We start from the raw sequence: 144,179 nt of genomic DNA on the forward strand, positions 1-144,179 counted from the left end.
CAACGGATTCTTGTTCAGGGCATGCTTGACTATGACTGTGTACAATTTCAAGACATTCCAAGATACTTTTGGGGTCTTTTTTGACAAAAAAGTTAAGTCACTGCCTAAGTGCATGGATCGCTTTCCTGATTTTCAAAAATTCATTAAAAATATTCCTTAAGCGATATGCAAATATTTTCAACGGATTCTTGTTCAGGGCGTCGTTGACTATGACTGAGTACAATTTCAAGACATTCCAACATACTTGGAATGTCCAAGTGCATGGATCGCTTTCCTGATTTTCAAAAGTTCATTAAAAATATTCTTCAAGAGATATGCAAATATATTCAACGGATTCTTGTTCAGGGCATGCTTGACTATGACTGTGTACAATTTCAAGACATTCCAAGATACTTTTGGGGTCTTTTTTGAATAAAAAGTTAAGTCACTGCCTAAGTGCACAGACTTTCCTCATTTTCAAAAATTAATTAAAAATATTCCTTAAGAGATATGCAAATATTTTCAATTGATTCTTGTTCAGGGCGTCGTTGACTATGACTGAGTACAATTTCAAGACATTCCAACATACTTGGAATGTCCAAGTGCATGGATCGCTTTTCGGATTTTCAAAAATTCATTAAAAATATTCTTCAAGAGATATGCAAATATATTCAACGGATTCTTGTTCAGGGCATGCTTGACTATGACTGTGTACAATTTCAAGACATTCCAAGATACTTTTGGGGTCTTTTTTGACAAAAAAGTTAAGTCACTGCCTAAGTGCATGGATCGCTTTTCTGATTTTCAAAAATTCATTTAAAATATTCCTTAAGCGATATGCAAATATTTTCAACGGATTCTTGTTCAGGGCGTTGTTGACTATGACTGAGTACAATTTCAAAACATTCCAACATACTTGGAATGTCCAAGTGCATGGATCGCTTTCCTGATTTTCAAAAGTTCATTAAAAATATTCTTCAAGAGATATGCAAATATATTCAACGGATTCTTGTTCAGGGCATGTTTGACTATGACTGTGTACAATTTCAAGACATTCCAAGATACTTTTGGGGTCTTTTTTGAATAAAAAGTTAAGTCACTGCCTAAGTGCACAGACTTTCCTCATTTTCAAAAATTCATTAAAAATATTCCTTAAGAGATATGCAAATATTTTCAATGGATTCTTGTTCAGGGCGTTGTTGACTATGACTGAGTACAATTTCAAGACATTCCAACATACTTGGAATGTCCAAGTGCATGGATCGCTTTCCGGATTTTCAAAAATTCATTAAAAATATTCTTCAAGAGATATGCAAATATATTCAACGGATTCTTGTTCAGGGCATGCTTGACTATGACTGTGTACAATTTCAAGACATTCCAAGATACTTTTGGGGTCTTTTTTGACGAAAAAGTTAAGTCACTGCCTAAGTGCATGGATCGCTTTCCTGATTTTCAGAAATTCTTTAAAAATATTCCTTAAACGATATGCAAATATTTTCAACGGATTCTTGTTCAGGGCGTCGTTGACTATGACTGAGTACAATTTCAAGACATTCCAACATACTTGGAATGTCCAAGTGCATGGATCGCTTTCCTGATTTTCAAAAGTTCATTAAAAATATTCTTCAAGAGATATGCAAATATATTCAACGGATTCTTGTTCAGGGCATGCTTGACTATGACTGTGTACAATTTCAAGACATTCCAAGATACTTTTGGGGTCTTTTTTGAATAAAAAGTTAAGTCACTGCCTAAGTGCACAGACTTTCCTCATTTTCAAAAATTCATTAAAAATATTCCTTAAGAGATATGCAAATATTTTCAATTGATTCTTGTTCAGGGCGTCGTTGACTATGACTGAGTACAATTTCAAGACATTCCAACATACTTGGAATGTCCAAGTGCATGGATCGCTTTTCGGATTTTCAAAAATTCATTAAAAATATTCTTCAAGAGATATGCAAATATATTCAACGGATTCTTGTTCAGGGCATGCTTGACTATGACTGTGTACAATTTCAAGACATTCCAAGATACCTTTGGGGTCTTTTTTGAATAAAAAGTTAAGTCACTGCCTAAGTGCATGGATCGCTTTCCTGATTTTCAGAAATTCTTTAAAAATATTCCTTAAACGATATGCAAATATTTTCAACGGATTCTTGTTCAGGGCGTCGTTGACTATGACTGAGTACAATTTCAAGACATTCCAACATACTTGGAATGTCCAAGTGCATGGATCGCTTTCCTGATTTTCAAAAGTTCATTAAAAATATTTTTCAAGAGATATGCAAATATATTCAACGGATTCTTGTTCAGGGCATGCTTGACTATGACTGTGTACAATTTCAAGACATTCCAAGATACTTTTGGGGTCTTTTTTGACAAAAAAGTTAAGTCACTGCCTAAGTGCATGGATCGCTTTCCTGATTTTCAAAAATTCATTAAAAATATTCCTTAAGCGATATGCAAATATTTTCAACGGATTCTTGTTCAGGGCGTCGTTGACTATGACTGAGTACAATTTCAAGACATTCCAACATACTTGGAATGTCCAAGTGCATGGATCGCTTTCCTGATTTTCAAAAGTTCATTAAAAATATTCTTCAAGAGATATGCAAATATATTCAACGGATTCTTGTTCAGGGCATGCTTGACTATGACTGTGTACAATTTCAAGACATTCCAAGATACCTTTGGGGTCTTTTTTGAATAAAAAGTTAAGTCACTGCCTAAGTGCACAGACTTTCATCATTTTCAAAAATTCATTTAAAATATTCCTTAAGAGATATGCAAATATTTTCAATGGATTCTTGTTCAGGGCGTCGTTGACTATGACCGAGTACAATTTCAAGACATTCCAACATACTTGGAATGTCCAAGTGCATGGATCGCTTTCCGGATTTTCAAAAATTCATTAAAAATATTCTTCAAGAGATATGCAAATATATTCAACGGATTCTTGTTCAGGGCATGCTTGACTATGACTGTGTACAATTTCAAGACATTCCAAGATACTTTTGGGGTCTTTTTTGACGAAAAAGTTAAGTCACTGCCTAAGTGCATGGATCGCTTTCCTGATTTTCAAAAATTCATTAAAAATATTCCTTAAGCGATATGCAAATATTTTCAACGGATTCTTGTTCAGGGCGTCGTTGACTATGACTGAGTACAATTTCAAAACATTCCAACATACTTGGAATGTCCAAGTGCATGGATCGCTTTCCTGATTTTCAAAAGTTCATTAAAAATATTCTTCAAGAGATATGCAAATATATTCAACGGATTCTTGTTCAGGGCATGCTTGACTATGACTGTGTACAATTTCAAGACATTCCAAGATACTTTTGGGGTCTTTTTTGAATAAAAAGTTAAGTCACTGCCTAAGTGCACAGACTTTCCTCATTTTCAAAAATTCATTAAAAATATTCCTTAAGAGATATGCAAATATTTTCAATGGATTCTTGTTCAGGGCGTTGTTGACTATGACTGAGTACAATTTCAAGACATTCCAACATACTTGGAATGTCCAAGTGCATGGATCGCTTTCCGGATTTTCAAAAATTCATTAAAAATATTCTTCAAGAGATATGCAAATATATTCAACGGATTCTTGTTCAGGGCATGCTTGACTATGACTGTGTACAATTTCAAGACATTCCAAGATACTTTTGGGGTCTTTTTTGACGAAAAAGTTAAGTCACTGCCTAAGTGCATGGATCGCTTTCCTGATTTTCAGAAATTCTTTAAAAATATTCCTTAAACGATATGCAAATATTTTCAACGGATTCTTGTTCAGGGCGTCGTTGACTATGACTGAGTACAATTTCAAGACATTCCAACATACTTGGAATGTCCAAGTGCATGGATCGCTTTCCTGATTTTCAAAAGTTCATTAAAAATATTCTTCAAGAGATATGCAAATATATTCAACGGATTCTTGTTCAGGGCATGCTTGACTATGACTGTGTACAATTTCAAGACATTCCAAGATACTTTTGGGGTCTTTTTTGAATAAAAAGTTAAGTCACTGCCTAAGTGCACAGACTTTCCTCATTTTCAAAAATTCATTAAAAATATTCCTTAAGAGATATGCAAATATTTTCAATTGATTCTTGTGCAGGGCGTCGTTGACTATGACTGAGTACAATTTCAAGACATTCCAACATACTTGGAATGTCCAAGTGCATGGATCGCTTTTCGGATTTTCAAAAATTCATTAAAAATATTCTTCAAGAGATATGCAAATATATTCAACGGATTCTTGTTCAGGGCATGCTTGACTATGACTGTGTACAATTTCAAGACATTCCAAGATACTTTTGGGGTCTTTTTTGACAAAAAAGTTAAGTCACTGCCTAAGTGCATGGATCGCTTTCCTGATTTTCAAAAATTCATTAAAAATATTCCTTAAGCGATATGCAAATATTTTCAACGGATTCTTGTTCAGGGCGTCGTTGACTATGACTGAGTACAATTTCAAGACATTCCAACATACTTGGAATGTCCAAGTGCATGGATCGCTTTCCTGATTTTCAAAAGTTCATTAAAAATATTCTTCAAGAGATATGCAAATATATTCAACGGATTCTTGTTCAGGGCATGCTTGACTATGACTGTGTACAATTTCAAGACATTCCAAGATACCTTTGGGGTCTTTTTTGACGAAAAAGTTAAGTCACTGCCTAAGTGCACAGACTTTCATCATTTTCAAAAATTCATTTAAAATATTCCTTAAGAGATATGCAAATATTTTCAATGGATTCTTGTTCAGGGCGTCGTTGACTATGACCGAGTACAATTTCAAGACATTCCAACATACTTGGAATGTCCAAGTGCATGGATCGCTTTCCGGATTTTCAAAAATTCATTAAAAATATTCTTCAAGAGATATGCAAATATATTCAACGGATTCTTGTTCAGGGCATGCTTGACTATGACTGTGTACAATTTCAAGACATTCCAAGATACTTTTGGGGTCTTTTTTGACGAAAAAGTTAAGTCACTGCCTAAGTGCATGGATCGCTTTCCTGATTTTCAAAAATTCATTAAAAATATTCCTTAAGCGATATGCAAATATTTTCAACGGATTCTTGTTCAGGGCGTCGTTGACTATGACTGAGTACAATTTCAAGACATTCCAACATACTTGGAATGTCCAAGTGCATGGATCGCTTTCCTGATTTTCAAAAGTTCATTAAAAATATTCTTCAAGAGATATGCAAATATATTCAACGGATTCTTGTTCAGGGCATGCTTGACTATGACTGTGTACAATTTCAAGACATTCCAAGATACTTTTGGGGTCTTTTTTGAATAAAAAGTTAAGTCACTGCCTAAGTGCACAGACTTTCATCATTTTCAAAAATTCATTAAAAATATTCCTTAAGAGATATGCAAATATTTTCAATTGATTCTTGTTCAGGGCGTCGTTGACTGTGACTGAGTACAATTTCAAGACATTCCAACATACTTGGAATGTCCAAGTGCATGGATCGCTTTTCGGATTTTCAAAAATTCATTAAAAATATTCTTCAAGAGATATGCAAATATATTCAACGGATTCTTGTTCAGGGCATGCTTGACTATGACTGTGTACAATTTCAAGACATTCCAAGATACTTTTGGGGTCTTTTTTGACAAAAAAGTTAAGTCACTGCCTAAGTGCATGGATCGCTTTCCTGATTTTCAAAAATTCATTAAAAATATTCCTTAAGCGATATGCAAATATTTTCAACGGATTCTTGTTCAGGGCGTCGTTGACTATGACTGAGTACAATTTCAAGACATTCCAACATACTTGGAATGTCCAAGTGCATGGATCGCTTTCCTGATTTTCAAAAGTTCATTAAAAATATTCTTCAAGAGATATGCAAATATATTCAACGGATTCTTGTTCAGGGCATGCTTGACTATGACTGTGTACAATTTCAAGACATTCCAAGATACTTTTGGGGTCTTTTTTGAATAAAAAGTTAAGTCACTGCCTAAGTGCACAGACTTTCCTCATTTTCAAAAATTCATTAAAAATATTCCTTAAGAGATATGCAAATATTTTCAATTGATTCTTGTTCAGGGCGTCGTTGACTATGACTGAGTACAATTTCAAGACATTCCAACATACTTGGAATGTCCAAGTGCATCGATTGCTTTTCGGATTTTCAAAAATTCATTAAAAATATTCTTCAAGAGATATGCAAATATATTCAACGGATTCTTGTTCAGGGCATGCTTGACTATGACTGTGTACAATTTCAAGACATTCCAATTTACTTTTGGGGTTTTTTTTGAAAAAAAAGTCAAGTCACTAAGTGCATCAGGGCAAATGGATCGTTTCCTTCGTCTCACCTGATATCCTGCTGTGTGATCCACGGTGTCCAAACGTTTGTTTCCAGCGACTGGACGACATGGATGAACTCCTGCAGCTTTAATTCTTTAAAAACAACCCAAAAACATCAAAAGTTAAGTCACTGCCTAAGTGCATGGATCGCTTTCCTGATTTTCAAAAATTCATTAAAAATATTCCTCAAGAGATATGCAAATATATTCAACGTATTCTTGTTCAGGGCATGCTTGACTATGACTGTGTACAATTTCAAGACATTCCAAGATACTTTTGGGGTCTTTTTTGACGAAAAAGTTAAGTCACTGCCTAAGTGCATGGATCGCTTTCCTGATTTTCAAAAATTCATTAAAAATATTCCTTAAGCGATATGCAAATATTTTCAACGGATTCTTGTTCAGGGCGTCGTTGACGATGACTGAGTACAATTTCAAGACATTCCAACATACTTGGAATGTCCAAGTGCATGGATCGCTTTCCGGATTTTCAAAAATTCATTAAAAATATTCTTCAAGAGATATGCAAATATATTCAACGGATTCTTGTTCAGGGCATGCTTGACTATGACTGTGTACAATTTCAAGACATTCCAATTTACTTTTGGGTTTTTTTTTGAAAAAAAAGTCAAGTCACTAAGTGCATCAGGGCAAATGGATCGTTTCCTTCGTCTCACCTGATATCCTGCTGTGTGATCCACGGTGTCCAAACGTTTGTTTCCAGCGACTGGGCGACATGGATGAACTCCTGCAGCTTTAATGCTTTGAAAACAAACCAAAAACATCAAAAGTTAAGTCACTGCCTAAGTGCATGGATCGCTTTCCTAATTTTCAAAAATTCATTAAAAATATTCCTTAAGAGATATGCAAATATTTTCAATTGATTCTTGTTCAGGGCGTCGTTGACTATGACTGAGTACAATTTCAAGACATTCCAACATACTTGAAATGTCCAAGTGCATGGATCGCTTTTCGGGTTTTCAAAAATTCATTAAAAATATTCTTCAAGAGATATGCAAATATATTCAACGGATTCTTGTTCAGGGCATGCTTGACTATGACTGTGTACAATTTCAAGACATTCCAAGATACTTTTGGGGTTTTTTTGAATAAAAAGTTAAGTCACTGCCTAAGTGCATGGATCGCTTTCCTGATTTTCAAAAATTCATTAAAAATATTCCTTAAGAGATATGCAAATATTTTCAATTGATTTTTGTTCAGGGCGTCGTTGACTATGACTGAGTACAATTTCAAGACATTCCAACATACTTGGAATGTCCAAGTGCATGGATCGCTTTTCGGATTTTCAAAAATTCATTAAAAATATTCTTCAAGAGATATGCAAATATATTCAACGGATTCTTGTTCAGGGCATGCTTGACTATGACTGTGTACAATTTCAAGACATTCCAAGATACTTTTGGGGTCTTTTTTGACAAAAAAGTTAAGTCACTGCCTAAGTGCATGGATCGCTTTCCTGATTTTCAAAAATTCATTAAAAATATTCCTTAAGCGATATGCAAATATTTTCAACGGATTCTTGTTCAGGGCGTCGTTGACTATGACTGAGTACAATTTCAAGACATTCCAACATACTTGGAATGTCCAAGTGCATGGATCGCTTTCCTGATTTTCAAAAGTTCATTAAAAATATTCTTCAAGAGATATGCAAATATATTCAACGGATTCTTGTTCAGGGCATGCTTGACTATGACTGTGTACAATTTCAAGACATTCCAAGATACCTTTGGGGTCTTTTTTGGATAAAAAGTTAAGTCACTGCCTAAGTGCACAGACTTTCATCATTTTCAAAAATTCATTAAAAATATTCCTTAAGAGATATGCAAATATTTTCAATGGATTCTTGTTCAGGGCGTCGTTGACTATGACCGAGTACAATTTCAAGACATTCCAACATACTTGGAATGTCCAAGTGCATGGATCGCTTTCCGGATTTTCAAAAATTCATTAAAAATATTCTTCCAAGAGATATGCAAATATATTCAACGGATTCTTGTTCAGGGCATGCTTGACTATGACTGTGTACAATTTCAAGACATTCCAAGATACTTTTGGGGTCTTTTTTGACGAAAAAGTTAAGTCACTGCCTAAGTGCATGGATCGCTTTCCTGATTTTCAAAAATTCATTAAAAATATTCCTTAAGAGATATGCAAATATTTTCAATTGATTCTTGTTCAGGGCGTCGTTGACTATGACTGAGTACAATTTCAAGACATTCCAACATACTTGGAATGTCCAAGTGCATGGATCGCTTTTCGGATTTTCAAAAATTCATTAAAAATATTCTTCAAGAGATATGCAAATATATTCAACGGATTCTTGTTCAGGGCATGCTTGACTATGACTGTGTACAATTTCAAGACATTCCAAGATACTTTTGGGGTCTTTTTTGACAAAAAAGTTAAGTCACTGCCTAAGTGCATGGATCGCTTTTCTGATTTTCAAAAATTCATTAAAAATATTCCTTAAGCGATATGCAAATATTTTCAACGGATTCTTGTTCAGGGCGTCGTTGACTATGACTGAGTACAATTTCAAAACATTCCAACATACTTGGAATGTCCAAGTGCATGGATCGCTTTCCTGATTTTCAAAAGTTCATTAAAAATATTCTTCAAGAGATATGCAAATATATTCAACGGATTCTTGTTCAGGGCATGCTTGACTATGACTGTGTACAATTTCAAGACATTCCAAGATACTTTTGGGGTCTTTTTTGAATAAAAAGTTAAGTCACTGCCTAAGTGCACAGACTTTCCTCATTTTCAAAAATTCATTAAAAATATTCCTTAAGAGATATGCAAATATTTTCAATGGATTCTTGTTCAGGGCGTTGTTGACTATGACTGAGTACAATTTCAAGACATTCCACCATACTTGGAATGTCCAAGTGCATGGATCGCTTTCCGGATTTTCAAAAATTCATTAAAAATATTCTTCAAGAGATATGCAAATATATTCAACGGATTCTTGTTCAGGGCATGCTTGACTATGACTGTGTACAATTTCAAGACATTCCAAGATACTTTTGGGGTCTTTTTTGACGAAAAAGTTGTCACTGCCTAAGTGCATGGATCGCTTTCCTGATTTTCAGAAATTCTTTAAAAATATTCCTTAAACGATATGCAAATATTTTCAACGGATTCTTGTTCAGGGCGTCGTTGACTATGACCGAGTACAATTTCAAGACATTCCAACATACTTGGAATGTCCAAGTGCATGGATCGCTTTCCTGATTTTCAAAAGTTCATTAAAAATATTCTTCAAGAGATATGCAAATATATTCAACGGATTCTTGTTCAGGGCATGCTTGACTATGACTGTGTACAATTTCAAGACATTCCAAGATACCTTTGGGGTCTTTTTTGGATAAAAAGTTAAGTCACTGCCTAAGTGCACAGACTTTCCTCATTTTCAAAAATTCATTAAAAATATTCCTTAAGAGATATGCAAATATTTTCAATGGATTCTTGTTCAGGGCGTCGTTGACTATGACCGAGTACAATTTCAAGACATTCCAACATACTTGGAATGTCCAAGTGCATGGATCGCTTTCCGGATTTTCAAAAATTCATTAAAAATATTCTTCAAGAGATATGCAAATATATTCAACGGATTCTTGTTCAGGGCATGCTTGACTATGACTGTGTACAATTTCAAGACATTCCAAGATACTTTTGGGGTCTTTTTTGACGAAAAAGTTAAGTCACTGCCTAAGTGCATGGATCGCTTTCCTGATTTTCAGAAATTCTTTAAAAATATTCCTTAAACGATATGCAAATATTTTCAACGGATTCTTGTTCAGGGCGTCGTTGACTATGACTGAGTACAATTTCAAGACATTCCAACATACTTGGAATGTCCAAGTGCATGGATCGCTTTCCTGATTTTCAAAAGTTCATTAAAAATATTCTTCAAGAGATATGCAAATATATTCAACGGATTCTTGTTCAGGGCATGCTTGACTATGACTGTGTATAATTTCAAGACATTCCAGGATACTTTTGGGGTCTTTTTTGAATAAAAAGTTAAGTCACTGCCGAAGTGCACAGACTTTCCTCATTTTCAAAAATTCATTAAAAATATTCCTTAAGAGATATGCAAATATTTTCAATTGATTCTTGTTCAGGGCGTCGTTGACTATGACTGAGTACAATTTCAAGACATTCCAACATACTTGGAATGTCCAAGTGCATGGATCGCTTTTCGGATTTTCAAAAATTCATTAAAAATATTCTTCAAGAGATATGCAAATATATTCAACGGATTCTTGTTCAGGGCATGCTTGACTATGACTGTGTACAATTTCAAGACATTCCAAGATACTTTTGGGGTCTTTTTTGACAAAAAAGTTAAGTCACTGCCTAAGTGCATGGATCGCTTTTCTGATTTTCAAAAATTCATTAAAAATATTCCTTAAGCGATATGCAAATATTTTCAACGGATTCTTGTTCAGGGCGTCGTTGACTATGACTGAGTACAATTTCAAAACATTCCAACATACTTGGAATGTCCAAGTGCATGGATCGCTTTCCTGATTTTCAAAAGTTCATTAAAAATATTCTTCAAGAGATATGCAAATATATTCAACGGATTCTTGTTCAGGGCATGCTTGACTATGACTGTGTACAATTTCAAGACATTCCAAGATACTTTTGGGGTCTTTTTTGAATAAAAAGTTAAGTCACTGCCTAAGTGCACAGACTTTCCTCATTTTCAAAAATTCATTAAAAATATTCCTTAAGAGATATGCAAATATTTTCAATGGATTCTTGTTCAGGGCGTTGTTGACTATGACTGAGTACAATTTCAAGACATTCCACCATACTTGGAATGTCCAAGTGCATGGATCGCTTTCCGGATTTTCAAAAATTCATTAAAAATATTCTTCAAGAGATATGCAAATATATTCAACGGATTCTTGTTCAGGGCATGCTTGACTATGACTGTGTACAATTTCAAGACATTCCAAGATACTTTTGGGGTCTTTTTTGACGAAAAAGTTGTCACTGCCTAAGTGCATGGATCGCTTTCCTGATTTTCAGAAATTCTTTAAAAATATTCCTTAAACGATATGCAAATATTTTCAACGGATTCTTGTTCAGGGCGTCGTTGACTATGACTGAGTACAATTTCAAGACATTCCAACATACTTGGAATGTCCAAGTGCATGGATCGCTTTCCTGATTTTCAAAAGTTCATTAAAAATATTCTTCAAGAGATATGCAAATATATTCAACGGATTCTTGTTCAGGGCATGCTTGACTATGACTGTGTACAATTTCAAGACATTCCAAGATACTTTTGGGGTCTTTTTTGAATAAAAAGTTAAGTCACTGCCTAAGTGCACAGACTTTCCTCATTTTCAAAAATTCATTAAAAATATTCCTTAAGAGATATGCAAATATTTTCAATTGATTCTTGTTCAGGGCGTCGTTGACTATGACTGAGTACAATTTCAAGACATTCCAACATACTTGGAATGTCCAAGTGCATGGATCGCTTTTCGGATTTTCAAAAATTCATTAAAAATATTCTTCAAGAGATATGCAAATATATTCAACGGATTCTTGTTCAGGGCATGCTTGACTATGACTGTGTACAATTTCAAGACATTCCAAGATACTTTTGGGGTCTTTTTTGACAAAAAAGTTAAGTCACTGCCTAAGTGCATGGATCGCTTTCCTGATTTTCAAAAATTCATTAAAAATATTCCTTAAGCGATATGCAAATATTTTCAACGGATTCTTGTTCAGGGCGTCGTTGACTATGACTGAGTACAATTTCAAGACATTCCAACATACGTGGAATGTCCAAGTGCATGGATCGCTTTACGGATTTTCAAAAGTTCATTAAAAATATTCTTCAAGAGATATGCAAATATATTCAACGGATTCTTGTTCAGGGCATGCTTGACTATGACTGTGTACAATTTCAAGACATTCCAAGATACCTTTGGGGTCTTTTTTGGATAAAAAGTTAAGTCACTGCCTCAGTGCACAGACTTTCATCATTTTCAAAAATTCATTAAAAATATTCCTTAAGAGATATGCAAATATTTTCAATGGATTCTTGTTCAGGGCGTCGTTGACTATGACCGAGTACAATTTCAAGACATTCCAACATACTTGGAATGTCCAAGTGCATGGATCGCTTTCCGGATTTTCAAAAATTCATTAAAAATATTCTTCAAGAGATATGCAAATATATTCAACGGATTCTTGTTCAGGGCATTCTTGACTATGACTGTGTACAATTTCAAGACATTCCAAGATACTTTTGGGGTCTTTTTTGAATAAAAAGTTAAGTCACTGCCTAAGTGCACAGACTTTCCTCATTTTCAAAAATTCATTAAAAATATTCCTTAAGAGATATGCAAATATTTTCAATTGATTCTTGTTCAGGGCGTCGTTGACTATGACTGAGTACAATTTCAAGACATTCCAACATACTTGGAATGTCCAAGTGCATGGATCGCTTTCCTGATTTTCAAAAGTTCATTAAAAATATTCTTCAAGAGATATGCAAATATATTCAATGGATTCTTGTTCAGGGCATGCTTGACTATGACTGTGTACAATTTCAAGACATTCCAAGATACCTTTGGGGTCTTTTTTGGATAAAAAGTTAAGTCACTGCCTCAGTGCACAGACTTTCATCATTTTCAAAAATTCATTAAAAATATTCCTTAAGAGATATGCAAATATTTTCAATGGATTCTTGTTCAGGGCGTCGTTGACTATGACCGAGTACAATTTCAAGACATTCCAACATACTTGGAATGTCCAAGTGCATGGATCGCTTTCCGGATTTTCAAAAATTCATTAAAAATATTCTTCAAGAGATATGCAAATATATTCAACGGATTCTTGTTCAGGGCATTCTTGACTATGACTGTGTACAATTTCAAGACATTCCAAGATACTTTTGGGGTCTTTTTTGAATAAAAAGTTAAGTCACTGCCTAAGTGCACAGACTTTCCTCATTTTCAAAAATTCATTAAAAATATTCCTTAAGAGATATGCAAATATTTTCAATTGATTCTTGTTCAGGGCGTCGTTGACTATGACTGAGTACAATTTCAAGACATTCCAACATACTTGGAATGTCCAAGTGCATGGATCGCTTTCCTGATTTTCAAAAGTTCATTAAAAATATTCTTCAAGAGATATGCAAATATATTCAACGGATTCTTGTTCAGGGCATGCTTGACTATGACTGTGTACAATTTCAAGACATTCCAAGATACCTTTGGGGTCTTTTTTGGATAAAAAGTTAAGTCACTGCCTCAGTGCACAGACTTTCATCATTTTCAAAAATTCATTAAAAATATTCCTTAAGAGATATGCAAATATTTTCAATGGATTCTTGTTCAGGGCGTCGTTGACTATGACCGAGTACAATTTCAAGACATTCCAACATACTTGGAATGTCCAAGTGCATGGATCGCTTTCCGGATTTTCAAAAATTCATTAAAAATATTCTTCAAGAGATATGCAAATATATTCAACGGATTCTTGTTCAGGGCATTCTTGACTATGACTGTGTACAATTTCAAGACATTCCAAGATACTTTTGGGGTCTTTTTTGAATAAAAAGTTAAGTCACTGCCTAAGTGCACAGACTTTCCTCATTTTCAAAAATTCATTAAAAATATTCCTTAAGAGATATGCAAATATTTTCAATTGATTCTTGTTCAGGGCGTCGTTGACTATGACTGAGTACAATTTCAAGACATTCCAACATACTTGGAATGTCCAAGTGCATGGATCGCTTTCCTGATTTTCAAAAGTTCATTAAAAATATTCTTCAAGAGATATGCAAATATATTCAACGGATTCTTGTTCAGGGCATGCTTGACTATGACTGTGTACAATTTCAAGACATTCCAAGATACCTTTGGGGTCTTTTTTGGATAAAAAGTTAAGTCACTGCCTCAGTGCACAGACTTTCATCATTTTCAAAAATTCATTAAAAATATTCCTTAAGAGATATGCAAATATTTTCAATGGATTCTTGTTCAGGGCGTCGTTGACTATGACCGAGTACAATTTCAAGACATTCCAACATACTTGGAATGTCCAAGTGCATGGATCGCTTTCCGGATTTTCAAAAATTCATTAAAAATATTCTTCAAGAGATATGCAAATATATTCAACGGATTCTTGTTCAGGGCATTCTTGACTATGACTGTGTACAATTTCAAGACATTCCAAGATACTTTTGGGGTCTTTTTTGACGAAAAAGTTGTCACTGCCTAAGTGCATGGATCGCTTTCCTGATTTTCAGAAATTCTTTAAAAATATTCCTTAAACGATATGCAAATATTTTCAACGGATTCTTGTTCAGGGCGTCGTTGACTATGACTGAGTACAATTTCAAGACATTCCAACATACTTGGAATGTCCAAGTGCATGGATCGCTTTCCTGATTTTCAAAAGTTCATTAAAAATATTCTTCAAGAGATATGCAAATATATTCAACGGATTCTTGTTCAGGGCATGCTTGACTATGACTGTGTACAATTTCAAGACATTCCAAGATACTTTTGGGGTCTTTTTTGAATAAAAAGTTAAGTCACTGCCTAAGTGCACAGACTTTCCTCATTTTCAAAAATTCATTAAAAATATTCCTTAAGAGATATGCAAATATTTTCAATTGATTCTTGTTCAGGGCGTCGTTGACTATGACTGAGTACAATTTCAAGACATTCCAACATACTTGGAATGTCCAAGTGCATGGATCGCTTTTCGGATTTTCAAAAATTCATTAAAAATATTCTTCAAGAGATATGCAAATATATTCAACGGATTCTTGTTCAGGGCATGCTTGACTATGACTGTGTACAATTTCAAGACATTCCAAGATACTTTTGGGGTCTTTTTTGACAAAAAAGTTAAGTCACTGCCTAAGTGCATGGATCGCTTTCCTGATTTTCAAAAATTCATTAAAAATATTCCTTAAGCGATATGCAAATATTTTCAACGGATTCTTGTTCAGGGCGTCGTTGACTATGACTGAGTACAATTTCAAGACATTCCAACATACTTGGAATGTCCAAGTGCATGGATCGCTTTCCTGATTTTCAAAAGTTCATTAAAAATATTCTTCAAGAGATATGCAAATATATTCAACGGATTCTTGTTCAGGGCATGCTTGACTATGACTGTGTACAATTTCAAGACATTCCAAGATACCTTTGGGGTCTTTTTTGAATAAAAAGTTAAGTCACTGCCTAAGTGCACAGACTTTCATCATTTTCAAAAATTCATTTAAAATATTCCTTAAGAGATATGCAAATATTTTCAATGGATTCTTGTTCAGGGCGTCGTTGACTATGACCGAGTACAATTTCAAGACATTCCAACATACTTGGAATGTCCAAGTGCATGGATCGCTTTCCGGATTTTCAAAAATTCATTAAAAATATTCTTCAAGAGATATGCAAATATATTCAACGGATTCTTGTTCAGGGCATGCTTGACTATGACTGTGTACAATTTCAAGACATTCCAAGATACTTTTGGGGTCTTTTTTGACGAAAAAGTTAAGTCACTGCCTAAGTGCATGGATCGCTTTCCTGATTTTCAAAAATTCATTAAAAATATTCCTTAAGCGATATGCAAATATTTTCAACGGATTCTTGTTCAGGGCGTCGTTGACTATGACTGAGTACAATTTCAAGACATTCCAACATACTTGGAATGTCCAAGTGCATGGATCGCTTTCCTGATTTTCAAAAGTTCATTAAAAATATTCTTCAAGAGATATGCAAATATATTCAACGGATTCTTGTTCAGGGCATGCTTGACTATGACTGTGTACAATTTCAAGACATTCCAAGATACTTTTGGGGTCTTTTTTGAATAAAAAGTTAAGTCACTGCCTAAGTGCACAGACTTTCATCATTTTCAAAAATTCATTAAAAATATTCCTTAAGAGATATGCAAATATTTTCAATTGATTCTTGTTCAGGGCGTCGTTGACTGTGACTGAGTACAATTTCAAGACATTCCAACATACTTGGAATGTCCAAGTGCATGGATCGCTTTTCGGATTTTCAAAAATTCATTAAAAATATTCTTCAAGAGATATGCAAATATATTCAACGGATTCTTGTTCAGGGCATGCTTGACTATGACTGTGTACAATTTCAAGACATTCCAAGATACTTTTGGGGTCTTTTTTGACAAAAAAGTTAAGTCACTGCCTAAGTGCATGGATCGCTTTCCTGATTTTCAAAAATTCATTAAAAATATTCCTTAAGCGATATGCAAATATTTTCAACGGATTCTTGTTCAGGGCGTCGTTGACTATGACTGAGTACAATTTCAAGACATTCCAACATACTTGGAATGTCCAAGTGCATGGATCGCTTTCCTGATTTTCAAAAGTTCATTAAAAATATTCTTCAAGAGATATGCAAATATATTCAACGGATTCTTGTTCAGGGCATGCTTGACTATGACTGTGTACAATTTCAAGACATTCCAAGATACTTTTGGGGTCTTTTTTGAATAAAAAGTTAAGTCACTGCCTAAGTGCACAGACTTTCCTCATTTTCAAAAATTCATTAAAAATATTCCTTAAGAGATATGCAAATATTTTCAATTGATTCTTGTTCAGGGCGTCGTTGACTATGACTGAGTACAATTTCAAGACATTCCAACATACTTGGAATGTCCAAGTGCATCGATTGCTTTTCGGATTTTCAAAAATTCATTAAAAATATTCTTCAAGAGATATGCAAATATATTCAACGGATTCTTGTTCAGGGCATGCTTGACTATGACTGTGTACAATTTCAAGACATTCCAATTTACTTTTGGGGTTTTTTTTGAAAAAAAAGTCAAGTCACTAAGTGCATCAGGGCAAATGGATCGTTTCCTTCGTCTCACCTGATATCCTGCTGTGTGATCCACGGTGTCCAAACGTTTGTTTCCAGCGACTGGACGACATGGATGAACTCCTGCAGCTTTAATTCTTTAAAAACAACCCAAAAACATCAAAAGTTAAGTCACTGCCTAAGTGCATGGATCGCTTTCCTGATTTTCAAAAATTCATTAAAAATATTCCTCAAGAGATATGCAAATATATTCAACGTATTCTTGTTCAGGGCATGCTTGACTATGACTGTGTACAATTTCAAGACATTCCAAGATACTTTTGGGGTCTTTTTTGACGAAAAAGTTAAGTCACTGCCTAAGTGCATGGATCGCTTTCCTAATTTTCAAAAATTCATTAAAAATATTCCTTAAGAGATATGCAAATATTTTCAATTGATTCTTGTTCAGGGCGTCGTTGACTATGACTGAGTACAATTTCAAGACATTCCAACATACTTGGAATGTCCAAGTGCATGGATCGCTTTTCGGGTTTTCAAAAATTCATTAAAAATATTCTTCAAGAGATATGCAAATATATTCAACGGATTCTTGTTCAGGGCATGCTTGACTATGACTGTGTACAATTTCAAGACATTCCAAGATACTTTTGGGGTTTTTTTGAATAAAAAGTTAAGTCACTGCCTAAGTGCATGGATCGCTTTCCTGATTTTCAAAAATTCATTAAAAATATTCCTTAAGAGATATGCAAATATTTTCAATTGATTCTTGTTCAGGGCGTCGTTGACTATGACTGAGTACAATTTCAAGACATTCCAACATACTTGGAATGTCCAAGTGCATGGATCGCTTTTCGGATTTTCAAAAATTCATTAAAAATATTCTTCAAGAGATATGCAAATATATTCAACGGATTCTTGTTCAGGGCATGCTTGACTATGACTGTGTACAATTTCAAGACATTCCAAGATACTTTTGGGGTCTTTTTTGACAAAAAAGTTAAGTCACTGCCTAAGTGCATGGATCGCTTTCCTGATTTTCAAAAATTCATTAAAAATATTCCTTAAGAGATATGCAAATATTTTCAATTGATTCTTGTTCAGGGCGTCGTTGACTATGACTGAGTACAATTTCAAGACATTCCAACATACTTGGAATGTCCAAGTGCATGGATCGCTTTTCGGATTTTCAAAAATTCATTAAAAATATTCTTCAAGAGATATGCAAATATATTCAACGGATTCTTGTTCAGGGCATGCTTGACTATGACTGTGTACAATTTCAAGACATTCCAAGATACTTTTGGGGTCTTTTTTGACAAAAAAGTTAAGTCACTGCCTAAGTGCATGGATCGCTTTCCTGATTTTCAAAAATTCATTAAAAATATTCCTTAAGCGATATGCAAATATTTTCAACGGATTCTTGTTCAGGGCGTCGTTGACTATGACTGAGTACAATTTCAAGACATTCCAACATACTTGGAATGTCCAAGTGCATGGATCGCTTTCCTGATTTTCAAAAGTTCATTAAAAATATTCTTCAAGAGATATGCAAATATATTCAACGGATTCTTGTTCAGGGCATGCTTGACTATGACTGTGTACAATTTCAAGACATTCCAAGATACCTTTGGGGTCTTTTTTGGATAAAAAGTTAAGTCACTGCCTAAGTGCACAGACTTTCATCATTTTCAAAAATTCATTAAAAATATTCCTTAAGAGATATGCAAATATTTTCAATGGATTCTTGTTCAGGGCGTCGTTGACTATGACCGAGTACAATTTCAAGACATTCCAACATACTTGGAATGTCCAAGTGCATGGATCGCTTTCCGGATTTTCAAAAATTCATTAAAAATATTCTTCAAGAGATATGCAAATATATTCAACGGATTCTTGTTCAGGGCATGCTTGACTATGACTGTGTACAATTTCAAGACATTCCAAGATACTTTTGGGGTCTTTTTTGACGAAAAAGTTAAGTCACTGCCTAAGTGCATGGATCGCTTTCCTGATTTTCAGAAATTCTTTAAAAATATTCCTTAAACGATATGCAAATATTTTCAACGGATTCTTGTTCAGGGCGTCGTTGACTATGACTGAGTACAATTTCAAGACATTCCAACATACTTGGAATGTCCAAGTGCATGGATCGCTTTCCTGATTTTCAAAAATTCATTAAAAATATTCTTCAAGAGATATGCAAATATATTCAACGGATTCTTGTTCAGGGCATGCTTGACTATGACTGTGTATAATTTCAAGACATTCCAGGATACTTTTGGGGTCTTTTTTGACAAAAAAGTTAAGTCACTGCCTAAGTGCATGGATCGCTTTCCTGATTTTCAAAAATTCATTAAAAATATTCCTTAAGCGATATGCATATATTTTCAACGGATTCTTGTTCAGGGCGTCGTTGACTATGACTGAGTACAATTTCAAGACATTCCAACATACTTGGAATGTCCAAGTGCATGGATCGCTTTCCTGATTTTCAAAAGTTCATTAAAAATATTCTTCAAGAGATATGCAAATATATTCAACGGATTCTTGTTCAGGGCATGCTTGACTATGACTGTGTACAATTTCAAGACATTCCAAGATACTTTTGGGGTCTTTTTTGACAAAAAAGTTAAGTCACTGCCTAAGTGCATGGATCGCTTTCCTGATTTTCAAAAATTCATTAAAAATATTCCTTAAGCGATATGCAAATATTTTCAACGGATTCTTGTTCAGGGCGTCGTTGACTATGACTGAGTACAATTTCAAGACATTCCAACATACTTGGAATGTCCAAGTGCATGGATCGCTTTTCGGATTTTCAAAAATTCATTAAAAATATTCTTCAAGAGATATGCAAATATATTCAACGGATTCTTGTTCAGGGCATGCTTGACTATGACTGTGTACAATTTCAAGACATTCCAAGATACCTTTGGGGTCTTTTTTGAATAAAAAGTTAAGTCACTGCCTAAGTGCACAGACTTTCATCATTTTCAAAAATTCATTAAAAATATTCCTTAAGAGATATGCAAATATTTTCAATGGATTCTTGTTCAGGGCGTCGTTGACTATGACCGAGTACAATTTCAAGACATTCCAACATACTTGGAATGTCCAAGTGCATGGATCGCTTTCCGGATTTTCAAAAATTCATTAAAAATATTCTTCAAGAGATATGCAAATATATTCAACGGATTCTTGTTCAGGGCATTCTTGACTATGACTGTGTACAATTTCAAGACATTCCAAGATACTTTTGGGGTCTTTTTTGACGAAAAAGTTAAGTCACTGCCTAAGTGCATGGATCGCTTTCCTGATTTTTTAAAAAATTCATTAAAAATATTCCTTAAGCGATATGCAAATATTTTCAACGGATTCTTGTTCAGGGCGTCGTTGACTATGACTGAGTACAATTTCAAGACATTCCAACTTACTTGGAATGTCCAAGTGCATGGATAGCTTTCCGGAATTTTAAAAATTCATTAAAAATATTCTTCAAGAGATATGCAAATATATTCAACGGATTCTTGTTCAGGGCATGCTTGACTATGACTGTGTACAATTTCAAGACATTCCAAGATACTTTTGGGGTCTTTTTTGAATAAAAAGTTAAGTCACTGCCTCAGTGCACAGACTTTCCTCATTTTCAAAAATTCATTAAAAATATTCCTTAAGAGATATGCAAATATTTTCAATTGATTCTTGTTCAGAGCGTCGTTGACTATGACTGAGTACAATTTCAAGACATTCCAACATACTTGGAATGTCCAAGTGCATGGATCGCTTTTCGGATTTTCAAAAATTCATTAAAAATATTCTTCAAGAGATATGCAAATATTTTCAATTGATTCTTGTTCAGATCGTCGTTGACTATGACTGTGTACAATTTCAAGACATTCCAAGATACTTTTGGGGTCTTTTTTGAATAAAAAGTTAAGTCACTGCCTAAGTGCACAGAAATTCCTCATTTTCAAAAATTCATTAAAAATATTCCTTAAGAGATATGCAAATATATTTAACGGATTCTTGTTCAGGGCATGCTTGACTATGACTGTGTACAATTTCAAGACATTCCAAGATACTTTTGGGGTCTTTTTTGACGAAAAAGTTAAGTCACTGCCTAAGTGCATGGATCGCTTTCCGGATTTTCAAAAATTCATTAAAAATATTCTTCAAGAGATATGCAAATATATTCAACGGATTCTTGTTCAGGGCATGCTTGACTATGACTGTGTACAATTTCAAGACATTCCAAGATACTTTTGGGGTCTTTTTTGACGAAAAAGTTAAGTCACTGCCTAAGTGCATGGATCGCTTTCCTGATTTTTTAAAAAATTCATTAAAAATATTCCTTAAGCGATATGCAAATATTTTCAACGGATTCTTGTTCAGGGCGTCGTTGACTATGACTGAGTACAATTTCAAGACATTCCAACATACTTGGAATGTCCAAGTGCATGGATCGCTTTCCTGATTTTCAAAAGTTCATTAAAAATATTCTTCAAGAGATATGCAAATATATTCAACGGTTTCTTGTTCAGGGCATGCTTGACTATGACTGTGTACAATTTCAGGACATTCCAAGATACTTTTGGGGTTTTTTTTGAAAAAAAAGTCAAGTCACTAAGTGCATCAGGGCAAATGGATCGTTTCCTTCGTCTCACCTGATATCCTGCTGTGTGATCCACGGTGTCCAAACGTTTGTTTCCAGCGACTGGACGACATGGATGAACTCCTGCAGCTTTAATTCTTTAAAAACAACCCAAAAACATCAAAAGTTAAGTCACTGCCTCAGTGCATGGATCGCTTTCCTGATTTTCAAAAATTCATTAAAAATATTCCTCAAGAGATATGCAAATATATTCAACGGATTCTTGTTCAGGGCATGCTTGACTATGACTGTGTACAATTTCAAGACATTCCAAGATACTTTTGGGGTCTTTTTTGAAAAAAAAGTCAAGTCACTAAGTGCATCAGGGCAAATGGATCGTTTCCTCCGTCTCACCTTATTTTCTGCTGTGTGATCCATGGTGTCCAAACGTTTGTTTCCAGCGACTGGGCGACATGGATGAACTCCTGCAGCTTTAATGCTTTAAAAACAAACCAAAAACATCAAAAGTTAAGTCACTGCCTAAGTGCATGGATCGCTTTCCTAATTTTCAAAAATTCATTAAAAATATTCCTTAAGAGATATGCAAATATTTTCAACGGATTCTTGTTCAGGGTGTCGTTGACTATGACTGTGTACAATTTCAAGACATTCCAAGATACTTTTGTTTTTTTTCTGTTAAATCAATCAATCAATCAATCATTTTTTGTATAGCCCACAGTTTACAAAACATAGTTTGTCTCAGGGACTTCACAGGGTTGGTAACATCCTCTGTCCTTAGACCTTCGACCAGGGTAAGGAAAAACTACCAGCGAAAAAACTCTTCTAACAGGGAAAAGGGTAGAAACCTTAAGGAGAACCACAGTTGAGGGATTCACTCCCTGGACGGACAGACGTGCAGTAGATGTTACCAAAAACATACAATACACAATGACAAAGAATAAAAAGTGAAAAGTCTTTAAATGCCAGGATCATCTGTCACAGCCTGTCGTGAAGGCTGTTGTGGTCAGAGACTTGAAGATGACGGAGTCCTCTTTCCTGTCCTGACCTCATGTCGTTCACTGGTGTCAGCAGAACTGTAAGAGATTAAACATCAGTTAGAGAAGGTCTACATGTGAATTTATGGTCTACATGTGAATTTATGGTCTACATGTGGATTTATGGTCTACATGTGGATTTATGGTCTACATGTGGATTTATGGTGTACATGTGGATTTATGTGCTACATGTGGATTTATGGTCTAAATGTGGATTTATGGTCTACATGTGGATTTATGGTCTACATGTGGATGTATGGTGTACATGTGGATTTAAGGTCTACATGTGAATTTATGGTCTACATGTGAATTTATGGTCTACATGTGGATTTATGGTCTACATGTGGATTTATGGTCTACATGTGGATGTATGGTGTACATGTGGATTTATGTGCTACATGTGGATTTATGGTCTAAATGTGGATTTATGGTCTACATGTCATGGGGGACATCGGGTAAGTGGTGAGGGTTGAGAAATTGAGGACGGGGTAGAGAAAGTGCGGCTCGTGCAAAGTCTGTGTGCTCATTCTAAGTGCATGATGGGAAATTCCTCCAGCAGTCTAAGCCTATGGCAGCATAAGATAGACTATTCTAATCAGGACATACCTGATCTAGCTTCGACTATAGTCTATGTTAAAAAGGTAGGTTTTCAGTCTCACCTTAAAGGCAGAGACAGAGTCAGACTGTCTGACTGAAAGCAGAAGTTGGTTCCACAGGAGAGGAGCCTCGTAGCTAAGTGTTCTACCACCGATTCTACTTCTAGTTATTTTAGGAATAACCAGTAGACCTGAGTTCAGGGTCTATTGGGTTGATATAAAGTGATTAAGTCACAAATATAAGAAGGTGCCTGATTATTCAGGGCCTTGTATGTGAGTAGAAGTATTTTAAAATCTATTCTACTTTTCACTGGGAGCCAGTGAAGAGAAGCCAAGACAGGAGTTGTATAATCACGTCGTCTGGTTCCAGTCAGTATCCGTGCTGCTGCGTTCTGGACAAGTTGAAGGCTTCTCAAGGACTTACTAGGACATCCAGACAGTAAGGAGTTACAGTAATCCAGCCTAGAGGTTATAAAGGCGTGGATAAGTTTCTCAGAGTCTTGTCGTGATATAATATTTCTAATTGTCTTAATGTTGCGAAGGTGGAAGAAGGCTGTTCTACATATATGCTTAATGTGTTCATCCAGTGATAAATCCTGGTCAAACAGGACTCCTAGGTTCCTTACTGTAGTGCAAGGGACTGAAGTGTTACTGCCTCGGTTTAGAGCTCCACTTAAAAGTGCTGCTCTTATATCTTTTGGCCCAAGGACCATGACCTCAGTTTTTTCTGTGTTAAGCATCAGAAAGTTCAGAGTCATCCACGTCTGTATGTCTATGAGACAATCCTGGAGTTTTATAGATGGGTTTGGGTCATCCGGTCGTACAGATACATATAGCTGGGTGTCGTCTGCATAACAATGGAAATCTATGTTGTGTTTCCTGATAATGTTGCCTAATGGCAGCATGTACAGGGTAAAAAGAATAGGTCCGAGCACGGAACCCTGAGGAACTCTGTAGTTGACCTTAGTGAATATGGAGTAGTCCTCGTTAACACTAACAAACTGAAATCTGTCCCATAAATAGGACTTGAACCAGACAAGTGCAGATCCTCTAATCACAACATCTTGTTCTAGTCTATGTAGCAGGATCTCATGATCTATCGTATCAAATGCTGCACTGAGATCCAGCAGGACCGATCTGGCGTTGTCTGGTAAACCAGCAGATGGCAGCAACTTTCAAGAGACCAGCTTCTCCATCTCTGAGCCCAGTAATGTTCAGGTAAGGCATTGGATATTTGAGATATTATTCAATAGAATCTTCCTCTTACTTCTAATCTTACTCTACGTATGTAGAAGATGTTTCTCCTGCTTTGATCTATTCTCTCTCATGCTCTGCTTCATCAATGAAGAACGAATTCATCGACAACATCCTTTCAGCTAATGTTCTACCTTAAAAACATCCCTACAGTTTCTTCCTTTCATCACAGTGACTCAATAATGATGGATTGTCATGAGTGGAAGTGGCTTCAGCTGCTTTTCCTTGTGTTTCAGGTCCGTGGAGATTTGAGGCCGAGGAGAAGCGAGCCTGGTGATGAGTCCAGAATCCCTCAAGGCTCCATCACACTTCCCTCCTCTATCACAAAAGTCACTTTACATGTAGAGGGAAAAAAAAGAAAACAAAGTCACACACTCATCCAACAAAGCAGCCTTTCAGCACCACGGACAGCGCCCGAAGCTCCACAGTTACCGTAGCGACCCGCCCTCACCTATTCCATTCTTACTCACACACACAGGGATTGGATTGGAACAGAATGGCTACTTGAACTTTTTAAATGTTAAACTTCAAAAAAACATATATCTATATTATATATTTTATAAAATCTAAAATAAAATGCTTGAGGGGCTTAACTGGGGCTACACAGATGTTTGACGGTGTAGCGTGTTCGGTGTGAGTGAATGGGGCGATGGAGGAGGTCTGAAGGTAAGAAGGATTTGTAGGTGGTGAAGAGGATCTTGAAATGTGTTTACATGTTGAAACTGCCCTCTGGTGGACACGTTTGACATTACATGTAAGGTCACATGAGATTTAGAGCTGCTAAACTGGTGAAATAAATAGTAACTTTTGTGAGGGAAAAAGTTTTTTTATGTTTAAGACCCTGCCAGGCCATAAATAATTCATCATAAAACAGAACTGCAAAAACCTGACCTCCAGTGGACAAAGGTGACATTACGTGTAGATGAAAAATGTATTCAAAGCTGCTGAATTCAAGTCACTGCCAGCCCATAAATAACTTGAGAAAACATTCAGGGTTCAGGCCATACAGAGTTTCACCCCGAGGGCCAGACTGTGGCACACATTTGTTCAGCCAGTTCAGCAGAGTGAGTGTGAGTGAAAGAGCGAGAGACTTCAAATAAGTGACTTATTTATTTATTTAACACAAAAGATTCAAGATGGAAAAAACATCAACACAAAGCAGAAAAGAAACAAAACGGCATCAAAGAAACATATAAAGGTTAAGTAGAAATTAAAGTCAAACAATCACAGGCTCTTTTCTTCAACGCAATAAAACAATACAGAGAAGAAAATACAGTTAGCTTTAAATAACAATAAAAACAAGAACTTATTCTTCATAAACCCTGTTGGCTTTAAACCCCACTTACACTGTGAATTAGAAATGGAAAAGAAAAAAGACTCAGCTTCACCCACTGAGGCTGAAGTGGCTGTGACGCCCCCTGCTGGTTGGACTAAAACCTCATTTAATCAGAAAAAGGAAGGAAGCAATAAAGTCCATTAGAGAAGGAGAGAACACAGGGATGGAGGAAATGGCAAAAAGAAAGGGCTGAAAGACATGAAAAAGAATGGAAGGAAAGAGAAAAGGAAAGCAATAAAAGGACAGCAAGGAAATAAATGAGTTTGTCGACTCACAGGGAAACCACATCAAGTCCAGTCGGTGAAATCCAGTCCATGTTTTGCTGCCGTTTCTGGACACATGAAAACACATGAAGTGAAAATTAACTTGACTATCGTCACAACAATGACAAACATTCAAACACATTCTACACATTAACATTTACTCAAAAAGATCAACTTTTCAAATAAGTCACAAATGTCCGGGTAAACTTATCGTTTGCCGCCGTCGTTAGCGTTACCCAGAGTGCACCACGTGGAGGTGACAGTCGGACTTGCACTCCTTTTTTTTTTTTTTTTTTTTTTAAAAATCATTCATAATATTAGAGAGAAGAGAAACCCAACAATTCACACAATGAGCAAGCAATCGTGGCAACAGTGGCGAGAAAAAACTCCCTTTTAACAGGAAGAAATCTCTGGCAGAACCAGACTCAAAGTGTGCGGCCGTCTGCCTCGACCGGTTGGGGGGAATGGGAGGGGAACAGAAAGGACAAGAGGTGGTAACTTTTGTTAGTCAGTGGTTTTGGTTGGACGACCACAAGGAGGCCATTTTGTGCAGTTCATGTTGGGTTTTTTTCAGATTCTTGTGTTCCGTTCCTCCAGGTTTTGAATCCACTGATCCCATTTCCTCAAAGATCATCATGCAGATCCATCCATTTTCCAAGAGTAGATTCACTGAGGTGAATGAATTCCTCCATTTGCTGCATCATCGTGTTGACAAAGTTGTCCAGAAAGTTACTTTTGCATTTCCAAGCCATGATTCCAGTTTGTCCATCCTTGTGAGCAGATTTTTGTTTTGCTGTCACGTATGGAGAGTTCCGTCCAATCAGAGTTATCAATCCTCCGACACCTGCACCCGTTTACTGTCAACTAAGTTTTGCTAAGTGTACACATTTGTGTAACAACGACAACACAGGAAGATGAAACGACAGACCAAAGTAGAAGTGCATATTGACACAAACAAAAAAACACTCATCTTGTTTTGACAGCCGGTGTTCAGAGTTCGTCTAAGTTGTCCAGGACGTAAGAAGTCCACCAAGTGTTAGGGTCTCAATTCTGGAACAGATTAGGAAAAACAAAACTGAAAAGCAGTAGCAAAGTGTCATTGATGTCAAAAGGAGTCTAATATACTCACCACTGTAGGTTCTTGTGTAGTGGAAGTGGTTAACGAGCTCTGCAGAACTCTGATAACCTGTGCACCTGAACCAGGTGTTTTGGGGATAACTAACTAAGGTTAGCTAACCCTAACCCCCTCATTTGTTCCTTGTTGCAGAAAACGGCCCCTTGCCAAAAACTGCTGTAAAAATATCTTAATATTTATTTCCACTTTAAATGAGTCAGTCTTTTGAAGCTACTTCATCCTGAAATATGCATATCAAATATTAATATTTTTAAAAGGTTCACCTTTTAAAGGCCATATTGTTTACGCAACTACACTGTTTTTATTGGGGAAGAAAAACTACAATAACTTTTGATTCTGATGCATTCTTATTTTTTGCAATGTCAGATTTTTCTAAAAACTGTCTCCTACAAAAATATTGTTCATATTTTTTTCAACTTTAAATTGTCACTCTTTTAACGCTACTTCAGACTGAGATATACTCATCAAATTATATTTTTAAAAATTCTAACCCTTTAAAGGCTATAATGTTTATGCAACTCTTTAAATCAACAAAAAAACTACAATCCTTTCCAATCAATCATAAAATACCTTTCAAGGACTATTTATTATTATCAGGCCCTGAGATGGTCAGTGATTGGAAGAAACATTGATTTTGATGCATTGTTAGTTTCTGTAGTGGCAGATGCAATTTAATAATCTTGTGATATGATGGATTTTGAACCGTCTCCTTATATAAGCAAACTTTTTTTCCTACTAAATAATTATTACCCTGTTTTGTTTTAAGATAAATAAACAAGAATAGGTTCAACCTGAACAAATATTTATTTTGCAAAGACGACCCTGAATGATGAAGACTGAAATATAAACATTGAATATGAAACATGGGGCAGTTGGGTGTGTTGTTGGAGATGGGGAGAAAGGAAAAGAGCGATGGTGAGTGAGTGCATCATGTGTGACTGAGTGAGGGAGCGAGTGAGCGAGTGAGCGAGTGAGCGAGTGAGCGAGAGTGAGTGACTGAGTGAGCGAGCGAGAGTGAGCGAGCGAGCGTGACTGCGAGTGAACGAGCGAGATTTGGAGTCTCTGCTCCACCTGAGCTGAACTCTCACATTCACACATGATGAACTCACTCACCATCTCCATCTTTTCCCTTCTCCCCATCGCCAACAACACACCAAACTGCCCCATGTTTCATATTCAATGTTCATATTTAAGTGTTCATCATTCAGTGTCCTTTGCAAAATAAATGTTTTTCAGGTTCAAACTATTATTGTATGTTTATTCATCTTAAAACAAAACCAGGCTATAATTGGGTTAGTAGGAAAAAAATGTTTTACTTGTAGTCGGAGACCGATTCAAAATCCATCATATATCACAAAATAAGATTACATTGGATCTGCTACTACAAAAAAGTAATAATGCATCAAAATCAATGTTTCTCCTAGTCACTGACCCATCTCAGGGTCTAATAACAACCAAATATTCCTTAAACCACACCAAACATTTCATTTCAAAAATGAAACAAACTTGAACCCTGAGTCTGTTTATATATCAAAAAACAACCTGTGTTTGAATCGTATTCAGTGCTTTGTGACTATAGTGATTTTTGTACACTTAAAAAATAATGGAAAAAACTAAATAATGAAAAGGGACGAGAGCAGCAGAAAACAACAATACTCATCTTCTTCTGACAGTTGGTGTTCAGATGTTCAAAGTTGTCCTGGACGTCAGAAATCCACCAAGCCTTGGGTCTCCATTCTGAAACAGATTAGGAAAAACGAAACTGAAAAGCAGCATCAAACTTTCATTGATGTTCAAAGGAATCTGATATACTCACCACTGTAGGTTCTTCTTGTGCAGTGGGAGTCACCGATGAGATCAGGGAAGAGGCGACTGTAGACAAAAGTAGAGGTCAGTTTTCCGGCCAGTTTTCTGCTGCCTTTAACCAGCTCTGTGTCCCCTCTGAATTATTACCAAACACGGAGGTGCTCAGTTCTTCGTTTCACTCCTCCTGCCGAACCATATTGGACTCTGTGGCTCCATTTAAAACCGTGCAGCCCAAAGCTAAACCTGAGCCCTGGTTCAATGCGAGAACTCGCGCAGCCAGACAGGATTGCCGCAAAGCTGAACGCAGGTGGAAAAAGGACAAGCTGCAGGTTTCTCGCCAAATCCTAAAAGACAGCTGGCGCTGCTACCAGAGCACTGTCAAAGAGTCCAGAAGAGAGCACCTGTCAAATATTATTGAATCAAACTCTCACAACCCACGTGTGTTATTTAAAACCATAGAGTCTGTTCTTGGCTCACCTCAGCCTGTGTGCACAGAGGAATCCCCTGAAATGTGCAATAGCTTCCTGCAGTTCTTCATTGATAAGGTTGCTACCACAAGGGCTCTAATCACCACACCTGTGTCTGACCCCTCTGACAGTGTGCTTTTCTCAGCTGTGCTTGATTCGTTTGAGCCCGTGTCTCTGATTGCCTTAGAAAAAGTGGTTGCCCAGATGAAGCCATCAGGCTCTCCCTGTGACACTGTCCCGCCTCACTTTTTTAAAGAGGTATTTCCTTGTATAGGGCAGTCAGTCCTGGCCATTATTAACAGCAGTCTGTCTTCTGGTGTTGTCCCCCAATGTTTTAAACATGCTGTTGTACAACCCCTGCTTAAGAAACCTGGCCTTGATCGTGTTATGCTAGCCAATTATAGACCTATCTCCAAGCTGCCTTTTATTTCAAAGATCCTGGAAAAAGTTGTCCACGCCCAGTTGCAGTCGTTCCTGGACGAGCATGATATTCTGGAGATTTTCCAGTCTGGCTTTAAAACAAGGCATAGTACAGAGTCAGCTTTATTAAGAGTGTTCAATGACATCCTCCTGACGGTTGATTCTGGAGACTCTGTGATCCTTGTCCTGCTGGACCTAACTGCAGCGTTTGACACTGTGGACCACAATATTTTAGTGGCACGCTTGCAGCACCTAGTGGGCATTAGTGGTAGCGCCCTTAAGTGGTTTAGATCGTATCTTGAGGGAAGATCTATGTGTGTACGCCTCGGTGGCTCTGAGTCCCGCTCTGCTCCACTGTCATATGGGGTTCCACAGGGCTCAATTTTAGGGCCCCTGCTCTTCTCCCTGTATCTGCTTCCCCTGGGCTCCATCTTGAGAAAACATGGCATCTCATTTCATTTTTATGCAGACGACAGTCAGATTTATGTCCCACTGAGTAAGAAAAATGCCTGTCTGCAATCACTTCTATTATGTCTTGATGACATAAAAGCATGGATGTCACTGAACTTTTTAAAATTCAATGAAAAGAAGACGGAAGTCATAATGTTTGGTCCTAGCGGCTCTAGTGAACCCCCCCCTGCTGATTTGGGCCCTTTGGCATCGTATGTGAAGCCTTTAGTGACAAACTTAGGTTTTATTATGGACAGTGATTTTAAATTGGACCGGCAAATTGGGGCAACAGTAAAGTCCAGCTTTTTTCACCTCAGGCAGCTGGCAAAGGTGAGGCCCTTTCTCTCACAAAAGCACTTTGAAACAGTAATCCATGCCTTTGTTACATCTCGGCTGGATTACTGTAACGCTCTTTATCTTGGAGTCAGCCAGTCCTCCCTCTCACGTCTCCAGTTGGTCCAGAACGCTGCTGCTCGCCTCTTAACTGGAGCACGTAAGAGGGAGCACATTACTCCCATTTTGGCCTCCCTTCACTGGCTGCCTGTGCATTTTAGAGTCCATTTTAAGATTCTTTTATTTGTTTTTAAATCTTTAAATGGTCTTGCCCCGCCTTACCTCTCTGAGCTTCTCCATCCTTACACTCCTGCTCGGTGCCTCAGGTCAGCTGACCAGCTGCTCCTGGAGGTACCGAGGTCTAAACGGAAGCTCAGAGGGGAAAGAGCTTTCTCCATTGCCGGTCCCAAACTTTGGAACGCCCTCCCGCTTCATATTAGACAGGCCCCCTCACTGTCCATTTTTAAAACTCATCTTAAAACACATTTTTATTCTTCTGCGTTCAACTCAGCATGAGACTCTGCTCTTGTTTTAGTGTTTTATGGTTTAAACATTTTTATTGTTTTATAGTTTTATTGTTTTTTTTATTATTTAAACATTGTTACTGTTTTATAGTTTTATTGTTTTTATTTTGTCTCCTATGTTTTATGTGCCATGTTTTATTTATTGTACTGTTAAGCACTTTGTACCAGCTTTAGCTGCCTAAAGCGCTCTATAAATAAAGTTGAGTTGAGTTGAGTTGAGTCAACAACAATGACGCAAAGAAAAATAAATATCACCATTCTCCTCCTCTTCCGACAATCTGTGTTCAGAGTTCGTCGAACTTGTCCAGAACGTCCACCAAGCACCGCCTCGAGGTCGACCATGTTGGGTCTCCATTCTGGAACAGATTAGGAAAAACAAAACTGAAAAGCAGTATCAAACTGTCATTGATGTCCAAAGGAATCTGATATACTCACCACTGCAGGTTCTTCTTGTGCAGTAGGAGTCACCGATGAGATCAGGGAAGATGCGACTGTAGGGTAGAACGTCCAACAAGCACCACCTTGAGGTCGACCATGTTGGGTCACCCTTCTGGAACAGATTAGGAAAAACAAACAAATTAACAGAGACAAAAGCAGCAGCAAACACAACTACTAACAATACTCATCCTCTTCCGACAGCTAGTGTTTAGAGTTTGAAGTTGTCAAGGACCTAGGAAGTCCACCAAGCCTTGGGTCTCCATTCTGAAACAGATTAGGAAAAACAAAACTGAAAAGCAGTATCAAACTGTCATTGATGTCATAAGGAATCTGATATACTCACCACTGTAGGTTCTTCTTGTGCAGTGGGAGTCACCGACCAGATCAGGGAAGAGGCGACTGTAGACGAAAGTAGAGGTCAACAATAACTCAAACAAAAATATCACCATACTCATCCTCTTCCAACAGTCTGTGTTCAGAGTTCGTCGAAGTTGTCCAGAACGTCCACCAAGCCCCGGCTCGAGGTCGACCATGTTGGGTCTCCATTCTGGAACAGATTAGGAACAACAAACAAATTAACAGAGACAAACGCAGCAAACACAACAACTTACAATACTCATCCTCTTCTGACAGCTGGTGTTCAGAGTTCGTCAATGTTGTCCTGGACATACACCAGGCGTGACCGTTCCATCACAAGGTCCATGTCGGGTCTCGATTCTGGAACAGAAAATTTCTGTGTCCAGCCATGGCAAAAGGGTTCACATGTCTACTTCGGGACATTTGGAGTTATTTACAGATTCCGAAAGTGTGATATCTAAGCTTTCCAACAATGTCAAACCCATGTCCATCTGATCATTTTTGAAGAAGATGTGGTCATTTGAATGTAGACACTCCTCAAACTGCTTTAGGGAGAAATTCAGCCTGAAAGATTTCGACCCTCTTGAGGAGCCAGGCCAATAGCTGCTCATTTGCATGACATTAACATGGTCACAACCCCCCACCCAGTCTAGCTGTCAGTGACATCTGATGTCTGTTAGCCCACAGGACAGTAACAGTGTAGCAGTTTGGAAAAAAAAAGGAATGAATGTAGTTCATGTCAATGTAAGGCAAGGCAAGTTTATTTGTATAGCACATTTCAACAACAAGGTAATTCAAAGTGCTTTACATAAAGCATTAAAAAGCATAGAAAAGAGACATTTATAAAATCAGATATAACATCAAAATAAAAACAAGCAGGTAAAATTTAAAGATTAAGATTAAAAAATTAAATAGATACAAATAAAATCAAAAGATAACAAATAAAATCAAGAGTATATATAAGGAATAAAGGTTACAGTGCAGTATTGGAAATGACTGAAATGCAGCGGCAAACAGAAAAGTCTTCACTCTTGATTTAAAAGAGGTGAGAGTTTCAGCAGACCTACAGTTTTCTGGGAGTTTGTTCCAGATATATGGTGCATAGAACTAAAATAAAGAAATAAAATATATCTAAGTGTGTGAAGGAATATTTTCCAGACCATGGACTATATTATCATCTTCAATACCAGTTCCTCCCCCACAATGTGGCTGTACCCACTCTGTCCATCACAGTTGATATGCGGCTAAATGATGACATCACAAACGCACCCTCTTCTGTGCTGTAACCTTTGGTGCTGGGCATGTGAAGAATTTTGCCTCATCAGAACAGAAAGGCCGGATTTTTTCAAAAAGATACGTCTGCCTGTCCATGGTCAGTCCAGGTGGGGCCAGGACGGGGAGACTGTCAACAGGGGGCAGAACTCCTGGGTTGCGCAGTAGCTGAAACTCGATAGGCTCTGCATCACTGTGAGTTTGAGCAAGCACCACACCTGGTCTGTTGGCATCAAAGCTGTGACAGAATAGAAGCACACAACAGGATATTTAAAACATGGCTCACTGTTCACATGGAACACTATTATGTTCATTCGTGATTTTTTTATTCATAAAATGCAGAATTTTGAATATAAATACCTAAAGTTCTGATAACTCTTGATCTGTGGGAGCTTTTGAAAGTAGGGACTCAGATGTGTCTGCCAGTCGATGGTCTTTACTATCACTCTGCCATCTGCCGTTCCAACAAGCTGCGGAATATTGAGGCGACTTTCAGCAGAGCTGTGTTCCACTACCTGTTGACAGCAAGAACCACAATGAAAATAATGATTTTATTTTTCCAAAAAAATCACATTTTACACATTACATATTGCAGTCTATATAAGCATTTGGCTATTGTATAGAAATCAATTTATACACATACCAAGAGCCTTAGCCGACCTCATGTATTGACGCCACACTGAGGCCTTGGACACATGGGTTGGCAGCAACTTCACATGCCAATCCTTATGCCCAGGATTCTGAAAAAAAAATAAAAAATACTTATTTCAGATCATGGTTCATGTTAAAAGGCATTTAATCACTGAATCAGTATAGATTGATCAGTAGTATTGCTTGAATTATGTGTGAATGCCACACCTTTATGTGCATGAATTGCACGTGTAATTAACACGTTCATCACACATTGTGTTAATCATGTGTGATTCATGCATGCAAAGGTGTGGCATTCACACATCATTCAATGCAATGTTAGGTTTCGAACACGGGAGTTTCGTCTCAAAGCATTTGAATTATCAAACTGAACCTGCGGGTGTACAAAATCTCAAAGAGGGCCGTGACATGCTCCTCTTACGGCTTATAATACGCTCATCTGACCGAACAAAAGTTTCGATGTGCGCATCATTCTCATTGTAATAATACAGTACCGAGCTAGCGAGCTAAGCTAGCGAGCTAAGCAAGCATGGCTAATAACAATGTAGCCAAACGGCGTTATGAAACGCACAGTGGATTATTAAAAGACAGCTTCCCTATGTGCGTCTGTATGTGACTTTGAATGAACACTAACATAACATCGATTAACAACGTTAAGGAAAACTCACCCCATAAGAACATGAGTTCCTCTGATCATAAGAGGTCCGTGCTTGCTTCCTTTTCGTTGCAGTTTTACGTCTGTTCGCCTCCAAAAGTCCAATTCGATAGGAGATAGAGCGGTGCTGGCGTCATGTCATCATCTCAGACAACTACCGTGTGTGTCCTGCTCTCTTTCAGCCGCGGAATAATCATCTGTTTGTTGTTTTTGTGACGATGAAGTCTGCTAACACGTTAGCATAAAGATCGCTAGCTTAAAATGCTAACAGTCCACACACAGCAGTCTCTGTACGTTCGCTGTCCTTGTCCGTGAAGAAGCTGCTCAGCCACAGACTTATTGTCCTTTTCTCTTTGTCTTCCTTTGTCAAACAAAGCTTTGATGATGACTGCTTTGATGATATTCACGCTTTAATTTCGCACTGCACACACACACACTGCACACATACGCTGGACATTCGACACACTCTCTCTCCGTATAATTAGCCATGTGTATTCTCTGTGATCGTCAGCTGATTGGCTGAAAAAGCCGATTGGCTGACACTGTTTTCTTCACTTTTAAGTTTTCACAAAGCATTATGGGTAATGGATTGGTTCACATGGTGTAACAGCTTCCTGGTGAACCAATGTGTTTTTACAAGGAGGGTCACATTTGATTTATGGCTGCTGAATTATTCAGACTGCCCTCTATTGGACAAGTTTGACATTCCAAGTAAGGTCAAATCTGATTCATGGCTGCTGGGTTCTTCAAATTGCCCTCTAGTGGATAAAGGTGTCATTACATGTAAGCTCAGATTTGATGTATGGATACTTAATTATTTCAACTGCCCTCTAGTGGACAAGTTTGACATTACAAGTAAGGTCAAATCTGATTCATGGCTGCTGGGTTCTTCAAACTGCCCTCTAGTGGACAAACATGTCGTTACATGTAAGCTCAAATTTGATGTATGGATACTTAATTATTTCAACTGCCCTCTAGTGGACAAGTTTGACATTACAAGTAAGTTCAAATCTGATTTATGGGTGCTGGATTGGTCAGACTGCCCTCTGGTGGACAAATGTGTTATTACATGTAAGGTCAAATCTGATTTATGGCTGCTAAATTCTTCAGACTGCCCTCTAGTGGAAAAAGATGTCATTACATGTAAGGTCAAATTTGACTTTTGGCTGCTGGATTCTTCAGACTGCCCTCTGGTGGATAAACATGTCATTACATGCACGCTCAAATTTGATTTATAGCTGATAAATTATTTCAACTGCCCTCTAGTGGACAAGTTTGACATTACAAGTAAGGTCAAATCTGATTTATGGCTGCTGGATTGGTCAGACTGCCCTCTGGTGGACAAATGTGTCATTACATGTAAGCTCAAATCTGATTTATGGCTGTTAAATTCTTCAGACTGCCCTCTAGTGGATAAAGGTGTCATTACATGTAAGGTCAAATTTGACTTTTGGCTGCTGGATTCTTCAGACTGCCCTCTGGTGGATAAACATGTCATTACATGCACGCTCAAATTTGATTTATAGCTGCTTAATTATTTCAACTGCCCTCTAGTGGACAAGTTTGACATCACAAGTAAGGTCAAATCTGATTTATGGCTGCTGGATTGGTCAGACTGCCCTCTGGTGGACAAATGTGTCATTACATGTAAGCTCAAATCTGATTTATGGCTGTTAAATTCTTCAGACTGCCCTCTAGTGGATAAAGGTGTCATTACATGTAAGGTCAAATTTGACTTTTGGCTGCTGGATTCTTCAGACTGCCCTCTGGTGGATAAACATGTCATTACATGCACGCTCAAATTTGATTTATGGATACTAAATTATTTCAACTGCCCTCTGGTGGACAAACATGTCATTATATGTTATGTCAAATCTGATTTATAGCTGCTTTATTATTTCAACTGCCCTCTAGTGGACAAGTTTGACATTACAAGTAAGGTCAAATCTGATTTATGGCTGCTGGATTGGTCAGACTGCCCTCTGGTGGACAAATGTGTCACTACATGTAAGCTCAAATCTGATTTATGGCATGCTAAATTCTTCAGACTGCTCTCTAGTGGATAAAGGTGTCATTACATGTAAGCTCAAATCTGATTTATGGCATGCTAAATTCTTCAGACTGCTCTCTAGTGGATAAAGGTGTCATTGCATGTAAGCTCAAATTTGATGTATGGATACCTAATTATTTCAACTGCCCTCTAGTGGACAAGTTTGACATTGCAAGTAAGGTCAAATCTGATTTATGGCTGCTGGATTGGTCAGACTGCCCTCTGGTGGACAAATGTGTCATTACATGTAAGCTCAAATCTGATTTATGGCATGCTAAATTCTTGGAACTGCCCTTTAGTGGATAAAGGTGTCATTACATGTAAGCTCAAATTTAATGTATGGATACTTAATTATTTCAACTGCCCTCTAGTGGACAAGTTTGACATTACAAGTAAGGTCAAATCTGATTCATGGCTGCTTGGTTCTTCAAACTGCCCTCTAGTGGACAAACATGTCATGTTTGTCATGACATGGGTTAACCCATGCCAAACTATGTCATGTTCAAAAGTTCATTAAAAATATTCTTTAAGAGATATGCAAATATATTCAACGGATTCTTGTTCAGGGCATGCTTGACTATGACTGTGTACAATTTCAAGACATTCCAAGATACTTTTGGGGTCTTTTTTGACAAAAAAGTTAAGTCACTGCGTAAGTGCATGGTTCGCTTTCCTGATTTTCAAAAATTCATTTAAAATATTGGTTAGGCGATATGCAAATATTTTCAACGGATTCTTGTTCAGGGTGTCGTTGACTATGACTGAGTACAATTTCAAGACATTCCAACATACTTGGAATGTCCAAGTGCATGGATCGCTTTCCGGATTTTCAAAAATTCATTAAAAAGTATTCCTTAAGAGATATGCAAATATTTTCAACGAATTCTTGTTCAGGGTGTCGTTGACTATGACTGAGTACAATTTCAAGACATTCCAACATACTTGGAATGTCCAAGTGCATGGATCGCTTTCCGGATTTTCAAAAATTCATTAAAAATATTCCTTAAGAGATATGCAAATATTTTCAACGGATTCTTGTTCAGGGTGTCGTTGACTATGACTGAGTACAATTTCAAGACATTCCAACATACTTGGAATGTCCAAGTGCATGGATCGCTTTCCGGATTTTCAAAAATTCATTAAAAATATTCTTCAAGAGATGTGCAAATATATTCAACGGATTCTTGTTCAGGGCATGCTTGACTATGACTGTGTACAATTTCAAGACATTCCAAGATGCTTTGGGGGTCTTTTTTGACAAAAAAGTTAAGTCACTGCCTAAGTGCATCGATCGCTTTCCTGATTTTCAAAAATTCATTAAAAATATTCCTTAAGCGATATGCAAATATTTACAACGGATTCTTGTTCAGGGCGTCGTTGACTATGACTGAGTACAATTTCAAGACATTCCAACATACTTGGAATGTCCAAATGCATGGATCGCTTTCCTGATTTTCAAAAGTTCTATAAAAATATTCTTCAAGAGATATGCAAATATATTCAACGGATTCTTGTTCAGGACATGCTTGACTATGACTGAGTACAATTTCAAGACATTCCAAGATACTTTTGGGGTCTTTTTTGAATAAAAAGTTAAGTCACTGCCTAAGTGCACAGACTTTCCTCCTTTTCAAAAATTCATTAAAAATATTCCTTAAGAGATTTGCAAATATTTTTAATGGATTCTTGTTCAGGGCGTCGTTGACTATGACCGAGTACAATTTCAAGACATTCCAACATACTTGGAATGTCCAAGTGCATGGATCGCTTTCCGGATTTTCAAAAATTCTATAAAAATATTCTTCAAGAGATATGCAAATATATTCAACGGATTCTTGTTCAGGGCATGCTTGACTATGACTGTGTACAATTTCAAGACATTCCAAGATACTTTTGGGGTCTTTTTTGAATAAAAAGTTAAGTCACTGCCGAAGTGCACAGACTTTCCTCATTTTCAGAAATTCATTAAAAATATTCCTTAAGAGATATGCAAATATATTCAACGGATTCTTGTTCAGGGCATGCTTGACTATGACTGTGTACAATTTCAAGACATTCAAAGATACTTTTGGGGTCTTTTTTGAATAAAAAGTTAAGTCACTGCCTAAGTGCACAGACTTTCCTCATTTTCCAAAATTCATTAAAAATATTCCTTAAGAGATATGCAAATATTTTCAATGGATTCTTGTTCAGGGCGTCGTTGACTATGACTGAGTACAATTTCAAGACATTCCAACATACTTGGAATGTCCAAGTGCATGGATCGCTTTCCTCATTTTCAAAAATTCATTAAAAATATTCCTTAAGAGATATGCAAATATTTTCAATTGATTCTTGTTCAGATCGTCGTTGACTATGACTGTGTACAATTTCAAGACATTCCAAGATACTTTTGGGGTCTTTTTTGACGAAAAAGTTAAGTCACTGCCTCAGTGCATGGATCGCTTTCCTGATTTTCAAAAATTCATTAAAAATATTCCTTAAGCGATATGCAAATATTTTCAACGGATTCTTGTTCAGGGCGTCGTTGACTATGACTGAGTACAATTTCAAGACATTCCAACATACTTGGAATGTCCAAGTGCATGGATCGCTTTCCGGATTTTCAAAAATTCATTAAAAATATTCTTCAAGAGATATGCAAATATATTCAACGGATTCTTGTTCAGGGCATGCTTGACTATGACTGTGTACAATTTCAAGACATTCCAAGATACTTTTGGGGTCTTTTTTGTCAAAAAAGTTAAGTCACTGCCTAAGTGCATGGATCGCTTTCCTGATTTTCAAAAATTCATTTAAAATATTCCTGAAGCGAAATGCAAATATTTTCAACGGATTCTTGTTCAGGGCGTCGTTGACTATGACTGAGTACAATTTCAAGACATTCCAAGATACTTTTGGGGTCTTTTTTGAATAAAAAGTTAAGTCACTGCCTAAGTGCACAGAAATTCCTCATTTTCAAAAATTCATTAAAAATATTCCTTAAGCGATATGCAAATATTTTCAACGGATTCTTGTTCAGGGCGTCGTTGACTATGACTGAGTACAATTTCAAGACATTCCAACATACTTGGAATGTCCAAGTGCATGGATCAATTTCCTGATTTTCAAAAGTTCATTAAAAATATTCTTCAAGAGATATGCAAATATATTCAACGGATTCTTGTTCAGGGCATGCTTGACTATGACTGTGTACAATTTCAAGACATTCCAAGATACTTTTGGGGTCTTTTTTGAATAAAAAGTTAAGTCACTGCCGAAGTGCACAGACTTTCCTCATTTTCAAAAATTCATTAAAAATATTCCTTAAGAGATATGCAAATATTTTCAATTGATTCTTGTTCAGGGCGTCGTTGACTATGACTGAGTACAATTTCAAGACATTCCAACATACTTGGAATGTCCAAGTGCATGGATCGCTTTCCGGATTTTCAAAAATTCATTAAAAATATTCTTCAAGAGATATGCAAATATATTCAACGGATTCTTGTTCAGGGCATGCTTGACTATGACACTTTACAGTGTCAGTGGGTGTGTCAGTAGGTGTCAGTGGGTGTGTCAGTAGATGTCAGTATGTGTGTCAGTGGGTGTGTCAGTAGGTGTGTCAGGTGATGCTGTTGATACCGATGCTGGTTTCACTGAAGGGGGCGGAGCCAAGCTGGTTCTGCTGCTGCAACAGTCTGAACTGGTCACATGACAAACCCTGATGTTCAGGAGACCACTGAGGAGACATCAGAGACATCAGAGAGATCAGAGAGACATCACAGAGACATCACAGAGACATCTCAGGAGACATCTCAGGAGACATCAGAGAGACATCACAGAGACATCAGAGAGACATCACAGAGACATCACAGTGACATCAGAGAGACATCACAGAGACATCACAGTGACATCACAGAGACATCAGAGAGACATCACAGTGACATCAGAGAGACATCACAGAGACATCACAGAGACATCACAGAGACATCACAGAGACATCAGAGAGACATCAGAGACATAAAAGACATCACAGACATCACAGACATCAGAAAGACATCACAGATATCAGAGAGACATCACAGCGACATCACAGAGACATCACAGTGACATCACAGAGACATCAGAGAGACATCACAGAGACATCAGAGAGACATCAGAGAGACATCAGAGAGACATCACAGACATCCCAGACATCAAAGACATCAAAGACATCAGAAAGACATCACAGACATCAAAGACATTACAGACATCAGAGAGACATCAGAGACATCACAGACATCAAAGACATCACAGTCATCAAAGACATCACATACATTAAAAGACATCACAGACATCATAAAGACATCAAAGACATCATAGACATCACATCAAAGACATCAAGGACATCACAGACATCACAGACATCACAGACATCACAGACATCAAAGACATCATAAAGACATCAAAGACATCATAGACATCACATCAAAGACATCAAGGACATCAGAGACATCAGAGACATCAGAGACATCAAAGACATCAAAGCCATCAAAGACATCAAAGACATCAAAGACATTACAGACATCAGAGAGACATCAGAGACATCAAAGACATCAAAGACATCACATACATTAAAAGACATCACAGACATCATAAAGACATCAAAGACATCATAGACATCACATCAAAGACATCAATGACATCACAGACATCAAAGACATCACAGACATCATAAAGACATCAAAGACATCATAGACATCACATCAAAGACATCAAGGACATCAGAGACATCAAAGACATCAAAGCCATCAAAGACATCAAAGACATCACAGACATCACAGACATCACAGACATCATAAAGACATCATAGAAATCACATCAAAGACATCAAGGACATCACAGACATCACAGACATCACAGTCATCAAAGACATCACATACATTAAAAGACATCACAGACATCATAAAGACATCAAAGACATCATAGACATCACATCAAAGACATCAAGGACATCACAAACATCACAGACATCAAAGACATCACAGACATCATAAAGACATCAAAGACATCATAGACATCACATCAAAGACATCACGGACATCAGAGACATCAAAGACATCAAAGACATCAAAGACATCAAAGACATTACAGACATCAGAGAGACATCAGAGACATCAAAGACATCAAAGACATCACAGTCATCAAAGACATCACATACATTAAAAGACATCACAGACATCATAAAGACATCAAAGACATCATAGACAACACATCAAAGACATCAAGGACATCACAGACATCACAGACATCACAGACATCAAAGACATCACAGACATCATAAAGACACCAAAGACATCATAGACATCACATCAAAGACATCAAAGACATTACAGACATCAGAGAGACATCAGAGACATCAAAGACATCAAAGACATCAAAGACATCACAGTCATCAAAGACATCACATACATTAAAAGACATCACAGACATCATAAAGACATCAAAGACATCATAGACAACACATCAAAGACATCAAGGACATCACAGACATCACAGACATCACAGACATCAAAGACATCACAGACATCATAAAGACACCAAAGACATCATAGACATCACATCAAAGACATCAAGGACATCAGAGACATCAGAGACATCAAAGACATCAAAGCCATCAAAGCCATCAAAGACATCACAGACATCAAAGACATCACAGACATCATAAAGACATCATAGACATCACATCACAGACATCAAGGACATCAGAGACATCAGAGACATCAGAGACATCAAAGACATCAAAGACATCAAAGCCATCAAAGCCATCAAAGACATCAAAGACATCACAGACATCACAGACATCATAAAGACATCATAGACATCACATCAAGGACATCACAGACATCACAGACATCAAAGACATCACAGACATCATAAAGACATCAAAGACATCATAAAGACATCAAAGACATCATAGACATCACATCAAAGGCATCAAGGACATCAGAGACATCAGAGACATCAAAGACATCAAAGACATCACAGACATCACAGACATCAAAGACATCACAGACATCATAAAGACATCAAAGACATCATAGACATCACATCAAAGACATCAAGGACATCAGAGACATCAGAGACATCAAAGACATCAAAGCCATCAAAGACATCAGAGACATCACAGACATCAAAGACATCGCAGAGACATCACAGTGACATCAGAGAGACATCACAGACATCAAAGACATCACAGACATCAGAGACATATGTGTGTGTGTGTCTTACAGCTGATCCACACTGACTGCAGGTGCTCTTCTTGCAGCTCACACAGTCCATCCTCAGGTTTTCTCCTTCATGAAGCATCTCGAAGGAACACTGAGACACACACACACAGTCAGTTATGGTCCTCACACACACACACAGTCAGTTATGGTCCTCAAGACATTCCAAGATACTTTTGGGGTCTTTTTTGACGAAAAAGTTAAGTCACTGCCTAAGTGCACAGACTTTCCTCAATTCCTCAATTCCTCAAAGAGATATGCAAATATTTTCAATGGATTCTTGTTCAGGGCGTCGTTGACTATGACTGAGTACAATTTCAAGACATTCCAACATACTTGGAATGTCCAAGTGCATGGATCGCTTTCCGGATTTTCAAAAGTTCATTAAAAATATTCTTCAAGAGATATGCAAATATATTCAACGGATTCTTGTTCAGGGCATGCTTGACTATGACTGTGTACAATTTCAAGACATTCCAAGATACTTTTGGGGTCTTTTTTGACGAAAAAGTTAAGTCACTGCCTAAGTGCATGGATCGCTTTCCTGATTTTCAAAAATTCATTAAAAATATTCCTTAAGAGATATGCAAATATTTTCAATGGATTCTTGTTCAGGGCGTCGTTGACTATGACCGAGTACAATTTCAAGACATTCCAACATACTTGGAATGTCCAAGTGCATGGATCGCTTTCCGGATTTTCAAAAATTCATTAAAAATATTCTTCAAGAGATATGCAAATATATTCAACGGATTCTTGTTCAGGGCATGCTTGACTATGACTGTGTACAATTTCAAGACATTCCAAGATACTTTTGGGGTCTTTTTTGACGAAAAAGTTAAGTCACTGCCTAAGTGCACAGACTTTCCTCATTTTCAAAAATTCATTAAAAATATTCCTTAAGAGATATGCAAATATTTTCAATTGATTCTTGATCAGATCGTCGTTGACTATGACTGAGTACAATTTCAAGACATTCCAACATACTTGGAATGTCCAAGTGCATGGATCGCTTTTCGGATTTTCAAAAATTCATTAAAAATATTCTTCAAGAGATATGCAAATATATTGAACAGATTCTTGTTCAGGGCATGCTTGACTATGACTGTGTACAATTTCAAGACATTCCAAGATACTTTTGGGGTCTTTTTTGACGAAAAAGTTAAGTCACTGCCTAAGTGCATGGATCGCTTTCCTGATTTTCAAAAATTCATTAAAAATATTCCTTAAGCGATATGCAAATATTTTCAACGGATTCTTGTTTAGGGCGTCGTTGACTATGACTGAGTACAATTTCAAGACATTCCAACATACTTGGAATGTCCAAGTGCATGGATCGCTTTCCGGATTTTCAAAAGTTCATTAAAAATATTCTTCAAGAGATATGCAAATATATTCAACGGATTCTTGTTCAGGGCATGCTTGACTATGACTGTGTACAATTTCAAGACATTCCAAGATACTTTTGGGGTCTTTTTTGACAAAAAAGTTAAGTCACTGCCTAAGTGTATGGATCGCTTTCCTGATTTTCAAAAATTCATTTAAAATATTCCTGAAGCGATATGCAAATATTTTCAACGGATTCTTGTTCAGGGCGTCGTTGACTATGACTGAGTACAATTTCAAGACATTCCAACATACTTGGAATGTCCAAGTGCATGGATCGCTTTCCTGATTTTCAAAAATTCATTAAAAATATTCCTTAAGCGATATGCAAATATATTCAACGGATTCTTGTTCAGGGCATGCTTGACTATGACTGTGTACAATTTCAAGACATTCCAAGATACTTTTGGGGTCTTTTTTGAATAAAAAGTTAAGTCACTGCCTAAGTGCACAGAAATTCCTCATTTTCAAAAATTCATTAAAAATATTCCTTAAGAGATATGCAAATATTTTCAATAGATTCTTGTTCAGGGCGTCGTTGACTATGACTGAGTACAATTTCAAGACATTCCAACTTACTTGGAATGTCCAAGTGCATGGATAGCTTTCCGGATTTTCAAAAATTCATTAAAAATATTCTTCAAGAGATATGCAAATATATTCAACAGGTTCTTGTTCAGGGCATGCTTGACTATGACTGTGTACAATTTCAAGACTTTCCAAGATACTTTTGGGGTCTTTTTTGACGAAAAAGTTAAGTCACTGCCGAAGTGCACAGACTTTCCTCATTTTCAAAAATTCATTAAAAATATTCCTTAAGAGATATGCAAATATTTTCAATTGATTCTTGTTCAGGGCGTCGTTGACTATGACTGAGTACAATTTCAAGACATTCCAACATACTTGGAATGTCCAAGTGCATGGATCGCTTTTCTGATTTTCAAAAATTCATTAAAAATATTCTTCAAGAGATATGCAAATATATTCAACGGATTCTTGTTCAGGGCATGCTTGACTATGACTGTGTACAATTTCAAGACATTCCAAGATACTTTTGGGGTCTTTTTTGAATAAAAAGTTAAGTCACTGCCTAGGTGCATGGATCGCTTTCCTGATTTTCAAAAATTCATTAAAAATATTCCTTAAGCAATATGCAAATATTTTCAACGGATTCTTGTTCAGGCCATCGTTGACTATGACTGAGTACAATTTCAAAACATTCCAACATACTTGGAATGTCCAAGTGCATGGATCGCTTTCCTGATTTTCAAAAGTTCATTAAAAATATTCTTCAAGAGATATGCAAATATATTCAACAGATTCTTGTTCAGGGCATGCTAGACTATGACTGTGTACAATTTCAAGACATTCCAAGATACTTTTGGGGTCTTTTTTGAATAAAAAGTTAAGTCACTGCCTAAGTGCACAGACTTTCCTCATTTTCAAAAATTCATTAAAAATATTCCTTAAGAGATATGCAAATATTTTCAATGGATTCTTGTTCAGGGCGTTGTTGACTATGACTGAGTACAATTTCAAGACATTCCAAGATACTTTTGGGGTCTTTTTTGACGAAAAAGTTAAGTCACTGCCTAAGTGCATGGATCGCTTTCCTGATTTTCAGAAATTCTTTAAAAATATTCCTTAAACGATATGCAAATTTTTTCAACGGATTCTTGTTCAGGGCATCGTTGACTATGACTGAGTACAATTTCAAGACATTCCAACATACTTGGAATGTCCAAGTGCATGGATCGCTTTCCTGATTTTCAAAAGTTCATTAAAAATATTCTTCAAGAGATATGCAAATATATTCAACGGATTCTTGTTCAGGGCATGCTTGACTATGACTGTGTACAATTTCAAGACATTCCAAGATACTTTTGGGGTCTTTTTTGAATAAAAAGTTAAGTCACTGCCTAAGTGCACAGACTTTCCTCATTTTCAAAAATTCATTAAAAATATTCCTTAAGAGATATGCAAATATTTTCAATTGATTCTTGTTCAGGGCGTCGTTGACTATGACTGAGTACAATTTCAAGACATTCCAACATACTTGGAATGTCCAAGTGCATGGATCGCTTTTTGGATTTTCAAAAATTCATTAAAAATATTCTTCAAGAGATATGCAAATATATTCAACGGATTCTTGTTCAGGGCATGCTTGACTATGACTGTGTACAATTTCAAGACATTCCAAGATACTTTTGGGGTCTTTTTTGACAAAAAAGTTAAGTCACTGCCTAAGTGCATGGACCGCTTTCCTGATTTTCAAAAATTCATTAAAAATATTCCTTAAGCGATATGCAAATATTTTCAACGGATTCTTGTTCAGGGCGTCGTTGACTATGACTGAGTACAATTTCAAGACATTCCAACATACTTGGAATGTCCAAGTGCATGGATCGCTTTCCGGATTTTCAAAAATTCATTAAAAATATTCTTCAAGAGATATGCAAATATATTCAACCGATTCTTGTTCAGGGCATGCTTGACTATGACTGTGTACAATTTCAAGACATTCCAAGATACTTTTGGGGTCTTTTTTGACGAAAAAGTTAAGTCACTGCCTAAGTGCATGGATCGCTTTCCTGATTTTCAAAAATTCATTAAAAATATTCCTTAAGCGATATGCAAATATTTTCAATGGATTCTTGTTCAGGGCGTCGTTGACTATGACTGAGTACAATTTCAAAACATTCCAACATACTTGGAATGTCCAAGTGCATGGATCGCTTTCCTGATTTTCAAAAGTTCATTAAAAATATTCTTCAAGAGATATGCAAATATATTCAACGGATTCTTGTTCAGGGCATGCTTGACTATGACTGTGTACAATTTCAAGACATTCCAAGATACCTTTGGGGTCTTTTTTGAATAAAAAGTTAAGTCACTGCCTAAGTGCACAGACTTTCATCATTTTCAAAAATTCATTAAAAATATTCCTTAAACGATATGCAAATATTTTTAATGGATTCTTGTTCAGGGCGTCGTTGACTATGACTGAGTACAATTTCAAGACATTCCAACATACTTGGAATGTCCAAGTGCATGGATCGCTTTCCTGATTTTCAAAAGTTCATTAAAAATATTCTTCAAGAGATATGCAAATATATTCAACGGATTCTTGTTCAGGGCAAGCTTGACTATGACTGTGTACAATTTCAAGACATTCCAAGATACTTTTGGGGTCTTTTTTGAATAAAAAGTTAAGTCACTGCCTAAGTGCACAGACTTTCATCATTTTCAAAAATTCATTAAAAATATTCCTTAAGAGATATGCAAATATTTTCAATGGATTCTTGTTCAGGTCGTCGTTGACTATGACCGAGTACAATTTCAAGACATTCCAACATACTTGGAATGTCCAAGTGCATGGATCAATTTCCTGATTTTCAAAAGTTCATTAAAAATATTCTTCAAGAGATATGCAAATATATTCAACGGATTCTTGTTCAGGGCATGCTTGACTATGACTGTGTACAATTTCAAGACATTCCAAGATACTTTTGGGGTCTTTTTTGAATAAAAAGTTAAGTCACTGCCTAAGTGCATGGATCGCTTTCCTGATTTTCAAAAATTCATTAAAAATATTCCTTAAGCGATATGCAAATATTTTCAACGGATTCTTGTTCAGGGCGTCGTTGACTATGACTGAGTACAATTTCAAGACATTCCAACATACTTGGAATGTCCAAGTGCATGGATCGCTTTCCTGATTTTCAAAAATTCATTAAAAATATTCTTCAAGAGATATGCAAATATATTCAACGGATTCTTGTTCAGGGCATGCTTGACTATGACTGTGTACAATTTCAAGACATTCCAAGATACTTTTGGGGTCTTTTTTGACGAAAAAGTTAAATCACTGCCTAAGTGCATGGATCGCTTTCCTGATTTTCAGAAATTCTTAAAAAAAATTCCTTAAACGATATGCAAATATTTTCAACGGATTCTTGTTCAGGGCGTTGTTGACTATGACTGAGTACAATTTCAAGACATTCTAACATACTTGGAATGTCCAAGTGCATGGATCGCTTTCCTGATTTTCAAAAGTTCATTAAAAATATTCTTCAAGAGATATGCAAATATATTCAACGGATTCTTGTTCAGGGCATGCTTGACTATGACTGTGTACAATTTCAAGACATTCCAAGATACTTTTGGGGTCTTTTTGACGAAAAAGTTAAGTCACTGCCTAAGTGCATGGATCGCTTTCCTGATTTTCAAAAATTCATTAAAAATATTCCTTAAGCGATATGCAAATATTTTCAACGGATTCTTGTTCAGGGCGTCGTTGACTATGACTGAGTACAATTTCAAGACATTCCAACATACTTGGAATGTCCAAGTGCATGGATCGCTTTCCGGATTTTCAAAAATTCATTAAAAATATTCTTCAAGAGATATGCAAATATATTCAACGGATTCTTGTTCAGGGCATTCTTGACTATGACTGTGTACAATTTCAAGACATTCCAAGATACTTTTGGGGTCTTTTTTGACGAAAAAGTTAAGTCACTGCCTAAGTGCATGGATCGCTTTCCTGATTTTCAGAAATTCTTTAAAAATATTCCTTAAACGATATGCAAATATTTTCAACGGATTCTTGTTCAGGGCGTCGTTGACTATGACTGAGTACAATTTCAAGACATTCCAACATACTTGGAATGTCCAAGTGCATGGATCGCTTTCCTGATTTTCAAAAGTTCATTTAAAATATTCTTCAAGAGATATGCAAATATATTCAACGGATTCTTGTTCAGGGCATGCTTGACTATGACTGTGTACAATTTCAAGACATTCCAAGATACTTTTGGGGTCTTTTTTGAATAAAAAGTTAAGTCACTGCCTAAGTGCACAGACTTTCCTCATTTTCAAAAATTCATTAAAAATATTCCTTAAGAGATATGCAAATATTTTCAATTGATTCTTGTTCAGGGCGTCGTTGACTATGACTGAGTACAATTTAAAGACATTCCAACATACTTGGAATGTCCAAGTGCATGGATCGCTTTTCGGATTTTCAAAAATTCATTAAAAATATTCTTCAAGAGATATGCAAATATATTCAACGGATTCTTGTTCAGGGCATGCTTGACTATGACTGTGTACAATTTCAAGACATTCCAAGATACTTTTGGGGTCTTTTTTGACAAAAAAGTTAAGTCACTGCCTAAGTGCATGGATCGCTTTCCTGATTTTCAAAAATTCATTAAAAATATTCCTTAAGCGATATGCCAATATTTTCAACGGATTCTTGTTCAGGGCGTCGTTGACTATGACTGAGTACAATTTAAAGACATTCCAACATACTTGGAATGTCCAAGTGCATGGATCGCTTTTCGGATTTTCAAAAATTCATTAAAAATATTCTTCAAGAGATATGCAAATATATTCAACGGATTCTTGTTCAGGGCATGCTTGACTATGACTGTGTACAATTTCAAGACATTCCAAGATACTTTTGGGGTCTTTTTTGAATAAAAAGTTAAGTCACTGCCTAAGTGCACAGACTTTTATCATTTTCAAAAATTCATTAAAAATATTCCTTAAGAGATATGCAAATATTTTCAATGGATTCTTGTTCAGGGCGTCGTTGACTATGACCGAGTACAATTTCAAGACATTCCAACATACTTGGAATGTCCAAGTGCATGGATCGCTTTCCGGATTTTCAAAAATTCATTAAAAATATTCTTCAAGAGATATGCAAATATATTCAACGGATTCTTGTTCAGGGCATTCTTGACTATGACTGTGTACAATTTCAAGACATTCCAAGATACTTTTGGGGTCTTTTTTGACGAAAAAGTTAAGTCACTGCCTAAGTGCATGGATCGCTTTCCTGATTTTCAGAAATTCTTTAAAAATATTCCTTAAACGATATGCAAATATTTTCAACGGATTCTTGTTCAGGGCGTCGTTGACTATGACTGAGTACAATTTCAAGACATTCCAACATACTTGGAATGTCCAAGTGCATGGATCGCTTTCCTGATTTTCAAAAGTTCATTAAAAATATTCTTCAAGAGATATGCAAATATATTCAACGGATTCTTGTTCAGGGCATGCTTGACTATGACTGTGTACAATTTCAAGACATTCCAAGATACTTTTGGGGTCTTTTTTGACAAAAAAGTTAAGTCACTGCCTAAGTGCACAGACTTTCATCATTTTCAAAAATTCATTAAAAATATTCCTTAAGAGATATGCAAATATTTTCAATGGATTCTTGTTCAGGGCGTCGTTGACTGTGACCGAGTACAATTTAAAGACATTCCAACATACTTGGAATGTCCAAGTGCATGGATCGCTTTCCGGATTTTCAAAAATTCATTAAAAATATTCTTCAAGAGATATGCAAATATATTCAACGGATTCTTGTTCAGGGCATGCTTGACCATGACTGTGTACAATTTCAAGACATTCCAAGATACTTTTGGGGTCTTTTTTGACGAAAAAGTTAAGTCACTGCCTAAGTGCATGGATCGCTTTCCTGATTTTCAAAAATTCATTAAAAATATTCCTTAAGCGATATGCAAATATTTTCAACGGATTCTTGTTCAGGGCGTCGTTGACTATGACCGAGTACAATTTCAAGACATTCCAACATACTTTGAATGTCCAAGTACATGGATCGCTTTCCTGATTTTCAAAAGTTCATTAAAAATATTCTTCAAGAGATATGCAAATATATTCAACGGATTCTTGTTCAGGGCATGCTTGACTATGACTGTGAACAATTTCAAGACATTCCAAGATACTTTTGGGGTCTTTTTTGAATAAAAAGTTAAGTCACTGCCTAAGTGCATGGATCGCTTTCCTGATTTTCAAAAATTCATTAAAAATATTCCTTAAGCGATATGCAAATATTTTCAACGGATTCTTGTTCAGGGCGTTGTTGACTATGACTGAGTACAATTTCAAGACATTCCAACATACTTGGAATGTCCAAGTGCATGGATCGCTTTCCTGATTTTCAAAAGTTCATTAAAAATATTCTTCAAGAGATATGCAAATATATTCAACGGATTCTTGTTCAGGGCATGCTTGACTATGACTGTGTACAATTTCAAGACATTCCAAGATACTTTTGGGGTCTTTTTTGACAAAAAAGTTAAGTCACTGCCTAAGTGCATGGATCGCTTTCCTGATTTTCAAAAATTCATTTAAAATATTCCTGAAGCGATATGCAAATATTTTCAACGGATTCTTGTTCAGGGCGTCGTTGACTATGACTGAGTACAATTTCAAGACATTCCAACATACTTGGAATGTCCAAGTGCATGGATCGCTTTCCTGATTTTCAAAAATTCATTAAAAATATTCCTTAAGCGATATGCAAATATATTCAACGGATTCTTGTTCAGGGCATGCTTGACTATGACTGTCTACAATTTCAAGACATTCCAAGATACTTTTGGGGTCTTTTTTGAATAAAAAGTTAAGTCACTGCCTAAGTGCACAGAAATTCCTCATTTTCAAAAATTCATTAAAAATATTCCTTAAGAGATATGCAAATATTTTCAATTGATTCTTGTTCAGGGCGTCGTTGACTATGACTGAGTACAATTTCAAGACATTCCAACATACTTGGAATGTCCAAGTGCATGGATCGCTTTTTGGATTTTCAAAAATTCATTAAAAATATTCTTCAAGAGATATGCAAATATATTCAACGGATTCTTGTTCAGGGCATGCTTGACTATGACTGTGTACAATTTCAAGACATTCCAAGATACTTTTGGGGTCTTTTTTGACAAAAAAGTTAAGTCACTGCCTAAGTGCATGGACCGCTTTCCTGATTTTCAAAAATTCATTAAAAATATTCCTTAAGCGATATGCAAATATTTTCAACGGATTCTTGTTCAGGGCGTCGTTGACTATGACTGAGTACAATTTCAAGACATTCCAACATACTTGGAATGTCCAAGTGCATGGATCGCTTTCCGGATTTTCAAAAATTCATTAAAAATATTCTTCAAGAGATATGCAAATATATTCAACAGGTTCTTGTTCAGGGCATGCTTGACTATGACTGTGTACAATTTCAAGACATTCCAAGATACTTTTGGGGTCTTTTTTGACGAAAAAGTTAAGTCACTGCCTAAGTGCATGGATCGCTTTCCTGATTTTCAAAAATTCATTAAAAATATTCCTTAAGCGATATGCAAATATTTTCAACGGATTCTTGTTCAGGGCGTTGTTGACTATGACTGAGTACAATTTCAAGACATTCCAACATACTTGGAATGTCCAAGTGCATGGATCAATTTCCTGATTTTCAAAAGTTCATTAAAAATATTCTTCAAGAGATATGCAAATATATTCAACGGATTCTTGTTCAGGGCATGCTTGACTATGACTGTGTACAATTTCAAGTCATTCCAAGATACTTTTGGGGTCTTTTTTGAATAAAAAGTTAAGTCACTGCCTAAGTGCATGGATCGCTTTCCTGATTTTCAAAAATTCATTAAAAATATTCCTTAAGCGATATGCAAATATTTTCAACGGATTCTTGTTCAGGGCGTTGTTGACTATGACTGAGTACAATTTCAAGACATTCCAACATACTTGGAATGTCCAAGTGCATGGATCGCTTTCCTGATTTTCAAAAGTTCATTAAAAATATTCTTCAAGAGATATGCAAATATATTCAACGGATTCTTGTTCAGGGCATGCTTGACTATGACTGTGTACAATTTCAAGACATTCCAAGATACTTTTGGGGTCTTTTTTGAATAAAAAGTTAAGTCACTGCCAAAGTGCACAGACTTTCCTCATTTTCAAAAATTCATTAAAAATATTCCTTAAGAGATATACAAATATTTTCAATTGATTCTTGTTCAGGGCGTCGTTGACTATGACTGAGTACAATTTCAAGACATTCCAACATACTTGGAATGTCCAAGTGCATGGATCGCTTTTCGGATTTTCAAAAATTCATTAAAAATATTCTTCAAGAGATATGCAAATATATTCAACGGATTCTTGTTCAGGGCATGCTTGACTATGACTGTGTACAATTTCAAGACATTCCAAGATACTTTTGGGGTCTTTTTTGAATAAAAAGTTAAGTCACTGCCTAAGTGCATGGATCGCTTTCCTGATTTTCAAAAATTCATTAAAAATATTCCTTAAGCGATATGCAAATATTTTCAACGGATTCTTGTTCAGGGCGTCGTTGACTATGACTGAGTACAATTTCAAAACATTCCAACATACTTGTAATGTCCAAGTGCATGGATCGCTTTCCTGATTTTCAAAAGTTCATTAAAAATATTCTTCAAGAGATATGCAAATATATTCAACAGATTCTTGTTCAGGGCATGCTTGACTATGACTGTGTACAATTTCAAGACATTCCAAGATACTTTTGGGGTCTTTTTTGACAAAAAAGTTAAGTCACTGCCTAAGTGCATGGATCGCTTTCCTGATTTTCAAAAATTCATTAAAAATATTCCTTAAGCGATATGCAAATATTTTCAACGGATTCTTGTTCAGGGCGTCGTTGACTATGACTGAGTACAATTTCAAGACATTCCAACATACTTGGAATGTCCAAGTGCATGGATCACTTTCCTGATTTTCAAAAGTTCATTAAAAATATTCTTCAAGAGATATGCAAATATATTCAACGGATTCTTGTTCAGGGCATGCTTGACTATGACTGTGTACAATTTCAAGACATTCCAAGATACCTTTGGGGTCTTTTTTGGATAAAAAGTTAAGTCACTGCCTAAGTGCACAGACTTTCATCATTTTCAAAAATTCATTAAAAATATTCCTTAAGAGATATGCAAATATTTTCAATGGATTCTTGTTCAGGGCGTCGTTGAGTATGACCGAGTACAATTTCAAGACATTCCAACATACTTGGAATGTCCAAGTGCATCGATCGCTTTCCGGATTTTCAAAAATTCATTAAAAATATTCTTCAAGAGATATGCAAATATATTCAACGGATTCTTGTTCAGGGCATTTTTGACTATGACTGTGTACAATTTCAAGACATTCCAAGATACTTTTGGGGTCTTTTTTGACGAAAAAGTTAAGTCACTGTCTAAGTGCATGGATCGCTTTCCTGATTTTCAGAAATTCTTTAAAAATATTCTTCAAGAGATATGCAAATATATTCAACGGATTCTTGTTCAGGGCATGCTTGACTATGACTGTGTACAATTTCAAGACATTCCAAGATACTTTTGGGGTCTTTTTTGACAAAAAAGTTAAGTCACTGCCTAAGTGCATGGATCGCTTTCCTGATTTTCAAAAATTCATTAAAAATATTCCTTAAGCGATATGCAAATATTTTCAACGGATTCTTGTTCAGGGCGTCGTTGACTATGACTGAGTACAATTTCAAGACATTCCAACATACTTGGAATGTCCAAGTGCATGGATCGCTTTCCTGATTTTCAAAAGTTCATTAAAAATATTCTTCAAGAGATATGCAAATATATTCAACGGATTCTTGTTCAGGGCATGCTTGACTATGACTGTGTACAATTTCAAGACATTCCAAGATACCTTTGGGGTCTTTTTTGACGAAAAAGTTAAGTCACTGCCTAAGTGCATGGATCGCTTTCCTGATTTTCAAAAATTCATTAAAAATATTCCTTAAGCGATATGCAAATATTTTCAACGGATTCTTGTTCAGGGAGTCGTTGACTATGACCGAGTACAATTTCAAGACATTCCAACATACTTGGAATGTCCAAGTACATGGATCGCTTTCCTGATTTTCAAAAGTTCATTAAAAATATTCTTCAAGAGATATGCGAATATATTCAACGGATTCTTGTTCAGGGCATGCTTGACTATGACTGTGTACAATTTCAAGACATTCCAAGATACTTTTGGGGTCTTTTTTGAATAAAAAGTTAAGTCACTGCCTAAGTGCACAGACTTTCCTCATTTTCAAAAATTCATTAAAAATATTCCTTAAGAGATATGCAAATATTTTCAATTGATTCTTGTTCAGAGCGTCGTTGACTATGACTGAGTACAATTTCAAGACATTCCAACATACTTGGAATGTCCAAGTGCATGGATCGCTTTTTGGACTTTCAAAAATTCATTAAAAATATTCTTCAAGAGATATGCAAATATATTCAACGGATTCTTGTTCAGGGCATGCTTGACTATGACTGTGTACAATTTCAAGACATTCCAAGATACTTTTGGGGTCTTTTTTGACGAAAAAGTTAAGTCACTGCCTAAGTGCATGGATCGCTTTCCTGATTTTCAAAAATTCATTAAAAATATTCCTTAAGAGATATGCAAATATTTTTAACGGATTCTTGTTCAGGGCGTCGTTGACTATGACTGAGTACAATTTCAAGACATTCCAACATACTTGGAATGTCCAAGTGCATGGATCGCTTTCCTGATTTTCAAAAGTTCATTAAAAATATTCTTCAAGAGATATGCAAATATATTCAACGGATTCTTGTTCAGGGCATGCTTGACTATGACTGTGTACAATTTCAAGACATTCCAAGATACTTTTGGGGTCTTTTTTGACGAAAAAGTTAAGTCACTGCCTAAGTGCATGGATCGCTTTCCTGATTTTCAAAAATTCATTAAAAATATTCCTTAAGCGATATGCAAATATTTTCAACGGATTCTTGTTCAGGGCGTCGTTGACTATGACCGAGTACAATTTCAAGACATTCCAACATACTTTGAATGTCCAAGTACATGGATCGCTTTCCTGATTTTCAAAAGTTCATTAAAAATATTCTTCAAGAGATATGCAAATATATTCAACGGATTCTTGTTCAGGGCATGCTTGACTATGACTGTGTACAATTTCAAGACATTCCAAGATACTTTTGGGGTCTTTTTTGACAAAAAAGTTAAGTCACTGCCTAAGTGCACAGACTTTCCTCATTTTCAAAAATTCATTCAAAATATTCCTTAAGAGATATGCAAATATTTTCAATTGATTCTTGTTCAGAGCGTCGTTGACTATGACTGAGTACAATTTCAAGACATTCCAACATACTTGGAATGTCCAAGTGCATGGATCGCTTTTCGGATTTTCAAAAATTCATTAAAAATATTCTTCAAGAGATATGCAAATATATTCAATGGATTCTTGTTCAGGGCATGCTTGACTATGACTGTGTACAATTTCAAGACATTCCAAGATACTTTTGGGGTCTTTTTTGACGAAAAAGTTAAGTCACTGCCTAAGTGCATGGATCACTTTCCCTTATTTTCAGAAATTCTTTAAAAATATTCCTTAAACGATATGCAAATATTTTCAACGGATTCTTGTTCAGGGCGTCGTTGACTATGACTGAGTACAATTTCAAGACATTCCAAGATACTTGGAATGTCCAAGTGCATGGATCGCTTTCCGGATTTTCAAAAGTTCATTAAAAATATTCTTCAAGAGATATGCAAATATATTCAACGGTTTCTTGACTATGACTGTGTACAATTTCAAGACATTCCAAGATACTTTTGGGGTCTTTTTTGACGAAAAAGTTAAGTCACTGCCTAAGTGCATGGATCGCTTTCCGGATTTTCAAAAATTCATTAAAAATATTATTCAAGAGATATGCAAATATATTCAACAGGTTCTTGTTCAGGGCATGCTTGACTATGACTGTGTACAATTTCAAGACATTCCAAGATACTTTTGGGGTCTTTTTTGAATAAAAAGTTAAGTCACTGCCTAAGTGCACAGACTTTCATCATTTTCAAAAATTCATTAAAAATATTCCTTAAGAGATATGCAAATATTTTCAATTGATTCTTGTTCAGAGCGTCGTTGACTATGACTGAGTACAATTTCAAGACATTCCAACATACTTGGAATGTCCAAGTGCATGGATCGCTTTCCTGATTTTCAAAAATTCATTAAAAATATTCCTTAAGCGATATGCAAATATATTCAACGGATTCTTGTTCAGGGCATGCTTGACTATGACTGTCTACAATTTCAAGACATTCCAAGATACTTTTGGGGTCTTTTTTGAATAAAAAGTTAAGTCACTGCCTAAGTGCACAGAAATTCCTCATTTTCAAAAATTCATTAAAAATATTCCCTAAGAGATATGCAAATATTTTCAATTGATTCTTGTTCAGGGCGTCGTTGACTATGACTGAGTACAATTTCAAGACATTCCAACATACTTGGAATGTCCAAGTGCATGGATCGCTTTTTGGATTTTCAAAAATTCATTAAAAATATTCTTCAAGAGATATGCAAATATATTCAACGGATTCTTGTTCAGGGCATGCTTGACTATGACTGTGTACAATTTCAAGACATTCCAAGATACTTTTGGGGTCTTTTTTGACAAAAAAGTTAAGTCACTGCCTAAGTGCATGGACCGCTTTCCTGATTTTCAAAAATTCATTAAAAATATTCCTTAAGCGATATGCAAATATTTTCAACGGATTCTTGTTCAGGGCGTCGTTGACTATGACTGAGTACAATTTCAAGACATTCCAACATACTTGGAATGTCCAAGTGCATGGATCGCTTTCCGGATTTTCAAAAATTCATTAAAAATATTCTTCAAGAGATATGCAAATATATTCAACAGGTTCTTGTTCAGGGCATGCTTGACTATGACTGTGTACAATTTCAAGACATTCCAAGATACTTTTGGGGTCTTTTTTGACGAAAAAGTTAAGTCACTGCCTAAGTGCATGGATCGCTTTCCTGATTTTCAAAAATTCATTAAAAATATTCCTTAAGCGATATGCAAATATTTTCAACGGATTCTTGTTCAGGGCGTTGTTGACTATGACTGAGTACAATTTCAAGACATTCCAACATACTTGGAATGTCCAAGTGCATGGATCAATTTCCTGATTTTCAAAAGTTCATTAAAAATATTCTTCAAGAGATATGCAAATATATTCAACGGATTCTTGTTCAGGGCATGCTTGACTATGACTGTGTACAATTTCAAGTCATTCCAAGATACTTTTGGGGTCTTTTTTGAATAAAAAGTTAAGTCACTGCCTAAGTGCATGGATCGCTTTCCTGATTTTCAAAAATTCATTAAAAATATTCCTTAAGCGATATGCAAATATTTTCAACGGATTCTTGTTCAGGGCGTTGTTGACTATGACTGAGTACAATTTCAAGACATTCCAACATACTTGGAATGTCCAAGTGCATGGATCGCTTTCCTGATTTTCAAAAGTTCATTAAAAATATTCTTCAAGAGATATGCAAATATATTCAACGGATTCTTGTTCAGGGCATGCTTGACTATGACTGTGTACAATTTCAAGACATTCCAAGATACTTTTGGGGTCTTTTTTGAATAAAAAGTTAAGTCACTGCCAAAGTGCACAGACTTTCCTCATTTTCAAAAATTCATTAAAAATATTCCTTAAGAGATATACAAATATTTTCAATTGATTCTTGTTCAGGGCGTCGTTGACTATGACTGAGTACAATTTCAAGACATTCCAACATACTTGGAATGTCCAAGTGCATGGATCGCTTTTCCTGATTTTCAAAAATTCATTAAAAATATTCTTCAAGAGATATGCAAATATATTCAACGGATTCTTGTTCAGGGCATGCTTGACTATGACTGTGTACAATTTCAAGACATTCCAAGATACTTTTGGGGTCTTTTTTGAATAAAAAGTTAAGTCACTGCCTAAGTGCATGGATCGCTTTCCTGATTTTCAAAAATTCATTAAAAATATTCCTTAAGCGATATGCAAATATTTTCAACGGATTCTTGTTCAGGGCGTCGTTGACTATGACTGAGTACAATTTCAAAACATTCCAACATACTTGTAATGTCCAAGTGCATGGATCGCTTTCCTGATTTTCAAAAGTTCATTAAAAATATTCTTCAAGAGATATGCAAATATATTCAACAGATTCTTGTTCAGGGCATGCTTGACTATGACTGTGTACAATTTCAAGACATTCCAAGATACTTTTGGGGTCTTTTTTGACAAAAAAGTTAAGTCACTGCCTAAGTGCATGGATCGCTTTCCTGATTTTCAAAAATTCATTAAAAATATTCCTTAAGCGATATGCAAATATTTTCAACGGATTCTTGTTCAGGGCGTCGTTGACTATGACTGAGTACAATTTCAAGACATTCCAACATACTTGGAATGTCCAAGTGCATGGATCACTTTCCTGATTTTCAAAAGTTCATTAAAAATATTCTTCAAGAGATATGCAAATATATTCAACGGATTCTTGTTCAGGGCATGCTTGACTATGACTGTGTACAATTTCAAGACATTCCAAGATACCTTTGGGGTCTTTTTTGGATAAAAAGTTAAGTCACTGCCTAAGTGCACAGACTTTCATCATTTTCAAAAATTCATTAAAAATATTCCTTAAGAGATATGCAAATATTTTCAATGGATTCTTGTTCAGGGCGTCGTTGAGTATGACCGAGTACAATTTCAAGACATTCCAACATACTTGGAATGTCCAAGTGCATCGATCGCTTTCCGGATATTCAAAAATTCATTAAAAATATTCTTCAAGAGATATGCAAATATATTCAACGGATTCTTGTTCAGGGCATTTTTGACTATGACTGTGTACAATTTCAAGACATTCCAAGATACTTTTGGGGTCTTTTTTGACGAAAAAGTTAAGTCACTGTCTAAGTGCATGGATCGCTTTCCTGATTTTCAGAAATTCTTTAAAAATATTCTTCAAGAGATATGCAAATATATTCAACGGATTCTTGTTCAGGGCATGCTTGACTATGACTGTGTACAATTTCAAGACATTCCAAGATACTTTTGGGGTCTTTTTTGACAAAAAAGTTAAGTCACTGCCTAAGTGCATGGATCGCTTTCCTGATTTTCAAAAATTCATTAAAAATATTCCTTAAGCGATATGCAAATATTTTCAACGGATTCTTGTTCAGGGCGTCGTTGACTATGACTGAGTACAATTTCAAGACATTCCAACATACTTGGAATGTCCAAGTGCATGGATCGCTTTCCTGATTTTCAAAAGTTCATTAAAAATATTCTTCAAGAGATATGCAAATATATTCAACGGATTCTTGTTCAGGGCATGCTTGACTATGACTGTGTACAATTTCAAGACATTCCAAGATACCTTTGGGGTCTTTTTTGACGAAAAAGTTAAGTCACTGCCTAAGTGCATGGATCGCTTTCCTGATTTTCAAAAATTCATTAAAAATATTCCTTAAGCGATATGCAAATATTTTCAACGGATTCTTGTTCAGGGAGTCGTTGACTATGACCGAGTACAATTTCAAGACATTCCAACATACTTGGAATGTCCAAGTACATGGATCGCTTTCCTGATTTTCAAAAGTTCATTAAAAATATTCTTCAAGAGATATGCAAATATATTCAACGGATTCTTGTTCAGGGCATGCTTGACTATGACTGTGTACAATTTCAAGACATTCCAAGATACTTTTGGGGTCTTTTTTGAATAAAAAGTTAAGTCACTGCCTAAGTGCACAGACTTTCCTCATTTTCAAAAATTCATTAAAAATATTCCTTAAGAGATATGCAAATATTTTCAATTGATTCTTGTTCAGAGCGTCGTTGACTATGACTGAGTACAATTTCAAGACATTCCAACATACTTGGAATGTCCAAGTGCATGGATCGCTTTTTGGACTTTCAAAAATTCATTAAAAATATTCTTCAAGAGATATGCAAATATATTCAACGGATTCTTGTTCAGGGCATGCTTGACTATGACTGTGTACAATTTCAAGACATTCCAAGATACTTTTGGGGTCTTTTTTGACGAAAAAGTTAAGTCACTGCCTAAGTGCATGGATCGCTTTCCTGATTTTCAAAAATTCATTAAAAATATTCCTTAAGAGATATGCAAATATTTTTAACGGATTCTTGTTCAGGGCGTCGTTGACTATGACTGAGTACAATTTCAAGACATTCCAACATACTTGGAATGTCCAAGTGCATGGATCGCTTTCCTGATTTTCAAAAGTTCATTAAAAATATTCTTCAAGAGATATGCAAATATATTCAACGGATTCTTGTTCAGGGCATGCTTGACTATGACTGTGTACAATTTCAAGACATTCCAAGATACTTTTGGGGTCTTTTTTGACGAAAAAGTTAAGTCACTGCCTAAGTGCATGGATCGCTTTCCTGATTTTCAAAAATTCATTAAAAATATTCCTTAAGCGATATGCAAATATTTTCAACGGATTCTTGTTCAGGGCGTCGTTGACTATGACCGAGTACAATTTCAAGACATTCCAACATACTTTGAATGTCCAAGTACATGGATCGCTTTCCTGATTTTCAAAAGTTCATTAAAAATATTCTTCAAGAGATATGCAAATATATTCAACGGATTCTTGTTCAGGGCATGCTTGACTATGACTGTGTACAATTTCAAGACATTCCAAGATACTTTTGGGGTCTTTTTTGACAAAAAAGTTAAGTCACTGCCTAAGTGCACAGACTTTCCTCATTTTCAAAAATTCATTCAAAATATTCCTTAAGAGATATGCAAATATTTTCAATTGATTCTTGTTCAGAGCGTCGTTGACTATGACTGAGTACAATTTCAAGACATTCCAACATACTTGGAATGTCCAAGTGCATGGATCGCTTTTCGGATTTTCAAAAATTCATTAAAAATATTCTTCAAGAGATATGCAAATATATTCAATGGATTCTTGTTCAGGGCATGCTTGACTATGACTGTGTACAATTTCAAGACATTCCAAGATACTTTTGGGGTCTTTTTTGACGAAAAAGTTAAGTCACTGCCTAAGTGCATGGATCACTTTCCCTTATTTTCAGAAATTCTTTAAAAATATTCCTTAAACGATATGCAAATATTTTCAACGGATTCTTGTTCAGGGCGTCGTTGACTATGACTGAGTACAATTTCAAGACATTCCAAGATACTTGGAATGTCCAAGTGCATGGATCGCTTTCCGGATTTTCAAAAGTTCATTAAAAATATTCTTCAAGAGATATGCAAATATATTCAACGGTTTCTTGACTATGACTGTGTACAATTTCAAGACATTCCAAGATACTTTTGGGGTCTTTTTTGACGAAAAAGTTAAGTCACTGCCTAAGTGCATGGATCGCTTTCCGGATTTTCAAAAATTCATTAAAAATATTATTCAAGAGATATGCAAATATATTCAACAGGTTCTTGTTCAGGGCATGCTTGACTATGACTGAGTACAATTTCAAGACATTCCAACATACTTGGAATGTCCAAGTGCATGGATCGCTTTTCGGATTTTCAAAAATTCATTAAAAATATTCTTCAAGAAATATGCAAATATATTCAACGGATTCTTGTTTAGGGCATGCTTGACTATGACTGTGTACAATTTCAAGACATTCCAAGATACTTTTGGGGTCTTTTTTGACGAAAAAGTTAAGTCACTGCCTAAGTGCATGGATCGCTTTCTTGATTTTCAAAAATTCATTAAAAATATTCCTTAAGCGATATGCAAATATTTTCAACGGATTCTTGTTCAGGGCGTCGTTGACTATGACCGAGTACAATTTAAAGACATTCCAACATACTTGGAATGTCCAAGTGCATGGATCGCTTTCCTGATTTTCAAAAGTTCATTAAAAATATTCTTCAAGAGATATGCAAATATATTCAACGGATTCTTGTTCAGGGCATGCTTGACTATGACTGTGTACAATTTCAAGACATTCCAAGATACTTTTGGGGTCTTTTTTGACGAAAAAGTTAAGTCACTGCCTAAGTGCATGGATCGCTTTCCTGATTTTCAAAAATTCATTAAAAATATTCCTTAAGCGATATGCAAATATTTTCAACGGATTCTTGTTCAGGGCATGCTTGACTATGACTGTGTACAATTTCAAGACATTCCAAGATACTTTTGGGGTCTTTTTTGACAAAAAAGTTAAGTCACTGCCGAAGTGCACAGACTTTCCTCATTTTCAAAAATTCATTAAAAATATTCCTTAAGAGATATGCAAATATTTTCAATTGATTCTTGTTCGGAGCGTCGTTGACTATGACTGAGTACAATTTCAAGACATTCCAACATACTTGGAATGTCCAAGTGCATGGATCGCTTTTCGGATTTTCAAAAATTCATTAAAAATATTCTTCAAGAGATATGCAAATATTTTCAACAGATTCTTGTTCAGGGCGTCGTTGACTATGACTGAGTACAATTTCAAGACATTCCAACATACTTGGAATGTCCAAGTGCATGGATCGCTTTCCTGATTTTCAAAAGTTCATTAAAAATATTCTTCAAGAGATATGCAAATATATTCAACGGATTCTTGTTCAGGGCATGCTTGACTATGACTGTGTACAATTTCAAGACATTCCAAGATACTTTTGGGGTCTTTTTTGACGAAAAAGTTAAGTCACTGCCTAAGTGCATGGATCGCTTTCCTGATTTTCAAAAATTCATTAAAAATATTCCTTAAGCGATATGCAAATATTTTCAACGGATTCTTGTTCAGGGCGTCGTTGACTATGACCGAGTACAATTTCAAGACATTCCAACATACTTTGAATGTCCAAGTACATGGATCGCTTTCCTGATTTTCAAAAGTTCATTAAAAATATTCTTCAAGAGATATGCAAATATATTCAACGGATTCTTGTTCAGGGCATGCTTGACTATGACTGTGTACAATTTCAAGACATTCCAAGATACTTTTGGGGTCTTTTTTGACAAAAAAGTTAAGTCACTGCCTAAGTGCACAGACTTTCCTCATTTTCAAAAATTCATTCAAAATATTCCTTAAGAGATATGCAAATATTTTCAATTGATTCTTGTTCAGAGCGTCGTTGACTATGACTGAGTACAATTTCAAGACATTCCAACATACTTGGAATGTCCAAGTGCATGGATCGCTTTTCGGATTTTCAAAAATTCATTAAAAATATTCTTCAAGAGATATGCAAATATATTCAATGGATTCTTGTTCAGGGCATGCTTGACTATGACTGTGTACAATTTCAAGACATTCCAAGATACTTTTGGGGTCTTTTTTGACGAAAAAGTTAAGTCACTGCCTAAGTGCATGGATCACTTTCCCTTATTTTCAGAAATTCTTTAAAAATATTCCTTAAACGATATGCAAATATTTTCAACGGATTCTTGTTCAGGGCGTCGTTGACTATGACTGAGTACAATTTCAAGACATTCCAACATACTTGGAATGTCCAAGTGCATGGATCGCTTTCCGGATTTTAAAAAGTTCATTAAAAATATTCTTCAAGAGATATGCAAATATATTCAACGGTTTCTTGTTCAGGGCATGCTTGACTATGACTGTGTACAATTTCAAGACATTCCAAGATACTTGGAATGTCCAAGTGCATGGATCGCTTTCCGGATTTTCAAAAGTTCATTAAAAATATTCTTCAAGAGATATGCAAATATATTCAACGGTTTCTTGTTCAGGGCATGCTTGACTATGACTGTGTACAATTTCAAGACATTCCAAGATACTTTTGGGGTCTTTTTTGACGAAAAAGTTAAGTCACTGCCTAAGTGCATGGATCGCTTTCCGGATTTTCAAAAATTCATTAAAAATATTATTCAAGAGATATGCAAATATATTTAACAGGTTCTTGTTCAGGGCATGCTTGACTATGACTGTGTACAATTTCAAGACATTCCAAGATACTTTTGGGGTCTTTTTTGAATAAAAAGTTAAGTCACTGCCTAAGTGCACAGACTTTCATCATTTTCAAAAATTCATTAAAAATATTCCTTAAGAGATATGCAAATATTTTCAATTGATTCTTGTTCAGAGCGTCGTTGACTATGACTGAGTACAATTTCAAGACATTCCAACATACTTGGAATGTCCAAGTGCATGGATCGCTTTTCGGATTTTCAAAAATTCATTAAAAATATTCTTCAAGAGATATGCAAATATATTCAACGGATTCTTGTTTAGGGCATGCTTGACTATGACTGTGTACAATTTCAAGACATTCCAAGATACTTTTGGGGTCTTTTTTGACGAAAAAGTTAAGTCACTGCCTAAGTGCATGGATCGCTTTCTTGATTTTCAAAAATTCATTAAAAATATTCCTTAAGCGATATGCAAATATTTTCAACGGATTCTTGTTCAGGGCGTCGTTGACTATGACTGAGTACAATTTAAAGACATTCCAACATACTTGGAATGTCCAAGTGCATGGATCGCTTTCCTGATTTTCAAAAGTTCATTAAAAATATTCTTCAAGAGATATGCAAATATATTCAACGGATTCTTGTTCAGGGCATGCTTGACTATGACTGTGTACAATTTCAAGACATTCCAAGATACTTTTGGGGTCTTTTTTGACGAAAAAGTTAAGTCACTGCCTAAGTGCATGGATCGCTTTCTTGATTTTCAAAAATTCATTAAAAATATTCCTTAAGCGATATGCAAATATTTTCAACGGATTCTTGTTCAGGGCGTCGTTGACTATGACTGAGTACAATTTAAAGACATTCCAACATACTTGGAATGTCCAAGTGCATGGATCGCTTTCCTGATTTTCAAAAGTTCATTAAAAATATTCTTCAAGAGATATGCAAATATTTTCAACGGATTCTTGTTCAGGGCGTCGTTGACTATGACTGAGTACAATTTCAAGACATTCCAACATACTTGGAATGTCCAAGTGCATGGATCGCTTTCCGGATTTTCAAAAGTTCATTAAAAATATTCTTCAAGAGATATGCAAATATATTCAACGGATTCTTGTTCAGGGCATGCTTGACTATGACTGTGTACAATTTCAAGACATTCCAAGATACTTTTGGGGTCTTTTTTGACAAAAAAGTTAAGTCACTGCCTAAGTGCATGGATCGCTTTCCTGATTTTCAAAAATTCATTAAAAATATTCCTGAAGCGATATGCAAATATTTTCAACGGATTCTTGTTCAGGGCGTCGTTGACTATGACTGAGTACAATTTCAAGACATTCCAATATACTTGGAATGTCCAAGTGCATGGATCGCTTTCCTGATTTTCAAAAGTTCATTAAAAATATTCTTCAAGAGATATGCAAATATATTCAACGGATTCTTGTTCAGGGCATGCTTGACTATGACTGTGTACAATTTCAAGACATTCCAAGATACTTTTGGGGTCTTTTTTTGAATAAAAAGTTAAGTCACTGCCTAAGTGCACAGACTTTCCTCATTTTCAAAAATTCATTAAAAATATTCCTTAAGAGATATGCAAATATTTTCAATTGATTCTTGTTCAGGGCGTCGTTGACTATGACTGAGTAAAATTTCAAGACATTCCAACATACTTGGAATGTCCAAGTGCATGGATCGCTTTTCGGATTTTCAAAAATTCATTAAAAATATTCTTCAAGAGATATGCAAATATATTCAACGGATTCTTGTTCAGGGCATGCTTGACTATGACTGTGTACAATTTCAAGACATTCCAAGATACTTTTGGGGTCTTTTTTGAATAAAAAGTTAAGTCACTGCCTAAGTGCATGGATCGCTTTCCTGATTTTCAAAAATTCATTAAAAATATTCCTTAAGCGATATGCAAATATTTTCAACGGATTCTTGTTCAGGGCGTCGTTGACTATGACTGAGTACAATTTCAAAACATTCCAACATACTTGGAATGTCCAAGTGCATGGATCGCTTTCCTGATTTTCAAAAGTTCATTAAAAATATTCTTCAAGAGATATGCAAATATATTCAACGGATTCTTGTTCAGGGCATGCTTGACTATGACTGTGTACAATTTCAAGACATTCCAAGATACTTTTGGGGTCTTTTTTGAATAAAAAGTTAAGTCACTGCCTAAGTGCACAGACTTTCCTCATTTTCAAAAATTCATTTAAAATGTTCCTTAAGAGATATGCAAATATTTTCAATGGATTCTTGTTCAGGGCGTTGTTGACTATGACTGAGTACAATTTCAAGACATTCCAACATACTTGGAATGTCCAAGTGCATGGATCGCTTTCCGGATTTTCAAAAATTCATTAAAAATATTCTTCCAGAGATATGCAAATATATTCAACGGTTTCTTGTTCAGGGCATGCTTGACTATGACTGTGTACAATTTCAAGACATTCCAAGATACTTTTGGGGTCTTTTTTGACGAAAAAGTTAAGTCACTGCCTAAGTGCATGGATCGCTTTCCGGATTTTCAAAAATTCATTAAAAATATTCTTCAAGAGATATGCAAATATATTCAACGGATTCTTGTTCAGGGCATGCTTGACTATGACTGTGTACAATTTCAAGACATTCCAAGATACTTTTGGGGTCTTTTTTGACGAAAAAGTTAAGTCACTGCCTAAGTGCATGGATCGCTTTCCTGATTTTTTAAAAAATTCATTAAAAATATTCCTTAAGCGATATGTAAATATTTTCAACGGATTCTTGTTCAGGGCGTCGTTGACTATGACTGAGTACAATTTCAAGACATTCCAACATACTTGGAATGTCCAAGTGCATGGATCGCTTTCCGGATTTTCAAAAGTTCATTAAAAATATTCTTCAAGAGATATGCAAATATATTCAACGGATTCTTGTTCAGGGCATGCTTGACTATGACTGTGTACAATTTCAAGACATTCCAAGATACTTTTGGGGTCTTTTTTGACAAAAAAGTTAAGTCACTGCCTAAGTGCATGGATCCCTTTCCTGATTTTCAAAAATTCATTAAAAATATTCCTTAAGCGATATGCAAATATTTTCAACGGATTCTTGTTCAGGGCGTCGTTGACTATGACTGAGTACAATTTCAAGACATTCCAACATACTTGGAATGTCCAAGTGCATGGATCGCTTTCCTGATTTTCAAAAGTTCATTAAAAATATTCTTCAAGAGATATGCAAATATATTCAACGGATTCTTGTTCAGGGCATGCTTGACTATGACTGTGTACAATTTCAAGACATTCCAAGATACTTTTGGGGTCTTTTTTGAATAAAAAGTTAAGTCACTGCCTAAGTGCACAGACTTTCCTCATTTTCAAAAATTCATTAAAAATATTCCTTAAGAGATATGCAAATATTTTCAATTGATTCTTGTTCAGGGCGTCGTTGACTATGACTGAGTACAATTTCAAGACATTCCAACATACTTGGAATGTCCAAGTGCATGGATCGCTTTTTGGATTTTCAAAAATTCATTAAAAATATTCTTCAAGAGATATGCAAATATATTCAACGGATTCTTGTTCAGGGCATGCTTGACTATGACTGTGTACACTTTCAAGACATTCCAAGATACTTTTGGGGTCTTTTTTGACAAAAAAGTTAAGTCACTGCCTAAGTGCATGGACCGCTTTCCTGATTTTCAAAAATTCATTAAAAATATTTCTTAAGCGATATGCAAATATTTTCAACGGATTCTTGTTCAGGGCGTCGTTGACTATGACTGAGTACAATTTCAAGACATTCCAACATACTTGGAATGTCCAAGTGCATGGATCGCTTTCTGGATTTTCAAAAATTCATTAAAAATATTCTTCAAGAGATATGCAAATATATTCAACGGATTCTTGTTCAGGGCATGCTTGACTATGACTGTGTACAATTTCAAGACATTCCAAGATACTTTTGGGGTCTTTTTTGACAAAAAAGTTAAGTCACTGCCTAAGTGCATGGATCGCTTTCCTGATTTTCAAAAATTCATTAAAAATATTCCTTAAGCGATATGCAAATATTTTCAACGGATTCTTGTTCAGGGCGTCGTTGACTATGACTGAGTACAATTTCAAGACATTCCAACATACTTGGAATGTCCAAGTGCATGGATCGCTTTCCTGATTTTCAAAAGTTCATTAAAAATATTCTTCAAGAGATATGCAAATATATTCAACGGATTCTTGTTCAGGGCATGCTTGACTATGACTGTGTACAATTTCAAGACATTCCAAGATACTTTTGGGGTCTTTTTTGAATAAAAAGTTAAGTCACTGCCTAAGTGCACAGACTTTCCTCATTTTCAAAAATTCATTAAAAATATTCCTTAAGAGATATGCAAATATTTTCAATGGATTCTTGTTCAGGGCGTTGTTGACTATGACTGAGTACAATTTCAAGACATTCCAACATACTTGGAATGTCCAAGTGCATGGATCGCTTTCCGGATTTTCAAAAATTCATTAAAAATATTCTTCCAGAGATATGCAAATATATTCAACGGTTTCTTGTTCAGGGCATGCTTGACTATGACTGTGTACAATTTCAAGACATTCCAAGATACTTTTGGGGTCTTCTTTGACGAAAAAGTTAAGTCACTGCCTAAGTGCATGGATCGCTTTCCGGATTTTCAAAAATTCATTAAAAATATTCTTCAAGAGATATGCAAATATATTCAACGGATTCTTGTTCAGGGCATGCTTGACTATGACTGTGTACAATTTCAAGACATTCCAAGATACTTTTGGGGTCTTTTTTGACGAAAAAGTTAAGTCACTGCCTAAGTGCATGGATCGCTTTCCGGATTTTCAAAAATTCATTAAAAATATTCTTCAAGAGATATGCAAATATATTCAACGGATTCTTGTTCAGGGCATGCTTGACTATGACTGTGTACAATTTCAAGACATTCCAAGATACTTTTGGGGTCTTTTTTGACGAAAAAGTTAAGTCACTGCCTAAGTGCATGGATCGCTTTCCTGATTTTCAGAAATTCTTTAAAAATATTCCTTAAACGATATGCAAATATTTTCAACGGATTCTTGTTCAGGGCGTCTTTGACTATGACTGAGTACAATTTCAAGACATTCCAACATACTTGGAATGTCCAAGTGCATGGATCGCTTTCCTGATTTTCAAAAGTTCATTAAAAATATTCTTCAAGAGATATGCAAATATATTCAACGGTTTCTTGTTCAGGGCATGCTTGACTATGACTGTGTACAATTTCAAGACATTCCAAGATACTTTTGGGGTCTTTTTTGACGAAAAAGTTAAGTCACTGTCTAAGTGCATGGATCGCTTTCCTGATTTTTTAAAAAATTCATTAAAAATATTCCTTAAGCGATATGCAAATATTTTCAACGGATTCTTGTTCAGGGCGTCGTTGACTATGACTGAGTACAATTTCAAGACATTCCAACATACTTGGAATGTCCAAGTGCATGGATCGCTTTCCGGATTTTCAAAAGTTCATTAAAAATATTCTTCAAGAGATATGCAAATATATTCAACGGATTCTTGTTCAGGGCATGCTTGACTATGACTGTGTACAATTTCAAGACATTCCAAGATACTTTTGGGGTCTTTTTTGAATAAAAAGTTAAGTCACTGCCTAAGTGCACAGACTTTCCTCATTTTCAAAAATTCATTAAAAATATTCCTTAAGAGATATGCAAATATTTTCAATGGATTCTTGTTCAGGGCGTTGTTGACTATGACTGAGTACAATTTCAAGACATTCCAACATACTTGGAATGTCCAAGTGCATGGATCGCTTTCCGGATTTTCAAAAATTCATTAAAAATATTCTTCCAGAGATATGCAAATATATTCAACGGATTCTTGTTCAGGGCATGCTTGACTATGACTGTGTACAATTTCAAGACATTCAAAGATACTTTTGGGGTCTTTTTTGACGAAAAAGTTAAGTCACTGCCTAAGTGCATGGATCGCTTTCCTGATTTTCAGAAATTCTTTAAAAATATTCCTTAAACGATATGCAAATATTTTCAACGGATTCTTGTTCAGGGCATCGTTGACTATGACTGAGTACAATTTCAAGACATTCCAACATACTTGGAATGTCCAAGTGCATGGATCGCTTTCCTCATTTTCAAAAATTCATTAAAAATATTCTTCAAGAGATATGCAAATATATTCAACGGATTCTTGTTCAGGGCATGCTTGACTATGACTGTGTACAATTTCAAGACATTCCAAGATACTTTTGGGGTCTTTTTTGACAAAAAAGTTAAGTCACTGCCTAAGTGCATGGATCGCTTTCCTGATTTTCAAAAATTCATTAAAAATATTCCTTAAGCGATATGCAAATATTTTCAACGGATTCTTGTTCAGGGCGTCGTTGACTATGACTGAGTACAATTTCAAGACATTCCAACATACTTGGAATGTCCAAGTGCATGGATCGCTTTCCTGATTTTCAAAAGTTCATTTAAAATATTCTTCAAGAGATATGCAAATATATTCAACGGATTCTTGTTCAGGGCATGCTTGACTATGACTGTGTACAATTTCAAGACATTCCAAGATACTTTTGGGGTCTTTTTTGAATAAAAAGTTAAGTCACTGCCGAAGTGCACAGACTTTCCTCATTTTCAAAAATTCATTAAAAATATTCCTTAAGAGATATGCAAATATTTTCAATTGATTCTTGTTCAGGGCGTCGTTGACTATGACTGAGTACAATTTCAAGACATTCCAACATACTTGGAATGTCCAAGTGCATGGATCGCTTTTCGGATTTTCAAAAATTCATTAAAAATATTCTTCAAGAGATATGCAAATATATTCAACGGATTCTTGTTCAGGGCATGCTTGACTATGACTGTGTACAATTTCAAGACATTCCAAGATACTTTTGGGGTCTTTTTTGAATAAAAAGTTAAGTCACTGCCTAAGTGCATGGATCGCTTTCCTGATTTTCAAAAATTCATTAAAAATATTCCTTAAGCGATATGCAAATATTTTCAACGGATTCTTGTTCAGGGCGTCGTTGACTATGACTGAGTACAATTTCAAAACATTCCAACATACTTGGAATGTCCAAGTGCATGGATCGCTTTCCTGATTTTCAAAAGTTCATTAAAAATATTCTTCAAGAGATATGCAAATATATTCAACGGATTCTTGTTCAGGGCATGCTTGACTATGACTGTGTACAATTTCAAGACATTCCAAGATACTTTTGGGGTCTTTTTTGAATAAAAAGTTAAGTCACTGCCTAAGTGCACAGACTTTCCTCATTTTCAAAAATTCATTAAAAATATTCCTTAAGAGATATGCAAATATTTTCAATGGATTCTTGTTCAGGGCGTTGTTGACTATGACTGAGTACAATTTCAAGACATTCCAACATACTTGGAATGTCCAAGTGCATGGATCGCTTTCCGGATTTTCAAAAATTCATTAAAAATATTCTTCAAAAGATATGCAAATATATTCAACGGATTCTTGTTCAGGGCATGCTTGACTATGACTGTGTACAATTTCAAGACATTCCAAGATACTTTTGGGGTCTTTTTTGACGAAAAAGTTAAGTCACTGCCTAAGTGCATGGATCGCTTTCCTGATTTTCAGAAATTCTTTAAAAATATTCCTTAAACGATATGCAAATATTTTCAACGGATTCTTGTTCAGGGCGTCGTTGACTATGACTGAGTACAATTTCAAGACATTCCAACATACTTGGAATGTCCAAGTGCATGGATCGCTTTCCTGATTTTCAAAAGTTCATTAAAAATATTCTTCAAGAGATATGCAAATATATTCAACGGATTCTTGTTCAGGGCATGCTTGACTATGACTGTGTACAATTTCAAGACATTCCAAGATACTTTTGGGGTCTTTTTTGACGAAAAAGTTAGGTCACTGCCTAAGTGCATGGATCGCTTTCCTGATTTTCAGAAATTCTTTAAAAATATTCCTTAAACGATATGCAAATATTTTCAACGGATTCTTGTTCAGGGCGTCGTTGACTATGACTGAGTACAATTTCAAGACATTCCAACATACTTGGAATGTCCAAGTGCATGGATCGCTTTCCTGATTTTCAAAAATTCATTAAAAATATTCCTTAAGCGATATGCAAATATTTTCAACGGATTCTTGTTCAGGGCGTCGTTGACTATGACTGAGTACAATTTCAAGACATTCCAACATACTTGGAATGTCCAAGTGCATGGATCCCTTTCCGGATTTTCAAAAATTCATTAAAAATATTCTTCAAGAGATATGCAAATATATTCAACGGATTCTTGTTCAGGGCATGCTTGACTATGACTGTGTACAATTTCAAGACATTCCAAGATACTTTTGGGGTCTTTTTTGACGAAAAAGTTAAGTCACTGCCTAAGTGCATGGATCGCTTTCCTGATTTTCAAAAATTCATTAAAAATATTCCTTAAGCGATATGCAAATATTTTCAACGGATTCTTGTTCAGGGCGTTGTTGACTATGACTGAGTACAATTTCAAGACATTCCAACATACTTGGAATGTCCAAGTGCATGGATCGCTTTCCTGATTTTCAAAAGTTCATTAAAAATATTCTTCAAGAGATATGCAAATATATTAAACGGATTCTTGTTCAGGGCATGCTTGACTATGACTGTGTACAATTTCAAGACATTCCAAGATACTTTTGGGGTCTTTTTTGAATAAAAAGTTAAGTCACTGCCTAAGTGCATGGATCGCTTTCCTGATTTTCAAAAGTTCATTAAAAATATTCTTCAAGAGATATGCAAATATATTCAACGGATTCTTGTTCAGGGCATGTTTGACTATGACTGTGTACAATTTCAAGACATTCCAAGATACTTTTGGGGTCTTTTTTGAATAAAAAGTTAAGTCACTGCCTAAGTGCACAGACTTTCCTCATTTTCAAAAATTCATTAAAAATATTCCTTAAGAGATATGCAAATATTTTCAATGGATTCTTGTTCAGGGCGTTGTTGACTATGACTGAGTACAATTTCAAGACATTCCAACATACTTGGAATGTCCAAGTGCATGGATCGCTTTCCGGATTTTCAAAAATTCATTAAAAATATTCTTCAAGAGATATGCAAATATATTCAACGGATTCTTGTTCAGGGCATGCTTGACTATGACTGTGTACAATTTCAAGACATTCCAAGATACTTTTGGGGTCTTTTTTGACGAAAAAGTTAAGTCACTGCCTAAGTGCATGGATCGCTTTCCTGATTTTCAGAAATTCTTTAAAAATATTCCTTAAACGATATGCAAATATTTTCAACGGATTCTTGTTCAGGGCGTCGTTGACTATGACTGAGTACAATTTCAAGACATTCCAACATACTTGGAATGTCCAAGTGCATGGATCGCTTTCCTGATTTTCAAAAGTTCATTAAAAATATTCTTCAAGAGATATGCAAATATATTCAACGGATTCTTGTTCAGGGCATGCTTGACTATGACTGTGTACAATTTCAAGACATTCCAAGATACTTTTGGGGTCTTTTTTGAATAAAAAGTTAAGTCACTGCCTAAGTGCACAGACTTTCCTCATTTTCAAAAATTCATTAAAAATATTCCTTAAGAGATATGCAAATATTTTCAATTGATTCTTGTTCAGGGCGTCGTTGACTATGACTGAGTACAATTTAAAGACATTCCAACATACTTGGAATGTCCAAGTGCATGGATCGCTTTTCGGATTTTCAAAAATTCTTTAAAAATATTCTTCAAGAGATATGCAAATATATTCAACGGATTCTTGTTCAGGGCATGCTTGACTATGACTGTGTACAATTTCAGGACATTTCAAGATACTTTTGGGGTCTTTTTTGACAAAAAAGTTAAGTCACTGCCTAAGTGCATGGATCGCTTTCCTGATTTTCAAAAATTCATTAAAAATATTCCTTAAGCGATATGCAAATGTTTTCAACGGATTCTTGTTCAGGGCGTCGTTGACTATGACTGAGTACAATTTCAAGACATTCCAACATACTTGGAATGTCCAAGTGCATGGATCGCTTTCCTGATTTTCAAAAGTTCATTAAAAATATTCTTCAAGAGATATGCAAATATATTCAACGGATTCTTGTTCAGGGCATGCTTGACTATGACTGTGTACAATTTCAAGACATTCCAAGATACTTTTGGGGTCTTTTTTGAATAAAAAGTTAAGTCACTGCCTAAGTGCACAGACTTTCCTCATTTTCAAAAATTCATTAAAAATATTCCTTAAGAGATATGCAAATATTTTCAATGGATTCTTGTTCAGGGCGTTGTTGACTATGACTGAGTACAATTTCAAGACATTCCAACATACTTGGAATGTCCAAGTGCATGGATCGCTTTCCGGATTTTCAAAAATTCATTAAAAATATTCTTCAAAAGATATGCAAATATATTCAACGGATTCTTGTTCAGGGCATGCTTGACTATGACTGTGTACAATTTCAAGACATTCCAAGATACTTTTGGGGTCTTTTTTGACGAAAAAGTTAAGTCACTGCCTAAGTGCATGGATCGCTTTCCTGATTTTCAGAAATTCTTTAAAAATATTCCTTAAACGATATGCAAATATTTTCAACGGATTCTTGTTCAGGGCGTCGTTGACTATGACTGAGTACAATTTCAAGACATTCCAACATACTTGGAATGTCCAAGTGCATGGATCGCTTTCCTGATTTTCAAAAATTCATTAAAAATATTCTTCAAGAGATATGCAAATATATTCAACGGATTCTTGTTCAGGGCAGGCTTGACTATGACTGTGTACAATTTCAAGACATTCCAAGATACTTTTGGGGTCTTTTTTGAATAAAAAGTTAAGTCACTGCCTAAGTGCATGGATCGCTTTCCTGATTTTCAAAAGTTCATTAAAAATATTCTTCAAGAGATATGCAAATATATTCAACGGATTCTTGTTCAGGGCATGTTTGACTATGACTGTGTACAATTTCAAGACATTCCAAGATACTTTTGGGGTCTTTTTTGAATAAAAAGTTAAGTCACTGCCTAAGTGCACAGACTTTCCTCATTTTCAAAAATTCATTAAAAATATTCCTTAAGAGATATGCAAATATTTTCAATTGATTCTTGTTCAGGGCGTCGTTGACTATGACTGAGTACAATTTCAAGACATTCCAACATACTTGGAATGTCCAAGTGCATGGATCGCTTTTCGGATTTTCAAAAATTCATTAAAAATATTCTTCAAGAGATATGCAAATATATTCAACGGATTCTTGTTCAGGGCAGGCTTGACTATGACTGTGTACAATTTCAAGACATTCCAAGATACTTTTGGGGTCTTTTTTGACGAAAAAGTTAAGTCACTGCCTAAGTGCATGGATCGCTTTCCTGATTTTCAGAAATTCTTTAAAAATATTCCTTAAGCGATATGCAAATATTTTCAACGGATTCTTGTTCAGGGCGTCGTTGACTATGACTGAGTACAATTTCAAGACATTCCAACATACTTGGAATGTCCAAGTGCATGGATCGCTTTCCTGATTTTCAAAAATTCATTAAAAATATTCTTCAAGAGATATGCAAATATATTCAACGGATTCTTGTTCAGGGCATGCTTGACTATGACTGTGTACAATTTCAAGACATTCCAAGATACCTTTGGGGTCTTTTTTGAATAAAAAGTTAAGTCACTGCCTAAGTGCACAGACTTTCATCATTTTCAAAAATTCATTAAAAATATTCCTTAAGAGATATGCAAATATTTTCAATGGATTCTTGTTCAGGGCGTCGTTGACTATGACCGAGTACAATTTCAAGACTTTCCAACATACTTGGAATGTCCAAGTGCATGGATCGCTTTCCGATTTTCAAAAATTCATTAAAAATATTCTTCAAGAGATATGCAAATATATTCAACGGATTCTTGTTCAGGGCATGCTTGACTATGACTGTGTACAATTTCAAGACATTCCAAGATACTTTTGGGGTCTTTTTTGACAAAAAAGTTAAGTCACTGCCTAAGTGCATGGATCGCTTTCCTCATTTTCAGAAATTCATTAAAAATATTCCTTAAGCGATATGCAAATATTTTCAACGGATTCTTGTTCAGGGCGTCGTTGACTATGACTGAGTACAATTTCAAGACATTCCAACATACTTGGAATGTCCAAGTGCATGGATCGCTTTCCTGATTTTCAAAAGTTCATTAAAAATATTCTTCAAGAGATATGCAAATATATTCAACGGATTCTTGTTCAGGGCATGCTTGACTATGACTGTGTACAATTTCAAGACATTCCAAGATACCTTTGGGGTCTTTTTTGAATAAAAAGTTAAGTCACTGCCTAAGTGCACAGACTTTCATCATTTTCAAAAATTCATTAAAAATATTCCTTAAGAGATATGCAAATATTTTCAATGGATTCTTGTTCAGGGCGTCGTTGACTATGACCGAGTACAATTTCAAGACATTCCAACATACTTGGAATGTCCAAGTGCATGGATCGCTTTCCGGATTTTCAAAAATTCATTAAAAATATTCTTCAAGAGATATGCAAATATATTCAACGGATTCTTGTTCAGGGCATTCTTGACTATGACTGTGTACAATTTCAAGACATTCCAAGATACTTTTGGGGTCTTTTTTGACAAAAAGTTAAGTCACTGCCTAAGTGCATGGATCGCTTTCCTGATTTTCAGAAATTCTTTAAAAATATTCCTTAAACGATATGCAAATATTTTCAACGGATTCTTGTTCAGGGCGTCGTTGACTATGACTGAGTACAATTTCAAGACATTCCAACATACTTGGAATGTCCAAGTGCATGGATCGCTTTCCTGATTTTCAAAAGTTCATTAAAAATATTCTTCAAGAGATATGCAAATATATTCAACGGATTCTTGTTCAGGGCATGCTTGACTATGACTGTGTACAATTTCAAGACATTCCAAGATACTTTTGGGGTCTTTTTTGAATAAAAAGTTAAGTCACTGCCTAAGTGCACAGACTTTCCTCATTTTCAAAAATTCATTAAAAATATTCCTTAAGAGATATGCAAATATTTTCAATTGATTCTTGTTCAGGGCGTCGTTGACTATGACTGAGTACAATTTCAAGACATTCCAACATACTTGGAATGTCCAAGTGCATGGATCGCTTTTCGGATTTTCAAAAATTCATTAAAAATATTCTTCAAGAGATATGCAAATATATTCAACGGATTCTTGTTCAGGGCATGCTTGACTATGACTGTGTACAATTTCAAGACATTCCAAGATACTTTTGGGGTCTTTTTTGACAAAAAAGTTAAGTCACTGCCTAAGTGCATGGATCGCTTTCCTGATTTTCAAAAATTCATTAAAAATATTCCTTAAGCGATATGCAAATATTTTCAACGGATTCTTGTTCAGGGCGTCGTTGACTATGACTGAGTACAATTTCAAGACATTCCAACATACTTGGAATGTCCAAGTGCATGGATCGCTTTCCTGATTTTCAAAAGTTAATTAAAAATATTCTTCAAGAGATATGCAAATATATTCAACGGATTTTTGTTCAGGGCATGCTTGACTATGACTGTGTACAATTTCAAGACATTCCAAGATACCTTTGGGGTCTTTTTTGAATAAAAAGTTAAGTCACTGCCGAAGTGCACAGACTTTCATCATTTTCAAAAATTCATTAAAAATATTCCTTAAGAGATATGCAAATATTTTCAATGGATTCTTGTTCAGGGCGTCGTTGACTATGACCGAGTACAATTTCAAGACATTCCAACATACTTGGAATGTCCAAGTGCATGGATCGCTTTCCGGATTTTCAAAAATTCATTAAAAATATTCTTCAAGAGATATGCAAATATATTCAACGGATTCTTGTTCAGGGCATGCTTGACTATGACTGTGTACAATTTCAAGACATTCCAAGATACTTTTGGGGTCTTTTTTGACGAAAAAGTTAAGTCACTGCCTAAGTGCATGGATCGCTTTCCTGATTTTCAGAAATTCTTTAAAAATATTCCTTAAACGATATGCAAATATTTTCAACGGATTCTTGTTCAGGGCGTCGTTGACTATGACTGAGTACAATTTCAAGACATTCCAACATACTTGGAATGTCCAAGTGCATGGATCGCTTTCCTGATTTTCAAAAGTTCATTAAAAATATTCTTCAAGAGATATGCAAATATATTCAACGGATTCTTGTTCAGGGCATGCTTGACTATGACTGTGTACAATTTCAAGACATTCCAAGATACTTTTGGGGTCTTTTTTGAATAAAAAGTTAAGTCACTGCCTAAGTGCACAGACTTTCCTCATTTTCAAAAATTCATTAAAAATATTCCTTAAGAGATATGCAAATATTTTCAATTGATTCTTGTTCAGGGCGTCGTTGACTATGACTGAGTACAATTTCAAGACATTCCAACATACTTGGAATGTCCAAGTGCATGGATCGCTTTTCGGATTTTCAAAAATTCATTAAAAATATTCTTCAAGAGATATGCAAATATATTCAACAGATTCTTGTTCAGGGCATGCTTGACTATGACTGTGTACAATTTCAAGACATTCCAAGATACCTTTGGGGTCTTTTTTGAATAAAAAGTTAAGTCACTGCCTAAGTGCACAGACTTTCATCATTTTCAAAAATTCATTAAAAATATTCCTTAAGAGATATGCAAATATTTTCAATGGATTCTTGTTCAGGGCGTCGTTGACTATGACCGAGTACAATTTCAAGACATTCCAACATACTTGGAATGTCCAAGTGCATGGATCGCTTTCCGGATTTTCAAAAATTCATTAAAAATATTCTTCAAGAGATATGCAAATATATTCAACGGATTCTTGTTCAGGGCATGCTTGACTATGACTGTGTACAATTTCAAGACATTCCAAGATACTTTTGGGGTCTTTTTTGACGAAAAAGTTAAGTCACTGCCTAAGTGCATGGATCGCTTTCCTGATTTTCAGAAATTCTTTAAAAATATTCCTTAAACGATATGCAAATATTTTCAACGGATTCTTGTTCAGGGCGTCGTTGACTATGACTGAGTACAATTTCAAGACATTCCAACATACTTGGAATGTCCAAGTGCATGGATCGCTTTCCTGATTTTCAAAAGTTCATTAAAAATATTCTTCAAGAGATATGCAAATATATTCAACGGATTCTTGTTCAGGGCATGCTTGACTATGACTGTGTACAATTTCAAGACATTCCAAGATACTTTTGGGGTCTTTTTTGAATAAAAAGTTAAGTCACTGCCTAAGTGCACAGACTTTCCTCATTTTCAAAAATTCATTAAAAATATTCCTTAAGAGATATGCAAATATTTTCAATTGATTCTTGTTCAGGGCGTCGTTGACTATGACTGAGTACAATTTCAAGACATTCCAACATACTTGGAATGTCCAAGTGCATGGATCGCTTTTCGGATTTTCAAAAATTCATTAAAAATATTCTTCAAGAGATATGCAAATATATTCAACGGATTCTTGTTCAGGGCATGCTTGACTATGACTGTGTACAATTTCAAGACATTCCAAGATACTTTTGGGGTCTTTTTTGACGAAAAAGTTAAGTCACTGCCTAAGTGCATGGATCGCTTTCCTGATTTTCAAAAATTCATTAAAAATATTCCTTAAGCGATATGCAAATATTTTCAACGGATTCTTGTTCAGGGCGTCGTTGACTATGACTGAGTACAATTTCAAAACATTCCAACATACTTGGAATGTCCAAGTGCATGGATCGCTTTCCCGATTTTCAAAAGTTCATTAAAAATATTCTTCAAGAGATATGCAAATATATTCAACGGATTCTTGTTCAGGGCATGCTTGACTATGACTGTGTACAATTTCAAGACATTCCAAGATACTTTTGGGGTCTTTTTTGAATAAAAAGTTAAGTCACTGCCTAAGTGCACAGACTTTCATCATTTTCAAAAATTCATTAAAAATATTCCTTAAGAGATATGCAAATATTTTCAATTGATTCTTGTTCAGGGCGTCGTTGACTATGACTGAGTACAATTTCAAGACATTCCAACATACTTGGAATGTCCAAGTGCATGGATCGCTTTTCGGATTTTCAAAAATTCATTAAAAATATTCTTCAAGAGATATGCAAATATATTCAACGGATTCTTGTTCAGGGCATGCTTGACTATGACTGTGTACAATTTCAAGACATTCCAAGATACTTTTGGGGTCTTTTTTGACAAAAAAGTTAAGTCACTGCCTAAGTGCATGGATCGCTTTCCTGATTTTCAAAAATTCATTAAAAATATTTCTTAAGCGATATGCAAATATTTTCAACGGATTCTTGTTCAGGGCGTCGTTGACTATGACTGAGTACAATTTCAAGACATTCCAACATACTTGGAATGTCCAAGTGCATGGATCGCTTTTCGGATTTTCAAAAATTCATTAAAAATATTCTTCAAGAGATATGCAAATATATTCAACGGATTCTTGTTCAGGGCATGCTTGACTATGACTGTGTACAATTTCAAGACATTCCAAGATACTTTTGGGGTCTTTTTTGACGAAAAAGTTAAGTCACTGCCTAAGTGCATGGATCGCTTTCCTGATTTTCAAAAATTCATTAAAAATATTCCTTAAGCGATATGCAAATATTTTCAACGGATTCTTGTTCAGGGCGTCGTTGACTATGACTGAGTACAATTTCAAGACATTCCAACATACTTGGAATGTCCAAGTGCATGGATCGCTTTCCTGATTTTCAAAAGTTCATTAAAAATATTCTTCAAGAGATATGCAAATATATTCAACGGATTCTTGTTCAGGGCATGCTTGACTATGACTGTGTACAATTTCAAGACATTCCAAGATACTTTTGGGGTCTTTTTTGAATAAAAAGTTAAGTCACTGCCTAAGTGCACAGACTTTCATCATTTTCAAAAATTCATTAAAAATATTCCTTAAGAGATATGCAAATATATTCAACGGATTCTTGTTCAGGGCATGCTTGACTATGACTGTGAACAATTTCAAGACATTCCAAGATACTTTTGGGGTCTTTTTTGACAAAAAAGTTAAGTCACTGCCTAAGTGCATGGATCGCTTTCCTGATTTTCAAAAATTCATTAAAAATATTCCTTAAGCGATATGCAAATATTTTCAACGGATTCTTGTTAAGGGCGTCGTTGACTATGACTGAGTACAATTTCAAGACATTCCAACATACTTGGAATGTCCAAGTGCATGGATCGCTTTCCTGATTTTCAAAAGTTCATTAAAAATATTCTTCAAGAGATATGCAAATATATTCAACGGATTCTTGTTCAGGGCATGCTTGACTATGACTGTGTACAATTTCAAGACATTCCAAGATACCTTTGGGGTCTTTTTTGGATAAAAAGTTAAGTCACTGCCTAAGTGCACAGACTTTCATCATTTTCAAAAATTCATTAAAAATATTCCTTAAGAGATATGCAAATATTTTCAATGGATTCTTGTTCAGGGCGTCGTTGACTATGACCGAGTACAATTTCAAGACATTCCAACATACTTGGAATGTCCAAGTGCATGGATCGCTTTCCGGATTTTCAAAAATTCATTAAAAATATTCTTCAAGAGATATGCAAATATATTCAACAGATTCTTGTTCAGGGCACTCTTGACTATGACTGTGTACAATTTCAAGACATTCCAAGATACTTTTGGGGTCTTTTTTGACGAAAAAGTTAAGTCACTGCCTAAGTGCATGGATCGCTTTCCTGATTTTCAGAAATTCTTTAAAAATATTCCTTAAACGATATGCAAATATTTTCAACGGATTCTTGTTCAGGGCGTCGTTGAATATGACTGAGTACAATTTCAAGACATTCCAACATACTTGGAATGTCCAAGTGCATGGATCGCTTTCCTGATTTTCAAAAGTTCATTAAAAATATTCTTCAAGAGATATGCAAATATATTCAACGGATTCTTGTTCAGGGCATGCTTGACTATGACTGTGTACAATTTCAAGACATTCCAAGATACTTTTGGGGTCTTTTTTGAATAAAAAGTTAAGTCACTGCCTGAGTGCACAGACTTTCCTCATTTTCAAAAATTCATTAAAAATATTCCTTAAGAGATATGCAAATATTTTCAATTGATTCTTGTTCAGGGCGTCGTTGACTATGACTGAGTACAATTTCAAGACATTCCAACATACTTGGAATGTCCAAGTGCATGGATCGCTTTCCTGATTTTCAAAAGTTCATTAAAAATATTCTTCAAGAGATATGCAAATATATTCAACGGATTCTTGTTCAGGGCATGCTTGACTATGACTGTGTACAATTTCAAGACATTCCAAGATACTTTTGGGGTCTTTTTTGACAAAAAAGTTAAGTCACTGCCTAAGTGCATGGATCGCTTTCCTGATTTTCAAAAATTCATTAAAAATATTCCTTAAGCGATATGCAAATATTTTCAACGGATTCTTGTTCAGGGCGTCGTTGACTATGACTGAGTACAATTTCAAGACATTCCAACATACTTGGAATGTCCAAGTGCATGGATCGCTTTCCTGATTTTCAAAAGTTCATTAAAAATATTCTTCAAGAGATATGCAAATATATTCAACGAATTCTTGTTCAGGGCATGCTTGACTATGACTGTGTACAATTTCAAGACATTCCAAGATACCTTTGGGGTCTTTTTTGGATAAAAAGTTAAGTCACTGCCTAAGTGCACAGACTTTCATCATTTTCAAAAATTCATTAAAAATATTCCTTAAGCGATATGCAAATATTTTCAACGGATTCTTGTTCAGGGCGTCGTTGACTATGACTGAGTACAATTTCAAGACATTCCAACATACTTGGAATGTCCAAGTGCATGGATCGCTTTCCTGATTTTCAAAAGTTCATTAAAAATATTCTTCAAGAGATATGCAAATATATTCAACGGATTCTTGTTCAGGGCATGCTTGACCATGACTGTGTACAATTTCAAGACATTCCAAGATACTTTTGGGGTCTTTTTTGACGAAAAAGTTAAGTCACTGCCTAAGTGCATGGATCGTTTCCTGATTTTCAGAAATTCTTTAAAAATATTCCTTAAACGATATGCAAATATTTTCAACGGATTCTTGTTCAGGGCGTCGTTGACTATGACTGAGTACAATTTCAAGACATTCCAACATACTTGGAATGTCCAAGTGCATGGATCGCTTTTCGGATTTTCAAAAATTCATTAAAAATATTCTTCAAGAGATATGCAAATATATTCAACGGATTCTTGTTCAGGGCATGCTTGACTATGACTGTGTACAATTTCAAGACATTCCAAGATACTTTTGGGGTCTTTTTTGACAAAAAAGTTAAGTCACTGCCTAAGTGCATGGATCGCTTTCCTGATTTTCAAAAATTCATTAAAAATATTCCTTAAGCGATATGCAAATATTTTCAACGGATTCCTGTTCAGGGCGTCGTTGACTATGACTGAGTACAATTTCAAGACATTCCAACATACTTGGAATGTCCAAGTGCATGGATCGCTTTCCTGATTTTCAAAAGTTCATTAAAAATATTCTTCAAGAGATATGCAAATATATTCAACGGATTCTTGTTCAGGGCATGCTTGACTATGACTGTGTACAATTTCAAGACATTCCAAGATACCTTTGGGGTCTTTTTTGGATAAAAAGTTAAGTCACTGCCTAAGTGCACAGACTTTCATCATTTTCAAAAATTCATTAAAAATATTCCTTAAGAGATATGCAAATATTTTCAATGGATTCTTGTTCAGGGCGTCGTTGACTATGACCGAGTACAATTTCAAGACATTCCAACATACTTGGAATGTCCAAGTGCATGGATCGCTTTCCGGATTTTCAAAAATTCATTAAAAATATTCTTCAAGAGATATGCAAATATATTCAACGGATTCTTGTTCAGGGCACTCTTGACTATGACTGTGTACAATTTCAAGACATTCCAAGATACTTTTGGGGTCTTTTTTGACGAAAAAGTTAAGTCACTGCCTAAGTGCATGGATCGCTTTCCTGATTTTCAGAAATTCTTTAAAAATATTCCTTAAACGATATGCAAATATTTTCAACGGATTCTTGTTCAGGGCGTCGTTGACTATGACTGAGTACAATTTCAAGACATTCCAACATACTTGGAATGTCCAAGTGCATGGATCGCTTTCCTGATTTTCAAAAGTTCATTAAAAATATTCTTCAAGAGATATGCAAATATATTCAACGGATTCTTGTTCAGGGCATGCTTGACTATGACTGTGTACAATTTCAAGACATTCCAAGATACTTTTGGGGTCTTTTTTGAATAAAAAGTTAAGTCACTGCCTAAGTGCACAGACTTTCCTCATTTTCAAAAATTCATTAAAAATATTCCTTAAGAGATATGCAAATATTTTCAATGGATTCTTGTTCAGGGCGTCGTTGACTATGACCGAGTACAATTTCAAGACATTCCAACATACTTGGAATGTCCAAGTGCATGGATCGCTTTCCGGATTTTCAAAAATTCATTAAAAATATTCTTCAAGAGATATGCAAATATATTCAACGGATTCTTGTTCAGGGCATGCTTGACCATGACTGTGTACAATTTCAAGACATTCCAAGATACTTTTGGGGTCTTTTTTGACAAAAAAGTTAAGTCACTGCCTAAGTGCATGGATCGCTTTCCTGATTTTCAGAAATTCTTTAAAAATATTCCTTAAACGATATGCAAATATTTACAACGGATTCTTGTTCAGGGCGTCGTTGACTATGACTGAGTACAATTTCAAGACATTCCAACATACTTGGAATGTCCAAGTGCATGGATCGCTTTTCGGATTTTCAAAAATTCATTAAAAATATTCTTCAAGAGATATGCAAATATATTCAACGGATTCTTGTTCAGGGCATGCTTGACTATGACTGTGTACAATTTCAAGACATTCCAAGATACTTTTGGGGTCTTTTTTGACAAAAAAGTTAAGTCACTGCCTAAGTGCATGGATCGCTTTCCTGATTTTCAAAAATTCATTAAAAATATTCCTTAAGCGATATGCAAATATTTTCAACGGATTCCTGTTCAGGGCGTCGTTGACTATGACTGAGTACAATTTCAAGACATTCCAACATACTTGGAATGTCCAAGTGCATGGATCGCTTTCCTGATTTTCAAAAGTTCATTAAAAATATTCTTCAAGAGATATGCAAATATATTCAACGGATTCTTGTTCAGGGCATGCTTGACTATGACTGTGTACAATTTCAAGACATTCCAAGATACCTTTGGGGTCTTTTTTGGATAAAAAGTTAAGTCACTGCCTAAGTGCACAGACTTTCATCATTTTCAAAAATTCATTAAAAATATTCCTTAAGAGATATGCAAATATTTTCAATGGATTCTTGTTCAGGGCGTCGTTGACTATGACTGAGTACAATTTCAAGACATTCCAACATACTTGGAATGTCCAAGTGCATGGATCGCTTTCCGGATTTTCAAAAATTCATTAAAAATATTCTTCAAGAGATATGCAAATATATTCAACAGATTCTTGTTCAGGGCATGCTTGACTATGACTGTGTACAATTTCAAGACATTCCAAGATACTTTTGGGGTCTTTTTTGACGAAAAAGTTAAGTCACTGCCTAAGTGCATGGATCGCTTTCCTGATTTTCAGAAATTCTTTAAAAATATTCCTTAAACGATATGCAAATATTTTCAACGGATTCTTGTTCAGGGCGTCGTTGACTATGACTGAGTACAATTTCAAGACATTCCAACATACTTGGAATGTCCAAGTGCATGGATCGCTTTCCTGATTTTCAAAAGTTCATTAAAAATATTCTTCAAGAGATATGCAAATATATTCAACGGATTCTTGTTCAGGGCATGCTTGACTATGACTGTGTACAATTTCAAGACATTCCAAGATACTTTTGGGGTCTTTTTTGAATAAAAAGTTAAGTCACTGCCTAAGTGCACAGACTTTCCTCATTTTCAAAAATTCATTAAAAATATTCCTTAAGAGATATGCAAATATTTTCAATTGATTCTTGTTCAGGGCGTCGTTGACTATGACTGAGTACAATTTCAAGACATTCCAACATACTTGGAATGTCCAAGTGCATGGATCGCTTTTCGGATTTTCAAAAATTCATTAAAAATATTCTTCAAGAGATATGCAAATATATTCAACGGATTCTTGTTCAGGGCATGCTTGACTATGACTGTGTACAATTTCAAGACATTCCAAGATACTTTTGGGGTCTTTTTTGACGAAAAAGTTAAGTCACTGCCTAAGTGCATGGATCGCTTTCCTGATTTTCAAAAATTCATTAAAAATATTCCTTAAGAGATATGCAAATATTTTCAATGGATTCTTGTTCAGGGCGTTGTTGACTATGACTGAGTACAATTTCAAGACATTCCAACATACTTGGAATGTCCAAGTGCATGGATCGCTTTCCGGATTTTCAAAAATTCATTAAAAATATTCTTTAAGAGATATGCAAATATATTCAACGGATTCTTGTTCAGGGCATGCTTGACTATGACTGTGTACAATTTCAAGACATTCCAAGATACTTTTGGGGTCTTTTTTGACGAAAAAGTTAAGTCACTGCCTAAGTGCATGGATCGCTTTCCTGATTTTCAGAAATTCTTTAAAAAATATTCCTTAAACGATATGCAAATATTTTCAACGGATTCTTGTTCAGGGCGTCGTTGACTATGACTGAGTACAATTTAAAGACATTCCAACATACTTGGAATGTCCAAGTGCATGGATCGCTTTCCTGATTTTCAAAAGTTCATTAAAAATATTCTTCAAGAGATATGCAAATATATTCAACGGATTCTTGTTCAGGGCATGCTTGACTATGACTGTGTACAATTTCAAGACATTCCAAGATACTTTTGGGGTCTTTTTTGAATAAAAAGTTAAGTCACTGCCTAAGTGCACAGACTTTCCTCATTTTCAAAAATTCATTAAAAATATTCCTTAAGAGATATGCAAATATTTTCAATTGATTCTTGTTCAGGGCGTCGTTGACTATGACTGAGTACAATTTCAAGACATTCCAACATACTTGGAATGTCCAAGTGCATGGATCGCTTTTCGGATTTTCAAAAATTCATTAAAAATATTCTTCAAGAGATATGCAAATATATTCAACGGATTCTTGTTCAGGGCATGCTTGACTATGACTGTGTACAATTTCAAGACATTCCAAGATACTTTTGGGGTCTTTTTTGACGAAAAAGTTAAGTCACTGCCTAAGTGCATGGATCGCTTTCCTGATTTTCAAAAATTCATTAAAAATATTCCTTAAGCGATATGCAAATATTTTCAACGGATTCTTGTTCAGGGCGTCGTTGACTATGACTGAGTACAATTTCAAGACATTCCAACATACTTGGAATGTCCAAGTGCATGGATCGCTTTCCTGATTTTCAAAAGTTCATTAAAAATATTCTTCAAGAGATATGCAAATATATTCAACGGATTCTTGTTCAGGGCATGCTTGACTATGACTGTGTACAATTTCGAGACATTCCAAGATACCTTTGGGGTCTTTTTTGAATAAAAAGTTAAGTCACTGCCTAAGTGCACAGACTTTCATCATTTTCAAAAATTCATTAAAAATATTCCTTAAGAGATATGCAAATATTTTCAATGGATTCTTGTTCAGGGCGTCGTTGACTATGACCGAGTACAATTTCAAGACATTCCAACATACTTGGAATGTCCAAGTGCATGGATCGCTTTCCGGATTTTCAAAAATTCATTAAAAATATTCTTCAAGAGATATGCAAATATATTCAACGGATTCTTGTTCAGGGCATGCTTGACTATGACTGTGTACAATTTCAAGACATTCCAAGATACTTTTGGGGTCTTTTTTGACGAAAAAGTTAAGTCACTGCCTAAGTGCATGGATCGCTTTCCTGATTTTCAAAAATTCATTAAAAATATTCTTCAAGAGATATGCAAATATATTCAACGGATTCTTGTTCAGGGCATGCTTGACTATGACTGAGTACAATTTCAAGACATTCCAACATACTTGGAATGTCCAAGTGCATGGATCGCTTTCCTGATTTTCAAAAGTTCATTAAAAATATTCTTCAAGAGATATGCAAATATATTCAACGGATTCTTGTTCAGGGCATGCTTGACTATGACTGTGTACAATTTCGAGACATTCCAAGATACCTTTGGGGTCTTTTTTGAATAAAAAGTTAAGTCACTGCCTAAGTGCACAGACTTTCATCATTTTCAAAAATTCATTAAAAATATTCCTTAAGAGATATGCAAATATTTTCAATGGATTCTTGTTCAGGGCGTCGTTGACTATGACCGAGTACAATTTCAAGACATTCCAACATACTTGGAATGTCCAAGTGCATGGATCGCTTTCCGGATTTTCAAAAATTCATTAAAAATATTCTTCAAGAGATATGCAAATATATTCAACGGATTCTTGTTCAGGGCATGCTTGACCATGACTGTGTACAATTTCAAGACATTCCAAGATACTTTTGGGGTCTTTTTTGACGAAAAAGTTAAGTCACTGCCTAAGTGCATGGATCGCTTTCCTGATTTTCAGAAATTCTTTAAAAATATTCCTTAAACGATATGCAAATATTTTCAACGGATTCTTGTTCAGGGCGTCGTTGACTATGACTGAGTACAATTTCAAGACATTCCAACATACTTGGAATGTCCAAGTGCATGGATCGCTTTCCTGATTTTCAAAAGTTCATTAAAAATATTCTTCAAGAGATATGCAAATATATTCAACGGATTCTTGTTCAGGGCATGCTTGACTATGACTGTGTACAATTTCAAGACATTCCAAGATACTTTTGGGGTCTTTTTTGAATAAAAAGTTAAGTCACTGCCAAAGTGCACAGACTTTCCTCATTTTCAAAAATTCATTAAAAATATTCCTTAAGAGATATGCAAATATTTTCAATTGATTCTTGTTCAGGGCGTCGTTGACTATGACTGAGTACAATTTAAAGACATTCCAACATACTTGGAATGTCCAAGTGCATGGATCGCTTTTCGGATTTTCAAAAATTCATTAAAAATATTCTTCAAGAGATATGCAAATATATTCAACGGATTCTTGTTCAGGGCATGCTTGACTATGACTGTGTACAATTTCAAGACATTCCAAGATACTTTTGGGGTCTTTTTTGACAAAAAAGTTAAGTCACTGCCTAAGTGCATGGATCGCTTTCCTGATTTTCAAAAATTCATTAAAAATATTCCTTAAGCGATATGCAAATATTTTCAACGGATTCCTGTTCAGGGCGTCGTTGACTATGACTGAGTACAATTTCAAGACATTCCAACATACTTGGAATGTCCAAGTGCATGGATCGCTTTCCTGATTTTCAAAAGTTCATTAAAAATATTCTTCAAGAGATATGCAAATATATTCAACGGATTCTTGTTCAGGGCATGCTTGACTATGACTGTGTACAATTTCAAGACATTCCAAGATACCTTTGGGGTCTTTTTTGGATAAAAAGTTAAGTCACTGCCTAAGTGCACAGACTTTCCTCATTTTCAAAAATTCATTAAAAATATTCCTTAAGAGATATGCAAATATTTTCAATGGATTCTTGTTCAGGGCGTCGTTGACTATGACCGAGTACAATTTCAAGACATTCCAACATACTTGGAATGTCCAAGTGCATGGATCGCTTTCCGGATTTTCAAAAATTCATTAAAAATATTCTTCAAGAGATATGCAAATATATTCAACGGATTCTTGTTCAGGGCACTCTTGACTATGACTGTGTACAATTTCAAGACATTCCAAGATACTTTTGGGGTCTTTTTTGACGAAAAAGTTAAGTCACTGCCTAAGTGCATGGATCGCTTTCCTGATTTTCAGAAATTCTTTAAAAATATTCCTTAAACGATATGCAAATATTTTCAACGGATTCTTGTTCAGGGCGTCGTTGACTATGACTGAGTACAATTTCAAGACATTCCGAACATACTTGGAATGTCCAAGTGCATGGATCGCTTTCCTGATTTTCAAAAGTTCATTAAAAATATTCTTCAAGAGATATGCAAATATATTCAACGGATTCTTGTTCAGGGCATGCTTGACTATGACTGTGTACAATTTCAAGACATTCCAAGATACTTTTGGGGTCTTTTTTGAATAAAAAGTTAAGTCACTGCCTAAGTGCACAGACTTTCCTCATTTTCAAAAATTCATTAAAAATATTCCTTAAGAGATATGCAAATATTTTCAATTGATTCTTGTTCAGGGCGTCGTTGACTATGACTGAGTACAATTTCAAGACATTCCAACATACTTGGAATGTCCAAGTGCATGGATCGCTTTTCGGATTTTCAAAAATTCATTAAAAATATTCTTCAAGAGATATGCAAATATATTCAACGGATTCTTGTTCAGGGCATGCTTGACTATGACTGTGTACAATTTCAAGACATTCCAAGATACTTTTGGGGTCTTTTTTGAATAAAAAGTTAAGTCACTGCCTAAGTGCATGAATCGCTTTCCTGATTTTCAAAAATTCATTAAAAATATTCCTTAAGCGATATGCAAATATTTTCAACGGATTCTTGTTCAGGGCGTCGTTGACTATGACTGAGTACAATTTCAAAACATTCCAACATACTTGGAATGTCCAAGTGCATGGATCGCTTTCCTGATTTTCAAAAGTTCATTAAAAATATTCTTCAAGAGATATGCAAATATATTCAACGGATTCTTGTTCAGGGCATGCTTGACTATGACTGTGTACAATTTCAAGACATTCCAAGATACTTTTGGGGTCTTTTTTGAATAAAAAGTTAAGTCACTGCCTAAGTGCACAGACTTTCCTCATTTTCAAAAATTCATTAAAAATATTCCTTAAGAGATATGCAAATATTTTCAATGGATTCTTGTTCAGGGCGTTGTTGACTATGACTGAGTACAATTTCAAGACATTCCAAGATACTTTTGGGGTCTTTTTTGACGAAAAAGTTAAGTCACTGCCTAAGTGCATGGATCGCTTTCCTCATTTTCAGAAATTCATTAAAAATATTCCTTAAGCGATATGCAAATATTTTCAACGGATTCTTGTTCAGGGCGTCGTTGACTATGACTGAGTACAATTTCAAGACATTCCAACATACTTGGAATGTCCAAGTGCATGGATCGCTTTCCTGATTTTCAAAAGTTCATTAAAAATATTCTTCAAGAGATATGCAAATATATTCAACGGATTCTTGTTCAGGGCATGCTTGACTATGACTGTGTACAATTTCAAGACATTCCAAGATACCTTTGGGGTCTTTTTTGAATAAAAAGTTAAGTCACTGCCTAAGTGCACAGACTTTCATCATTTTCAAAAATTCATTAAAAATATTCCTTAAGAGATATGCAAATATTTTCAATGGATTCTTGTTCAGGGCGTCGTTGACTATGACTGAGTACAATTTCAAAACATTCCAACATACTTGGAATGTCCAAGTGCATGGATCGCTTTCCTGATTTTCAAAAGTTCATTAAAAATATTCTTCAAGAGATATGCAAATATATTCAACGGATTCTTGTTCAGGGCATGCTTGACTATGACTGTGTACAATTTCAAGACATTCCAAGATACTTTTGGGGTCTTTTTTGAATAAAAAGTTAAGTCACTGCCTAAGTGCACAGACTTTCCTCATTTTCAAAAATTCATTAAAAATATTCCTTAAGAGATATGCAAATATTTTCAATGGATTCTTGTTCAGGGCGTTGTTGACTATGACTGAGTACAATTTCAAGACATTCCAAGATACTTTTGGGGTCTTTTTTGACGAAAAAGTTAAGTCACTGCCTAAGTGCATGGATCGCTTTCCTCATTTTCAGAAATTCATTAAAAATATTCCTTAAGCGATATGCAAATATTTTCAACGGATTCTTGTTCAGGGCGTCGTTGACTATGACTGAGTACAATTTCAAGACATTCCAACATACTTGGAATGTCCAAGTGCATGGATCGCTTTCCTGATTTTCAAAAGTTCATTAAAAATATTCTTCAAGAGATATGCAAATATATTCAACGGATTCTTGTTCAGGGCATGCTTGACTATGACTGTGTACAATTTCAAGACATTCCAAGATACCTTTGGGGTCTTTTTTGAATAAAAAGTTAAGTCACTGCCTAAGTGCACAGACTTTCATCATTTTCAAAAATTCATTAAAAATATTCCTTAAGAGATATGCAAATATTTTCAATGGATTCTTGTTCAGGGCGTCGTTGACTATGACCGAGTACAATTTCAAGACATTCCAACATACTTGGAATGTCCAAGTGCATGGATCGCTTTCAGGATTTTCAAAAATTCATTAAAAATATTCTTCAAGAGATATGCAAATATATTCAACGGATTCTTGTTCAGGGCATTCTTGACTATGACTGTGTACAATTTCAAGACATTCCAAGATACTTTTGGGGTCTTTTTTGACGAAAAAGTTAAGTCACTGCCTAAGTGCATGGATCGCTTTCCTGATTTTCAGAAATTCTTTAAAAATATTCCTTAAACGATATGCAAATATTTTCAACGGATTCTTGTTCAGGGCGTCGTTGACTATGACTGAGTACAATTTCAAGACATTCCAACATACTTGGAATGTCCAAGTGCATGGATCGCTTTCCTGATTTTCAAAAGTTCATTAAAAATATTCTTCAAGAGATATGCAAATATATTCAACGGATTCTTGTTCAGGGCATGCTTGACTATGACTGTGTACAATTTCAAGACATTCCAAGATACTTTTGGGGTCTTTTTTGAATAAAAAGTTAAGTCACTGCCTAAGTGCACAGACTTTCCTCATTTTCAAAAATTCATTAAAAATATTCCTTAAGAGATATGCAAATATTTTCAATTGATTCTTGTTCAGGGCGTCGTTGACTATGACTGAGTACAATTTCAAGACATTCCAACATACTTGGAATGTCCAAGTGCATGGATCGCTTTTCGGATTTTCAAAAATTCATTAAAAATATTCTTCAAGAGATATGCAAATATATTCAACGGATTCTTGTTCAGGGCATGCTTGACTATGACTGTGTACAATTTCAAGACATTCCAAGATACTTTTGGGGTCTTTTTTGACAAAAAAGTTAAGTCACTGCCTAAGTGCATGGATCGCTTTCCTGATTTTCAAAAATTCATTAAAAATATTCCTTAAGCGATATGCAAATATTTTCAACGGATTCTTGTTCAGGGCGTCGTTGACTATGACTGAGTACAATTTCAAGACATTCCAACATACTTGGAATGTCCAAGTGCATGGATCGCTTTCCGGATTTTCAAAAATTCATTAAAATATTCTTCAAGAGATATGCAAATATATTCAACGGATTCTTGTTCAGGGCATGCTTGACTATGACTGTGTACAATTTCAAGACATTCCAAGATACCTTTGGGGTCTTTTTTGAATAAAAAGTTAAGTCACTGCCTAAGTGCACAGACTTTCATCATTTTCAAAAATTCATTAAAAATATTCCTTAAGAGATATGCAAATATTTTCAATGGATTCTTGTTCAGGGCGTCGTTGACTATGACCGAGTACAATTTCAAGACATTCCAAGATACTTGGAATGTCCAAGTGCATGGATCGCTTTCCGGATTTTCAAAAATTCATTAAAAATATTCTTCAAGAGATATGCAAATATATTCAACGGATTCTTGTTCAGGGCATGCTTGACTATGACTGTGTACAATTTCAAGACATTCCAAGATACTTTTGGGGTCTTTTTTGACGAAAAAGTTAAGTCACTGCCTCAGTGCATGGATCGCTTTCCTGATTTTCAGAAATTCTTTAAAAATATTCCTTAAACGATATGCAAATATTTTCAACGGATTCTTGTTCAGGGCGTCGTTGACTATGACTGAGTACAATTTCAAGACATTCCAACATACTTGGAATGTCCAAGTGCATGGATCGCTTTCCTGATTTTCAAAAGTTCATTAAAAATATTCTTCAAGAGATATGCAAATATATTCAACGGATTCTTGTTCAGGGCATGCTTGACTATGACTGTGTACAATTTCAAGACATTCCAGGATACTTTTGGGGTCTTTTTTGAATAAAAAGTTAAGTCACTGCCTAAGTGCACAGACTTTCCTCATTTTCAAAAATTCATTAAAAATATTCCTTAAGAGATATGCAAATATTTTCAATTGATTCTTGTTCAGGGCGTCGTTGACTATGACTGAGTACAATTTCAAGACATTCCAACATACTTGGAATGTCCAAGTGCATGGATCGCTTTTCGGATTTTCAAAAATTCATTAAAAATATTCTTCAAGAGATATGCAAATATATTCAACGGATTCTTGTTCAGGGCATGCTTGACTATGACTGTGTACAATTTCAAGACATTCCAAGATACTTTTGGGGTCTTTTTTGACAAAAAAGTTAAGTCACTGCCTAAGTGCATGGATCGCTTTCCTGATTTTCAAAAATTCATTAAAAATATTCCTTAAGCGATATGCAAATATTTTCAACGGATTCTTGTTCAGGGCGTCGTTGACTATGACTGAGTACAATTTCAAGACATTCCAACATACTTGGAATGTCCAAGTGCATGGATCGCTTTCCTGATTTTCAAAAGTTCATTAAAAATATTCTTCAAGAGATATGCAAATATATTCAACGGATTCTTGTTCAGGGCATGCTTGACTATGACTGTGTACAATTTCAAGACATTCCAAGATACCTTTGGGGTCTTTTTTGAATAAAAAGTTAAGTCACTGCCTAAGTGCACAGACTTTCATCATTTTCAAAAATTCATTAAAAATATTCCTTAAGAGATATGCAAATATTTTCAATGGATTCTTGTTCAGGGCGTCGTTGACTATGACCGAGTACAATTTCAAGACATTCCAACATACTTGGAATGTCCAAGTGCATGGATCGGTTTCCGGATTTTCAAAAATTCATTAAAAATATTCTTCAAGAGATATGCAAATATATTCAACGGATTCTTGTTCAGGGCATGCTTGACTATGACTGTGTACAATTTCAAGACATTCCAAGATACTTTTGGGGTCTTTTTTGACGAAAAAGTTAAGTCACTGCCTAAGTGCATGGATCGCTTTCCTGATTTTCAGAAATTCTTTAAAAATATTCCTTAAACGATATGCAAATATTTTCAACGGATTCTTGTTCAGGGCGTCGTTGACTATGACTGAGTACAATTTCAAGACATTCCAACATACTTGGAATGTCCAAGTGCATGGATCGCTTTCCCGATTTTCAAAAGTTCATTAAAAATATTCTTCAAGAGATATGCAAATATATTCAACGGATTCTTGTTCAGGGCATGCTTGACTATGACTGTGTACAATTTCAAGACATTCCAAGATACTTTTGGGGTCTTTTTTGAATAAAAAGTTAAGTCACTGCCTAAGTGCACAGACTTTCATCATTTTCAAAAATTCATTTAAAATATTCCTTAAGAGATATGCAAATATTTTCAATTGATTCTTGTTCAGGGCGTCGTTGACTATGACTGAGTACAATTTCAAGACATTCCAACATACTTGGAATGTCCAAGTGCATGGATCGCTTTTCGGATTTTCAAAAATTCATTAAAAATATTCTTCAAGAGATATGCAAATATATTCAACGGATTCTTGTTCAGGGCATGCTTGACTATGACTGTGTACAATTTCAAGACATTCCAAGATACTTTTGGGGTCTTTTTTGACGAAAAAGTTAAGTCACTGCCTAAGTGCATGGATCGCTTTCCTGATTTTCAAAAATTCATTAAAAATATTCCTTAAGCGATATGCAAATATTTTCAACGGATTCTTGTTCAGGGCGTCGTTGACTATGACTGAGTACAATTTCAAGACATTCCAACATACTTGGAATGTCCAAGTGCATGGATCGCTTTCCTGATTTTCAAAAGTTCATTAAAAATATTCTTCAAGAGATATGCAAATATATTCAACGGATTCTTGTTCAGGGCATGCTTGACTATGACTGTGTACAATTTCAAGACATTCCAAGATACTTTTGGGGTCTTTTTTGAATAAAAAGTTAAGTCACTGCCTAAGTGCACAGACTTTCATCATTTTCAAAAATTCATTAAAAATATTCCTTAAGAGATATGCAAATATTTTCAATTGATTCTTGTTCAGGGCGTCTTTGACTATGACTGAGTACAATTTCAAGACATTCCAACATACTTGGAATGTCCAAGTGCATGGATCGCTTTTCGGATTTTCAAAAATTCATTAAAAATATTCTTCAAGAGATATGCAAATATATTCAACGGATTCTTGTTCAGGGCATGCTTGACTATGACTGTGTACAATTTCAAGACATTCCAAGATACTTTTGGGGTCTTTTTTGACAAAAAAGTTAAGTCACTGCCTAAGTGCATGGATCGCTTTCCTGATTTTCAAAAATTCATTAAAAATATTCCTTAAGCTATATGCAAATATTTTCAACGGATTCTTGTTCAGGGCGTCGTTGACTATGACTGAGTACAATTTCAAGACATTCCAACATACTTGGAATGTCCAAGTGCATGGATCGCTTTCCTGATTTTCAAAAGTTCATTTAAAATATTCTTCAAGAGATATGCAAATATATGCAACGGATTCTTGTTCAGGGCATGCTTGACTATGACTGTGTACAATTTCAAGACATTCCAAGATACTTTTGGGGTCTTTTTTGAATAAAAAGTTAAGTCACTGCCTAAGTGCACAGACTTTCCTCATTTTCAAAAATTCATTAAAAATATTCCTTAAGAGATATGCAAATATTTTCAATTGATTCTTGTTCAGGGCGTCGTTGACTATGACTGAGTACAATTTCAAGACATTCCAACATACTTGGAATGTCCAAGTGCATGGATTGCTTTTCGGATTTTCAAAAATTCATTAAAAATATTCTTCAAGAGATATGCAAATATATTCAACGGATTCTTGTTCAGGGCATGCTTGACTATGACTGTGTACAATTTCAAGACATTCCAAGATACTTTTGGGGTCTTTTTTGACAAAAAAGTTAAGTCACTGCCTAAGTGCATGGATCGCTTTCCTGATTTTCAAAAATTCATTAAAAATATTCCTTAAGCGATATGCAAATATTTTCAACGGATTCTTGTTCAGGGCGTCGTTGACTATGACTGAGTACAATTTCAAGACATTCCAACATACTTGGAATGTCCAAGTGCATGGATCGCTTTCCTGATTTTCAAAAGTTCATTAAAAATATTCTTCAAGAGATATGCAAATATATTCAACGGATTCTTGTTCAGGGCATGCTTGACTATGACTGTGTACAATTTCAAGACATTCCAAGATACTTTTGGGGTCTTTTTTGAATAAAAAGTTAAGTCACTGCCTAAGTGCACAGACTTTCCTCATTTTCAAAAATTCATTAAAAATATTCCTTAAGAGATATGCAAATATTTTCAATTGATTCTTGTTCAGGGCGTCGTTGACTATGACTGAGTACAATTTAAAGACATTCCAACATACTTGGAATGTCCAAGTGCATGGATCGCTTTTCGGATTTTCAAAAATTCATTAAAAATATTCTTCAAGAGATATGCAAATATATTCAACGGATTCTTGTTCAGGGCATGCTTGACTATGACTGTGTACAATTTCAAGACATTCCAAGATACTTTTGGGGTCTTTTTTGACAAAAAAGTTAAGTCACTGCCTAAGTGCATGGATCGCTTTCCTGATTTTCAAAAATTCATTAAAAATATTCCTTAAGCGATATGCAAATATTTTCAACGGATTCTTGTTCAGGGCGTCGTTGACTATGACTGAGTACAATTTCAAGACATTCCAACATACTTGGAATGTCCAAGTGCATGGATCGCTTTCCGGATTTTCAAAAATTCATTAAAAATATTCTTCAAGAGATATGCAAATATATTCAACGGATTCTTATTCAGGGCATGCTTGACTATGACTGTGTACAATTTCAAGACATTCCAATTTACTTTTGGGTTTTTTTTTGAAAAAAAAGTCAAGTCACTAAGTGCATCAGGGCAAATGGATCGTTTCCTTCGTCTCACCTGATATCCTGCTGTGTGATCCACGGTGTCCAAACGTTTGTTTCCAGCGACTGGGCGACATGGATGAACTCCTGCAGCTTTAATGCTTTAAAAACAAACCAAAAACATCAAAAGTTAAGTCACTGCCTAAGTGCATGGATCGCTTTCCTAATTTTCAAAAATTCATTAAAAATATTCCTTAAGAGATATGCAAATATTTTCAATTGATTCTTGTTCAGGGCGTCGTTGACTATGACTGAGTACAATTTCAAGACATTCCAACATACTTGGAATGTCCAAGTGCATGGATCGCTTTTCGGATTTTCAAAAATTCATTAAAAATATTCTTCAAGAGATATGCACATATATTCAACGGATTCTTGTTCAGGGCATGCTTGACTATGACTGTGTACAATTTCAAGACATTCCAGGATACTTTTGGGGTCTTTTTTGAATAAAAAGTTAAGTCACTGCCTAAGTGCATGGATCGCTTTCCTGATTTTCAAAAATTCATTAAAAATATTCCTTAAGCGATATGCAAATATTTTCAACGGATTCTTGTTCAGGGCGTCGTTGACTATGACTGAGTACAATTTCAAAACATTCCAACATACTTGGAATGTCCAAGTGCATGGATCGCTTTCCTGATTTTCAAAAGTTCATTAAAAATATTCTTCAAGAGATATGCAAATATATTCAACGGATTCTTGTTCAGGGCATGCTTGACTATGACTGTGTACAATTTCAAGACATTCCAAGATACTTTTGGGGTCTTTTTTGAATAAAAAGTTAAGTCACTGCCTAAGTGCACAGACTTTCCTCATTTTCAAAAATTCATTAAAAATATTCCTTAAGAGATATGCAAATATTTTCAATTGATTCTTGTTCAGGGCGTCGTTGACTATGACTGAGTACAATTTAAAGACATTCCAACATACTTGGAATGTCCAAGTGCATGGATCGCTTTTCGGATTTTCAAAAATTCATTAAAAATATTCTTCAAGAGATATGCAAATATATTCAACGGATTCTTGTTCAGGGCATGCTTGACTATGACTGTGTACAATTTCAAGACATTCCAAGATACTTTTGGGGTCTTTTTTGACAAAAAAGTTAAGTCACTGCCTAAGTGCATGGATCGCTTTCCTGATTTTCAGAAATTCTTTAAAAATATTCCTTAAACGATATGCAAATATTTTCAACGGATTCTTGTTCAGGGCGTCGTTGACTATGACTGAGTACAATTTCAAGACATTCCAACATACTTGGAATGTCCAAGTGCATGGATCGCTTTCCTGATTTTCAAAAGTTCATTAAAAATATTCTTCAAGAGATATGCAAATATATTCAACGGATTCTTGTTCAGGGCATGCTTGACTATGACTGTGTACAATTTCAAGACATTCCAGGATACTTTTGGGGTCTTTTTTGAATAAAAAGTTAAGTCACTGCCTAAGTGCACAGACTTTCCTCATTTTCAAAAATTCATTAAAAATATTCCTTAAGAGATATGCAAATATTTTCAATTGATTCTTGTTCAGGGCGTCGTTGACTATGACTGAGTACAATTTCAAGACATTCCAACATACTTGGAATGTCCAAGTGCATGGATCGCTTTTCGGATTTTCAAAAATTCATTAAAAATATTCTTCAAGAGATATGCAAATATATTCAACGGATTCTTGTTCAGGGCATGCTTGACTATGACTGTGTACAATTTCAAGACATTCCAAGATACTTTTGGGGTCTTTTTTGACAAAAAAGTTAAGTCACTGCCTAAGTGCATGGATCGCTTTTCTGATTTTCAAAAATTCATTAAAAATATTCCTTAAGCGATATGCAAATATTTTCAACGGATTCTTGTTCAGGGCGTCGTTGACTATGACTGAGTACAATTTCAAAACATTCCAACATACTTGGAATGTCCAAGTGCATGGATCGCTTTCCTGATTTTCAAAAGTTCATTAAAAATATTCTTCAAGAGATATGCAAATATATTCAACGGATTCTTGTTCAGGGCATGCTTGACTATGACTGTGTACAATTTCAAGACATTCCAAGATACCTTTGGGGTCTTTTTTGAATAAAAAGTTAAGTCACTGCCTAAGTGCACAGACTTTCATCATTTTCAAAAATTCATTAAAAATATTCCTTAAGCGATATGCAAATATTTTCAATGGATTCTTGTTCAGGGCGTCGTTGACTATGACCGAGTACAATTTCAAGACATTCCAACATACTTGGAATGTCCAAGTGCATGGATCGCTTTCCGGATTTTCAAAAATTCATTAAAAATATTCTTCAAGAGATATGCAAATATATTCAACGGATTCTTGTTCAGGGCATGCTTGACTATGACTGTGTACAATTTCAAGACATTCCAAGATACTTTTGGGGTCTTTTTTGACGAAAAAGTTAAGTCACTGCCTAAGTGCATGGATCGCTTTCCTGATTTTCAGAAATTCTTTAAAAATATTCCTTAAACGATATGCAAATATTTGCAACAGATTCTTGTTCAGGGCGTCGTTGACTATGACTGAGTACAATTTCAAGACATTCCAACATACTTGGAATGTCCAAGTGCATGGATCGCTTTCCTGATTTTCAAAAGTTCATTAAAAATATTCTTCAAGAGATATGCAAATATATTTAACGGATTCTTGTTCAGGGCATGCTTGACTATGACTGTGTACAATTTCAAGACATTCCAAGATACTTTTGGGGTCTTTTTTGAATAAAAAGTTAAGTCACTGCCTAAGTGCACAGACTTTCCTCATTTTCAAAAATTCATTAAAAATATTCCTTAAGAGATATGCAAATATTTTCAATTGATTCTTGTTCAGGGCGTCGTTGACTATGACTGAGTACAATTTCAAGACATTCCAACATACTTGGAATGTCCAAGTGCATGGATCGCTTTTCGGATTTTCAAAAATTCATTAAAAATATTCTTCAAGAGATATGCAAATATATTCAACGGATTCTTGTTCAGGGCATGCTTGACTATGACTGTGTACAATTTCAAGACATTCCAAGATACTTTTGGGGTCTTTTTTGACAAAAAAGTTAAGTCACTGCCTAAGTGCATGGATCGCTTTCCTGATTTTCAAAAATTCATTAAAAATATTCCTTAAGCGATATGCAAATATTTTCAACGGATTCTTGTTCAGGGCGTCGTTGACTATGACTGAGTACAATTTCAAGACATTCCAACATACTTGGAATGTCCAAGTGCATGGATCGCTTTCCTGATTTTCAAAAGTTCATTAAAAATATTCTTCAAGAGATATGCAAATATATTCAACGGATTCTTGTTCAGGGCATGCTTGACTATGACTGTGTACAATTTCAAGACATTCCAAGATACTTTTGGGGTCTTTTTTGACGAAAAAGTTAAGTCACTGCCTAAGTGCATGGATCGCTTTCCTGATTTTCAAAAATTCATTAAAAATATTCCTTAAGCAATATGCAAATATTTTCAACGGATTCTTGTTCAGGGCGTCGTTGACTATGACTGAGTACAATTTCAAGACATTCCAACATACTTGGAATGTCCAAGTGCATGGATCGCTTTCCTGATTTTCAAAAGTTCATTAAAAATATTCTTCAAGAGATATGCAAATATATTCAACGGATTCTTGTTCAGGGCATGCTTGACTATGACTGTGTACAATTTCAAGACATTCCAAGATACTTTTGGGGTCTTCTTTGAATAAAAAGTTAAGTCACTGCCTAAGTGCACAGACTTTCCTCATTTTCAAAAATTCATTAAAAATATTCCTTAAGAGATATGCAAATATTTTCAATGGATTCTTGTTCAGGGCGTTGTTGACTATGACTGAGTACAATTTCAAGACATTCCAACATACTTGGAATGTCCAAGTGCATGGATCGCTTTCCGGATTTTCAAAAATTCATTAAAAATATTCTTCAAGAGATATGCAAATATATTCAACGGATTCTTGTTCAGGGCATGCTTGACTATGACTGTGTACAATTTCAAGACATTCCAAGATACTTTTGGGGTCTTTTTTGACGAAAAAGTTAAGTCACTGCCTAAGTGCATGGATCGCTTTCCTGATTTTCAGAAATTCTTTAAAAATATTCCTTAAACGATATGCAAATATTTTCAACGGATTCTTGTTCAGGGCGTCGTTGACTATGACTGAGTACAATTTCAAGACATTCCAACATACTTGGAATGTCCAAGTGCATGGATCGCTATCCTGATTTTCAAAAGTTCATTAAAAATATTCTTCAAGAGATATGCAAATATATTCAACGGATTCTTGTTCAGGGCATGCTTGACTATGACTGTGTACAATTTCAAGACATTCCAAGATACTTTTGGGGTCTTTTTTGAATAAAAAGTTAAGTCACTGCCTAAGTGCACAGACTTTCATCATTTTCAAAAATTCATTAAAAATATTCCTTAAGCGATATGCAAATATTTTCAATTGATTCTTGTTCAGGGCGTCGTTGACTATGACTGAGTACAATTTCAAGACATTCCAACATACTTGGAATGTCCAAGTGCATGGATCGCTTTTCGGATTTTCAAAAATTCATTAAAAATATTCTTCAAGAGATATGCAAATATATTCAACGGATTCTTGTTCAGGGCATGCTTGACTATGACTGTGTACAATTTCAAGACATTCCAAGATACTTTTGGGGTCTTTTTTGACAAAAAAGTTAAGTCACTGCCTAAGTGCATGGATCGCTTTCCTGATTTTCAAAAATTCATTAAAAATATTCCTTAAGCGATATGCAAATATTTTCAATTGATTCTTGTTAAGGGCGTCGTTGACTATGACTTAGTACAATTTCAAGACATTCCAACATACTTGGAATGTCCAAGTGCATGGATCGCTTTTCGGATTTTCAAAAATTCATTTAAAATATTCTTCAAGAGATATGCAAATATATTCAACGGATTCTTGTTCAGGGCATGCTTGACTATGACTGTGTACAATTTCAAGACATTCCAAGATACTTTTGGGGTCTTTTTTGACAAAAAAGTTAAGTCACTGCCTAAGTGCATGGATCGCTTTCCTGATTTTCAAAAATTCATTAAAAATATTCCTTAAGCGATATGCAAATATTTTCAACGGATTCTTGTTCAGGGCGTCGTTGACTATGACTGAGTACAATTTCAAGACATTCCAACATACTTGGAATGTCCAAGTGCATGGATCGCTTTTTACGGATTTTCAAAAATTCATTAAAAATATTCTTCAAGAGATATGCAAATATATTCAACGGATTCTTGTTCAGGGCATGCTTGACTATGACTGTGTACAATTTCAAGACATTCCAAGATACTTTTGGGGTCTTTTTTGACGAAAAAGTTAAGTCACTGCCTAAGTGCATGGATCGCTTTCCTGATTTTCAAAAATTCATTAAAAATATTCCTTAAGCGATATGCAAATATTTTCAACGGATTCTTGTTCAGGGCGTCGTTGACTATGACTGAGTACAATTTCAAGACATTCCAACATACTTGGAATGTCCAAGTGCATGGATCGCTTTCCTGATTTTCAAAAGTTCATTAAAAATATTCTTCAAGAGATATGCAAATATATTCAACGGATTCTTGTTCAGGGCATGCTTGACTATGACTGTGTACAATTTCAAGACATTCCAAGATACTTTTGGGGTCTTTTTTGAATAAAAAGTTAAGTCACTGCCTAAGTGCACAGACTTTCATCATTTTCAAAAATTCATTAAAAATATTCCTTAAGAGATATGCAAATATTTTCAATGGATTCTTGTTCATGGCGTCGTTGACTATGACCGAGTACAATTTCAAGACATTCCAACATACTTGGAATGTCCAAGTGCATGGATCGCTTTCCGGATTTTCAAAAATTCATTAAAAATATTCTTCAAGAGATATGCAAATATATTCAACGGATTCTTGTTCAGGGCATGCTTGACTATGACTGTGTACAATTTCAAGACATTCCAAGATACTTTTGGGGTCTTTTTTGACGAAAAAGTTAAGTCACTGCCTAAGTGCATGGATCGCTTTCCTGAATTTCAGAAATTCTTTTAAAATATTCCTTAAACGATATGCAAATATTTTCAACGGATTCTTGTTCAGGGCGTCGTTGACTATGACTGAGTACAATTTCAAGACATTCCAACATACTTGGAATGTCCAAGTGCATGGATCGCTTTTCGGATTTTCAAAAATTCATTAAAAATATTCTTCAAGAGATATGCAAATATATTCAACGGATTCTTGTTCAGGGCATGCTTGACTATGACTGTGTACAATTTCAAGACATTCCAAGATACTTTTGGGGTCTTTTTTGACAAAAAAGTTAAGTCACTGCCTAAGTGCATGGATCGCTTTCCTGATTTTCAAAAATTCATTAAAAATATTCCTTAAGCGATATGCAAATATTTTCAACGGATTCTTGTTCAGGGCGTCGTTGACTATGACTGAGTACAATTTCAAGACATTCCAACATACTTGGAATGTCCAAGTGCATGGATCGCTTTCCTGATTTTCAAAAGTTCATTAAAAATATTCTTCAAGAGATATGCAAATATATTCAACGGATTCTTGTTCAGGGCATGCCTGACTATGACTGTGTACAATTTCAAGACATTCCAAGATACTTTTGGGGTCTTTTTTGAATAAAAAGTTAAGTCACTGCCTAAGTGCACAGACTTTCCTCATTTTCAAAAATTCATTAAAAATATTCCTTAAGAGATATGCAAATATTTTCAATTGATTGTTGTTCAGGGCGTCGTTGACTATGACTGAGTACAATTTCAAGACATTCCAACATACTTGGAATGTCCAAGTGCATCGATTGCTTTTCGGATTTTCAAAAATTCATTAAAAATATTCTTCAAGAGATATGCAAATATATTCAACGGATTCTTGTTCAGGGCATGCTTGACTATGACTGTGTACAATTTCAAGACATTCCAAGATACTTTTGGGGTCTTTTTTGACAAAAAAGTTAAGTCACTGCCTAAGTGCATGGATCGCTTTCCTGATTTTCAAAAATTCATTAAAAATATTCCTTAAGCGATATGCAAATATTTTCAACGGATTCTTGTTCAGGGCGTCGTTGACTATGACTGAGTACAATTTCAAGACATTCCAACATACTTGGAATGTCCAAGTGCATGGATCGCTTTCCTGATTTTCAAAAGTTCATTAAAAATATTCTTCAAGAGATATGCAAATATATTCAACGGATTCTTGTTCAGGGCATGCTTGACTATGACTGTGTACAATTTCAAGACATTCCAAGATACTTTTGGGGTCTTTTTTGAATAAAAAGTTAAGTCACTGCCTAAGTGCACAGACTTTCCTCATTTTCAAAAATTCATTCAAAATATTCCTTAAGAGATATGCAAATATTTTCAATTGATTCTTGTTCAGGGCGTCGTTGACTATGACTGAGTACAATTTCAAGACATTCCAACATACTTGGAATGTCCAAGTGCATGGATCGCTTTTCGGATTTTCATAAATTCATTAAAAATATTCTTCAAGAGATATGCAAATATATTCAACGGATTCTTGTTCAGGGCATGCTTGACTATGACTGTGTACAATTTCAAGACATTCCAATTTACTTTTGGGGTTTTTTTTGAAAAAAAAGTCAAGTCACTAAGTGCATCAGGGCAAATGGATCGTTTCCTTCGTCTCACCTGATATCCTGCTGTGTGATCCACGGTGTCCAAACGTTTGTTTCCAGCGACTGGACGACATGGATGAACTCCTGCAGCTTTAATTCTTTAAAAACAACCCAAAAACATCAAAAGTTAAGTCACTGCCTAAGTGCATGGATCGCTTTCCTGATTTTCAAAAATTCATTAAAAATATTCCTCAAGAGATATGCAAATATATTCAACGGATTCTTGTTCAGGGCATGCTTGACTATGACTGTGTACAATTTCAAGACATTCCAAGATACTTTTGGGGTCTTTTTTGACGAAAAAGTTAAGTCACTGCCTAAGTGCATGGATCGCTTTCCTGATTTTCAAAAATTCATTAAAAATATTCCTTAAGCGATATGCAAATATTTTCAACGGATTCTTGTTCAGGGCGTCGTTGACTATGACTGAGTACAATTTCAAGACATTCCAACATACTTGGAATGTCCAAGTGCATGGATCGCTTTCCTGATTTTCAAAAATTCATTAAAAATATTCTTCAAGAGATATGCAAATATATTCAACGGATTCTTATTCAGGGCATGCTTGACTATGACTGTGTACAATTTCAAGACATTCCAATTTACTTTTGGGGTTTTTTTTGAAAAAAAAGTCAAGTCACTAAGTGCATCAGGGCAAATGGATCGTTTCCTTCGTCTCACCTGATATCCTGCTGTGTGATCCACGGTGTCCAAACGTTTGTTTCCAGCGACTGGGCGACATGGATGAACTCCTGCAGCTTTAATGCTTTGAAAACAAACCAAAAACATCAAAAGTTAAGTCACTGCCTAAGTGCATGGATCGCTTTCCTAATTTTCAAAAATTCATTAAAAATATTCCTTAAGAGATATGCAAATATTTTCAATTGATTCTTGTTCAGGGCGTCGTTGACTATGACTGAGTACAATTTCAAGACATTCCAACATACTTGGAATGTCCAAGTGCATGGATCGCTTTTCGGATTTTCAAAAATTCATTAAAAATATTCTTCAAGAGATATGCAAATATATTCAACGGATTCTTGTTCAGGGCATGCTTGACTATGACTGTGTACAATTTCAAGACATTCCAAGATACTTTTGGGGTCTTTTTTGACAAAAAAGTTAAGTCACTGCCTAAGTGCATGGATCGCTTTCCTGAATTTCAGAAATTCTTTTAAAATATTCCTTAAACGATATGCAAATATTTTCAACGGATTCTTGTTCAGGGCGTCGTTGACTATGACTGAGTACAATTTCAAGACATTCCAACATACTTGGAATGTCCAAGTGCATGGATCGCTTTCCTGATTTTCAAAAGTTCATTAAAAATATTCTTCAAGAGATATGCAAATATATTCAACGGATTCTTGTTCAGGGCATGCTTGACTATGACTGTGTACAATTTCAAGACATTCCAAGATACTTTTGGGGTCTTTTTTGAATAAAAAGTTAAGTCACTGCCTAAGTGCACAGACTTTCCTCATTTTCAAAAATTCATTAAAAATATTCCTTAAGAGATATGCAAATATTTTCAATTGATTCTTGTTCAGGGCGTCGTTGACTATGACTGAGTACAATTTCAAGACATTCCAACATACTTGGAATGTCCAAGTGCATGGATCGCTTTTCGGATTTTCAAAAATTCATTAAAAATATTCTTCAAGAGATATGCAAATATATTCAACGGATTCTTGTTCAGGGCATGCTTGACTATGACTGTGTACAATTTCAAGACATTCCAAGATACTTTTGGGGTCTTTTTTGACGAAAAAGTTAAGTCACTGCCTAAGTGCATGGATCGCTTTCCTGATTTTCAAAAATTCATTAAAAATATTCCTTAAGCGATATGCAAATATTTTCAACGGATTCTTGTTCAGGGCGTCGTTGACTATGACTGAGTACAATTTCAAGACATTCCAACATACTTGGAATGTCCAAGTGCATGGATCGCTTTCCTGATTTTCAAAAGTTCATTAAAAATATTCTTCAAGAGATATGCAAATATATTCAACGGATTCTTGTTCAGGGCATGCTTGACTATGACTGTGTACAATTTCAAGACATTCCAAGATACTTTTGGGGTCTTTTTTGAATAAAAAGTTAAGTCACTGCCTAAGTGCACAGACTTTCATCATTTTCAAAAATTCATTAAAAATATTCCTTAAGAGATATGCAAATATTTTCAATTGATTCTTGTTCAGGGCGTCGTTGACTATGACTGAGTACAATTTCAAGACATTCCAACATACTTGGAATGTCCAAGTGCATGGATCGCTTTTCGGATTTTCAAAAATTCATTAAAAATATTCTTCAAGAGATATGCAAATATATTCAACGGATTCTTGTTCAGGGCATGCTTGACTATGACTGTGTACAATTTCAAGACATTCCAAGATACTTTTGGGGTCTTTTTTGACAAAAAAGTTAAGTCACTGCCTAAGTGCATGGATCGCTTTCCTGATTTTCAAAAATTCATTAAAAATATTCCTTAAGCGATATGCAAATATTTTCAACGGATTCTTGTTCAGGGCGTCGTTGACTATGACTGAGTACAATTTCAAGACATTCCAACATACTTGGAATGTCCAAGTGCATGGATCGCTTTCCTGATTTTCAAAAGTTCATTAAAAATATTCTTCAAGAGATATGCAAATATATTCAACGGATTCTTGTTCAGGGCATGCTTGACTATGACTGTGTACAATTTCAAGACATTCCAAGATACTTTTGGGGTCTTTTTTGAATAAAAAGTTAAGTCACTGCCTAAGTGCACAGACTTTCATCATTTTCAAAAATTCATTAAAAATATTCCTTAAGAGATATGCAAATATTTTCAATTGATTCTTGTTCAGGGCGTCGTTGACTATGACTGAGTACAATTTCAAGACATTCCAACATACTTGGAATGTCCAAGTGCATGGATCGCTTTTCGGATTTTCAAAAATTCATTAAAAATATTCTTCAAGAGATATGCAAATATATTCAACGGATTCTTGTTCAGGGCATGCTTGACTATGACTGTGTACAATTTCAAGACATTCCAAGATACTTTTGGGGTCTTTTTTGACAAAAAAGTTAAGTCACTGCCTAAGTGCATGGATCGCTTTCCTGATTTTCAAAAATTCATTAAAAATATTCCTTAAGCGATATGCAAATATTTTCAACGGATTCTTGTTCAGGGCGTCGTTGACTATGACTGAGTACAATTTCAAGACATTCCAACATACTTGGAATGTCCAAGTGCATGGATCGCTTTCCTGATTTTCAAAAGTTCATTAAAAATATTCTTCAAGAGATATGCAAATATATTCAACGGATTCTTGTTCAGGGCATGCCTGACTATGACTGTGTACAATTTCAAGACATTCCAAGATACTTTTGGGGTCTTTTTTGAATAAAAAGTTAAGTCACTGCCTAAGTGCACAGACTTTCCTCATTTTCAAAAATTCATTAAAAATATTCCTTAAAAGATATGCAAATATTTTCAATTGATTCTTGTTCAGGGCGTCGTTGACTATGACTGAGTACAATTTCAAGACATTCCAACATACTTGGAATGTCCAAGTGCATCGATTGCTTTTCGGATTTTCAAAAATTCATTAAAAATATTCTTCAAGAGATATGCAAATATATTCAACGGATTCTTGTTCAGGGCATGCTTGACTATGACTGTGTACAATTTCAAGACATTCCAAGATACTTTTGGGGTCTTTTTTGACAAAAAAGTTAAGTCACTGCCTAAGTGCATGGATCGCTTTCCTGATTTTCAAAAATTCATTAAAAATATTCCTTAAGCGATATGCAAATATTTTCAACGGATTCTTGTTCAGGGCGTCGTTGACTATGACTGAGTACAATTTCAAGACATTCCAACATACTTGGAATGTCCAAGTGCATGGATCGCTTTCCTGATTTTCAAAAGTTCATTAAAAATATTCTTCAAGAGATATGCAAATATATTCAACGGATTCTTGTTCAGGGCATGCTTGACTATGACTGTGTACAATTTCAAGACATTCCAAGATACTTTTGGGGTCTTTTTTGAATAAAAAGTTAAGTCACTGCCTAAGTGCACAGACTTTCCTCATTTTCAAAAATTCATTCAAAATATTCCTTTAGAGATATGCAAATATTTTCAATTGATTCTTGTTCAGGGCGTCGTTGACTATGACTGAGTACAATTTCAAGACATTCCAACATACTTGGAATGTCCAAGTGCATGGATCGCTTTCCTGATTTTCAAAAGTTCATTAAAAATATTCTTCAAGAGATATGCAAATATATTCAACGGATTCTTGTTCAGGGCATGCTTGACTATGACTGTGTACAATTTCAAGACATTCCAAGATACTTTTGGGGTCTTTTTTGAATAAAAAGTTAAGTCACTGCCTAAGTGCACAGACTTTCCTCATTTTCAAAAATTCATTAAAAATATTCCTTAAGAGATATGCAAATATTTTCAATTGATTCTTGTTCAGGGCGTCGTTGACTATGACTGAGTACAATTTCAAGACATTCCAACATACTTGGAATGTCCAAGTGCATGGATCGCTTTTCGGATTTTCAAAAATTCATTAAAAATATTCTTCAAGAGATATGCAAATATATTCAACGGATTCTTGTTCAGGGCATGCTTGACTATGACTGTGTACAATTTCAAGACATTCCAAGATACTTTTGGGGTCTTTTTTGACGAAAAAGTTAAGTCACTGCCTAAGTGCATGGATCGCTTTCCTGATTTTCAAAAATTCATTAAAAATATTCCTTAAGCGATATGCAAATATTTTCAACGGATTCTTGTTCAGGGCGTCGTTGACTATGACTGAGTACAATTTCAAGACATTCCAACATACTTGGAATGTCCAAGTGCATGGATCGCTTTCCTGATTTTCAAAAGTTCATTAAAAATATTCTTCAAGAGATATGCAAATATATTCAACGGATTCTTGTTCAGGGCATGCTTGACTATGACTGTGTACAATTTCAAGACATTCCAAGATACTTTTGGGGTCTTTTTTGAATAAAAAGTTAAGTCACTGCCTAAGTGCACAGACTTTCATCATTTTCAAAAATTCATTAAAAATATTCCTTAAGAGATATGCAAATATTTTCAATTGATTCTTGTTCAGGGCGTCATTGACTATGACTGAGTACAATTTCAAGACATTCCAACATACTTGGAATGTCCAAGTGCATGGATCGCTTTTCGGATTTTCAAAAATTCATTAAAAATATTCTTCAAGAGATATGCAAATATATTCAACGGATTCTTGTTCAGGGCATGCTTGACTATGACTGTGTACAATTTCAAGACATTCCAAGATACTTTTGGGGTCTTTTTTGACAAAAAAGTTAAGTCACTGCCTAAGTGCATGGATCGCTTTCCTGATTTTCAAAAATTCATTAAAAATATTCCTTAAGCGATATGCAAATATTTTCAACGGATTCTTGTTCAGGGCGTCGTTGACTATGACTGAGTACAATTTCAAGACATTCCAACATACTTGGAATGTCCAAGTGCATGGATCGCTTTCCTGATTTTCAAAAGTTCACTAAAAATATTCTTCAAGAGATATGCAAATATATTCAACGGATTCTTGTTCAGGGCATGCCTGACTATGACTGTGTACAATTTCAAGACATTCCAAGATACTTTTGGGGTCTTTTTTGAATAAAAAGTTAAGTCACTGCCTAAGTGCACAGACTTTCCTCATTTTCAAAAATTCATTAAAAATATTCCTTAAGAGATATGCAAATATTTTCAATTGATTCTTGTTCAGGGCGTCGTTGACTATGACTGAGTACAATTTCAAGACATTCCAACATACTTGGAATGTCCAAGTGCATCGATTGCTTTTCGGATTTTCAAAAATTCATTAAAAATATTCTTCAAGAGATATGCAAATATATTCAACGGATTCTTGTTCAGGGCATGCTTGACTATGACTGTGTATAATTTCAAGACATTCCAATTTACTTTTGGGGTTTTTTTTGAAAAAAAAGTCAAGTCACTAAGTGCATCAGGGCAAATGGATCGTTTCCTTCGTCTCACCTGATATCCTGCTGTGTGATCCACGGTGTCCAAACGTTTGTTTCCAGCGACTGGACGACATGGATGAACTCCTGCAGCTTTAATTCTTTAAAAACAACCCAAAAACATCAAAAGTTAAGTCACTGCCTAAGTGCATGGATCGCTTTCCTGATTTTCAAAAATTCATTAAAAATATTCCTCAAGAGATATGCAAATATATTCAACGGATTCTTGTTCAGGGCATGCTTGACTATGACTGTGTACAATTTCAAGACATTCCAAGATACTTTTGGGGTCTTTTTTGACGAAAAAGTTAAGTCACTGCCTAAGTGCATGGATCGCTTTCCTGATTTTCAAAAATTCATTAAAAATATTCCTTAAGCGATATGCAAATATTTTCAACGGATTCTTGTTCAGGGCGTCGTTGACTATGACTGAGTACAATTTCAAGACATTCCAACATACTTGGAATGTCCAAGTGCATGGATCGCTTTCCGGATTTTCAAAAATTCATTAAAAATATTCTTCAAGAGATATGCAAATATATTCAACGGATTCTTATTCAGGGCATGCTTGACTATGACTGTGTACAATTTCAAGACATTCCAATTTACTTTTGGGGTTTTTTTTGAAAAAAAAGTCAAGTCACTAAGTGCATCAGGGCAAATGGATCGTTTCCTTCGTCTCACCTGATATCCTGCTGTGTGATCCACGGTGTCCAAACGTTTGTTTCCAGCGACTGGGCGACATGGATGAACTCCTGCAGCTTTAATGCTTTGAAAACAAACCAAAAACATCAAAAGTTAAGTCACTGCCTAAGTGCATGGATCGCTTTCCTAATTTTCAAAAATTCATTAAAAATATTCCTTAAGAGATATGCAAATATTTTCAATTGATTCTTGTTCAGGGCGTCGTTGACTATGACTGAGTACAATTTCAAGACATTCCAACATACTTGGAATGTCCAAGTGCATGGATCGCTTTTCGGATTTTCAAAAATTCATTAAAAATATTCTTCAAGAGATATGCAAATATATTCAACGGATTCTTGTTCAGGGCATGCTTGACTATGACTGTGTACAATTTCAAGACATTCCAAGATACTTTTGGGGTCTTTTTTGAATAAAAAGTTTAGTCACTGCCTAAGTGCATGGATCGCTTTCCTGATTTTCAAAAATTCATTAAAAATATTCCTTAAGCGATATGCAAATATTTTCAACGGATTCTTGTTCAGGGCGTCGTTGACTATGACTGAGTACAATTTCAAAACATTCCAACATACTTGGAATGTCCAAGTGCATGGATCGCTTTCCTGATTTTCAAAAGTTCATTAAAAATATTCTTCAAGAGATATGCAAATATATTCAACGGATTCTTGTTCAGGGCATGCTTGACTATGACTGTGTACAATTTCAAGACATTCCAAGATACTTTTGGGGTCTTTTTTGAATAAAAAGTTAAGTCACTGCCAAAGTGCACAGACTTTCCTCATTTTCAAAAATTCATTCAAAATATTCCTTAAGAGATATGCAAATATTTTCAATTGATTCTTGTTCAGGGCGTCGTTGACTATGACTGAGTACAATTTCAAGACATTCCAACATACTTGGAATGTCCAAGTGCATGGATCGCTTTTCGGATTTTCAAAAATTCATTAAAAATATTCTTCAAGAGATATGCAAATATATTCAACGGATTCTTGTTCAGGGCATGCTTGACTATGACTGTGTACAATTTCAAGACATTCCAAGATACTTTTGGGGTCTTTTTTGAATAAAAAGTTAAGTCACTGCCTAAGTGCATGGATCGCTTTCCTGATTTTCAAAAATTCATTAAAAATATTCCTTAAGCGATATGCAAATATTTTCAACGGATTTTTGTTCAGGGCGTCGTTGACTATGACTGAGTACAATTTCAAGACATTCCAACATACTTGGAATGTCCAAGTGCATGGATCGCTTTCCTGATTTTCAAAAGTTCATTAAAAATATTCTTCAAGAGATATGCAAATATATTCAACGGATTCTTGTTCAGGGCATGCTTGACTATGACTGTGTACAATTTCAAGACATTCCAAGATACCTTTGGGGTCTTTTTTGGATAAAAAGTTAAGTCACTGCCTAAGTGCACAGACTTTCCTCATTTTCAAAAATTCATTAAAAATATTCCTTAAGAGATATGCAAATATTTTCAATGGATTCTTGTTCAGGGCGTCGTTGACTATGACCGAGTACAATTTCAAGACATTCCAACATACTTGGAATGTCCAAGTGCATGGATCGCTTTCCGGATTTTCAAAAATTCATTAAAAATATTCTTCAAGAGATATGCAAATATATTCAACGGATTCTTGTTCAGGGCATGCTTGACTATGACTGTGTACAATTTCAAGACATTCCAAGATACTTTTGGGGTCTTTTTTGAATAAAAAGTTAAGTCACTGCCTAAGTGCATGGATCGCTTTCCTGATTTTCAGAAATTCTTTAAAAATATTCCTTAAACGATATGCAAATATTTTCAACGGATTCTTGTTCAGGGCGTCGTTGACTATGACTGAGTACAATTTCAAGACATTCCAACATACTTGGAATGTCCAAGTGCATGGATCGCTTTCCTGATTTTCAAAAGTTCATTAAAAATATTCTTCAAGAGATATGCAAATATATTCAACGGATTCTTGTTCAGGGCATGCTTGACTATGACTGTGTACAATTTCAAGACATTCCAAGATACTTTTGGGGTCTTTTTTGAATAAAAAGTTAAGTCACTGCCTAAGTGCATGGATCGCTTTCCTGATTTTCAAAAATTCATTAAAAATATTCCTTAAGCGATATGCAAATATTCTCAACGGATTCTTGTTCAGGGCGTCGTTGACTATGACCGAGTACAATTTCAAGACATTCCAACATACTTTGAATGTCCAAGTACATGGATCGCTTTCCTGATTTTCAAAAGTTCATTGAAAATATTCTTCAAGAGATATGCAAATATATTCAACGGATTCTTGTTCAGGGCATGCTTGACTATGACTGTGTACAATTTCAAGACATTCCAAGATACTTTTGAGGTCTTTTTTGAATAAAAAGTTAAGTCACTGCCTCAGTGCACAGACTTTCCTCATTTTCAAAAATTCATTAAAAATATTCCTTAAGAGATATGCAAATATTTTCAATTGATTCTTGTTCAGAGCGTCGTTGACTATGACTGAGTACAATTTCAAGACATTCCAACATACTTGGAATGTCCAAGTGCATGGATCGCTTTTCGGATTTTCAAAAATTCATTAAAAATATTCTTCAAGAGATATGCAAATATTTTCAATTGATTCTTGTTCAGGGCGTCGTTGACTATGACTGAGTACAATTTCAAGACATTCCAACATACTTTGAATGTCCAAGTGCATGGATCGCTTTCCTGATTTTCAAAAGTTCATTAAAAATATTCTTCAAGAGATATGCAAATATATTCAACGGATTCTTGTTCAGGGCATGCTTGACTATGACTGTGTACAATTTCAAGACATTCCAAGATACTTTTGGGGTCTTTTTTGACGAAAAAGTTAAGTCACTGCCTAAGTGCATGGATCGCTTTCCTGATTTTCAGAAATTCTTTAAAAATATTCCTTAAACGATATGCAAATATTTTCAACGGATTCTTGTTCAGGGCGTCGTTGACTATGACTGAGTACAATTTCAAGACATTCCAACATACTTGGAATGTCCAAGTGCATGGATCGCTTTCCTGATTTTCAAAAGTTCATTAAAAATATTCTTCAAGAGATATGCAAATATATTCAACGGATTCTTGTTCAGGGCATGCTTGACTATGACTGTGTACAATTTCAAGACAAATCAAGATACTTTTGGGGTCTTTTTTGAATAAAAAGTTAAGTCACTGCCTAAGTGCACAGACTTTCCTCATTTTCAAAAATTCATTAAAAATAATCCTTAAGAGATATTCAAATATTTTCAATGGATTCTTGTTCAGGGCGTCGTTGACTATGACTGAGTACAATTTCAAGACATTCCAACATACTTGGAATGTCCAAGTGCATGGATCGCTTTCCGGATTTTCAAAAATTCATTAAAAATATTCTTCAAGAGATATGCAAATATATTCAACGGATTCTTGTTCAGGGCATGCTTGACTATGACTGTGTACAATTTCAAGACATTCCAAGATACTTTTGGGGTCTTTTTTGAATAAAAAGTTAAGTCACTGCCTAAGTGCATGGATCGCTTTCCTGATTTTCAAAAATTCATTAAAAATATTCCTTAAGCGATATGCAAATATTCTCAACGGATTCTTGTTCAGGGCGTCGTTGACTATGACTGAGTACAATTTCAAGACATTCCAACATACTTGGAATGTCCAAGTGCATGGATCGCTTTCCTGATTTTCAAAAGTTCATTAAAAATATTCTTCAAGAGATATGCAAATATATTCAACGGATTCTTGTTCAGGGCATGCTTGACTATGACTGTGTACAATTTCAAGACATTCCAAGATACTTTTGGGGTCTTTTTTGAATAAAAAGTTAAGTCACTGCCTAAGTGCACAGACTTTCCTCATTTTCAAAAATTCATTAAAAATATTCCTTAAGAGATATGCAAATATTTTCAATTGATTCTTGTTCAGAGCGTCGTTGACTATGACTGAGTACAATTTCAAGACATTCCAACATACTTGGAATGTCCAAGTGCATGGATCGCTTTTCGGATTTTCAAAAATTCATTAAAAATATTCTTCAAGAGATATGCAAATATATTCAACGGATTCTTGTTCAGGGCATGCTTGACTATGACTGTGTACAATTTCAAGACATTCCAAGATACTTTTGGGGTCTTTTTTGACGAAAAAGTTAAGTCACTGCCTAAGTGCATGGATCGCTTTCCTGATTTTCAAAAATTCATTAAAAATATTCCTTAAGCGATATGCAAATATTTTCAACGGATTCTTGTTCAGGGCGTCGTTGACTATGACTGAGTACAATTTCAAGACATTCCAACATACTTGGAATGTCCAAGTGCATGGATCGCTTTCCTGATTTTCAAAAGTTCATTAAAAATATTCTTCAAGAGATATGCAAATATATTCAACGGATTCTTGTTCAGGGCATGCTTGACTATGACTGTGTACAATTTCAAGACATTCCAAGATACTTTTGGGGTCTTTTTTGAATAAAAAGTTAAGTCACTGCCTAAGTGCACAGAAATTCCTCATTTTCAAAAATTCATTAAAAATATTCCTTAAGAGATATGCAAATATTTTCAATAGATTCTTGTTCAGGGCGTCGTTGACTATGACTGAGTACAATTTCAAGACATTCCAACTTAAGTGGAATGTCCAAGTGCATGGATAGCTTTCCGGATTTTCAAAAATTCATTTAAAATATTCTTCAAGAGATATGCAAATATATTCAACGGATTCTTGTTCAGGGCATGCTTGACTATGACTGTGCACAATTTCAAGACATTCCAAGATACTTTTGGGGTCTTTTTTGACGAAAAAGTTAAGTCACTGCCGAAGTGCATGGATCGCTTTCCTGATTTTCAAAAATTCATTAAAAATATTCCTTAAGCGATATGCAAATATTTTCAACGGATTCTTGTTCAGGGCGTCGTTGACTATGACTGAGTACAATTTCAAGACATTCCAACATACTTTGAATGTCCAAGTGCATGGATCGCTTTCCTGATTTTCAAAAGTTCATTAAAAATATTCTTCAAGAGATATGCAAATATATTCAACGGATTCTTGTTCAGGGCATGCTTGACTATGACTGTGTACAATTTCAAGACATTCCAAGATACTTTTGGGGTCTTTTTTGACGAAAAAGTTAAGTCACTGCCAAAGTGCACAGACTTTCCTCATTTTCAAAAATTCATTAAAAATAATCCTTAAGAGATATGCAAATATTTTCAATTGATTCTTGTTCAGGGCGTCGTTGACTATGACTGAGTACAATTTCAAGACATTCCAACATACTTGGAATGTCCAAGTGCATGGATCGCTTTTCGGATTTTCAAAAATTCATTAAAAATATTCCTTAAGAGATATGCAAATATATTCAACGGATTCTTGTTCAGGGCATGCTTGACTATGACTGTGTACAATTTCAAGACATTCCAAGATACTTTTGGGGTCTTTTTTGACAAAAGAGTTAAGTCACTGCCTAAGTGCATGGATTGCTTTCCTGATTTTCAAAAATTCATTAAAAATATTCCTTAAGCGATATGCAAATATTTTCAACGGATTCTTGTTCAGGGCGTCGTTGACTATGACTGAGTACAATTTCAAGACATTCCAACATACTTGGAATGTCCAAGTGCATGGATCGCTTTCCGGATTTTCAAAAATTCATTAAAAATATTCTTCAAGAGATATGCAAATATATTCAACGGATTCTTGTTCAGGGCATGCTTGACTATGACTGTGTACAATTTCAAGACATTCCAAGATACTTTTGGGGTCTTTTTTGAATAAAAAGTTAAGTCACTGCCTAAGTGCACAGACTTTCCTCATTTTCAAAAATTCATTAAAAATATTCCTTAAGAGATATGCAAATATTTTCAATGGATTCTTGTTCAGGGCGTCGTTGACTATGACCGAGTACAATTTCAAGACATTCCAACATACTTGGAATGTCCAAGTGCATGGATCGCTTTCCGGATTTTCAAAAATTCATTAAAAATATTCTTCAAGAGATATGCAAATATATTCAACGGATTCTTGTTCAGGGCATGCTTGACTATGACTGTGTACAATTTCAAGACATTCCAAGATACTTTTGGGGTCTTTTTTGACGAAAAAATTAAGTCACTGCCTAAGTGCATGGATCGCTTTCCTGATTTTCAAAAATTCATTAAAAATATTCCTTAAGCGATATGCAAATATTTTCAACGGATTCTTGTTCAGGGCGTCGTTGACTATGACTGAGTACAATTTCAAGACATTCCAACATACTTGGAATGTCCAAGTGCATGGATCGCTTTCCGGATTTTCAAAAATTCATTAAAAATATTCTTCAAGAGATATGCAAATATATTCAACGGATTCTTATTCAGGGCATGCTTGACTATGACTGTGTACAATTTCAAGACATTCCAATTTACTTTTGGGGTTTTTTTTGAAAAAAAAGTCAAGTCACTAAGTGCATCAGGGCAAATGGATCGTTTCCTTCGTCTCACCTGATATCCTGCTGTGTGATCGACGGTGTCCAAACGTTTGTTTCCAGCGACTGGACGACATGGATGAACTCCTGCAGCTTTAATTCTTTAAAAACAACCCAAAAACATCAAAAGTTAAGTCACTGCCTAAGTGCATGGATCGCTTTCCGGATTTTCAAAAATTCATTAAAAATATTCTTCAAGAGATATGCAAATATATTCAACGGATTCTTATTCAGGGCATGCTTGACTATGACTGTGTACAATTTCAAGACATTCCAATTTACTTTTGGGTTTTTTTTTGAAAAAAAAGTCAAGTCACTAAGTGCATCAGGGCAAATGGATCGTTTCCTTCGTCTCACCTGATATCCTGCTGTGTGATCCACGGTGTCCAAACGTTTGTTTCCAGCGACTGGACGACATGGATGAACTCCTGCAGCTTTAATTCTTTAAAAACAACCCAAAAACATCAAAAGTTAAGTCACTGCCTAAGTGCATGGATCGCTTTCCTGATTTTCAAAAATTCATTCAAAATATTCCTCAAGAGATATGCAAATATATTCAACGGATTCTTGTTCAGGGCATGCTTGACTATGACTGTGTACAATTTCAAGACATTCCAAGATACTTTTGGGGTCTTTTTTGAAAAAAAAGTCAAGTCACTAAGTGCATCAGGGCAAATGGATCGTTTCCTCCGTCTCACCTTATTTCCTGCTGTGTGATCCATGGTGTCCAAACGTTTGTTTCCAGCGACTGGGCGACATGGATGAACTCCTGCAGCTTTAATGCTTTAAAAACAAACCAAAAACATCAAAAGTTAAGTCACTGCCTAAGTGCATGGATCGCTTTCCTAATTTTCAAAAATTCATTAAAAATATTCCTTAAGAGATATGCAAATATTTTCAATTGATTCTTGTTCAGGGCGTCGTTGACTATGACTGAGTACAATTTCAAGACATTCCAACATACTTTGAATGTCCAAGTGCATGGATCGCTTTTCGGATTTTCAAAAATTCATTAAAAATATTCTTCAAGAGATATGCAAATATATTCAACGGATTCTTGTTCAAGGCATGCTTGACTATGACTGTGTACAATTTCAAGACATTCCAAGATACTTTTGGGGTCTTTTTTGACAAAAAAGTTAAGTCACTGCCTAAGTGCATGGATCGCTTTCCTGATTTTCAAAAATTCATTAAAAATATTCCTTAAGCGATATGCAAATATTTTCAACGGATTCTTGTTCAGGGCGTCGTTGACTATGACTGAGTACAATTTCAAGACATTCCAACATACTTGGAATGTCCAAGTGCATGGATCGCTTTCCTGATTTTCAAAAGTTCATTAAAAATATTCTTCAAGAGATATGCAAATATATTCAACGGATTCTTGTTCAGGGCATGCTTGACTATGACTGTGTACAATTTCAAGACATTCCAAGATACCTTTGGGGTCTTTTTTGAATAAAAAGTTAAGTCACTGCCTAAGTGCACAGACTTTCATCATTTTCAAAAATTCATTAAAAATATTCCTTAAGAGATATGCAAATATTTTCAATGGATTCTTGTTCAGGGCGTCGTTGACTATGACCGAGTACAATTTCAAGACATTCCAACATACTTGGAATGTCCAAGTGCATGGATCGCTTTCCGGATTTTCAAAAATTCATTAAAAATATTCTTCAAGAGATATGCAAATATATTCAACGGATTCTTGTTCATGGCATTCTTGACTATGACTGTGTACAATTTCAAGACATTCCAAGATACTTTTGGGGTCTTTTTTGACGAAAAAGTTAAGTCACTGCCTAAGTGCATGGATCGCTTTCCTGATTTTCAAAAATTCATTAAAAATATTCCTTAAGCGATATGCAAATATTTTCAACGGATTCTTGTTCAGGGCGTCGTTGACTATGACTGAGTACAATTTCAAGACATTCCAACATACTTGGAATGTCCAAGTGCATGGATCACTTTCCTGATTTTCAAAAGTTCATTAAAAATATTCTTCAAGAGATATGCAAATATATTCAACGGATTCTTGTTCAGGGCATGCTTGACTATGACTGTGTACAATTTCAAGACATTCCAAGATACTTTTGGGGTCTTTTTTGACGAAAAAGTTAAGTCACTGCCTAAGTGCATGGATCGCTTTCCTGATTTTCAAAAATTCATTAAAAATATTCCTTAAGCGATATGCAAATATTTTCAACGGATTCTTGTTCAGGGCGTCGTTGACTATGACCGAGTACAATTTCAAGACATTCCAACATACTTTGAATGTCCAGGTACATGGATCGCTTTCCTGATTTTCAAAAGTTCATTAAAAATATTCTTCAAGAGATATGCAAATATATTCAACGGATTCTTGTTCAGGGCATGCTTGACTATGACTGTGTACAATTTCAAGACATTCCAAGATACTTTTGGGGTCTTTTTTGAATAAAAAGTTAAGTCACTGCCTAAGTGCACAGAAATTCCTCATTTTCAAAAATTCATTAAAAATATTCCTTAAGAGATATGCAAATATTTTCAATAGATTCTTGTTCAGGGCGTCGTTGACTATGACTGAGTACAATTTCAAGACATTCCAACTTACTTGGAATGTCCAAGTGCATGGATAGCTTTCCGGATTTTCAAAAATTCATTAAAAATATTCTTCAAGAGATATGCAAATATATTCAACGGATTCTTGTTCAGGGCATGCTTGACTATGACTGTGTACAATTTCAAGACATTCCAAGATACTTTTGGGGTCTTTTTTGAATAAAAAGTTAAGTCACTGCCTAAGTGCACAGAAATTCCTCATTTTCAAAAATTCATTAAAAATATTCCTTAAGAGATATGCAAATATTTTCAATAGATTCTTGTTCAGGGCGTCGTTGACTATGACTGAGTACAATTTCAAGACATTCCAACTTACTTGGAATGTCCAAGTGCATGGATAGCTTTCCGGATTTTCAAAAATTCATTAAAAATATTCTTCAAGAGATATGCAAATATATTCAACGGATTCTTGTTCAGGGCATGCTTGACTATGACTGTGTACAATTTCAAGACATTCCAAGATACTTTTGGGGTCTTTTTTGACGAAAAAGTTAAGTCACTGCCTAAGTGTATGGATCGCTTTCCTGATTTTCAAAAATTCATTAAAAATATTCCTTAAGCGATATGCAAATATTTTCAACGGATTCTTGTTCAGGGCGTCGTTGACTATGACTGAGTACAATTTCAAGACATTCCAACATACTTTGAATGTCCAAGTGCATGGATCGCTTTCCTGATTTTCAAAAGTTCATTAAAAATATTCTTCAAGAGATATGCAAATATATTCAACGGATTCTTGTTCAGGGCATGCTTGACTATGACTGTGTACAATTTCAAGACATTCCAAGATACTTTTGGGGTCTTTTTTGACGAAAAAGTTAAGTCACTGCCTAAGTGCATGGATCGCTTTCCTGATTTTCAGAAATTCTTTAAAAATATTCCTTAAACGATATGCAAATATTTTCAACGGATTCTTGTTCAGGGCGTCGTTGACTATGACTGAGTACAATTTCAAGACATTCCAACATACTTGGAATGTCCAAGTGCATGGATCGCTTTCCTGATTTTCAAAAGTTCATTAAAAATATTCTTCAAGAGATATGCAAATATATTCAACGGATTCTTGTTCAGGGCATGCTTGACTATGACTGTGTACAATTTCAAGACATATCAAGATACTTTTGGGGTCTTTTTTGAATAAAAAGTTAAGTCACTGCCTAAGTGCACAGACTTTCCTCATTTCCAAAAATTCATTTAAAATATTCCTTAAGAGATATGCAAATATTTTCAATGGATTCTTGTTCAGGGCGTCGTTGACTATGACCGAGTACAATTTCAAGACATTCCAACATACTTGGAATGTCCAAGTGCATGGATCGCTTTCCGGATTTTCAAAAATTCATTAAAAATATTCTTCAAGAGATATGCAAATATATTCAACGGATTCTTGTTCAGGGCATGCTTGACTATGACTGTGTACAATTTCAAGACATTCCAAGATACTTTTGGGGTCTTTTTTGACGAAAAAGTTAAGTCACTGCCTAAGTGCATGGATCGCTTTCCTGATTTTCAAAAATTCATTAAAAATATTCCTTAAGCGATATGCAAATATTTTCAACGGATTCTTGTTCAGGGCGTCGTTGACTATGACTGAGTACAATTTCAAGACATTCCAACATACTTGGAATGTCCAAGTGCATGGATCGCTTTCCGGATTTTCAAAAATTCATTAAAAATATTCTTCAAGAGATATGCAAATATATTCAACGGATTCTTATTCAGGGCATGCTTGACTATGACTGTGTACAATTTCAAGACATTCCAATTTACTTTTGGGGTTTTTTTTGAAAAAAAAGTCAAGTCACTAAGTGCATCAGGGCAAATGGATCGTTTCCTTCGTCTCACCTGATATCCTGCTGTGTGATCCACGGTGTCCAAACGTTTGTTTCCAGCGACTGGACGACATGGATGAACTCCTGCAGCTTTAATTCTTTAAAAACAACCCAAAAACATCAAAAGTTAAGTCACTGCCTAAGTGCATGGATCGCTTTCCTGATTTTCAAAAATTCATTAAAAATATTCCTCAAGAGATATGCAAATATATTCAACGGATTCTTGTTCAGGGCATGCTTGACTATGACTGTGTACAATTTCAAGACATTCCAAGATACTTTTGGGGTCTTTTTTGAAAAAAAAGTCAAGTCACTAAGTGCATCAGGGCAAATGGATCGTTTCCTCCGTCTCACCTTATTTCCTGCTGTGTGATCCATGGTGTCCAAACGTTTGTTTCCAGCGACTGGGCGACATGGATGAACTCCTGCAGCTTTAATGCTTTAAAAACAAACCAAAAACATCAAAAGTTAAGTCACTGCCTAAGTGCATGGATCGCTTTCCTAATTTTCAAAAATTCATTAAAAATATTCCTTAAGAGATATGCAAATATTTTCAATTGATTCTTGTTCAGGGCGTCGTTGACTATGACTGAGTACAATTTCAAGACATTCCAACATACTTGGAATGTCCAAGTGCATGGATCGCTTTTCGGATTTTCAAAAATTCATTAAAAATATTCTTCAAGAGATATGCAAATATATTCAACGGATTCTTGTTCAGGGCATGCTTGACTATGACTGTGTACAATTTCAAGACATTCCAAGATACTTTTGGGGTCTTTTTTGAATAAAAAGTTAAGTCACTGCCTAAGTGCATGGATCGCTTTCCTGATTTTCAAAAATTCATTAAAAATATTCCTTAAGCGATATGCAAATATTTTCAACGGATTCTTGTTCAGGGCGTCATTGACTATGACTGAGTACAATTTCAAGACATTCCAACATACTTGGAATGTCCAAGTGCATGGATCGCTTTCCTGATTTTCAAAAGTTCATTAAAAATATTCTTCAAGAGATATGCAAATATATTCAACGGATTCTTGTTCAGGGCATGCTTGACTATGACTGTGTACAATTTCAAGACATTCCAAGATACTTTTGGGGTCTTTTTTGAATAAAAAGTTAAGTCACTGCCTAAGTGCACAGACTTTCCTCATTTTCAAAAATTCATTAAAAATATTCTTTAAACGATATGCAAATATTTTCAATTGATTCTTGTTCAGGGCGTCGTTGACTATGACTGAGTACAATTTAAAGACATTCCAACATACTTGGAATGTCCAAGTGCATGGATCGCTTTTCGGATTTTCAAAAATTCATTAAAAATATTCTTCAAGAGATATGCAAATATATTCAACGGATTCTTGTTCAGGGCATGCTTGACTATGACTGTGTACAATTTCAAGACATTCCAAGATACTTTTGGGGTCTTTTTTGACAAAAAAGTTAAGTCACTGCCTAAGTGCATGGATCGCTTTCCTGATTTTCAAAAATTCGTTAAAAATATTCCTTAAGCGATATGCAAATATTTTCAACGGATTCTTGTTCAGGGCGTCGTTGACTATGACTGAGTACAATTTCAAGACATTCCAACATACTTGGAATGTCCAAGTGCATGGATCGCTTTCCTGATTTTCAAAAGTTCATTAAAAATATTCTTCAAGAGATATGCAAATATATTCAACGGATTCTTGTTCAGGGCATGCTTGACTTTGACTGTGTACAATTTCAAGACATTCCAAGATACCTTTGGGGTCTTTTTTGGATAAAAAGTTAAGTCACTGCCTAAGTGCACAGACTTTCCTCATTTTCAAAAATTCATTAAAAATATTCCTTAAGAGATATGCAAATATTTTCAATTGATTCTTGTTCAGGGCGTCGTTGACTATGACTGAGTACAATTTCAAGACATTCCAACATACTTGGAATGTCCAAGTGCATGGATCGCTTTCCTGATTTTCAAAAGTTCATTAAAAATATTCTTCAAGAGATATGCAAATATATTCAACGGATTCTTGTTCAGGGCATGCTTGACTATGACTGTGTACAATTTCAAGACATTCCAAGATACTTTTGGGGTCTTTTTTGACAAAAAAGTTAAGTCACTGCCAAAGTGCATGGATCGCTTTCCTGATTTTCAAAAATTCATTAAAAATATTCCTTAAGCGATATGCAAATATTTTCAACGGATTCTTGTTCAGGGCGTCGTTGACTATGACTGAGTACAATTTCAAGACATTCCAACATACTTGGAATGTCCAAGTGCATGGATCGCTTTCCTGATTTTCAAAAGTTCATTAAAAATATTCTTCAAGAGATATGCAAATATATTCAACGGATTCTTGTTCAGGGCATGCTTGACTATGACTGTGTACAATTTCAAGACATTCCAAGATACCTTTGGGGTCTTTTTTGAATAAAAAGTTAAGTCACTGCCTAAGTGCTCAGACTTTCATCATTTTCAAAAATTCATTAAAAATATTCCTTAAGAGATATGCAAATATTTTCAATGGATTCTTGTTCAGGGCGTCGTTGACTATGACCGAGTACAATTTCAAGACATTCCAACATACTTGGAATGTCCAAGTGCATGGATCGCTTTCCGGATTTTCAAAAATTCATTAAAAATATTCTTCAAGAGATATGCAAATATATTCAACGGATTCTTGTTCAGGGCATGCTTGACTATGACTGTGTACAATTTCAAGACATTCCAAGATACTTTTGGGGTCTTTTTTGACGAAAAAGTTAAGTCACTGCCTAAGTGCATGGATCGCTTTCCTGATTTTCAGAAATTCTTTAAAAATATTCCTTAAACGATATGCAAATATTTTCAATTGATTCTTGTTCAGGGCGTCGTTGACTATGACTGAGTACAATTTCAAGACATTCCAACATACTTGGAATGTCCAAGTGCATGGATCGCTTTCCTGATTTTCAAAAGTTCATTAAAAATATTCTTCAAGAGATATGCAAATATATTCAACGGATTCTTGTTCAGGGCATGCTTGACTATGACTGTGTACAATTTCAAGACATTCCAAGATACTTTTGGGGTCTTTTTTGACAAAAAAGTTAAGTCACTGCCTAAGTGCATGGATCGCTTTCCTGATTTTCAAAAATTCATTAAAAATATTCCTTAAGCGATATGCAAATATTTTCAACGGATTCTTGTTCAGGGCGTTGTTGACGATGACTGAGTACAATTTCAAGACATTCCAACATACTTGGAATGTCCAAGTGCATGGATCGCTTTCCTGATTTTCAAAAGTTCATTAAAAATATTCTTCAAGAGATATGCAAATATATTCAACGGATTCTTGTTCAGGGCATGCTTGACTTTGACTGTGTACAATTTCAAGACATTCCAAGATACCTTTGGGGTCTTTTTTGGATAAAAAGTTAAGTCACTGCCTAAGTGCACAGACTTTCCTCATTTTCAAAAATTCATTAAAAATATTCCTTAAGAGATATGCAAATATTTTCAATTGATTCTTGTTCAGGGCGTCGTTGACTATGACTGAGTACAATTTCAAGACATTCCAACATACTTGGAATGTCCAAGTGCATGGATCGCTTTCCTGATTTTCAAAAGTTCATTAAAAATATTCTTCAAGAGATATGCAAATATATTCAACGGATTCTTGTTCAGGGCATGCTTGACTATGACTGTGTACAATTTCAAGACATTCCAAGATACTTTTGGGGTCTTTTTTGACGAAAAAGTTAAGTCACTGCCTAAGTGCATGGATCGCTTTCCTGATTTTCAGAAATTCTTTAAAAATATCCCTTAAACGATATGCAAATATTTTCAATTGATTCTTGTTCAGGGCGTCGTTGACTATGACTGAGTACAATTTCAAGACATTCCAACATACTTGGAATGTCCAAGTGCATGGATCGCTTTCCTGATTTTCAAAAGTTCATTAAAAATATTCTTCAAGAGATATGCAAATATATTCAACGGATTCTTGTTCAGGGCATGCTTGACTATGACTGTGTACAATTTCAAGACATTCCAAGATACCTTTGGGGTCTTTTTTGAATAAAAAGTTAAGTCACTGCCTAAGTGCACAGACTTTCATCATTTTCAAAAATTCATTAAAAATATTCCTTAAGAGATATGCAAATATTTTCAATGGATTCTTGTTCAGGGCGTCGTTGACTATGACTGAGTACAATTTCAAGACATTCCAACATACTTGGAATGTCCAAGTGCATGGATCGCTTTCCGGATTTTCAAAAATTCATTAAAAATATTCTTCAAGAGATATGCAAATATATTCAACGGATTCTTGTTCAGGGCATGCTTGACTATGACTGTGTACAATTTCAAGACATTCCAAGATACTTTTGGGGTCTTTTTTGAATAAAAAGTTAAGTCACTGCCTAAGTGCATGGATCGCTTTCCTGATTTTCAAAAATTCATTAAAAATATTCCTTAAGCGATATGCAAATATTCTCAACGGATTCTTGTTCAGGGCGTCGTTGACTATGACCGAGTACAATTTCAAGACATTCCAACATACTTTGAATGTCCAAGTACATGGATCGCTTTCCTGATTTTCAAAAGTTCATTAAAAATATTCTTCAAGAGATATGCAAATATATTCAACGGATTCTTGTTCAGGGCATGCTTGACTATGACTGTGTACAATTTCAAGACATTCCAAGATACTTTTGGGGTCTTTTTTGACGAAAAAGTTAAGTCACTGCCTAAGTGCATGGATCGCTTTCCTGATTTTCAAAAATTCATTAAAAATATTCCTTAAGCGATATGCAAATATTTTCAACGGATTCTTGTTCAGGGCGTTGTTGACGATGACTGAGTACAATTTCAAGACATTCCAACATACTTGGAATGTCCAAGTGCATGGATCGCTTTCCTGATTTTCAAAAGTTCATTAAAAATATTCTTCAAGAGATATGCAAATATATTCAACGGATTCTTGTTCAGGGCATGCTTGACTTTGACTGTGTACAATTTCAAGACATTCCAAGATACCTTTGGGGTCTTTTTTGGATAAAAAGTTAAGTCACTGCCTAAGTGCACAGACTTTCCTCATTTTCAAAAATTCATTAAAAATATTCCTTAAGAGATATGCAAATATTTTCAATTGATTCTTGTTCAGGGCGTCGTTGACTATGACTGAGTACAATTTCAAGACATTCCAACATACTTGGAATGTCCAAGTGCATGGATCGCTTTCCTGATTTTCAAAAGTTCATTAAAAATATTCTTCAAGAGATATGCAAATATATTCAACGGATTCTTGTTCAGGGCATGCTTGACTATGACTGTGTACAATTTCAAGACATTCCAAGATACTTTTGGGGTCTTTTTTGACAAAAAAGTTAAGTCACTGCCAAAGTGCATGGATCGCTTTCCTGATTTTCAAAAATTCATTAAAAATATTCCTTAAGCGATATGCAAATATTTTCAACGGATTCTTGTTCAGGGCGTCGTTGACTATGACTGAGTACAATTTCAAGACATTCCAACATACTTGGAATGTCCAAGTGCATGGATCGCTTTCCTGATTTTCAAAAGTTCATTAAAAATATTCTTCAAGAGATATGCAAATATATTCAACGGATTCTTGTTCAGGGCATGCTTGACTATGACTGTGTACAATTTCAAGACATTCCAAGATACCTTTGGGGTCTTTTTTGAATAAAAAGTTAAGTCACTGCCTAAGTGCACAGACTTTCATCATTTTCAAAAATTCATTAAAAATATTCCTTAAGAGATATGCAAATATTTTCAATGGATTCTTGTTCAGGGCGTCGTTGACTATGACTGAGTACAATTTCAAGACATTCCAACATACTTGGAATGTCCAAGTGCATGGATCGCTTTCCGGATTTTCAAAAATTCATTAAAAATATTCTTCAAGAGATATGCAAATATATTCAACGGATTCTTGTTCAGGGCATGCTTGACTATGACTGTGTACAATTTCAAGACATTCCAAGATACTTTTGGGGTCTTTTTTGAATAAAAAGTTAAGTCACTGCCTAAGTGCATGGATCGCTTTCCTGATTTTCAAAAATTCATTAAAAATATTCCTTAAGCGATATGCAAATATTCTCAACGGATTCTTGTTCAGGGCGTCGTTGACTATGACCGAGTACAATTTCAAGACATTCCAACATACTTTGAATGTCCAAGTACATGGATCGCTTTCCTGATTTTCAAAAGTTCATTAAAAATATTCTTCAAGAGATATGCAAATATATTCAACGGATTCTTGTTCAGGGCATGCTTGACTATGACTGTGTACAATTTCAAGACATTCCAAGATACTTTTGGGGTCTTTTTTGAATAAAAAGTTAAGTCACTGCCTAAGTGCACAGACTTTCCTCATTTTCAAAAATTCATTAAAAATATTCCTTAAGAGATATGCAAATATTTTCAATTGATTCTTGTTCAGAGCGTCGTTGACTATGACTGAGTACAATTTCAAGACATTCCAACATACTTGGAATGTCCAAGTGCATGGATCGCTTTTCGGATTTTCAAAAATTCATTAAAAATATTCTTCAAGAGATATGCAAATATATTCAACGGATTCTTGTTCAGGGCATGCTTGACTATGACTGTGTACAATTTCAAGACATTCCAAGATACTTTTGGGGTCTTTTTTGACGAAAAAGTTAAGTCACTGCCTAAGTGCATGGATCGCTTTCCTGATTTTCAAAAATTCATTAAAAATATTCCTTAAGCGATATGCAAATATTTTCAACGGATTCTTGTTCAGGGCGTCGTTGACTATGACTGAGTACAATTTCAAGACATTCCAACATACTTGGAATGTCCAAGTGCATGGATCGCTTTCCTGATTTTCAAAAGTTCATTAAAAATATTCTTCAAGAGATATGCAAATATATTGAAAGGATTCTTGTACAGGGCATGCTTGACTATGACTGTGTACAATTTCAAGACATTCCAAGATACTTTTGGGGTCTTTTTTGACGAAAAAGTTAAGTCACTGCCTAAGTGCATGGATTGTTTCCTGATTTTCAGAAATTCTTTAAAAATATTCCTTAAACGATATGCAAATATTTTCAACGGATTCTTGTTCAGGGCGTCGTTGACTATGACTGAGTACAATTTCAAGACATTCCAACATACTTGGAATGTCCAAGTGCATGGATCGCTTTCCTGATTTTCAAAAGTTCATTAAAAATATTCTTCAAGAGATATGCAAATATATTCAACGGATTCTTGTTCAGGGCATGCTTGACTATGACTGTGTACAATTTCAAGACAAATCAAGATACTTTTGGGGTCTTTTTTGAATAAAAAGTTAAGTCACTGCCTAAGTGCACAGACTTTCCTCATTTTCAAAAATTCATTAAAAATAATCCTTAAGAGATATGCAAATATTTTCAATTGATTCTTGTTCAGGGCGTCGTTGACTATGACCGAGTACAATTTCAAGACATTCCAACATACTTGGAATGTCCAAGTGCATGGATCGCTTTTCGGATTTTCAAAAATTCATTAAAAATATTCTTCAAGAGATATGCAAATATATTCAACGGTTTCTTGTTCAGGGCATGCTTGACTATGACTGTGTACAATTTCAAGACATTCCAAGATACTTTTGGGGTCTTTTTTGACAAAAAAGTTAAGTCACTGCCTAAGTGCATGGATTGCTTTCCTGATTTTCAAAAATTCATTAAAAATATTCCTTAAGCGATATGCAAATATTTTCAACGGATTCTTGTTCAGGGCGTCGTTGACTATGACTGAGTACAATTTCAAGACATTCCAACATACTTGGAATGTCCAAGTGCATGGATCGCTTTCCGGATTTTCAAAAATTCATTAAAAATATTCTTCAAGAGATATGCAAATATATTCAACGGATTCTTGTTCAGGGCATGCTTGACTATGACTGTGTACAATTTCAAGACATTCCAAGATACTTTTGGGGTCTTTTTTGAATAAAAAGTTAAGTCACTGCCTAAGTGCACAGACTTTCCTCATTTCCAAAAATTCATTAAAAATATTCCTTAAGAGATATGCAAATATTTTCAATGGATTCTTGTTCAGGGCGTCGTTGACTATGACCGAGTACAATTTCAAGACATTCCAACATACTTGGAATGTCCAAGTGCATGGATCGCTTTCCGGATTTTCAAAAATTCATTAAAAATATTCTTCAAGAGATATGCAAATATATTCAACGGATTCTTGTTCAGGGCATGCTTGACTATGACTGTGTACAATTTCAAGACATTCCAAGATACTTTTGGGGTCTTTTTTGACGAAAAAATTAAGTCACTGCCTAAGTGCATGGATCGCTTTCCTGATTTTCAAAAATTCATTAAAAATATTCCTTAAGCGATATGCAAATATTTTCAACGGATTCTTGTTCAGGGCGTCGTTGACTATGACTGAGTACAATTTCAAGACATTCCAACATACTTGGAATGTCCAAGTGCATGGATCGCTTTCCGGATTTTCAAAAATTCATTAAAAATATTCTTCAAGAGATATGCAAATATATTCAACGGATTCTTATTCAGGGCATGCTTGACTATGACTGTGTACAATTTCAAGACATTCCAATTTACTTTTGGGGTTTTTTTTGAAAAAAAAGTCAAGTCACTAAGTGCATCAGGGCAAATGGATCGTTTCCTTCGTCTCACCTGATATCCTGCTGTGTGATCCACGGTGTCCAAACGTTTGTTTCCAGCGACTGGACGACATGGATGAACTCCTGCAGCTTTAATTCTTTAAAAACAACCCAAAAACATCAAAAGTTAAGTCACTGCCTAAGTGCATGGATCGCTTTCCGGATTTTCAAAAATTCATTAAAAATATTCTTCAAGAGATATGCAAATATATTCAACGGATTCTTATTCAGGGCATGCTTGACTATGACTGTGTACAATTTCAAGACATTCCAATTTACTTTTGGGGTTTTTTTTGAAAAAAAATTCAAGTCACTAAGTGCATCAGGGCAAATGGATCGTTTCCTTCGTCTCACCTTATTTCCTGCTGTGTGATCCATGGTGTCCAAACGTTTGTTTCCAGCGACTGGGCGACATGGATGAACTCCTGCAGCTTTAATGCTTTAAAAACAAACCAAAAACATCAAAAGTTAAGTCACTGCCTAAGTGCATGGATCGCTTTCCTAATTTTCAAAAATTCATTAAAAATATTCCTTAAGAGATATGCAAATATTTTCAATTGATTCTTGTTCAGGGCGTCGTTGACGATGACTGAGTGCAATTTCAAGACATTCCAACATACTTGGAATGTCCAAGTGCATGGATCGCTTTTCGGATTTTCAAAAATTCATTAAAAATATTCTTCAAGAGATATGCAAATATATTCAACGGATTCTTGTTCAGGGCATGCTTGACTATGACTGTGTACAATTTCAAGACATTCCAAGATACTTTTGGGGTCTTTTTTGAATAAAAAGTTAAGTCACTGCCTAAGTGCATGGATCGCTTTCCTGATTTTCAAAAATTCATTAAAAATATTCCTTAAGCGATATGCAAATATTTTCAACGGATTCTTGTTCAGGGCGTCGTTGACTATGACTGAGTACAATTTCAAGACATTCCAACATACTTGGAATGTCCAAGTGCATGGATCGCTTTCCTGATTTTCAAAAGTTCATTAAAAATATTCTTCAAGAGATATGCAAATATATTCAACGGATTCTTGTTCAGGGCATGCTTGACTATGACTGTGTACAATTTCAAGACATTCCAAGATACCTTTGGGGTCTTTTTTGGATAAAAAGTTAAGTCACTGCCTAAGTGCACAGACTTTCATCATTTTCAAAAATTCATTAAAAATATTCCTTAAGAGATATGCAAATATTTTCAATGGATTCTTGTTCAGGGCGTCGTTGACTATGACCGAGTACAATTTCAAGACATTCCAACATACTTGGAATGTCCAAGTGCATGGATCGCTTTCCGGATTTTCAAAAATTCATTAAAAATATTCTTCAAGAGATATGCAAATATATTCAACGGATTCTTGTTCAGGGCATGCTTGACTATGACTGTGTACAATTTCAAGACATTCCAAGATACTTTTGGGGTCTTTTTTGACAAAAAAGTTAAGTCACTGCCTAAGTGCATGGATTGCTTTCCTGATTTTCAAAAATTCATTAAAAATATTCCTTAAGCGATATGCAAATATTTTCAACGGATTCTTGTTCAGGGCGTCGTTGACTATGACTGAGTACAATTTCAAGACATTCCAACATACTTGGAATGTCCAAGTGCATGGATCGCTTTCCGGATTTTCAAAAATTCATTAAAAATATTCTTCAAGAGATATGCAAATATATTCAACGGATTCTTGTTCAGGGCATGCTTGACTATGACTGTGTACAATTTCAAGACATTCCAAGATACTTTTGGGGTCTTTTTTGAATAAAAAGTTAAGTCACTGCCTAAGTGCACAGACTTTCCTCATTTCCAAAAATTCATTAAAAATATTCCTTAAGAGATATGCAAATATTTTCAATGGATTCTTGTTCAGGGCGTCGTTGACTATGACCGAGTACAATTTCAAGACATTCCAACATACTTGGAATGTCCAAGTGCATGGATCGCTTTCCGGATTTTCAAAAATTCATTAAAAATATTCTTCAAGAGATATGCAAATATATTCAACGGATTCTTGTTCAGGGCATGCTTGACTATGACTGTGTACAATTTCAAGACATTCCAAGATACTTTTGGGGTCTTTTTTGACGAAAAAGTTAAGTCACTGCCTAAGTGCATGGATCGCTTTCCTGATTTTCAAAAATTCATTAAAAATATTCCTTAAGCGATATGCAAATATTTTCAACGGATTCTTGTTCAGGGCGTCGTTGACTATGACTGAGTACAATTTCAAGACATTCCAACATACTTGGAATGTCCAAGTGCATGGATCGCTTTCCGGATTTTCAAAAATTCATTAAAAATATTCTTCAAGAGATACGCAAATATATTCAACGGATTCTTGTTCAGGGCATGCTTGACTATGACTGTGTACAATTTCAAGACATTCCAAGATACTTTTGGGGTCTTTTTTGAAAAAAAAGTCAAGTCACTAAGTGCATCAGGGCAAATGGATCGTTTCCTCCGTCTCACCTTATTTCCTGCTGTGTGATCCATGGTGTCCAAACGTTTGTTTCCAGCGACTGGGCGACATGGATGAACTCCTGCAGCTTTAATGCTTTAAAAACAAACCAAAAACATCAAAAGTTAAGTCACTGCCTAAGTGCATGGATCGCTTTCCTAATTTTCAAAAATTCATTAAAAATATTCCTTAAGAGATATGCAAATATTTTCAATTGATTCTTGTTCAGGGCGTCATTGACTATGACTGAGTACAATTTCAAGACATTCCAACATACTTGGAATGTCCAAGTGCATGGATCGCTTTCCTGATTTTCAAAAGTTCATTAAAAATATTCTTCAAGAGATATGCAAATATATTCAACGGATTCTTGTTCAGGGCATGCTTGACTATGACTGTGTACAATTTCAAGACATTCCAAGATACTTTTGGGGTCTTTTTTGACAAAAAAGTTAAGTCACTGCCTAAGTGCATGGATCACTTTCCTGATTTTCAAAAATTCATTAAAAATATTCTTCAAGAGATATGCAAATATATTCAACGGATTCTTGTTCAGGGCATGCTTGACTATGACTGTGTACAATTTCAAGACATTCCAAGATACTTTTGGGGTCTTTTTTGAATAAAAAGTTAAGTCACTGCCTAAGTGCACAGACTTTCATCATTTTCAAAAATTCATTAAAAATATTCCTTAAGAGATATGCAAATATTTTCAATGGATTCTTGTTCAGGGCGTCGTTGACTATGACTGAGTACAATTTCAAGACATTCCAACATACTTGGAATGTCCAAGTGCATGGATCGCTTTCCGGATTTTCAAAAATTCATTAAAAATATTCTTCAAGAGATATGCCAATATATTCAACGGATTCTTGTTCAGGGCATTCTTGACTATGACTGTGTACAATTTCAAGACATTCCAAGATACTTTTGGGGTCTTTTTTGACGAAAAAGTTAAGTCACTGCCTAAGTGCATGGATCGCTTTCCTGATTTTCAGAAATTCTTTAAAAATATTCCTTAAACGATATGCAAATATTTTCAACGGATTCTTGTTCAGGGCGTCGTTGACTATGACTGAGTACAATTTCAAGACATTCCAACATACTTGGAATGTCCAAGTGCATGGATCGCTTTCCTGATTTTCAAAAGTTCATTAAAAATATTCTTCAAGAGATATGCAAATATATTCAACGGATTCTTGTTCAGGGCATGCTTGACTATGACTGTGTACAATTTCAAGACATTCCAAGATACTTTTGGGGTCTTTTTTGAATAAAAAGTTAAGTCACTGCCTAAGTGCACAGACTTTCATCATTTTCAAAAATTCATTAAAAATATTCCTTAAGAGATATGCAAATATTTTCAATTGATTCTTGTTCAGTGCGTCGTTGACTATGACTGAGTACAATTTCAAGACATTCCAACATACTTGGAATGTCCAAGTGCATGGATCGCTTTTCGGATTTTCAAAAATTCATTAAAAATATTCTTCAAGAGATATGCAAATATATTCAACGGATTCTTGTTCAGGGCATGCTTGACTATGACTGTGTACAATTTCAAGACATTCCAAGATACTTTTGGGGTCTTTTTTGACAAAAAAGTTAAGTCACTGCCTAAGTGCATGGATCGCTTTCCTGATTTTCAAAAATTAATTAAAAATATCCCTTAAGCGATATGCAAATATTTTCAACGGATTCTTGTTCAGGGCGTCGTTGACTATGACTGAGTACAATTTCAAGACATTCCAACATACTTGGAATGTCCAAGTGCATGGATCGCTTTCCTGATTTTCAAAAGTTCATTAAAAATATTCTTCAAGAGATATGCAAATATATTCAACGGATTCTTGTTCAGGGCATGCTTGACTATGACTGTGTACAATTTCAAGACATTCCAAGATACTTTTGGGGTCTTTTTTGAATAAAAAGTTAAGTCACTGCCTAAGTGCACAGACTTTCATCATTTTCAAAAATTCATTAAAAATATTCCTTAAGAGATATGCAAATAATTTAAATGGATTCTTGTTCAGGGCGTCGTTGACTATGACCGAGTACAATTTCAAGACATTCCAACATACTTGGAATGTCCAAGTGCATGGATCGCTTTCCTGATTTTCAAAAGTTCATTAAAAATATTCTTCAAGAGATATGCAAATATATTCAACGGATTCTTGTTCAGGGCATGCTTGACTATGACTGTGTACAATTTCAAGACATTCCAAGATACTTTTGGGGTCTTTTTTGAATAAAAAGTTAAGTCACTGCCTAAGTGCACAGACTTTCCTCATTTTCAAAAATTCATTAAAAATATTCCTTAAGAGATATGCAAATATTTTCAATTGATTCTTGTTCAGGGCGTCGTTGACTATGACTGAGTACAATTTCAAGACATTCCAACATACTTGGAATGTCCAAGTGCATGGATCGCTTTTCTGATTTTCAAAAATTCATTAAAAATATTATTTAAGAGATATGCAAATATATTCAACATATTCTTGTTCAGGGCATGCTTGACTATGACTGTGTACAATTTCAAGACATTCCAAGATACTTTTGGAGTCTTTTTTGACAAAAAAGTTTAGTCACTGCCTAAGTGCATGGATCGCTTTCCTGATTTTCAGAAATTCTTTAAAAATATTCCTTAAACGATATGCAAATATTTTCAACGGATTCTTGTTCAGGGCGTCGTTGACTATGACTGAGTACAATTTCAAGACATTCCAACATACTTGCAATGTCCAAGTGCATGGATCGCTTTCCTGATTTTCAAAAGTTCATTAAAAATATTCTTCAAGAGAAATGCAAATATATTCAACGGATTCTTGTTCAGGGCATGCTTGACTATGACTGTGTACAATTTCAAGACATTCCAAGATACCTTTGGGGTCTTTTTTGAATAAAAAGTTAAGTCACTGCCTAAGTGCATGGATCGCTTTCCTGATTTTCAAAAATTCATTAAAAATATTCCTTAAGCGATATGCAAATATTTTCAACGGATTCTTGTTCAGGGCGTCGTTGACTATGACCGAGTACAATTTCAAGACATTCCAACATACTTTGAATGTCCAAGTACATGGATCGCTTTCCTGATTTTCAAAAGTTCATTAAAAATATTCTTCAAGAGATATGCAAATATATTCAACGGATTCTTGTTCAGGGCATGCTTGACTATGACTGTGTACAATTTCAAGACATTCCAAGATACTTTTGGGGTCTTTTTTGAATGAAAAGTTAAGTCACTGGCTTAGTGCACAGACTTTCCTCATTTTCAAAAATTCATTAAAAATATTCCTTAAGAGATATGCAAATATTTTCAATTGATTCTTGTTCAGAGCGTCGTTGACTATGACTGAGTACAATTTCAAGACATTCCAACATACTTGGAATGTCCAAGTGCATGGATCGCTTTTCGGATTTTCAAAAATTCATTAAAAATATTCTACAAGAGATATGCAAACATATTCAACGGATTCTTGTTCAGGGCATGCTTGACTATGACTGTGTACAATTTCAAGACATTCCAAGATACTTTTGGGGTCTTTTTTGACGAAAAAGTTAAGTCACTGCCTAAGTGCATGGATCGCTTTCCTGATTTTCAAAAATTCATTAAAAATATTCCTTAAGCGATATGCAAATAATTTAAATGGATTCTTGTTCAGGGCGTCGTTGACTATGACCGAGTACAATTTCAAGACATTCCAACATACTTGGAATGTCCAAGTGCATGGATCGCTTTCCTGATTTTCAAAAGTTCATTAAAAATATTCTTCAAGAGATATGCAAATATATTCAACGGATTCTTGTTCAGGGCATGCTTGACTATGACTGTGTACAATTTCAAGACATTCCAAGATACTTTTGGGGTCTTTTTTGAATAAAAAGTTAAGTCACTGCCTAAGTGCACAGACTTTCCTCATTTTCAAAAATTCATTAAAAATATTCCTTAAGAGATATGCAAATATTTTCAATTGATTCTTGTTCAGGGCGTCGTTGACTATGACTGAGTACAATTTCAAGACATTCCAACATACTTGGAATGTCCAAGTGCATGGATCGCTTTTCTGATTTTCAAAAATTCATTAAAAATATTATTTAAGAGATATGCAAATATATTCAACATATTCTTGTTCAGGGCATGCTTGACTATGACTGTGTACAATTTCAAGACATTCCAAGATACTTTTGGAGTCTTTTTTGACAAAAAAGTTTAGTCACTGCCTAAGTGCATGGATCGCTTTCCTGATTTTCAGAAATTCTTTAAAAATATTCCTTAAACGATATGCAAATATTTTCAACGGATTCTTGTTCAGGGCGTCGTTGACTATGACTGAGTACAATTTCAAGACATTCCAACATACTTGCAATGTCCAAGTGCATGGATCGCTTTCCTGATTTTCAAAAGTTCATTAAAAATATTCTTCAAGAGAAATGCAAATATATTCAACGGATTCTTGTTCAGGGCATGCTTGACTATGACTGTGTACAATTTCAAGACATTCCAAGATACCTTTGGGGTCTTTTTTGAATAAAAAGTTAAGTCACTGCCTAAGTGCATGGATCGCTTTCCTGATTTTCAAAAATTCATTAAAAATATTCCTTAAGCGATATGCAAATATTTTCAACGGATTCTTGTTCAGGGCGTCGTTGACTATGACCGAGTACAATTTCAAGACATTCCAACATACTTTGAATGTCCAAGTACATGGATCGCTTTCCTGATTTTCAAAAGTTCATTAAAAATATTCTTCAAGAGATATGCAAATATATTCAACGGATTCTTGTTCAGGGCATGCTTGACTATGACTGTGTACAATTTCAAGACATTCCAAGATACTTTTGGGGTCTTTTTTGACGAAAAAGTTAAGTCACTGCCTAAGTGCATGGATCGCTTTCCTGATTTTCAGAAATTCTTTAAAAATATTCCTTAAACGATATGCAAATATTTTCAACGGATTCTTGTTCAGGGCGTCGTTGACTATGACTGAGTACAATTTCAAGACATTCCAACATACTTGGAATGTCCAAGTGCATGGATCGCTTTTCGGATTTTCAAAAATTCATTAAAAATATTCTTCAAGAGATATGCAAATATATTCAACGGTTTCTTGTTCAGGGCATGCTTGACTATGACTGTGTACAATTTCAAGACATTCCAAGATACTTTTGGGGTCTTTTTTGACAAAAAAGTTAAGTCACTGCCTAAGTGCATGGATTGCTTTCCTGATTTTCAAAAATTCATTAAAAATATTCCTTAAGCGATATGCAAATATTTTCAACGGATTCTTGTTCAGGGCGTCGTTGACTATGACTGAGTACAATTTCAAGACATTCCAACATACTTGGAATGTCCAAGTGCATGGATCGCTTTCCGGATTTTCAAAAATTCATTAAAAATATTCTTCAAGAGATATGCAAATATATTCAACGGATTCTTGTTCAGGGCATGCTTGACTATGACTGTGTACAATTTCAAGACATTCCAAGATACTTTTGGGGTCTTTTTTGAATAAAAAGTTAAGTCACTGCCTAAGTGCACAGACTTTCCTCATTTCCAAAAATTCATTAAAAATATTCCTTAAGAGATATGCAAATATTTTCAATGGATTCTTGTTCAGGGCGTCGTTGACTATGACCGAGTACAATTTCAAGACATTCCAACATACTTGGAATGTCCAAGTGCATGGATCGCTTTCCGGATTTTCAAAAATTCATTAAAAATATTCTTCAAGAGATATGCAAATATATTCAACGGATTTTTGTTCAGGGCATGCTTGACTATGACTGTGTACAATTTCAAGACATTCCAAGATACTTTTGGGGTCTTTTTTGACGAAAAAGTTAAGTCACTGCCTAAGTGCATGGATCGCTTTCCTGATTTTCAAAAATTCATTAAAAATATTCCTTAAGCGATATGCAAATATTTTCAACGGATTCTTGTTCAGGGCGTCGTTGACTATGACTGAGTACAATTTCAAGACATTCCAACATACTTGGAATGTCCAAGTGCATGGATCGCTTTCCGGATTTTCAAAAATTCATTAAAAATATTCTTCAAGAGATATGCAAATATATTCAACGGATTCTTATTCAGGGCATGCTTGACTATGACTGTGTACAATTTCAAGACATTCCAATTTACTTTTGGGGTTTTTTTGAAAAAAAAGTCAAGTCACTAAGTGCATCAGGGCAAATGGATCGTTTCCTTCGTCTCACCTGATATCCTGCTGTGTGATCCACGGTGTCCAAACGTTTGTTTCCAGCGACTGGACGACATGGATGAACTCCTGCAGCTTTAATTCTTTAAAAACAACCCAAAAACATCAAAAGTTAAGTCACTGCCTAAGTGCATGGATCGCTTTCCTGATTTTCAAAAATTCATTAAAAATATTCCTCAAGAGATATGCAAATATATTCAACGGATTCTTGTTCAGGGCATGCTTGACTATGACTGTGTACAAATTCAAGACATTCCAAGATACTTTTGGGGTCTTTTTTGACGAAAAAGTTAAGTCACTGCCTAAGTGCATGGATCGCTTTCCTGATTTTCAAAAATTCATTAAAAATGTTCCTTAAGCGATATGCAAATATTTTCAACGGATTCTTGTTCAGGGCGTCGTTGACTATGACTGAGTACAATTTCAAGACATTCCAACATACTTGGAATGTCCAAGTGCATGGATCGCTTTCCGGATTTTCAAAAATTCATTAAAAATATTCTTCAAGAGATATGCAAATATATTCAACGGATTCTTATTCAGGGCATGCTTGACTATGACTGTGTACAATTTCAAGACATTCCAATTTACTTTTGGGGTTTTTTTTGAAAAAAAAGTCAAGTCACTAAGTGCATCAGGGCAAATGGATCGTTTCCTTCGTCTCACCTGATATCCTGCTGTGTGATCCACGGTGTCCAAACGTTTGTTTCCAGCGACTGGGCGACATGGATGAACTCCTGCAGCTTTAATGCTTTAAAAACAAACCAAAAACATCAAAAGTTAAGTCACTGCCTAAGTGCATGGATCGCTTTCCTAATTTTCAAAAAATCATTAAAAATATTCCTTAAGAGATATGCAAATATTTTAAAATTGATTCTTGTTCAGGGCGTCGTTGACTATGACTGAGTACAATTTCAAGACATTCCAACATACTTGGAATGTCCAAGTGCATGGATCGCTTTTCGGATTTTCAAAAATTCATTAAAAATATTCTTCAAGAGATATGCAAATATATTCAACGGATTCTTGTTCAGGGCATGCTTGACTATGACTGTGTACAATTTCAAGACATTCCAAGATACTTTTGGGGTCTTTTTTGAATAAAAAGTTAAGTCACTGCCTAAGTGCATGGATCGCTTTCCTGATTTTCAAAAATTCATTAAAAATATTCCTTAAGCGATATGCAAATATTTTCAACGGATTCTTGTTCAGGGCATGCTTGACTATGACTGTGTACAATTTCAAGACATTCCAAGATACCTTTGGGGTCTTTTTTGGATAAAAAGTTAAGTCACTGCCTAAGTGCACAGACTTTCATCATTTTCAAAAATTCATTAAAAATATTCCTTAAGAGATATGCAAATATTTTCAATGGATTCTTGTTCAGGGCGTCGTTGACTATGACCGAGTACAATTTCAAGACATTCCAACATACTTGGAATGTCCAAGTGCATGGATCGCTTTCCGGATTTTCAAAAATTCATTAAAAATATTCTTCAAGAGATATGCAAATATATTCAACGGATTCTTGTTCAGGGCATGCTTGACTATGACTGTGTACAATTTCAAGACATTCCAAGATACTTTTGGGGTCTTTTTTGACGAAAAAGTTAAGTCACTGCCTAAGTGCATGGATCGCTTTCCTGATTTTCAGAAATTCTTTAAAAATATTCCTTAAACGATATGCAAATATTTTCAACGGATTCTTGTTCAGGGCGTCGTTGACTATGACTGAGTACAATTTCAAGACATTCCAACATACTTGGAATGTCCAAGTGAATGGATCGCTTTCCTGATTTTCAAAAGTTCATTAAAAATATTCTTCAAGAGATATGCAAATATATTCAACGGATTCTTGTTCAGGGCATGCTTGACTATGACTGTGTACAATTTCAAGACATTCCAGGATGCTTTTGGGGTCTTTTTTGAATAAAAAGTTAAGTCACTGCCTAAGTGCACAGACTTTCCTCATTTTCAAAAATTCATTAAAAATATTCCTTAAGAGATATGCAAATATTTTCAATTGATTCTTGTTCAGGGCGTCGTTGACTATGACTGAGTACAATTTCAAGACATTCCAACATACTTGGAATGTCCAAGTGCATGGATCGCTTTTCGGATTTTCAAAAATTCATTAAAAATATTCTTCAAGAGATATGCAAATATATTCAACGGATTCTTGTTCAGGGCATGCTTGACTATGACTGTGTACAATTTCAAGACATTCCAAGATACTTTTGGGGTCTTTTTTGACAAAAAAGTTAAGTCACTGCCTAAGTGCATGGATCGCTTTTCTGATTTTCAAAAATTCATTAAAAATATTCCTTAAGCGATATGTAAATATTTTCAACGGATTCTTGTTCAGGGCGTCGTTGACTATGACTGAGTACAATTTCAAAACATTCCAACATACTTG

The sequence above is a fragment of the Microchirus variegatus genome (genome assembly GCF_963457635.1).
Source record: "Microchirus variegatus genome assembly, chromosome: 7".
NCBI classification, from domain to species: Eukaryota; Metazoa; Chordata; class Actinopteri; order Pleuronectiformes; family Soleidae; genus Microchirus; species Microchirus variegatus.